The sequence below is a fragment of the Scatophagus argus genome, chromosome 10 (assembly GCF_020382885.2).
Source record: "Scatophagus argus isolate fScaArg1 chromosome 10, fScaArg1.pri, whole genome shotgun sequence".
In the NCBI taxonomy this organism is placed as follows: domain Eukaryota; kingdom Metazoa; phylum Chordata; class Actinopteri; family Scatophagidae; genus Scatophagus; species Scatophagus argus.
Genome location: NC_058502.1, coordinates 24,338,162 through 24,454,377, shown reverse-complemented (window position 1 = coordinate 24,454,377; position 116,216 = coordinate 24,338,162). Strand labels below are relative to the sequence as shown.

Here is a 116,216-nt window from a genome sequence, read left to right as displayed (position 1 = left end):
ATGTTCTTCTGTTAGGACATTTTTGTATGAAGTCATGGCTGTGATCAACAGCAGGCCTTTAACCACTGATTACCTCTGTGATGCTTCTTGCCCCGAGCCCCTGACACCTAATCACATTTTGACCATGAAGTCTACAGTAATCGCTCCACCTCCTGGACGATTTGTTAGAGAGGATCTTTATCTTCGTAAAAGATGGCGTCGTGTTTAGTTCCTGGCCAACAGTTTCTGGTTGCGATGGAAGAGAGAATATCTCTTGAATCTTCAGTATCGACAGAAGTGGACCAAGGAACAAAGAAACGCAAAGAAACGCATCCAGAAGACTGTTACACTACTGGAAGCAGATTGAAGGCCTGAGTTTACACTTTCATCATTTCATTTCGTCATTATAAGCTTATAAGCAGTAGTTGAATCTTAAAGTTAGTAAATAAAAGGTTATAAATAAGTTCATCACAAGTTCATATAGCTTCACATTAGGAATAAAGAAATTAAAATAAAATCACAGAAGATTTTGGTGGGAGTATAACTGTCATCAGTTACCTAAATGGCATGAATAATATTTCCAATATATAAATTAATATGGTTATTTCATTTGTTTATGGTGAGCATGGTTTTCATGGTGCGCAGTATATTTTTGTGTTGTATTGGGGTGGAATCTTCTATTCTACTTCCTGGGGGACATAATTCAGGGACGTACAGGAAAGGGATATCTTGAAAAACAGCGGTAATCCAGTTTTCGCCTACCAGGACCAAAGAAGACTTAAGCTTTATGTGTGAGATGTATTTGATGAATATTGCAAGAGAAGAATGTAACGCGGGTCATTTAACGTTTGAATGGACCCCGGTTGTGGAATATTGTTCTTGAAGAAATGTTATGAAGAGTGATGAACCTTTGTGTGCAACGAACCTAGCTCCTTTTGGTAACAAGCTGCCAGCGAGGTAAGCTTATGTCTCTCAATATTGTAGAGTTACGTAGTCATCTTCTAAATTGTTAATATTAACTTAGTTTTGTCTAATATGATTCATATAAATTTATTTGTTGTTTGTTATTGTCAGTTTTCACGGGACGAAGCTGAATAAAGAACGCCCTGTAGTTTAAAAGAAAACTCCGTTTCCTCGTGTTACTGTGGGAGCTACAGCCATGTTAGCACTAAGCGAAGCTCAACGACAAACAGGACGGGGATCGGAAAAGGAAAGAATCTAGATGATCGTGCGGTTAATAAACTTTTCCTAAAGTGCTTGTGTACTTATTTGTAAGAACCAACCACAGTAAAAGCTAACACAAAATATGTCGACTGAAGTACACCAATACCACCGAACACCTACGCTAGCAAGTGAATGAGTAGTGCAAGAACAGGAAGTGACGCAATACGCAATACGTTACCCAACGCTGTGGCAGAGGCAGGTACAGAGCTGCTTGGTTATACACACAAAATTGGGGCTCAGAGTGGGTGGAGCGCATTCACAACTTTCAAACATCCCTTTCTCCTGCATTTTCCTTGTCCAGTCTCAAAACCTTTCTAATTCCTCTTTCATTTCATCCTTTGGAACTTTCTTCTGCCATCTTTCTATTGTTCCTGCTAACACCGACCCAAGTGAGCCGGATTTACAATCCCTCCATTTATCCAAGCTTTTATGTGACATTTGAAACACTATTACACGTGTTATACAGAGAGGGTGAGTGGCACAGTGCCCAAGTGAGGACCCGATCAAGAAGCTTCTACACGGAGTGTATTACTCATTGCGCTTGACCGTTGAGGGTTATCCCAGTCTACTCACTCGTTTTAACTCACCAACATCTGCAACACCTTAACTGAAGTATCCCTATTGTGCTATTCCAAACCCTGCGTGTACACGACCACTTGAGATCTGTGTGATTGCAGGAATTCTACAACACTCTATGCTGTCCGATACACTGACACATGCACAGTGAAAATATCAATGGAGTAGGAAACCACCTCACATCTTCATGAAAAATAACAAACTTATCCCTGTGTTCTCATGAACAACTTTATCTCTACAGATCAACATAAAAATCAAAGAAAACTCTTACCTCATAAACATGTTGAAATTGCTCAGAGTGGGTGGAGCGCATTCACAACTTCCAAACATCCCTTTCTCCTGCATTTTCCTTGTCCAGTCTCCAAACCTTTCTAATCCCTCTTTCATTTCATCCTTTGGAAATTCTTCTACCATCTTTCTATTGTTCCTGCTAACACCGACCCAAGTGAGCCGGATTTACAATCCCTCCATTTATCCAAGCTTTTATGTGACATTTGAAACACTATTACACGTGTTGCAGATGTTGGCGAGTTAAAACGAGTGAGTAGACTGGGATAACCCTCAACGGTCAAGCGCAATGAGTAATAGACTCCGTGTAGAAGCTTCTTGATCGGGTCCTCACTTGGGCACTGTGCCACTCACCCTCTCTGTATAACACGTGTAATAGTGTTTCAAATGTCACATAAAAGGGATTTGCTGTTTGTCATTCATCACTTGTTCATCATCAGAAATATATTAACAATAAGTGAGAGACAAATTCTCATATAAAGAGAAATTGTCAACAGAGAAAAGGAGTGATATCATTAGGTTAGCTATGCTCACTGAATGGTAATGTAACACCGGCTAATCATAATCTACCAATGTCTGCGTGTTTGCTCACTTGGTTATGCTTAGTTACAGTTGCCAAGCTACTATTGGACAGTCAGTGTTCTGGGGGCGGGGTTTACTGAATTGTCAGTTTGACATGATTTGGCTTTGATGTGATGATATCTTCAGAGGATCAAAACATCAAAGGCATTCTGCCCATTATAAATGGGACGCAAATTCTGCTGAGTTCAGTTCAGAATTTTTCAGAACACATTCACCTCTGTGTTATCATCAGAGGGAAAAAACTCTCACAACAGTGGGAAAAACTGTGCCATCTTACAGGTTTTCACAATTGTTAAAACACATTTTTTGAATCCTCCTGTCCTTTTCTCAGAAATCTAAACACAAAACTTTTTTCTTAAACTGCATTCACAAAACCTTGTGACGGAGCTGGTTAGTCAGATTCTCAAAGATCAGCGGGTTCATGTGTCTGAAGATGTCATCAACCCATTACCAAATGTCACATAAAAGCTTGGATAACTGGAGGGATTTGCACAATAGGGATACTTCAGTTAAGGTGTTGCAGATGTTGGTGAGTTAAAACGAGTGAATAGACTGGGATAACCCTCAACGGTCAAGCGCACAGAGTAATAGACTCAGTGTAGAAGCTTCTTAAACATAAAAGCTTGGAGACATGGAGGGATTGTAAATCCGGCTCACTAGGGTCGGTGTTAGCAGGAACAATAGAAAGATGGCAGAAGAAAGTTCAAAAAGATGAAATGAAAGAGGGATTAGAAAGGTTTGGAGACTGGACAAGGAAAATGTAGGAGAAAGGGATGTTTGGTACAGTTTTCCCCCTTCAGTTATCCAGCAAGTTAAACACATCCATACAGTAACTCTCAGGACCATGAAGTGAGGTTGAGATGCTTTACTTGTATGAAAAGTGTGAAACTGAAAAATACATAAACAACAATATTGGTTCAGTATTGGTTTGTAACTTCACTTACACCATATCACATAACATAAGCATGACCAGCAGGTAAGTATTAAGCAAAATCAGTGTTACAGAATTAATGGAGCATTAATGAACTGATCTGTTAGTATACATAAACCAAAAAAGGCTACCCCAAGTGATTCACTAAATTCACCGACATCATAACAAAAAGTGGTCAAGAAAATGTGCTTATATCAAAGATACATCGTTTCACAATGCATGTACTTACAGGTGATGCCTTCTCAAGGGCTATGAATGAAGGATGGCAACAGATGAACACACATCAGCTTCACTAGAGCACACAGGCCATTTGTAGTTTGCTTGAACTAACTTCCTGTTACACAGGAAATACAAATCAGTGCTCAAACACTATACTACAATAAATGACCAACAGGAGTCACTAGAGAACCCAGTAACACTGCACTATGGTAAATAACCAGCAGGAGTCACTAAAGAACATTGAATAACAGGCATGGCCAGAACAGAAGTTGTGAATGCGCTCCACCCACTCTGAGCAATTTCAACATGTTTATGAGGTAAGAGTTTTATTTGATTTTTATGTTGATCTATAGAGATAAAGTTGTTCATGAGAACACAGGGATAAGTTTGTTATTTTTCATGAAGATGTGAGGTGGTTTCCTACTCCATTGATATTTTCACTGTGCATGTGTCAGTGTATCGGACAATATAGGGTGTTGGAGAATTAATGCACTCACACAGATCTCAAGTGGTTGTGTAGACGCAGGGTTTGGAACAGCATAAAAAGGATACTTCAGTCAAGGTGTTGCGGATGTTGGTGAGTTAAAACGAGTGAGTAGACTGGGATAACCCTCAACGGTCAAGCGCACAGAGTAATAGACTCCGTGTAGAAGCTTCTTGATCGGGTCCTCACTTGGGCACTGTGCCACTCACCCTCTCTGTATAACACGTGTAATAGTGTTTCAAATGTCACATAAAAGGGATTTGCTGTTTGTCATTCATCACTTGTTCATCATCAGAAATATATAAACAATTAGTGAGAGACAAATTCTCATATAAAGAGAAATTGTCAACAGAGAAAAGGAGTGATATCATTAGGTTAGCTATGCTCACTGAATGGTAATGTAACACCGGCTAATCATAATCTACCAATGTCTGCGTGTTTGCTCACTTGGTTATGCTTAGTTACAGTTGCCAAGCTACTATTGGACAGTCAGTGTTCTGGGGGCGGGGTTTACTGAATTGTCAGTTTGACATGATTTGGCTTTGATGTGATGATATCTTCAGAGGATCAAAACATCAAAGGCATTCTGCCCATTATAAATGGGATGCAAATTCTGCTGAGTTCAGTTCAGAATTTTTCAGTACACATTCACCTCTGTGTTATCATCAGAGGGAAAAACTCTCACAACAGTGGGAAAAACTGTGCCATCTTACAGGTTTTCACAATTGTTAAAACACATTTTTTGAATCCTCCTGTCCTTTTCTCAGAAATCTAAACACAAAACTTTTTTCTTAAGCTGCATTCACAAAACCTTGTGATGGAGATGGTTAGTCAGATTCTCAAAGATCAGCGGGTTCATGTGTCTGAAGATGTCATCAACCCATTACCAAATGTCACATAAAAGCTTGGATAAAAGGAGGGATTAGCACAATAGGGATACTTCAGTTAAGGTGTTGCAGATGTTGGTGAGTTAAAACGAGTGAATAGACTGGGATAACCCTCAACGGTCAAGCGCACATAGTAGTAGACTCCGTGTAGAAGCTTCTTGATCGGGTCCTCAATTGGGCACTGTGCCACTCACCCTCTCTGTATAACACGTGTAATAGTGTTTCAAATGTCACATAAAAGCTTGGATAAATGGAGGGATTGTAAATCAATTCAATTCAATTCAATTCAATTCAGTTTATTTATATAGCGCCAATTCACAACAAAAGTTATCTCATGACACTTTCCAATTAGAGCAGGTCTAGACCAAACTCTTTAATTAAATTGTAAAATAGAGAGAGCCCAACATTCCCCCTTGAGCAAGCACTTGGCGACAGTGGCGAGGAAAAACTGCCTTTTAGAAGGCAGAAATCTCGGAGCAGACCCCGGCTCAAGATGGGCGGCCATCTGCCTTGACCGGTTGGGTTGAGAGAGAGAGAGAGAGAGCAGGAGAGCGACAGAGAGAGCAAGGGAGAGAGGCAGAGGGGGTGGGGTGTGAGAGGAGCACACAAGCAGAGATGCATATCGAAATGTAGATAATGATAATGACAATGAAGTATACAGAAGGTATTATGGTGATTTTGATAACAATGGTAGTAACAATAATGGTAGTAGCTGTACTGAGTCGTAACAGATTTAAATCAGATTAGGACTAAACAGTAGTAATTGCAGTAGGTTTTGGGCAGGACGACAGCTGGACCGCAGCAGGAGGTCCAGTCATGATCGCTAGGAATCTGCGGGACAAGAAAGCACAGGGACTCCAGGGAAGGAGTTGAGAATCAGAATCAGAATTCTTTATTTGTTAGTAATATTAATGGGACATGAATGTGTGCAGAAGGAGAGGGAGAGGAAGATAGGGCTCAGTGCGTCATGGGAGGGCCCCCGGCAGTCTAAGCCTATAGCAGCATAACTAGGGGCCGGCCTAGGCCAGCCCTAACTATAAGCTTTATCAAAGAGGAAAGTTTTTAGTCTACTCTTAAATATAGAGAGGGTGTCCGCCTCCCGGACCGAAACCGGAAGATGGTTCCATAGTAGAGGAGCTTGATAACTAAAGGCTCTGGTTCCCAATCTACTTTTGAGGACTCTAGGAACCACAAGTAGCCCTGCATTTTGGGCAGGTTTGGGGTTAATCTGAAGACTGGAATGGTAGATTGCTGCCACTCCTCCTCCTCGCCCTGTGCCTCGAGGAACATGATAGTTAATATAACCAGATGGAGTTGATTCATTTAGACTAACATATTCTTCGTCCCGTAACCAAGTCTCAGTGAGGCAGAATATATCAGACTGATGATCAATAATTAGATCACTGACTAGGAGGGATTTAGAGTGGAGGGATCGTATATTTAATAATCCACATCTGACTGTCCTATTTTTTGGCTCTAAATATTTGCTAGTTTGTATTTTTATGAGGTTATTATGATTAACACTTCTTAAATTTTGTGCTGGTTGGACTATGGGAGGACGAGGCACTGACACTATTTCTATGGGATTGTTAAACTTAGTATTACTGTGTGCATTTATATTTTTATTTATTCTAATTTTAACGGAGGGCGGCAGTCCTACAGAAGCAGCAGAGAAGTGTGTAAGACAGCGACTCTACTTCCTGGCCTCGACCCTGGGTTGTCAGGGTGTTGGTTGTCTAATAAACTTGGCCATATTGGTAGAAATAAGAGCCGCACCACCCCAAGTGGGATGAATTCCGTCTCTGCTAATGAGGCCAGGTTTTCCCCAGAAAGTCTCCCAGTTATCTATAAAGGCCACGTTGTTTTCTGAACACCACCGTGACAGCCAGCGACGGAGCGATGACATGCGGCTAAACATATCATCACTGGTCAGATTCGGGAGGGGACCAGAGAATGCTACGGAGTCCGACATGGTTTTTGCCAAATTACACACCGACTCAATATTGACTTTGGTGACCTCCGACTGGCGTAGCCGAGTGTCATTAGCGCCGACGTGAATTATAATCTTACCATATTTACTCTTATCTCTCGCCAGCAGCTTTAAATTGCCCTCTATGTCGCCCGCTCTGGCCCCCGGGATGCATTTGACTATGGTCGCTGGTGTCGGCTTCACATATCGCAAAACAGAATCGCCAATAACCAGGGTCGGTTTCTCAGCGGGTGTGTCGCTGAGTGGGGAAAAGCGGTTAGACACATGAAGCGGTTGGTGGTGAACCACGGGCCTTTGTTTTGGACTACGCTTCTTTCGAACCGCCACCCAACCTCCCTGACTTCCCGGCTGCTCGGGGGCTGCCGGGGGGCGGCTGACATCAGCTAAAGTAGGTAAAGTAGGCCGGTCCGCACAGGCTAACTGCTGCTGGCTAGCTGTCGGGACTAATGGACTATGATCTACAGTACGAAGCCGGCCCGGCTTCGTACTGTAGTTAGCCTCGCCTCAGTTAGCCTCGCCTCCAAGGCTATGAATAAGCTACACTTTCTACACATCTCACTCTCACTAAAGGAGGCAGAGGAATAGCTAAACATTTCACACACCTTACAGAAGACGGGAGAGGGAGAGGCAGAGGGAGAGTGAGTGGAAGAAGCCATTATAACTGTCATCAGTTACCTAAATGGCATGAATAATATTTCCAATATATAAATTAATATGGTTATTTCATTTGTTTATGGTGAGCATGGTTTTCATGGTGCGCAGTATATTTTTGTGTTGTATTGGGGTGGAATCTTCTATTCTACTTCCTGGGGGACATAATTCAGGGACGTACAGGAAAGGGATATCTTGAAAAACAGCGGTAATCCAGTTTTCGCCTACCAGGACCAAAGAAGGCTTAAGCTTTATGCGTGAGATGTATTTGATGAATATTGCAAGAGAAGAATGTAACGCGGGTCATTTAACGTTTGAATGGACCCCGGTTGTGGAATATTTTTCTTGAAGAAATGTTATGAAGAGTGATGAACCTTTGTGTGCAACGAACCTAGCTCCTTTTGGTAACAAGCTGCCAGCGAGGTAAGCTTATGTCTCTCAATATTGTAGAGTTACATAGTCGTCTTCTAAATTGTTAATATTAACTTTGTTTTGTCTAATATGATTCATATAAATTTATTTGTTGTTTGTTATTGTCAGTTTTCACGGGACGAAGCTGAATAAAGAACGCCCTGTAGTTTAAAAGAAAACTCCGTTTCCTCGTGTTACTGTGGGAGCTACAGTGAAAACTCGATGTCAAGACCCAAGGCGTGTGGAGAAGCAAGCGGCAAGTCATTGCCATCGCATCGCATTCCTCAGCGCTTCTTCTGAGATGAGACGCACGAGAGCTACTTTGCAGTCCGCAGTACGGTGCAGGTGCCATTGTTTTGCTAGCGTAGGCTCAACATTTTGAACGGACATTTCAGAGACTTCGGTGACCGTGTTCATATCTAGGTCAATCTATGTTTTCTTTTTTGGCTAATAACTCTTGGTTTGATGATGGTCCATTTAGGCTTAGGCAAGTTCAATACCATAATGGCAGGTTGTAGCCATTATGCATGATCATATGCATGTGTGTGACTAACATAACAGTTATTTCAAATGCTCTTTTAAATAGAGAATGTTTATAGTTGAATAAGCTTAATGTAAAGTTTACTCTTATTTAGTTTAAACTATAATTACTAAAACCTGACTAAGTAAGCTGAATTTATGATAATTTTTTTTTTGTTTTAATTCCAATCTTTTGACAACCTAACTTTAAGTTAACAAGGTTACTTTTGATAAATATTGCAGTCCTGTTGCATTTAAGCAGAAAGTTAGACATAAAACGGGAATAACTTACTTCCTTTTCTCTAACTTAAAGGTAATTTGAATTCATTAAGAGAGAGACGGTCCATTAAAATGTCTGAGTCAGGTAGTCTAGTTGAGAATGACAGAGAAAGTGTAAAACAGATCGTACAGACACCCACCAAAGAAGATGCTGGCAAGGAACAAGATGTAATATTAGATGAGTCAGAGCATTCATGTGTGATTAAAATTGCGGCATCCAGTCTCAACTGCTCACAAGAAGGGCCGCAAGGCCGAAGAGTCCGTAAGTTGACAGAGAAGGGCCAAGAACTGCAGGAAGAGCAAAAAAAAGACTGGAACGCAGGTTCAATTCGAACTATGAAAAGTGGAAGGCACTCGTTAAAGATGCCAAACAATCTTCTAAGACCTGTAATTCGAAAGCTATGCTACAGGAACATGCAGCTAAGATAAGAAAAGCCTCAACTGAGTTAGAGCAGATTTATGAAGACATACGTCGTGTTCAAACACCACACCAAGACATGCGTCGTAGAATAGACACTTGTGAAGAAGTAACCAAGGAAATCGTTGAAGCTGCAAATGGCTGTCTAGCTAGCAATGAGCAAGAAGATTTCAAAAGTGCAAGGTCTCTAAAGCTAAGGCCTGATACACAGAGCATCATCTCTAGTCGCTCAAGATCTGTGCATCGCTCCCACGTTGGTTCAGTAATTAGTTCAAGATCCTCAAGCCTGTCATCACTGAAGAGACAAGATGCAGCAGCCGAAGCTGCTGCTAATGAAGCCACGCTAGAAGTCTTTCACGAGCAAGAGCAGCATTTTAAAGAATTGCAAAGGCTTGAAGCTGAAGATAAGAGACTTCAAGCAGAACGAGAAGTTGAAAATGAGAAGAGAAGGCAGATGTTAGAAGCCAAGCGCAGAGAGATAGAACGATTGGAGACAGTCAAGAAACTAAAGGCTGCCAAGGCACGGCAGGAAGTGTATGCACAGAGTATATGCTCAGATGAAGAGATAAGTGAGCTACTGCACGGCTGTGGTTCTGTGAGAGCAAAGAAAGAAGCTACAACCCAGAATGCTACAACCCAGCATCACTCAGACACTCCACAAGCTGTAACCCACTCCACAAACTGCAATGTCAAGCGAGAAGACGAGACCACTGCTCTAATAAGAGCGCTTGCAGAATCAGTAGCGGCAAATCGACCCCCTGTACCTGAGCCAGTAGTATTCCTTGGTGATCCTCTTCGGTATAATGACTGGAAAATCTCATTTCAAACTCTCATTGATAGGAAGAACATACCAGGCGAAGAGAAGATCTACTATTTGCGAAAGTACATTGGTGGGCCTGCTAAGAAAGCAGTTGAGAGCTTCTTTATGCTAGGTACAGAGGCAGCCTACCTTTCTGCATGGACCATCTTAGAAGAAAGATACGGAAATCCATTCCTTATTGCCAAGGCTTTCAGAGACCGGCTAGCTACATGGCCTAAACTAAATCCCAAGAATAGCCTGGAGCTACAAGAATTTGTGGACTTTCTGCGAAGCTGTGAAGCAGCCATGTCACAGATCAAAGGGTTTGATGTGCTCAATGACTGCAATGAAAATCAGAAGTTGCTCATCAAACTTCCAAGATGGAATAGAAAGGTAATGCAAGTGGAGGAGGAAAGCCAAACATTCCCAACTTTCAGCCAATTTGTAGCATTTCTAACACGTGAAGCCAAGATTGCATGCAACCCTGTGACTTCTTTACATGCTCTAAAACCAAGTGACGGTGAGAAGACCAGAGTCCAGAGAAACAGAAGCCCTGGGAGAAAGGCATTAGCCACCAATTCGGATGAGAAAGCTGTCCTAGCCAGCTGTATCCTCTGTGAAAAGGCCAACCACGGTTTAGACAATTGTCGTAAATTCATGGAAAGAGAGGTTTCTGAACGACATAAGTTTATACAAGAAAATAGATTGTGCTTTGGTTGCTTGAAACCAGGGCATCGCTCAAAGGAATGTGAAAAGAGAAAGACCTGTGAAAAATGTAACAAAAGGCACCCCACGTGTCTTCATGAAAATCGTAGCAGTGATGCACGGCCCTCATCAAGAGGTGGCACCGTAATGGTAGAGAGAGAAGACAGCAACCAGGATAAAGCAGACAGTGCATCAAGCAGAGCAACGTCAAACAGAATTATGCAAAGCGCAGGGGCACTTATACCTCTACAGTGATACCAGTGTGGGTGTCAACAGCTCATGAACCAGATCACGAGGTTCTTGTATATGCACTTCTCGACACACAAAGTGATACGACATTCATTCTTAAAGAAACTGCTGAAGCCCTTCATGCTAAGAGTGAGCCAGTCCATCTAAAGCTGTCAACAATGGCTTCAAAGGACACTAGAATATCATGTCAAAAACTAACGGGTCTACAAGTGAGGGGGTTCTACTCAAACAAAACAATTCCCCTACCAGCAACATACTCCAGAGACTTCATCCCAGGAAACCGAGATCATATCCCTACACCGAAAACTGCAAAAGCTTGACCTCACCTTGAACACCTATCGGATGAAATTGCTCCCCTGCAAAGTTGTGATATTGGCCTGCTTATTGGATATAATTGTCCACAGGCTCTTGTTCCAAGACAGGTAGTGTCAGGAAGAGAACACCAACCCTTTGCAATAAAGACCGATTTAGGTTGGAGTGCGATTGGCTATGGTGACCCTCATGTCGACCCTTGTCGGATCTCGCATGCGAAGTTCATTTTGTCCACAGAACGCAAATCAAAGAAGTTGTGTCACCTTCAGAGATCATGAACATTCTTGAATCTGACTTTATTGAAAGAACCACAGAGGATGGGCAAATATCTCAAGAAGATCTTAGATTTCTGGCCAAGATGACGGATGGCATCAGATTAAAGACTGATGGGCATTATGAAATGCCACTACCATTCAAGCTAGAAAGAGCTAACTTACCTGACAATAAGTCCTGTGCCATGCATCGTCTGAGGTGTCTGGAAAGAAAACTGAAAAGGAATCAGCAGTACTACAAGGATTACACAACTTTCATGAATGAAACAATTGAGAGTGGCGATGCAGAAAAGATCATGGAGCAAGACCTGTGCAAAACCCCAGTTTGGTACATCCCACACCATGGGGTGTACCATCCACAGAAGCCGGGTAAGATACGTGTTGTTTCTGATTGTGCTGCAAAGTTTCAACAGACTTCTCTGAACGACCATCTTTTGACTGGTCCTGACTTGACCAATACATTGGTGGGAGTACTGTGCCGTTTCCGCAAAGGACCGGTGGCACTTATGTGTGACATTGAACGCATGTTCCACCAGTTTCATGTAAAGAAAGAAGACCAAGACTATTTGAGATTTCTCTGGTGGGATGGTGGCAACCTGGAGGCACAGCCTTCCATCTACCGCATGAAAGTTCATCTGTTTGGCGCAGCATCCTCACCAGGCTGTGCCAACTTTGGACTTAAGCACGTCGCTGCCACAGGACGCGGTTCGGTCAGTGATGACACTGTCAGGTTCATTCAGAGGAACTTTTATGTCGACGACGGTTTAACGAGCACAGAAACAAAAGACCAGGCAATCCAATTAGTCAAGGAAGCAAGAGACCTCTGCAATATGGGAAAACTCCATCTTCACAAGTTTGTCTCAAACTGCAAGGACGTACTGGACACAATCCCTGAAAAGGAACGTGCAGAAGGCACCAAAGACCTGAATCTTGCATTTGGAGGGCCTCAAGTAGAGCGAGCCCTTGGGGTTCAGTGGTGCGTGGCTTCCGATCAATTCCAATTCAAAGTTGCTGTGAAAGACAATCCGCTTACCAGAAGAGGGGTCTTGTCCACAGTTGCCTCACTGTATGACCCACTTGGCTTTGTGGCCCCGTACATCTTGATAGGAAAACAGATCCTGCAGCAAATGTGTCGAGGCAAGCTTGATTGGGATGATGACTTACCCGAAGACCTCAAACCGTTGTGGGAATCCTGGCTAATGGACTTAAAACACTTGGCAGACATATCGATCTCAAGGTGTTATACTCCCAAAGGCTTCACTGTCAAGCATTATGAGCTCCACCATTTCTCGGACGCCAGTACATCAGGCTATGGAGTGTGCTCATATCTTAGAGCAGTGAGCACAACAGGAAAGGTCCACTGCTCTTTGGTCATGGCGAAGGCAAGAGTTGCACCTAGCAAGGTCACTACTATACCAAGACTGGAGCTTTCAGCAGCAGTCACAGCTGTTCGCATCAGTGACTTGCTGAAAAAGGAACTTGAAATTGACTCCCTACATGAATTTTTTTGGACTGATTCTAAGGTAGTCATAGGATATATCAACAATGACGCCAGAAGGTTTCATGTCTTTGTGGCTAACCGGGTGCAGCGCATCAAACAAAGCACAGAACCTGATCAATGGCGATATGTGGCTTCTGAAGACAGCCCTGCGGACTATGCATCTAGGGGTCTCGCAGCACAGCAACTTAAGGTTTCCAACTGGTTCACAGGCCCAGCATTTTTGTGGCAGAAAGAGCTGCCTGCTGAAGATGCCATGGTGGGAGAAATTTCAAGTGCTGATCCTGAAGTCAAAGAGGCTTATGTTCATGACATTCAAGTCCACGAAGATGTTCCACTTCTGGATCGTATGCACAACTTCTCAGACTGGTCAAGACTAGTCAGGGCTGTAGCTAGACTGACACGCAGAGTAAAGCAAGCCAAGGGACTACAGCGAAAGTCAAGTGAAGCCACAACTTTGGAGGAAAGAAGAGAAGCAGAATCAATGCTTATAAGGATGGTACAAAAGGATAGCTTTGCTCAAGAAATGCAGCACTTGAGACATGGCAACGGTGAGCGTAGTGAAGTAATGAACAAGCTGCAGAGTCCATTTCTGGACAAGGAAGGTGTCCTCAGAGTAGGTGGGCGCTTGACTCATGCAGCCCTCCATCCACATGTGAAGCATCCCGCGATCCTTCCTCGAGACAGCTACTTGTCATCACTCTTTATAAAACATTATCACGAGAAAGTGTACCATCAAGGACGTGCTTTGACTATGAACGAGCTCCGTGCTAATGGGATATGGATCCTTGGGTCTGTGTCATCATACATCTACAAGTGCACCAGATGCAGGAAATTAAGAAGGTCCCCAGAACAACAAAAGATGGCAGATCTTCCTGTTGAGCGCACAGAAGAGGCCCCTCCCTTCACCTATTGTGGGATGGATTGTTTCGGGCCATTTTATGTCAGGGAAGGAAGAAAAGAGCTCAAACGCTATGGACTTCTACTTACCTGTATGGCTTCTAGAGCAGTGCACATTGAAATGCTCGATGATCTGTCTACTGACTCCTTCATTAATGCACTTCGTGCTGCCATTTCCATTCGCGGGCCAATTCGTCAGTTAAGATGTGATCAGGGTACAAACTTTGTTGGTGCTAGGAGAGAGTTTGCTGAGGCATTAACTGAAATGAAAGAAGAGAAGTTCAAAGCAGAAGGATGCGAGTTTATCATGAATACACCAGCTTCAAGTCATATGGGCGGAGTTTGGGAAAGGCAAATCCGCACCATCAGAAGTGTCTTAACATCAATCCTGGAGCAGTCATCCAAACAACTTGACTGTTCTTCTCTTAGGACATTTTTGTATGAAGTCATGGCTGTGATCAACAGCAGGCCTTTAACCACTGATTACCTCTGTGATGCTTCTTGCCCCGAGCCCCTGACACCTAATCACATTTTGACCATGAAGTCTACAGTAATCGCTCCACCTCCTGGACGATTTGTTAGAGAGGATCTTTATCTTCGTAAAAGATGGCGTCGTGTTTAGTTCCTGGCCAACAGTTTCTGGTTGCGATGGAAGAGAGAATATCTCTTGAATCTTCAGCATCGACAGAAGTGGACCAAGGAACAAAGAAACGCAAAGAAACGCATCCAGAAGACTGTTACACTACTGGAAGCAGATTGAAGGCCTGAGTTTACACTTTCATCCTGTCATTATAAGCTTATAAGCAGTAGTTGAATCTTAAAGTTAGTAAATAAAAGGTTATAAATAAGTTCATCACAAGTTCATATAGCTTCACATTAGGAATAAAGAAATTAAAATAAAATCACAGAAGATTTTGGTGGGAGTATAACTGTCATCAGTTACCTAAATGGCATGAATAATATTTCCAATATATAAATTAATATGGTTATTTCATTTGTTTATGGTGAGCATGGTTTTCATGGTGCGCAGTATATTTTTGTGTTGTATTGGGGTGGAATCTTCTATTCTACTTCCTGGGGGACATAATTCAGGGACGTACAGGAAAGGGATATCTTGAAAAACAGCGGTAATCCAGTTTTCGCCTACCAGGACCAAAGAAGGCTTAAGCTTTATGTGTGAGATGTATTTGATGAATATTGCAAGAGAAGAATGTAACGCGGGTCATTTAACGTTTGAATGGACCCCGGTTGTGGAATATTGTTCTTGAAGAAATGTTATGAAGAGTGATGAACCTTTGTGTGCAACGAACCTAGCTCCTTTTGGTAACAAGCTGCCAGCGAGGTAAGCTTATGTCTCTCAATATTGTAGAGTTACGTAGTCGTCTTCTAAATTGTTAATATTAACTTAGTTTTGTCCAATATGATTCATATAAATTTATTTGTTGTTTGTTATTGTCAGTTTTCACGGGACGAAGCTGAATAAAGAACGCCCTGTAGTTTAAAAGAAAACTCCGTTTCCTCGTGTTACTGTGGGAGCTACAGCCATGTTAGCACTAAGCGAAGCTCAACGACAAACAGGACGGGGATCGGAAAAGGAAAGAATCTAGATGATCGTGCGGTTAATAAACTTTTCCTAAAGTGCTTGTGTACTTATTTGTAAGAACCAACCACAGTAAAAGCTAACACAAAATATGTCGACTGAAGTACACCAATACCACCGAACACCTACGCTAGCAAGTGAATGAGTAGTGCAAGAACAGGAAGTGACGCAATACGCAATACGTTACCCAACGCTGTGGCAGAGGCAGGTACAGAGCTGCTTGGTTATACACACAAAATTGGGGCTCAGAGTGGGTGGAGCGCATTCACAACTTTCAAACATCCCTTACTCCTGCATTTTCCTTGTCCAGTCTCAAAACCTTTCTAATTCCTCTTTCATTTCATCCTTTGGAACTTTCTTCTGCCATCTTTCTATTGTTCCTGCTAACACCGACCCAAGTGAGCCGGATTTACAATCCCTCCATTTATCCAAGTTTGTATGTGACATTTGAAACACTATTACACGTGTTATACAGAGAGGGTGAGTGGCACAGTGCCCAAGTGAGGACCCGATCAAGAAGCTTCTACACGGAGTGTATTACTCATTGCGCTTGACCGTTGAGGGTTATCCCAGTCTACTCACTCGTTTTAACTCACCAACATCTGCAACACCTTAACTGAAGTATCCCTATTGTGCTATTCCAAACCCTGCGTGTACACGACCACTTGAGATCTGTGTGATTGCAGGAATTCTACAACACTCTATGCTGTCCGATACACTGACACATGCACAGTGAAAATATCAATGGAGTAGGAAACCACCTCACATCTTCATGAAAAATAACAAACTTATCCCTGTGTTCTCATGAACAACTTTATCTCTACAGATCAACATAAAATCAAAGAAAACTCTTACCTCATAAACATGTTGAAATTGCTCAGAGTGGGTGGAGCGCATTCACAACTTCCAAACATCCCTTTCTCCTGCATTTTCCTTGTCCAGTCTCCAAACCTTTCTAATCCCTCTTTCATTTCATCCTTTGGAAATTCTTCTACCATCTTTCTATTGTTCCTGCTAACACCGACCCAAGTGAGCCGGATTTACAATCCCTCCATTTATCCAAGCTTTTATGTGACATTTGAAACACTATTACACGTGTTGCAGATGTTGGCGAGTTAAAACGAGTGAGTAGACTGGGATAACCCTCAACGGTCAAGCGCAATGAGTAATAGACTCCGTGTAGAAGCTTCTTGATCGGGTCCTCACTTGGGCACTGTGCCACTCACCCTCTCTGTATAACACGTGTAATAGTGTTTCAAATGTCACATAAAAGGGATTTGCTGTTTGTCATTCATCACTGTTCATCATCAGAAATATATTAACAATAAGTGAGAGACAAATTCTCATATAAAGAGAAATTGTCAACAGAGAAAAGGAGTGATATCATTAGGTTAGCTATGCTCACTGAATGGTAATGTAACACCGGCTAATCATAATCTACCAATGTCTGCGTGTTTGCTCACTTGGTTATGCTTAGTTACAGTTGCCAAGCTACTATTGGACAGTCAGTGTTCTGGGGGCGGGGTTTACTGAATTGTCAGTTTGACATGATTTGGCTTTGATGTGATGATATCTTCAGAGGATCAAAACATCAAAGGCATTCTGCCCATTATAAATGGGACGCAAATTCTGCTGAGTTCAGTTCAGAATTTTTCAGAACACATTCACCTCTGTGTTATCATCAGAGGGAAAAACTCTCACAACAGTGGGAAAAACTGTGCCATCTTACAGGTTTTCACAATTGTTAAAACACATTTTTTGAATCCTCCTGTCCTTTTCTCAGAAATCTAAACACAAAACTTTTTTCTTAAACTGCATTCACAAAACCTTGTGACGGAGCTGGTTAGTCAGATTCTCAAAGATCAGCGGGTTCATGTGTCTGAAGATGTCATCAACCCATTACCAAATGTCACATAAAAGCTTGGATAACTGGAGGGATTTGCACAATAGGGATACTTCAGTTAAGGTGTTGCAGATGTTGGTGAGTTAAAACGAGTGAATAGACTGGGATAACCCTCAACGGTCAAGCGCACAGAGTAATAGACTCAGTGTAGAAGCTTCTTAAACATAAAAGCTTGGATAAATGGAGGGATTGTAAATCCGGCTCACTAGGGTCGGTGTTAGCAGGAACAATAGAAAGATGGCAGAAGAAAGTTCAAAAAGATGAAATGAAAGAGGGATTAGAAAGGTTTGGAGACTGGACAAGGAAAATGTAGGAGAAAGGGATGTTTGGTACAGTTTTCCCCCTTCAGTTATCCAGCAAGTTAAACACATCCATACAGTAACTCTCAGGACCATGAAGTGATGTTGAGATGCTTTACTTGTATGAAAAGTGTGAAACTGAAAAATACATAAACAACAATATTGGTTCAGTATTGGTTTGTAACTTCACTTACACCATATCACATAACATAAGCATGACCAGCAGGTAAGTATTAAGCAAAATCAGTGTTACAGAATTAATGGAGCATTAATGAACTGATCTGTAAACCAAAAAAGGCTACCCCAAGTGATTCACTAAATTCACCGACATCATAACAAAAAGTGGTCAAGAAAATGTGCTTATATCAAAGATACATCGTTTCACAATGCATGTACTTACAGGTGATGCCTTCTCAAGGGCTATGAATGAAGGATGGCAACAGATGAACACACATCAGCTTCACTAGAGCACACAGGCCATTTTTAGTTGGCTTGAACTAACTTCCTGTTACACAGGAAATACAAATCAGTGCTCAAACACTATACTACAATAAATGACCAACAGGAGTCACTAGAGAACCCAGTAACACTGCACTATGGTAAATAACCAGCAGGAGTCACTAAAGAACATTGAATAACAGGCATGGCCAGAACACTGCCCGTCTGGTATCTTAAAGATACCACTACTACATTCAACTAAACAGCTTGATCTGATGATAAGAGGTAAACCAGTTCTGATATGGGCCTTAAAAAGACCTTCGTCGCTCCTTCATGGACGACTTTCACTTCAGCTTTCCTTATGAGTCCATCTCTGCTGGGAACAGCTTTCACCACAACTCCCTGGCCACTTGTTCCTTCTGGATTGCTTATCTTTGAGAAGAACAACATCACCATCTCTTATGTCCGGCCTCTTGTGCTGCCATTTCTGACGGGTTTGCAGTGTACTAAGGAACTCCTTCCGCCACCTACTCCAGAATTCATCAGCCAAACTTTGGACGCGTTTCCACTGACATTTGAGCATCTCTCCCTCGCTGATATCACCCTGAGGGGCCAACAATGTGGCTGCCTTTTGAGTTAAGAGCATGGATGGTGTCAGAATGTGAGGATGTTCTGGGTCTGATGAAACTGGAATGAGTGGTCGTGCATTAATGATGGCTGTAATTTCAGCCATAAGGGTGGTTAAGACTACGTGAGTGAGTCGTGCCTTACCAGACTGGAGAAGCATTGAATCGAGTATACGCCGCGTCACTCCGATCATGCGCTCCCATGTGCCACCCATATGTGAAGAATGTGGTGGATTGAAGATCCAGGTACACCTCTGGTCTTCTAAGTACCCCTGTACTTTGATCTGTTCCGAGGTATCCAGCTTCAGCTCCCTACATGCGCCAATAAAGTTGGTGCCACGGTCGGACCGTAATTGTTTGGCAGGACCACGGATTGCAAAGAACCTTCTAAGTGCATTTATGAAACTTGATGAGCTCATTTCCTCAATGACCTCAATGTGTACTGCCCTTGTACACATGCAGGTGAACAGCACTGCCCATCTCTTGCTGTTTGCCTGTCCACCTCTTGTGCGTCTTGTGGTCACTTCCCATGGGCCAAATACATCTAGGCCAACATAGGAGAAGGGAGGATCAATTTGCAGTCTCTCTGCTGGCAGATCTGCCATTTGCTGCTCCTCAACCTTACCTCTGAGCTTCCGGCACATAACACACTTTCGAATTATGCTGCTAATGCGTCGTTTACCACCAACTATCCACAACCCGCTTTCCCTTATAGCTCCTTCCGTAAAGTGCCTTCCCTGATGCTGCACTCTTTCATGGTGATGCCTTATGAGAAGAGTTGTGACATGGTGGCTTCCTGGGATTATGAGAGGGTTTGTTTCTCGCACCTCAAACCCTGTCTGATTGATGCGCCCACCAACTCGGAGTAGACCACTGCTGTCAATACTCGGTTTAAGCTTCAGAAGTGAACTGTGTGATGGGAGATCACGTTTTGCAGTAATGCACTTTAACTCCTCTGAATATGCATCGTGTTGCATATCTCTGAAAATGATGTTTTCAGCTCTCTCTAGGACATCCTTGGATGCACCTTTGCTACAGATGTGCCATCCGACACAGTTACCAACACCTGCTGGCTGGGTGAAGCAGTGAGCAATGTGATGCAGATGAGCCACTGCCTTAATGAGAACTTTCCAGTTGGAGAAGCGCTCCAGTCACTTTGTGCCTAAGTAGCTCTCAGAGACGATGGTGGAAAGGGCCTTCACCTCTGGGCGAATCTCCATGTCACTGTCAGGGTCAATCAATTCAAATGCCTCTGGCCCATCTAGGAGCTGTTTGGGAGGACGATGGAGGAAAGAAGGTCCAGTTAGCCATGTGGTGCTGTGGAGCTTGGAGGCTGGGACAGATCGTGAGCCATGGTCAGCAGGATTCTGTTCCGTTGGTACATAATGCCATTGCTGGGGTTGAGTGGACTTCCTAATGCGCTGTACTCTATTACTCACAAAGACATAGAAGCGTTTTGACTGATTGTGGATATAGCCCAACACAACCTTGCTGTCGGTGTAGAACCTAACTGAGTCGAGTTTCAGGTCTATCTCTTCAACAATGATCTCAGCGATCTCAACAGCTAAAACAGCAGCACATAGTTCCAACCTGGGAATTGTGAGTTCTGACTGTGGGGCCAGTCTTGCCTTGCCGAGTACGAAACCTACTTCAGTGTGCCCATTGTGATCAGTGACCTTGAGATAAGCAACAGCTGAAATGGCTTTAACAGAAGCGTCCGAGAACACACACAACTCAGTATGTAGAGCTTTGGAGGGGGCCATGGTTGAGTATGTGCGTGGAACATGCAACTCTTTTAGCTCTTGGAGTGAGTCTCGCCACTTCATCCACTCGCCACACATACCCTCAGGAAGGGGCAGGTCCCATTCACTGGCTTGTGTTGAGAGCTCTCTGAGGAGCAGTCGTCCCTGGGTAGTTACCGGTGCCAGGAAGCCCAAGGGGTCAAAGAGACGTGAAAAGCACACCTCTACGTGTGTACGGTTTCTCAGTTTCAGGAACGTGAAATGTGAATGAGTCTGACATGATGTACCATCTCACCCCAAGACTGCGTTGATCAGGCAATTCATCTACAGCCAGGTCAAGATTTTGAATGTCCTTGGCTCGGTCCTCAACTGGAAAGGCATCCATCACTTTAGCTCTGTTGGAGGCTACCTTGTGGAGCCTGAGGTTTGAGACTGTTAACATCTTTTGTGCTTGTTGGAGGACTGTGACTGCTTCCTCCTCTGTGGGGAATGATTTCAAGGCATCGTCCACATAAAAATCTCTTTCCACAAACTGTCGGACCTCATTATCATACTCCCTCTCCTCTTCACGTGCAGCGCCTCTGAGCCCATAAGTGGCCACAGCTGGCGATGGGCTGTTTCCAAAGACATGCACCCTCATTCTGAAATCAATGACCTCTTTGCTCAGGTCATTGTCACGATGCCAAAGGAAACGTAGAAAATCCCTGCAGTCTTCGCGTACCAGAAAGCAGTGAAACATTTGCTGGATGTCTGCTGTGATGGCTACAGGATCCTTTCTGAACCTCATAAGGACACCTAACAGGCTGTTGTTCAGATCGGGTCCAGAGAGCAGCACATCATTTAGGGAGACCCCATCGTACTGGGCACTGGAGTCAAAGACAACACGAATCTGCCCGGGCTTCTGGGGATGATATATGCCGAATGAGGGCAGATACCAGCACTCTTTGCCTTCCTGCAGAGGTGGTGCCAACTCTGCATGATGGTTATGGAATATCTTTTGCATGAACTCAGTGAAGTGAGACTTCATCTCTGGGCGCTTATCTAGGGTGCGGCGTAGTGACTTAAAGCGGCTCATGGCATACTCCCTGTTATTGGGCAGTCGTCTTCGTGGGTTGCGAAAGGGCAGTGGTGCAACCCAGCTGTTTGTGGAATCCTTGAAGAACTCCTTCTCCATCATGCTGAGGAAAGACAGGTCTTCCACTGATGGTGCAAGTTTATTGTCATCTTTAGTTTGACAAAAAACTGACTGGCCCAAAGTCTCATCTCTTGTGCCGTGTAAGTGACTTCTCCCTGAGAAGTGGGCAAAGAGTTGGTGCTGATTTGAGGAAAACTTCTCCTTGACTTTCAAGCGGTTCTCACATGGACTGAAATGGCTTGGCCTGCCATTCTCTAAGACGAATGTCTTCATACTGTTTACCTCTGTCGACCTGTGTGCTCTGCCAAGGCACACATCTCCGATTATTACCCAGCCCAGATCTAGCTTTTGGGCATAAGGGGCATCGTTGGGGCCATTGCATTGCTTGCGGACTTTATGCACGCTCAATATGTCTCTCCCCAATAGCAACAAGAGCTCAGCATTAGGGTCTAGTGGCGGTATTTCATGAGCTATTGCTTTGAGATGGTGGTGGTTGTGAGCAGCTGCAGGGGTAGGTATTTCATCTCTATTGTTTGGAACCATATTGCACTCTATTAAGGTGGGCAGCGGAAGGATTGTCTCACCATCCGCAGACTCTATAATAAAGCCAGTTGCTCTCCTTCCTGTGGTTTCAGCTTGTCCAGAGCATGTTCTCAATGTGTATGGGGATGATGTACCTTCTATGCCAAATGTGTCGAAAAACTCAGACTGTGCCAATGACCTGTTACTCTGGTCATCTAGTATGGCATACATTTTTCGGCTCTCGTGGCGTCTGCCAGTTGGATACACATTCACAAGGCATATTTTGGAACACGATTTCTCACTGAAACCCTTCCCGCACACTTCTGTGCATTTTGATGTGATATCTGGGTCGGTAGGGTCTTGCTCCTCCCCGCCATGCTGTGATGGAGGAGGAGATGGCTTGGTGAGCCATGGAGCTGGGCCTGGATGGAGAGCAGCTTGATGTCTCTCACTGTCACATTCAGTGCATTTAATAGTCGCCTCGCAGTTCCTCGCTACGTGCCTTGTGGATGCACAACACTTATAGCAGATAGAATGCTCTGTCAGAATCTTCTTCCTGTTTTCCAGGGGCATTTCTCTGAAACCCCTACATTTCTTTAGTGGGTGGGGTTTGCGATGTATTGGGCATTGTCTATCTGGATCTTCAGTATTTTGACTCTGGCGGTTGGCAAGAGGGGAACTGGAAGAGGATGAGACATTTGTTTTATGAACAGAGACTGGCCTACGTAGATTACCTTGACTCTCAAACCTGTTTTTTCTATTTGGAGTCGTGAAGGATGATGTGAGATTAAAACTGGGGTCATTACGTGCCTGGGCTTCTGTGCGCACAAACTCTACAAAAAAAGAGAAGGGAGGAAAAGCGACCTGACATTCCCTTTTATAGTGAGAGCCCTTCATCATCCACTTTTCCTGGAGTGCATACGGCAGCTTCTCCACAATGAGGTTTACACCCCTTGCAGTGTCGAGATAGGAAAGGCCCGGAAGGTAGCCATCTTGTTTTGCAGCTTCGAGTTCAGTCAGCAGGTCACCTAATTCACGGAGCCTTTGGTTGTCTTTGGCTGTTATTTTGGGAAAGTTTTCTATCCTTGTAAAAAGGGCATTTTCTATAGCCTCTGGTGACCCATAAGTCTCCTCTAACCTCTCCCATATCAGGTCCAGTCCAGCAGACAGATTTCTTACATTCACTGACTTTATACGGCGTGCATGTTCTGCTGATTCTCTTCCTAGCCATTTGATTAGCAGATCTAATTCTTCTCCAGGTGTGAGATCTAAGCCTTTGATGGTATTAAGAAATGACGATTTCCAAGCCAAATAATTCTCAGGCCGATCATCAAACCTTATGAGCCCTGATGACACCAGCTGGCTTCGCGCCAAATATTTGGCAAGATCAAATGAGGCATCATTGTCACTGAAGTAGTGTGATGTAGAGGGCTTGTTGTTATTATAATGATCAGAGTAATTTGGGTTGTTGGTCTTATTGGAGAGGCGATGTTGCAAGTGGGTCTTGGGAGTTGGAATCTGTTCTCTCTTTATTCGAGGGGTGATGTCTTCTGGGTAGCTGGACAGAACACGATACTCCGGCCCTGGAGATTTCTCTCCTAACTCATCCCGTGATGCTTGGGGTTGAGAGTGTGTTTGTAAAAAGTGGCCCTCTTCTTTTTCTTCATATAGCTGTTCATGGGTGCTTGTCTCAGCATGCTGACTTACATACTGTTCGGTACGTTCTTTGTGTTGGTAACAGCTGCTCTTTTGGTTCTATTTCTGCTGGCTCCAAATTCGCTACTGCTGCCTCCATTACAGCTGCTTCAGCCCTGGCAGCTTCTGCTTCACCTTCTTTCTCAAGAGCAACCAATGTGGCTTCTAGGCGGGCTTTTTCTATCCTTATTTCAATCTCTTTCTTTGCAAATGCAGCTCTGGCTTGAGCGGCTTCAGCTTTAGCCCGAGCTTTAGCTGCTGCCATGCTGGCCCTTGACACGGTGGATGACTTGGAGGAAACAGACTGAGCTTCAGCTGTGTCATTTTCCATCTTGGTGACGTAGCAACTCACCGCTGTAGTGGAGGTGTGTGCTCTACTTGCCGTGGATCTATGCAGCTGTCGTGGTGGCCTGGGTGCCGTATATGACAATGCAGTGTAGATCCAGCATCTGAAAGATAGCACTTGGTTGCGGACACCTTTTCACTTTACTGGCCTCACTGAATTTTCCCCCTTCAGTTATCCAGCAAGTTAAACACAGCCATACAGTAACTCTCAGGACCATGAAGTGATGTTGAGATGCTTTACTTGTATGAAAAGTGTGAAACTGAAAAATACATAAACAACAATATTGGTTCAGTATTGGTTTGTAACTTCACTTACACCATATCACATAACATAAGCATGACCAGCAGGTAAGTATTAAGCAAAATCAGTGTTACAGAATTAATGGAGCATTAATGAACTGATCTGTTAGTATACATAAACCAAAAAAGGCTACCCCACGTGATTCACTAAATTCACCGACATCATAACAAAAAGTGGTCAAGAAAATGTGCTTGTATCAAAGATACATCGTTTCACAATGCATGTACTTACAGGTGATGCCTTCTCAAGGGCTATGAATGAAGGATGGCAACAGATGAACACACATCAGCTTCACTAGAGCACACAGGCCATTTGTAGTTTGCTTGAACTAATTTCCTGTTACACAGGAAATACAAATCAGTGCTCAAACACTATACTACAATAAATGACCAACAGGAGTCACTAGAGAACCCAGTAACACTGCACTATGGTAAATAACCAGCAGGAGTCACTAAAGAACATTGAATAACAGGCATGGCCAGAACAGAAGTTGTGAATGCGCTCCACCCACTCTGAGCAATTTCAACATGTTTATGAGGTAAGAGTTTTATTTGATTTTTATGTTGATCTATAGAGATAAAATTGTTCATGAGAACACAGGGATAAGTTTGTTATTTTTCATGAAGATGTGAGGTGGTTTCCTACTCCATTGATATTTTCACTGTGCATGTGTCAGTGTATCGGACAATATAGGGTGTTGGAGAATTAATGCACTCACACAGATCTCAAGTGGTTGTGTAGACGCAGGGTTTGGAACAGCATAAAAAGGATACTTCAGTCAAGGTGTTGCGGATGTTGGTGAGTTAAAACGAGTGAGTAGACTGGGATAACCCTCAACGGTCAAGCGCACAGAGTAATAGACTCCGTGTAGAAGCTTCTTGATCGGGTCCTCACTTGGGCACTGTGCCACTCACCCTCTCTGTATAACACGTGTAATAGTGTTTCAAATGTCACATAAAAGGGATTTGCTGTTTGTCATTCATCACTTGTTCATCATCAGAAATATATAAACAATTAGTGAGAGACAAATTCTCATATAAAGAGAAATTGTCAACAGAGAAAAGGAGTGATATCATTAGGTTAGCTATGCTCACTGAATGGTAATGTAACACCGGCTAATCATAATCTACCAATGTCTGCGTGTTTGCTCACTTGGTTATGCTTAGTTACAGTTGCCAAGCTACTATTGGACAGTCAGTGTTCTGGGGGCGGGGTTTACTGAATTGTCAGTTTGACATGATTTGGCTTTGATGTGATGATATCTTCAGAGGATCAAAACATCAAAGGCATTCTGCCCATTATAAATGGGATGCAAATTCTGCTGAGTTCAGTTCAGAATTTTTCAGTACACATTCACCTCTGTGTTATCATCAGAGGGAAAAACTCTCACAACAGTGGGAAAAACTGTGCCATCTTACAGGTTTTCACAATTGTTAAAACACATTTTTTGAATCCTCCTGTCCTTTTCTCAGAAATCTAAACACAAAACTTTTTTCTTAAGCTGCATTCACAAAACCTTGTGATGGAGATGGTTAGTCAGATTCTCAAAGATCAGCGGGTTCATGTGTCTGAAGATGTCATCAACCCATTACCAAATGTCACATAAAAGCTTGGATAAAAGGAGGGATTAGCACAATAGGGATACTTCAGTTAAGGTGTTGCAGATGTTGGTGAGTTAAAACGAGTGAATAGACTGGGATAACCCTCAACGGTCAAGCGCACATAGTAGTAGACTCCGTGTAGAAGCTTCTTGATCGGGTCCTCAATTGGGCACTGTGCCACTCACCCTCTCTGTATAACACGTGTAATAGTGTTTCAAATGTCACATAAAAGCTTGGATAAATGGAGGGATTGTAAATCAATTCAATTCAATTCAGTTTATTTATATAGCGCCAATTCACAACAAAAGTTATCTCATGACACTTTCCAATTAGAGCAGGTCTAGACCAAACTCTTTAATTAAATTGTAAAATAGAGAGAGCCCAACATTCCCCCTTGAGCAAGCACTTGGCGACAGTGGCGAGGAAAAACTGCCTTTTAGAAGGCAGAAACCTCGGAGCAGACCCCGGCTCAAGATGGGCGGCCATCTGCCTTGACCGGTTGGGTTGAGAGAGAGAGAGAGAGAGAGCAGGAGAGCGACAGAGAGAGCAAGGGAGAGAGGCAGAGGGGGTGGGGTGTGAGAGAAGGAGCACACAAGCAGAGATGCATATCGAAATGTAGATAATGATAATGACAATGAAGTATACAGAAGGTATTATGGTGATTTTGATAACAATGGTAGTAACAATAATGGTAGTAGCTTTTAATCAGCTTTAAATCAGATTAGGACTAAACAGTAGTAATTGCAGTAGGTTTTGGGCAGGACGACAGCTGGACCGCAGCAGGAGGTCCAGTCATGATCGCTAGGAATCTGCGGGACAAGAAAGCACAGGGACTCCAGGGAAGGAGTTGAGAATCAGAATCAGAATTCTTTATTTGTTAGTAATATTAATGGGACATGAATGTGTGCAGAAGGAGAGGGAGAGGAAGATAGGGCTCAGTGCGTCATGGGAGGGCCCCCGGCAGTCTAAGCCTATAGCAGCATAACTAGGGGCCGGCCTAGGCCAGCCCTAACTATAAGCTTTATCAAAGAGGAAAGTTTTTAGTCTACTCTTAAATATAGAGAGGGTGTCCGCCTCCCGGACCGAAACCGGAAGATGGTTCCATAGTAGAGGAGCTTGATAACTAAAGGCTCTGGTTCCCAATCTACTTTTGAGGACTCTAGGAACCACAAGTAGCCCTGCATTTTGGGCAGGTTTGGGGTTAATCTGAAGACTGGAATGGTAGATTGCTGCCACTCCTCCTCCTCGCCCTGTGCCTCGAGGAACATGATAGTTAATATAACCAGATGGAGTTGATTCATTTAGACTAACATATTCTTCGTCCCGTAACCAAGTCTCAGTGAGGCAGAATATATCAGACTGATGATCAATAATTAGATCACTGACTAGGAGGGATTTAGAGTGGAGGGATCGTATATTTAATAATCCACATCTGACTGTCCTATTTTTTGGCTCTAAATATTTGCTAGTTTGTATTTTTATGAGGTTATTATGATTAACACTTCTTAAATTTTGTGCTGGTTGGACTATGGGAGGACGAGGCACTGACACTATTTCTATGGGATTGTTAAACTTAGTATTACTGTGTGCATTTATATTTTTATTTATTCTAATTTTAACGGAGGGCGGCAGTCCTACAGAAGCAGCAGAGAAGTGTGTAAGACAGCGACTCTGCTTCCTGGCCTCGACCCTGGGTTGTCAGGGTGTTGGTTGTCTAATAAACTTGGCCATATTGGTAGAAATAAGAGCCGCACCACCCCAAGTGGGATGAATGCCGTCTCTGCTAATGAGGCCAGGTTTTCCCCAGAAAGTCTCCCAGTTATCTATAAAGGCCACGTTGTTTTCTGTACACCACCGTGACAGCCAGCGACGGAGCGATGACATGCGGCTAAACATATCATCACTGGTCAGATTCGGGAGGGGACCAGAGAATGCTACGGAGTCCGACATGGTTTTGCCAAATTACACACCGACTCAATATTGACTTTGGTGACCTCCGACTGGCGTAGCCGAGTGTCATTAGCGCCGACGTGAATTATAATCTTACCATATTTACTCTTATCTCTCGCCAGCAGCTTTAAATTGCCCTCTATGTCGCCCGCTCTGGCCCCCGGGATGCATTTGACTATGGTCGCTGGTGTCGGCTTCACATATCGCAAAACAGAATCGCCAATAACCAGGGTCGGTTTCTCAGCGGGTGTGTCGCTGAGTGGGGAAAAGCGGTTAGACACATGAAGCGGTTGGTGGTGAACCAGGCCTTTGTTTTGGACTACGCTTCTTTCGAACCGCCACCCAACCTCCCTGACTTCCCGGCTGCTCGGGGGCTGCCGGGGGGCGGCTGACATCAGCTAAAGTAGGTAAAGTAGGCCGGTCCGCACAGGCTAACTGCTGCTGGCTAGCTGTCGGGACTAATGGACTATGATCTACAGTACGAAGCCGGGCCTCTAACTCAGTTAGCCTCGCCTCCAAGGCTATGAATAAGCTACACTTTCTACACATCTCACTCTCACTAAAGGAGGCAGAGGAATAGCTAAACATTTCACACACCTTACAGAAGACGGGAGAGGGAGAGGCAGAGGGAGAGTGAGTGGAAGAAGCCATTATAACTGTCATCAGTTACCTAAATGGCATGAATAATATTTCCAATATATAAATTAATATGGTTATTTCATTTGTTTATGGTGAGCATGGTTTTCATGGTGCGCAGTATATTTTTGTGTTGTATTGGGGTGGAATCTTCTATTCTACTTCCTGGGGGACATAATTCAGGGACGTACAGGAAAGGGATATCTTGAAAAACAGCGGTAATCCAGTTTTCGCCTACCAGGACCAAAGAAGGCTTAAGCTTTATGCGTGAGATGTATTTGATGAATATTGCAAGAGAAGAATGTAACGCGGGTCATTTAACGTTTGAATGGACCCCGGTTGTGGAATATTGTTCTTGAAGAAATGTTATGAAGAGTGATGAACCTTTGTGTGCAACGAACCTAGCTCCTTTTGGTAACAAGCTGCCAGCGAGGTAAGCTTATGTCTCTCAATATTGTAGAGTTACATAGTCGTCTTCTAAATTGTTAATATTAACTTTGTTTTGTCTAATATGATTCATATAAATTTATTTGTTGTTTGTTATTGTCAGTTTTCACGGGACGAAGCTGAATAAAGAACGCCCTGTAGTTTAAAAGAAAACTCCGTTTCCTCGTGTTACTGTGGGAGCTACAGTGAAAACTCGATGTCAAGACCCAAGGCGTGTGGAGAAGCAAGCGGCAAGTCATCGCCATCGCATCGCATTCCTCAGCGCTTCTTCTGAGATGAGACGCACGAGAGCTACTTTGCAGTCCGCAGTACGGTGCAGGTGCCATTGTTTTGCTAGCGTAGGCTCAACATTTTGAACGGACATTTCAGAGACTTCGGTGACCGTGTTCATATCTAGGTCAATCTATGTTTTCTTTGTTGGCTAATAACTCTTGGTTTGATGATGGTCCATTTAGGCTTAGGCAAGTTCAATACCATAATGGCAGGTTGTAGCCATTATGCATGATCATATGCATGTGTGTGACTAACATAACAGTTATTTCAAATGCTCTTTTAAATAGAGAATGTTTATAGTTGAATAAGCTTAATGTAAAGTTTACTCTTATTTAGTTTAAACTATAATTACTAAAACCTGACTAAGTAAGCTGAATTTATGATAATTTTTTTTTTTGTTTTAATTCCAATCTTTTGACAACCTAACTTTAAGTTAACAAGGTTACTTTTGATAAATATTGCAGTCCTGTTGCATTTAAGCAGAAAGTTAGACATAAAACGGGAATAACTTACTTCCTTTTCTCTAACTTAAAGGTAATTTGAATTCATTAAGAAAGAGACGGTCCATTAAAATGTCTGAGTCAGGTAGTCTAGTTGAGAATGACAGAGAAAGTGTAAAACAGATCGTACAGACACCCACCAAAGAAGATGCTGGCAAGGAACAAGATGTAATATTAGATGAGTCAGAGCATTCATGTGTGATCAAAATTGCGGCATCCAGTCTCAACTGCTCACAAGAAGGGCCGCAAGGCCGAAGAGTCCGTAAGTTGACAGAGAAGGGCCAAGAACTGCAGGAAGAGCAAATAAAAAGACTGGAACGCAGGTTCAATTCGAACTATGAAAAGTGGAAGGTACTCGTTAAAGATGCCAAACAATCTTCTAAGACCTGTAATTCGAAAGCTATGCTACAGGAACATGCAGCTAAGATAAGAAAAGCCTCAACTGAGTTAGAGCAGATTTATGAAGACATACGTCGTGTTCAAACACCACACCAAGACATGCGTCGTAGAATAGACACTTGTGAAGAAGTAACCAAGGAAATCGTTGAAGCTGCAAATGGCTGTCTAGCTAGCAATGAGCAAGAAGATTTCAAAAGTGCAAGGTCTCTAAAGCTAAGGCCTGATACACAGAGCATCATCTCTAGTCGCTCAAGATCTGTGCATCGCTCCCACGTTGGTTCAGTAATTAGTTCAAGATCCTCAAGCCTGTCATCACTGAAGAGACAAGATGCAGCAGCCGAAGCTGCTGCTAATGAAGCCACGCTAGAAGTCTTTCACGAGCAAGAGCAGCATTTTAAAGAATTGCAAAGGCTTGAAGCTGAAGATAAGAGACTTCAAGCAGAACGAGAAGTTGAAAATGAGAAGAGAAGGCAGATGTTAGAAGCCAAGCGCAGAGAGATAGAACGATTGGAGACAGTCAAGAAACTAAAGGCTGCCAAGGCACGGCAGGAAGTGTATGCACAGAGTATATGCTCAGATGAAGAGATAAGTGAGCTACTGCACGGCTGTGGTTCTGTGAGAGCAAAGAAAGAAGCTACAACCCAGAATGCTACAACCCAGCATCACTCAGACACTCCACAAGCTGTAACCCACTCCACAAACTGCAATGTCAAGTGAGAAGACGAGACCACTGCTCTAATAAGAGCGCTTGCAGAATCAGTAGCGGCAAATCGACCCCCTGTACCTGAGCCAGTAGTATTCCTTGGTGATCCTCTTCGGTATAATGACTGGAAAATCTCATTTCAAACTCTCATTGATAGGAAGAACATACCAGGCGAAGAGAAGATCTACTATTTGCGAAAGTACATTGGTGGGCCTGCTAAGAAAGCAGTTCTTTATGCTAGGTACAGAGGCAGCCTACCTTTCTGCATGGACCATCTTAGAAGAAAGATACGGAAATCCATTCCTTATTGCCAAGGCTTTCAGAGACCGGCTAGCTACATGGCCTAAACTAAATCCCAAGAATAGCCTGGAGCTACAAGAATTTGTGGACTTTCTGCGAAGCTGTGAAGCAGCCATGTCACAGATCAAAGGGTTTGATGTGCTCAATGACTGCAATGAAAATCAGAAGTTGCTCATCAAACTTCCAAGATGGAATAGAAAGGTAATGCAAGTGGAGGAGGAAAGCCAAACATTCCCAACTTTCAGCCAATTTGTAGCATTTCTAACACGTGAAGCCAAGATTGCATGCAACCCTGTGACTTCTTTACATGCTCTAAAACCAAGTGACGGTGAGAAGACCAGAGTCCAGAGAAACAGAAGCCCTGGGAGAAAGGCATTAGCCACCAATTCGGATGAGAAAGCTGTCCTAGCCAGCTGTATCCTCTGTGAAAAGGCCAACCACGGTTTAGACAATTGTCGTAAATTCATGGAAAGAGAGGTTTCTGAACGACATAAGTTTATACAAGAAAATAGATTGTGCTTTGGTTGCTTGAAACCAGGGCATCGCTCAAAGGAATGTGAAAAGAGAAAGACCTGTGAAAAATGTAACAAAAGGCACCCCACGTGTCTTCATGAAAATCGTAGCAGTGATGCACGGCCCTCATCAAGAGGTGGCACCGTAATGGTAGAGAGAGAAGACAGCAACCAGGATAAAGCAGACAGTGCATCAAGCAGAGCAACGTCAAACAGAATTATGCAAAGCGCAGGGGCACTTATACCTCTACAGTGATACCAGTGTGGGTGTCAACAGCTCATGAACCAGATCACGAGGTTCTTGTATATGCACTTCTCGACACACAAAGTGATACGACATTCATTCTTAAAGAAACTGCTGAAGCCCTTCATGCTAAGAGTGAGCCAGTCCATCTAAAGCTGTCAACAATGGCTTCAAAGGACACTAGAATATCATGTCAAAAACTAACGGGTCTACAAGTGAGGGGGTTCTACTCAAACAAAACAATTCCCCTACCAGCAACATACTCCAGAGACTTCATCCCAGGAAACCGAGATCATATCCCTACACCGAAAACTGCAAAAGCTTGACCTCACCTTGAACACCTATCGGATGAAATTGCTCCCCTGCAAAGTTGTGATATTGGCCTGCTTATTGGATATAATTGTCCACAGGCTCTTGTTCCAAGACAGGTAGTGTCAGGAAGAGAACACCAACCCTTTGCAATAAAGACCGATTTAGGTTGGAGTGCGATTGGCTATGGTGACCCTCATGTCGACCCTTGTCGGATCTCGCATGCGAAGTTCATTTTGTCCACAGAACGCAAATCAAAGAAGTTGTGTCACCTTCAGAGATCATGAACATTCTTGAATCTGACTTTATTGAAAGAACCACAGAGGATGGGCAAATATCTCAAGAAGATCTTAGATTTCTGGCCAAGATGACGGATGGCATCAGATTAAAGACTGATGGGCATTATGAAATGCCACTACCATTCAAGCTAGAAAGAGCTAACTTACCTGACAATAAGTCCTGTGCCATGCATCGTCTGAGGTATCTGGAAAGAAAACTGAAAAGGAATCAGCAGTACTACAAGGATTACACAACTTTCATGAATGAAACAATTGAGAGTGGCGATGCAGAAAAGATCATGGAGCAAGACCTGTGCAAAACCCCAGTTTGGTACATCCCACACCATGGGGTGTACCATCCACAGAAGCCGGGTAAGATACGTGTTGTTTTTGATTGTGCTGCAAAGTTTCAACAGACTTCTCTGAACGACCATCTTTTGACTGGTCCTGACTTGACCAATACATTGGTGGGAGTACTGTGCCGTTTCCGCAAAGGACCGGTGGCACTTATGTGTGACATTGAACGCATGTTCCACCAGTTTCATGTAAAGAAAGAAGACCAAGACTATTTGAGATTTCTCTGGTGGGACGGTGGCAACCTGGAGGCACAGCCTTCCATCTACCGCATGAAAGTTCATCTGTTTGGCGCAGCATCCTCACCAGGCTGTGCCAACTTTGGACTTAAGCACGTCGCTGCCACAGGACGCGGTTCGGTCAGTGATGACACTGTCAGGTTCATTCAGAGGAACTTTTATGTCGACGACGGTTTAACGAGCACAGAAACAAAAGACCAGGCAATCCAATTAGTCAAGGAAGCAAGAGACCTCTGCAATATGGGAAAACTCCATCTTCACAAGTTTGTCTCAAACTGCAAGGACGTACTGGACACAATCCCTGAAAAGGAACGTGCAGAAGGCACCAAAGACCTGAATCTTGCATTTGGAGGGCCTCAAGTAGAGCGAGCCCTTGGGGTTCAGTGGTGCGTGGCTTCCGATCAATTCCAATTCAAAGTTGCTGTGAAAGACAATCCGCTTACCAGAAGAGGGGTCTTGTCCACAGTTGCCTCACTGTATGACCCACTTGGCTTTGTGGCCCCGTACATCTTGATAGGAAAACAGATCCTGCAGCAAATGTGTCGAGGCAAGCTTGATTGGGATGATGACTCAGACCTCAAACCGTTGTGGGAATCCTGGCTAATGGACTTAAAACACTTGGCAGACATATCGATCTCAAGGTGTTATACTCCCAAAGGCTTCACTGTCAAGCATTATGAGCTCCACCATTTCTCGGACGCCAGTACATCAGGCTATGGAGTGTGCTCATATCTTAGAGCAGTGAGCACAACAGGAAAGGTCCACTGCTCAACAAGGTGAAACTCATGTTTCCTCACTGAAAACTGGTTTATGGTGCTTCTTGTGAAATCAGCTGGAATTTGAGAGAAACAGAGGTCCAGCCATGTTGTCTGTCTAATTCAGTCACACTCGACTACATCTAAGCCAAAACTTTGACTGTGCACACTTCTGTGAGGAAAGTGCACTCTAAATGCTGAAACTCAAGTTAACTCACTGAACACAGGCCAAAAAGTACTTTCTCTTTCATCAGCTGGACTTTCAGAGAAACAGAGAAACTGAGGTCAAACCATACTTTCTGTCGAATCCAGTCACATTTGCCTGAAACAAAGCCAAACACTTCATTGTGCACAGGTCTGTTAGAAAACTGCACTCAAAGTGAGGAAACTCGTGTTTCCTCGCTGAAAACAACTTTTAAAATGCGTCTTGTGAAATAAGCTGGAAATTGAGAGAAACAGACATAAAACTGTGTTTTCTGTCTAATTCAGTCACATCTGACTATTGCTGAGCCAAAACCTTGATAGTGCAGTCTTGTGAGGAAACTGCACTCAATATGCTTAAACTACTGAAATCAGGCCATAAAATACTTGTTATGTGATCAATTGGAAATTCAGAGAACAAAAGGCCAAACCATGTTTTCTGTCTAATTCAGTCACATTTGACTAATACTAAGTCAAAAACTTGATTTTTCACAGCAATCAAATAAAGCGTAGTCAAAATGGTGAAACTCATGTTTCCTCACTGAAAATAGGTTTTAAAGTCCTTCTTGTGAAATAAGCTGGAATTTGAGAGAAACAGAGTTCAAACCATGTTTTCTGTCTAATTCAGTCACATTTGATAATACATAGGAAAAAAGGTCACTCCAAAAATAAGCAAAAAAAAATTAATACTAGATTTTTTTGCTTGTAATAAGCAAAAAAATCTGCCAATGGAACAAGTGAAAATTCTCTTGGTAAGATTTCTTGAAATAAGACATTATATATAAGCCTCATGAGATAAGAGTGATCTTGAAATTAGCTGGGAAAACTCATTTTTAGCTATATTTTACTAGTATTGTGATGATTTTGTGTCTCATAATAAGCTTGTGATGTTAAAAAATAGTATTTTCCCCTCAAAGCTAGCATCTATCATCCTGTTTGTTTCAAGTGTATTTAACTAAATTTTAATTCTATAATTGTGACACTGTACTAGATTTAAGTCCACCACCTACTTGAAATAAGATTAGAAACTGGCATTTTGAGACAAAATGTCTTAAAGTTAGCATTCCTGACTCATATTAGGCAGTGCCCTTTTGCCATAATAAGCTGTAATTTACCATCCCGTCATCATCTCAAGTGTATTTACCTTATTGTAAACTCTACAAAAGATCAAGACATTCACCTACTAGATTCAAGACATTAACTACTTCTTATAAGACAGAACAAATGAAAACTAGTCTTGCACTTAACCACCTTTTTTCATTTAAACAGCAAAAAGTCCCAGAGGACTGCATAAAAGGGAAACAGCTTCATTTCAACGTATTTATGGAACTGCAATATGTAAACATAGCAGAATATACCAAATATGTGAGTGAGTTAAGGGCAGGTCCAGTCATCTGACCAATCTGCCCCTCAATACACGTACAAAACTCAAACACTCAAAGCATATAGACACACTAGGGACACTAAAACTGTCTCAACTGTGACATTCATTCTTTATACAAATGCTTAATATTGTAACATTCAAATGAAAGGTTCTGGGTTTACATGAACAACTAGTCCCTCAATACACCATTAACCATTGTAACATTATCATTACGGATGCACCATACTGGACTTTTTGCCGATATCAGCATGTTGGCCAATATTGTTGTGCACCCCAAATTAACACTGGGCTAACTTAGCCAAATACTGACCAAGAATCAATAGCAATGAGTATGGATTGTAGTACCCTTGGAAGGAAAGAAGAAGCGCTATCCTACACCATATGTGACCATTGGTTTTATTGGCCAATAAAAGCTTTCCAATCAGCCATGCTTTTCTTGTAAGATGATGTGAGATCCCTCTCATGGATTCTGTCTAAGAGGACCTCCGTCTGTATGACTGAAAGCAGAGTGGCTACACACTTTGGATAAGTCAGGTGTAGGGTATAATAGTAGGCCATAAGATATAAAGCACTCTCGGTAAGCTTGTCTTTTGGAAAGGTGGTTATTGCCACATCTCCTACCACTAGGAGGCAGTTGGACGAACTGACAATCAGGACCGGGCAGGAGAGAGGGCGTTTCTTCAAGTAGAAATTGGGGTCTTCTTTTTCCTGTAACACGTAATACAGACATCCTTCTGTCAGGATAATGCATTTTGGTCATTTGGAACCTAGAGTAGAGGGTTGTTTACAAACATAACTTTACATAGCAAAATTTTGTTAGTTTTTTAGTTAATTCTGAAGTTACAGTACTGAGAAAGCTCCATCTGAAAGTGCTGCTTTGAACTATCCCCAATTCATTTACTGTTTATATACATCTAGCCTTCTAAAAGAACTAAAAACAAAGGCTAGGCTAGTTTTGCTTGGTTATCATTAGGGTGATAAAACCTGCTACCATGTAATACACCCATTTTTGTAGATACTGTGACATCGCCAAGACATCTACCCAGTGAAAATCCTCTTTCTAAAACAAATGTTTTAGGTGTTTTTGAAGGCTTAGAACATACAGTGTGTGAACAGGAAATACATTGGGAGTGGTCAGAGGCAGCACCTTCAGTTGTAATTTTTTTTCCAATACTGCTGTGAAAATGATCCAACAACACAGCTCACCTCAAGGACATGGACCAGAGCCTCACTTGCATCTCGTAGCCTCTTTGGAGGAGCAGACGTGGAGGGGAACAGTGATGGCAGGACACGTAAGATCTCAAGAGCCTGTTCAGCTGCAGGAAAAGATTCATTACTTAAACCCTTGGACAGAGTGCACAAGGTTAAATCTGATCAAAATGTATACAACAGACACAATGCTTAAAAAAAACAAAGATTCATCAAATATGGGATAGCCATCATAGATGAAAAAGAAGAATGACAAAACACTAGCTCATGTACTTGACAATTAACATGCCTGAAGTCCCCCCTAATCACTAATAACACCAAAACAGCATTCCCTACCTTTGTCCATTCCTAGTGGGGGTTTCAGCACCTTCTTCCAAAGACCAAAAAACTGCACCTTCTGGCAGAAGTCTTGCCATCTTTCCTTCAGTTCATCGATGAAGTTGGTATTATCCTTATCCAAAATGCGTTGAAGCTCCTCCATCGCCTATGAAATATCAAATATACCAATACAGACATTTGAATATATCATGTAGGAGGAAATTGGCATTTTAAAGACTGTGTGTGATACCATGGTTTTAATCATCCACAGTCAATAATGACTTACATGTCCAACATCCTTGAAACAAGGATATGCTTCAAGAACCTTCTTGTGTCTGTCCTCCTTGCGAATGGTATTTGAATCAATGAATGCTCTTCTGGCCACAAATTCTAAATCCAAGAGATGAGAGACATCCTGGTGGTTTGGATTTTTTCTTTTATACAAAGTTTGTAGTGTCTCGTAGTGCTTTGCCATGGTTGCTGGACTGTAGGTGTCTGGACTGTCAACATCTGCAGACATGTTAGCTGTAAGACACAAAAATACATAATTAATATGCCTTAGTTAAAAAAAAGTTCATCTCATGACAAAAAATGTCTGCCATAAAAATCATACATTAATATTGGATTAAACTTTCATGGAATTAAATCTTTTAACAAATATCAGCCTGTCCCTAACTACCAAATACCTATTCATTTTTGGAATTTTAACCATAGAAATGCCATTTTAAAAAATCAAATCATCTTTTGTATATCAAATGCATGAAAACTATTTGCTATTTGCAAAACTCATATGATCATGAAATCACATACAACTGCATGTAGGCATACGAGTACACCCCTACAAAGGTTTGCGCACACCCCCACTATACACAGTCATGAAGCAGTTGGACAAACTCACCATCAAGACTAGACAGGGCAGAGGGTGCTTCTTTAGGTAGGCTCTGGGATCTTCTTTGTCCTTCAACACATAACACAGACATATTTCTGATAGGATAATGTACTTTAACCCATTAACGCCGGAGGGCGCCTAAAAACACACCCTCTGAAACCTCAGCATTGTTTGTGGACAGCTCCCCAAATCCTGAGGGTTTTCTGAAAAACTGGTCCGAATTTCATCATTCAGAAAAAACTTTATTTCTCAGCTTCTGTAGTACATACAAACATGAAACAAAAAGCATTTAATAGTTTACAATGTTGGCTAAAGAATAAAAGTGAAACTATCTAAAATAAAAATACCTCATAAGGGCAAATGTGTGAATGCAAAGTTGAAACTCACCTTCTAACTCACTTTCGTTACTGTCTGAGCCTGGGCTGACACTTCCCTCTGTGGATCGATCTAGAATGATTGTTGAGTCACTTAAATCGATTTCATCTGTGTCTGTTGGCTGCTCAAGACAGCGCCTCTTCGTAGAGCTGCGAAGATTAGTCAGTTAATCAATTAGTTGTCATCTACTAAATCAATCAATCCATCTGACTATATTTGTATAGCACTTTTCATACAAACAAAATGTAATAAAAAGCTATATCTCCCACACACATCCAAAGCAATTACTTCACAGTCAAACACTAAAATAAGAGCACTCATTACAAACAGAAAGTGAGGAAATACGAGACACAGATCACCCAAGACATTGACATGACTGATCATTTTGAGTAATTTTTCTTTCTTTTTATGAATATCCAAATATGATTTCAGCTTCTGAAATGTGAATATTTTCTAGCTTTTTTAGTTCTCTATGACAGTGAAATTAATATCTTTCAGTTGTGGACCAAACAACCTTAGACTTTATACTGACCAGACAACTGATCAATTTATCTTGAAAATTATTAACAGATGAATCTTTGATGAAAATAATCATTAGTTACAACTCACCTCTTTGAATGTCTCCCATCTGGAGTTCTTTTTTGGGGAGATCTCACATTTTGCAATCTTTTGTATAGCTGTGCATACACAGTGACCTGCACAAGACATTTAATCAATTTTTCAAATCACGACTAAAAATGTCCAACATGAAACACAGCCATCAACTGGAAGCATTTCACTTACCCATGTATGGAGGCCTTGGTCCTGCAGCAAGGGGTAGTACAGTACTATTCTCTTTGCCATGGCTGTAATTTCTGGCTTTGATGGGTATCTGTGCGATTCTCCATCCCCCTTTGCTCTCAGGATTGCAATCATACTGCTCATGGTGTTTCGAATGAGGCGACATCTGAGCTCCTTTGACATCTGGCAGTTGCGCTGTTCGCCTTTCTTCGACAGCTCAAAGTATTGTTGTCGGACTTGCTCAAGTTCTGTGTCGGTGTGCAATACATATTCTGGAAAGGATAACTTCACAACCTTTTCAGGGGTTGTGTACCTTGCAGGACTTGCGTTCACTGGAGTGGAAGTCTGTCGCATGGGTGACGCATTAAAGGAGGAACTGCCCGATAATTGTGAGTGTTCTTGGCCAGACTCCTGTAAAATAAAAGGTAATGAACTACTGCAAAAAGTAACTTTTTTTTTTGTTTTGTGTGACAACACAAAATGCAATGTAGCATTGACAGCTCTGCACATGTATAAATAAGCAATGTTCCATTTTGTGGGTGAAATTGCTTACATCAACTAACTGAACACCTGTCAATTAATCTAAACTGAATTGAACACACATGTAGACTACAATGCCTGTTCCAAAAACTGACCTCCTCCGACGCACCATGACAGACACGCCAGACCGCTTTTCTGCGTAAAAAGTTCTCAGGGCCTGGGAAAAGATCCCGCAAGTCTTCACGAGACAGGGTGCCCATGATTGTCTCTGTGATGTTTGCAGCTATGAGCACATTGGAAGACAAAAATAGCAAGATGAAACAGTGCCCTAGAAATAAATAAAGTGACATATTTTGTCATTGGAGGGAACTCACTCCAACGAAATTTGTTCTCTGCATTTAACCCACCCAAGTGACGTGCACACACACACAGCAAACCCGGGGCAGTGGGCGACCGCGTGCAGCGCCCGGGGAGCAGTGGGGGTTAGGTACCTTGCTCAAGGGTACCTCAGCCATGGACACCGGGACGGGGAATCGAACCAGCGATCCACCGGTTACGGGTCCGACACCCTAACCGCTGATCCACGACTGCCCCATGAACCTGCATGAGACTATTAGAAGTTAACACTTCATTCAAATAAGATAGCTAGTGTTAACCAACTTAGTATAGAAATGTAGATACCTCATTGGTTGCTGTTGTATGTAATATAGTTACTAGTATAACTATAGAATGGCGCGAGTAACGGGAGGCGAATATTCACTTTTGGTCTCCCCAAGCGCAATACAGTCACCAACCACACATAACACTTCACACAACAGGTGACAGAAGGAGTGTGATGTGACAAATGGAAGAAAGATTTTGAGGCCCACAGTGCAGGGCCAGGAAGCAATTAGCTTCCTTTTTTTAGCTTCAATTTCATTTACACACCTCTGCATTCGTACGTTCATATATGATGAAGAATAATATTGGCATACTTTACCCCTTAAAATCGACACTGCGACATCATCCAATTCTTCCATGCTGACTTAGCTGGCTAGTTAGCTCCGCTAAAGTTAGCTCCGCTAGCTCACCTCGATGTCTCCCTTTGGCTGCAAAATACACAATAAACACTGAAAGTAAATTGAAACGTCGATAACACTGAAAGGGTGTGCGACATGAACTACAAAAAATGAGCACTGGATTCAGCGCTTTCATTTACCTGCAATGAAACACATCAATCCGTCAAATCCAAGCTGTCTGAGTCGCTCCAATATAACGGTCGTTTATGGCATTCTCATTTGCAGCAGCGAGCTGGCGGGTGTAACTATAGCAATGAGCTTCAGCGTCGCGCTGGCGCGTGTAACCATAGTAACGAGCGTTTACGGCAGTCTTCCTCTACCGAGTCCGACCTGTGCTGTGACCAGTTTACCGTGCTTGCCTGTGATATCTTTGCTTCCAACATGATTTGGCGTTGCTTTATATGCTACATATTTTTGGCATTGACTCTGAAACAACTTTTGAGTCACATTAATACTATGCACAGTCGCAACCCTGACTTTCGCGTGGTGTGCGGGATTGATGGCTGTCCAAGTGAGTACAGGGTGTATAACTCCTTCTACTATCACGTGAAGCGTACACACGCACAGCATCTTCTCCAAGTTGAAGCGGCGGAGGAAGAAAGACCGACTTGCCACGGTTTACCGGGAGCAGGTGAAAGGACAGCCACAAACGACCAAACCAATGCAAGCCCTGTGGCTGAAGCGGAGAGCTCAAGCATCTTAACTCCAGTGGTAAGTCGTTACACAAGCTAAGATTTAGTAATGTTAATTTATTGGCAAGAAGAGAGCAAGTGAACGGGTAAAATGAAGTACAGATTATTTTTCTAATGCTGTCAAAGTGACTGTCTTTTGTAGTATTGTGGTTTTTATTAGTTGTTTTTTATATACTCGAAATAAAGACACCAATCAGTAATAAATATGCCCATTTTGTACCTTTTTATTGGAAGAAATCTAGCTAACTAGCTTACCCAGGTTAGATTATCTAGTGGTGCTACCTACAAATGTCAATATTTCCCCTGTTTTAATAGATATGTTTGTTGTTAATCTCTTTCAGAGTGGATTTGAAGAAGATGGAGATGGTCACATGAATGTTGACCTTTCTAAACATGCAACTGCATTTCTTCTTCAAGCCAGAGAAACCCATCGACTGACACAGGTAATTTATGCCATTGATTTTCCAATTAATTGTATTTCATTCTTAGTTGCAAGCTTAAAAGAAATAAGCTTAAACTGTAGAATGACAGTCACTGTTCAGACTATGAGGGTTACTTGAAAAAGTGTCTGTGAGTTTGCATGTTGACTGCATTTTTATATGAATTTTATACTGTAGTATTTTTTTGTTTATTGTATTGTTGTTTGTTTGTTTTCTACTCTCCAGAGAGCTGTTAACCAAATGGTGAGTGGAGTCCAGCAATATCAGGCCGCATTACTGGAGCACCTCAAACAGCAAATGAGTGACATGATTGAGAGACATTCTGGGAACCTGGATCAACTAAAGAGTGATGCAATGGGGATATTTGATCAGTTTGTTGACCCTTTCAGTCAAATTGCTTCCACCCATTTGCAGGATAAGACCATCAAAGAACTGTTAGAACCAGTTGAACCAGAGATTGTTTTCACAAAACAAACAGTATGTTATGTGAAACATGGAGACTCCAGAGTTCTTACCATTAAGGACCACTGTTTTCATTATATACCGTTGGTGAAAAGCTTGGAGCAGCTGCTATCACATCCAAGAATTATTGCAATGATTGATGAGAGGCCACAGACATGCAAGGATGGATTTTTTCATGATTTCATTGATGGAGACATTTTTAAATCGCACCCACTGTTTTTGAAATTTCCCACAGCATTGCAGTTGATTTTATATACAGATGAAATTGAGCTATGCAATCCTCTTGGATCTCGGGCAAACAAAAACAAATTGTTATTAATTTATTACACCTTAGGTAACATCAACCCTAAATACAGATCAAGACTTGCTGCCATTCATCTGCTTGCCATGGTAAAATCAAAAGATCTTTCCCATTGTGGTATTGATGAGATGTTTGAGAGGATTAACTGTGACTTAACTGAGCTGTGTGATGGTGTCCAGGTTGTCACTGCAAAAGGTGAGAGGACAATTTATGGTGCACTTATGTCTGTGTGCGGAGACACTCTAGCTCAGCATGAAGTGGCTGGATTTAAGATAGGAGTGGGGTTTGCCTACAGTAAATGCAGGCACTGCGAATGCAACTTTGAAGACATGCAGGAGCAATTTAATGAAGATTTGTTTGTTAAAAGGACAATGGCAAGTCATAACAGGCAATGTAATGACATTGAAAAAGCAAATACTGACTTTCTGAAAGACAATCTAAAAATGACATATGGCATAAACAGGAGAAGCAAATTAACAGAATCTCCTCACTTTGACATAATCAGTCAATGAAATCAAATGTGTTTTAAAGCATCTTGTGCTGTCAGGTCATATGGACTTGGACGCATTCAACAGTGCAATTATTTGTTTCCCTTATTCTCCTGTGGATGCAAGGGATAAGCCTTGCCCCATATCTGTCAATACACTGTCATCAAATGACAATAAATTGAAACAGTCAGCTGGGCAAATGCTGGTTTGGTAAAGATCCTGCCATTTCTCATTGACAGAATTGGAGAAAATGATTACACACAAATGCTACTCAAGTTGTTAAAGATTGTCAAAATTCTGTTTTCACCTATTATTGCTCTCTCAACTCTTTCAAGGCTGAAGCTTTTAATAGAGCAACATTTGAAACATTTCAAACAACTGTTTCCAGATGCAAATATTATACCTAAACAGCATTACTTGCTGCATCTTCCCTCTCAGATTAAGGCACTTGGGCCTACAGTGAGGCATATGTGTATGCGTTTTGAGTCAAAGCATTGCTTTTTTAAGCAGTGGGCTTTGAAAAGTAGTTTTAAAAATATCTGTAAGTCTCTTGTTAAGCACAACCAACTTTATGAATGTAGTCAGAATGTGTATGAGAAACATCCAATTTGTTCAAGTGAAGTTGACATGGGCCCAGCATCTGAGGTGAAAAATGTTCACTATGTCGAAGGAAAGATCAAAGACTTCTTAGGAATAGAGCACGTTGAACACATAGTTTCGGTACAGTGGATTATGCAACATGGAAATAAGTATACATGTGGAAAATCTTTGGTTATTTCTAATGTCATCAATGATAATCCAGAGTTTGCACTTGTGAAAAACATTTATATTTTAAATTCGTCAGTGTATTGTTTTGAATGCCAACCACTCTCTACAGTTGGGTGGAATGATCATTATTTAGCTTACGAGGTAGAAGTTCCCGACCTAGCTCAAGCAAATATTTTCATGGATGCTGAAAAGCTTGTTGATTATACACCATACTACTATGTAAACTTCAATAATAGCAAGTACATTCCACTGAAGTATGATCTCACAGACATCATCAAACATCATTCTTGAGTCTGTATTGAGTGTACAGTTGGGCTGATTTTTTTTAAGCACTGACAAACACTGTAATTGATGACAGCATTTATTTGTACTTATTACTTGTTTAATAATGTGGTACAGTATGTCTGTCTTTTTTTACATATCTAATGGACATGGTTTGCTGGAAATGTAATAGCCACACTGTACTGTGAGTTGCAAGCCCTGCATGTTTTCAATAAAGCAAATTTGTAGTCTCAATTCAAGTCAAGTCTATTTCTTGAAACAAGACGATTCATCTTTTGCAAATAACACAGCAGCTTAAAAACCTTATGACATATTAAAAAAACTTGTTTCATCTGAGATATAACTCAAAACAAGATGTTTTCAAGACTGTTTCACTTAGCAAGATATTCAAGATGCACTGTCTAAAAACAAGCGCCTTTATCTCACTTAAATCTTACTCTTTAGGTGATTTTGTCTTGTATTAAGTGTGATGAGATGTTTTGACTAGAAATTAGAAAAATATACTTGGCAAGATTTTGAGTTTTTGCAGTGCATCAGAAGTGTCTTAACATCAATCCTGGAGCAGTCATCCAAACAACTTGACTGTTCTTCTGTTAGGACATTTTTGTATGAAGTCATGGCTGTGATCAACAGCAGGCCTTTAACCACTGATTACCTCTGTGATGCTTCTTGCCCCGAGCCCCTGACACCTAATCACATTTTGACCATGAAGTCTACAGTAATCGCTCCACCTCCTGGACGATTTGTTAGAGAGGATCTTTATCTTCGTAAAAGATGGCGTCGTGTTTAGTTCCTGGCCAACAGTTTCTGGTTGCGATGGAAGAGAGAATATCTCTTGAATCTTCAGCATCGACAGAAGTGGACCAAGGAACAAAGAAACGCAAAGAAACGCATCCAGAAGACTGTTACACTACTGGAAGCAGATTGAAGGCCTGAGTTTACACTTTCATCCTGTCATTATAAGCTTATAAGCAGTAGTTGAATCTTAAAGTTAGTAAATAAAAGGTTATAAATAAGTTCATCACAAGTTCATATAGCTTCACATTAGGAATAAAGAAATTAAAATAAAATCACAGAAGATTTTGGTGGGAGTATAACTGTCATCAGTTACCTAAATGGCATGAATAATATTTCCAATATATAAATTAATATGGTTATTTCATTTGTTTATGGTGAGCATAGTTTTCATGGTGCGCAGTATATTTTTGTGTTGTATTGGGGTGGAATCTTCTATTCTACTTCCTGGGGGACATAATTCAGGGACGTACAGGAAAGGGATATCTTGAAAAACAGCGGTAATCCAGTTTTCGCCTACCAGGACCAAAGAAGGCTTAAGCTTTATGTGTGAGATGTATTTGATGAATATTGCAAGAGAAGAATGTAACGCGGGTCATTTAACGTTTGAATGGACCCCGGTTGTGGAATATTGTTCTTGAAGAAATGTTATGAAGAGTGATGAACCTTTGTGTGCAACGAACCTAGCTCCTTTTGGTAACAAGCTGCCAGCGAGGTAAGCTTATGTCTCTCAATATTGTAGAGTTACGTAGTCGTCTTCTAAATTGTTAATATTAACTTAGTTTTGTCTAATATGATTCATATAAATTTATTTGTTGTTTGTTATTGTCAGTTTTCACGGGACGAAGCTGAATAAAGAACGCCCTGTAGTTTAAAAGAAAACTCCGTTTCCTCGTGTTACTGTGGGAGCTACAGTGAAAACTCGATGTCAAGACCCAAGGCGTGTGGAGAAGCAAGCGGCAAGTCATCGCCATCGCATCGCATTCCTCAGCGCTTCTTCTGAGATGAGACGCACGAGAGCTACTTTGCAGTCCGCAGTACGGTGCAGGTGCCATTGTTTTGCTAGCGTAGGCTCAACATTTTGAACGGACATTTCAGAGACTTCGGTTTGAGCTCTATAGGAACTCATTTGAATGGTGTTTGTCTACAACAAGAGACTCTTGGTTTGGATTTCAATTTAAATGTGACCGTGTTCATATCTAGGTCAATCTATGTTTTCTTTGTTGGCTAATAACTCTTGGTTTGATGATGGTCCATTTAGGCTTAGGCAAGTTCAATACCATAATGGCAGGTTGTAGCCATTATGCATGATCATATGCATGTGTGTGACTAACATAACAGTTATTTCAAATGCTCTTTTAAATAGAGAATGTTTATAGTTGAATAAGCTTAATGTAAAGTTTACTCTTATTTAGTTTAAACTATAATTACTAAAACCTGACTAAGTAAGCTGAATTTATGATAATTTTTTTTTTTGTTTTAATTCCAATCTTTTGACAACCTAACTTTAAGTTAACAAGGTTACTTTTGATAAATATTGCAGTCCTGTTGCATTTAAGCAGAAAGTTAGACATAAAACGGGAATAACTTACTTCCTTTTCTCTAACTTAAAGGTAATTTGAATTCATTAAGAGAGAGACGGTCCATTAAAATGTCTGAGTCAGGTAGTCTAGTTGAGAATGACAGAGAAAGTGTAAAACAGATCGTACAGACACCCACCAAAGAAGATGCTGGCAAGGAACAAGATGTAATATTAGATGAGTCAGAGCATTCATGTGTGATTAAAATTGCGGCATCCAGTCTCAACTGCTCACAAGAAGGGCCGCAAGGCCGAAGAGTCCGTAAGTTGACAGAGAAGGGCCAAGAACTGCAGGAAGAGCAAAAAAAAGACTGGAACGCAGGTTCAATTCGAACTATGAAAAGTGGAAGGCACTCGTTAAAGATGCCAAACAATCTTCTAAGACCTGTAATTCGAAAGCTATGCTACAGGAACATGCAGCTAAGATAAGAAAAGCCTCAACTGAGTTAGAGCAGATTTATGAAGACATACGTCGTGTTCAAACACCACACCAAGACATGCGTCGTAGAATAGACACTTGTGAAGAAGTAACCAAGGAAATCGTTGAAGCTGCAAATGGCTGTCTAGCTAGCAATGAGCAAGAAGATTTCAAAAGTGCAAGGTCTCTAAAGCTAAGGCCTGATACACAGAGCATCATCTCTAGTCGCTCAAGATCTGTGCATCGCTCCCACGTTGGTTCAGTAATTAGTTCAAGATGCTCAAGCCTGTCATCACTGAAGAGACAAGATGCAGCAGCCGAAGCTGCTGAAGTCTTTCACGAGCAAGAGCAGCATTTTAAAGAATTGCAAAGGCTTGAAGCTGAAGATAAGAGACTTCAAGCAGAACGAGAAGTTGAAAATGAGAAGAGAAGGCAGATGTTAGAAGCCAAGCGCAGAGAGATAGAACGATTGGAGACAGTCAAGAAACTAAAGGCTGCCAAGGCACGGCAGGAAGTGTATGCACAGAGTATATGCTCAGATGAAGAGATAAGTGAGCTACTGCACGGCTGTGGTTCTGTGAGAGCAAAGAAAGAAGCTACAACCCAGAATGCTACAACCCAGCATCACTCAGACACTCCACAAGCTGTAACCCACTCCACAAACTGCAATGTCAAGCGAGAAGACGAGACCACTGCTCTAATAAGAGCGCTTGCAGAATCAGTAGCGGCAAATCGACCCCCTGTACCTGAGCCAGTAGTATTCCTTGGTGATCCTCTTCGGTATAATGACTGGAAAATCTCATTTCAAACTCTCATTGATAGGAAGAACATACCAGGCGAAGAGAAGATGCACTATTTGCGAAAGTACATTGGTGGGCCTGCTAAGAAAGCAGTTGAGAGCTTCTTTATGCTAGGTACAGAGGCAGCCTACCTTTCTGCATGGACCATCTTAGAAGAAAGATACGGAAATCCATTCCTTATTACCAAGGCTTTCAGAGACCGGCTAGCTACACGGCCTAAACTAAATCCCAAGAATAGCCTGGAGCTACAAGAATTTGTGGACTTTCTGCGAAGCTGTGAAGCAGCCATGTCACAGATCAAAGGGTTTGATGTGCTCAATGACTGCAATGAAAATCAGAAGTTGCTCATCAAACTTCCAAGATGGAATAGAAAGGTAATGCAAGTGGAGGAAGAAAGCCAAACATTCCCAACTTTCAGCCAATTTGTAGCATTTCTAACACGTGAAGCCAAGATTGCATGCAACCCTGTGACTTCTTTACATGCTCTAAAACCAAGTGACGGTGAGAAGACCAGAGTCCAGAGAAACAGAAGCCCTGGGAGAAAGGCATTAGCCACCAATTCGGATGAGAAAGCTGTCCTAGCCAGCTGTATCCTCTGTGAAAAGGCCAACCACGGTTTAGACAATTGTAAATTCATGGAAAGAGAGGTTTCTGAACGACATAAGTTTATACAAGAAAATAGATTGTGCTTTGGTTGCTTGAAACCAGGGCATCGCTCAAAGGAATGTGAAAAGAGAAAGACCTGTGAAAAATGTAACAAAAGGCACCCCACGTGTCTTCATGAAAATCGTAGCAGTGATGCACGGCCCTCATCAAGAGGTGGCACCGTAATGGTAGAGAGAGAAGACAGCAACCAGGATAAAGCAGACAGTGCATCAAGCAGAGCAACGTCAAACAGAATTATGCAAAGCGCAGGGGCACTTATACCTCTACAGTGATACCAGTGTGGGTGTCAACAGCTCATGAACCAGATCACGAGGTTCTTGTATATGCACTTCTCGACACACAAAGTGATACGACATTCATTCTTAAAGAAACTGCTGAAGCCTTTCATGCTAAGAGTGAGCCAGTCCATCTAAAGCTGTCAACAATGGCTTCAAAGGACACTAGAATATCATGTCAAAAACTAACGGGTCTACAAGTGAGGGGGTTCTACTCAAACAAAACAATTCCCCTACCAGCAACATACTCCAGAGACTTCATCCCAGGAAACCGAGATCATATCCCTACACCGAAAACTGCAAAAGCTTGACCTCACCTTGAACACCTATCGGATGAAATTGCTCCCCTGCAAAGTTGTGATATTGGCCTGCTTATTGGATATAATTGTCCACAGGCTCTTGTTCCAAGACAGGTAGTGTCAGGAAGAGAACACCAACCCTTTGCAATAAAGACCGATTTAGGTTGGAGTGCGATTGGCTATGGTGACCCTCATGTCGACCCTTGTCGGATCTCGCATGCGAAGTTCATTTTGTCCACAGAAAGCAAATCAAAGAAGTTGTGTCACCTTCAGAGATCATGAACATTCTTGAATCTGACTTTATTGAAAGAACCACAGAGGATGGGCAAATATCTCAAGAAGATCTTAGATTTCTGGCCAAGATGACGGATGGCATCAGATTAAAGACTGATGGGCATTATGAAATGCCACTACCATTCAAGCTAGAAAGAGCTAACTTACCTGACAATAAGTCCTGTGCCATGCATCGTCTGAGGTGTCTGGAAAGAAAACTGAAAAGGAATCAGCAGTACTACAAGGATTACACAACTTTCATGAATGAAACAATTGAGAGTGGCGATGCAGAAAAGATCATGGAGCAAGACCTGTGCAAAACCCCAGTTTGGTACATCCCACACCATGGGGTGTACCATCCACAGAAGCCGGGTAAGATACGTGTTGTTTTTGATTGTGCTGCAAAGTTTCAACAGACTTCTCTGAACGACCATCTTTTGACTGGTCCTGACTTGACCAATACATTGGTGGGAGTACTGTGCCGTTTCCGCAAAGGACCGGTGGCACTTATGTGTGACATTGAACGCATGTTCCACCAGTTTCATGTAAAGAAAGAAGACCAAGACTATTTGAGATTTCTCTGGTGGGATGGTGGCAACCTGGAGGCACAGCCTTCCATCTACCGCATGAAAGTTCATCTGTTTGGCGCAGCATCCTCACCAGGCTGTGCCAACTTTGGACTTAAGCACGTCGCTGCCACAGGACGCGGTTCGGTCAGTGATGACACTGTCAGGTTCATTCAGAGGAACTTTTATGTCGACGACGGTTTAACGAGCACAGAAACAAAAGACCAGGCAATCCAATTAGTCAAGGAAGCAAGAGACCTCTGCAATATGGGAAAACTCCATCTTCACAAGTTTGTCTCAAACTGCAAGGACGTACTGGACACAATCCCTGAAAAGGAACGTGCAGAAGGCACCAAAGACCTGAATCTTGCATTTGGAGGGCCTCAAGTAGAGCGAGCCCTTGGGGTTCAGTGGTGCGTGGCTTCCGATCAATTCCAATTCAAAGTTGCTGTGAAAGACAATCCGCTTACCAGAAGAGGGGTCTTGTCCACAGTTGCCTCACTGTATGACCCACTTGGCTTTGTGGCCCCGTACATCTTGATAGGAAAACAGATCCTGCAGCAAATGTGTCGAGGCAAGCTTGATTGGGATGATGACTTACCCGAAGACCTCAAACCGTTGTGGGAATCCTGGCTAATGGACTTAAAACACTTGGCAGACATATCGATCTCAAGGTGTTATACTCCCAAAGGCTTCACTGTCAAGCATTATGAGCTCCACCATTTCTCGGACGCCAGTACATCAGGCTATGGAGTGTGCTCATATCTTAGAGCAGTGAGCACAACAGGAAAGGTCCACTGCTCTTTGGTCATGGCGAAGGCAAGAGTTGCACCTAGCAAGGTCACTACTATACCAAGACTGGAGCTTTCAGCAGCAGTCACAGCTGTTCGCATCAGTGACTTGCTGAAAAAGGAACTTGAAATTGACTCCCTACATGAATTTTTTTGGACTGATTCTAAGGTAGTCATAGGATATATCAACAATGACGCCAGAAGGTTTCATGTCTTTGTGGCTAACCGGGTGCAGCGCATCAAACAAAGCACAGAACCTGATCAATGGCGATATGTGGCTTCTGAAGACAGCCCTGCGGACTATGCATCTAGGGGTCTCGCAGCACAGCAACTTAAGGTTTCCAACTGGTTCACAGGCCCAGCATTTTTGTGGCAGAAAGAGCTGCCTGCTGAAGATGCCATGGTGGGAGAAATTTCAAGTGCTGATCCTGAAGTCAAAGAGGCTTATGTTCATGACATTCAAGTCCACGAAGATGTTCCACTTCTGGATCGTATGCACAACTTCTCAGACTGGTCAAGACTAGTCAGGGCTGTAGCTAGACTGACACGCAGAGTAAAGCAAGCCAAGGGACTACAGCGAAAGTCAAGTGAAGCCACAACTTTGGAGGAAAGAAGAGAAGCAGAATCAATGCTTATAAGGATGGTACAAAAGGATAGCTTTGCTCAAGAAATGCAGCACTTGAGACATGGCAACGGTGAGCGTAGTGAAGTAATGAACAAGCTGCAGAGTCCATTTCTGGACAAGGAAGGTGTCCTCAGAGTAGGTGGGCGCTTGACTCATGCAGCCCTCCATCCACATGTGAAGCATCCCGCGATCCTTCCTCGAGACAGCTACTTGTCATCACTCTTTATAAAACATTATCACGAGAAAGTGTACCATCAAGGACGTGCTTTGACTATGAACGAGCTCCGTGCTAATGGGATATGGATCCTTGGGTCTGTGTCATCATACATCTACAAGTGCACCAGATGCAGGAAATTAAGAAGGTCCCCAGAACAACAAAAGATGGCAGATCTTCCTGTTGAGCGCACAGAAGAGGCCCCTCCCTTCACCTATTGTGGGATGGATTGTTTCGGGCCATTTTATGTCAGGGAAGGAAGAAAAGAGCTCAAACGCTATGGACTTCTACTTACCTGTATGGCTTCTAGAGCAGTGCACATTGAAATGCTCGATGATCTGTCTACTGACTCCTTCATTAATGCACTTCGTGCTGCCATTTCCATTCGCGGGCCAATTCGTCAGTTAAGATGTGATCAGGGTACAAACTTTGTTGGTGCTAGGAGAGAGTTTGCTGAGGCATTAACTGAAATGAAAGAAGAGAAGTTCAAAGCAGAAGGATGCGAGTTTATCATGAATACACCAGCTTCAAGTCATATGGGCGGAGTTTGGGAAAGGCAAATCCGCACCATCAGAAGTGTCTTAACATCAATCCTGGAGCAGTCATCCAAACAACTTGACTGTTCTTCTCTTAGGACATTTTTGTATGAAGTCATGGCTGTGATCAACAGCAGGCCTTTAACCACTGATTACCTCTGTGATGCTTCTTGCCCCGAGCCCCTGACACCTAATCACATTTTGACCATGAAGTCTACAGTAATCGCTCCACCTCCTGGACGATTTGTTAGAGAGGATCTTTATCTTCGTAAAAGATGGCGTCGTGTTTAGTTCCTGGCCAACAGTTTCTGGTTGCGATGGAAGAGAGAATATCTCTTGAATCTTCAGCATCGACAGAAGTGGACCAAGGAACAAAGAAACGCAAAGAAACGCATCCAGAAGACTGTTACACTACTGGAAGCAGATTGAAGGCCTGAGTTTACACTTTCATCCTGTCATTATAAGCTTATAAGCAGTAGTTGAATCTTAAAGTTAGTAAATAAAAGGTTATAAATAAGTTCATCACAAGTTCATATAGCTTCACATTAGGAATAAAGAAATGAAAATAAAATCACAGAAGATTTTGGTGGGAGTATAACTGTCATCAGTTACCTAAATGGCATGAATAATATTTCCAATATATAAATTAATATGGTTATTTCATTTGTTTATGGTGAGCATGGTTTTCATGGTGCGCAGTATATTTTTGTGTTGTATTGGGGTGGAATCTTCTATTCTACTTCCTGGGGGACATAATTCAGGGACGTACAGGAAAGGGATATCTTGAAAAACAGCGGTAATCCAGTTTTCGCCTACCAGGACCAAAGAAGGCTTAAGCTTTATGTGTGAGATGTATTTGATGAATATTGCAAGAGAAGAATGTAACGCGGGTCATTTAACGTTTGAATGGACCCCGGTTGTGGAATATTGTTCTTGAAGAAATGTTATGAAGAGTGATGAACCTTTGTGTGCAACGAACCTAGCTCCTTTTGGTAACAAGCTGCCAGCGAGGTAAGCTTATGTCTCTCAATATTGTAGAGTTACGTAGTCGTCTTCTAAATTGTTAATATTAACTTAGTTTTGTCCAATATGATTCATATAAATTTATTTGTTGTTTGTTATTGTCAGTTTTCACGGGACGAAGCTGAATAAAGAACGCCCTGTAGTTTAAAAGAAAACTCCGTTTCCTCGTGTTACTGTGGGAGCTACAGCCATGTTAGCACTAAGCGAAGCTCAACGACAAACAGGACGGGGATCGGAAAAGGAAAGAATCTAGATGATCGTGCGGTTAATAAACTTTTCCTAAAGTGCTTGTGTACTTATTTGTAAGAACCAACCACAGTAAAAGCTAACACAAAATATGTCGACTGAAGTACACCAATACCACCGAACACCTACGCTAGCAAGTGAATGAGTAGTGCAAGAACAGGAAGTGACGCAATACGCAATACGTTACCCAACGCTGTGGCAGAGGCAGGTACAGAGCTGCTTGGTTATACACACAAAATTGGGGCTCAGAGTGGGTGGAGCGCATTCACAACTTCCAAACATCCCTTACTCCTGCATTTTCCTTGTCCAGTCTCAAAACCTTTCTAATTCCTCTTTCATTTCATCCTTTGGAACTTTCTTCTGCCATCTTTCTATTGTTCCTGCTAACACCGACCCAAGTGAGCCGGATTTACAATCCCTCCATTTATCCAAGTTTGTATGTGACATTTGAAACACTATTACACGTGTTATACAGAGAGGGTGAGTGGCACAGTGCCCAAGTGAGGACCCGATCAAGAAGCTTCTACACGGAGTGTATTACTCATTGCGCTTGACCGTTGAGGGTTATCCCAGTCTACTCACTCGTTTTAACTCACCAACATCTGCAACACCTTAACTGAAGTATCCCTATTGTGCTATTCCAAACCCTGCGTGTACACGACCACTTGAGATCTGTGTGATTGCAGGAATTCTACAACACTCTATGCTGTCCGATACACTGACACATGCACAGTGAAAATATCAATGGAGTAGGAAACCACCTCACATCTTCATGAAAAATAACAAACTTATCCCTGTGTTCTCATGAACAACTTTATCTCTACAGATCAACATAAAAATCAAAGAAAACTCTTACCTCATAAACATGTTGAAATTGCTCAGAGTGGGTGGAGCGCATTCACAACTTCCAAACATCCCTTTCTCCTGCATTTTCCTTGTCCAGTCTCCAAACCTTTCTAATACCTCTTTCGTTTCATCCTTTGGAAATTCTTCTACCATCTTTCTATTGTTCCTGCTAACACCGACCCAAGTGAGCCGGATTTACAATTCCTCCATTTATCCAAGCTTTTATGTGACATTTGAAACACTATTACACGTGTTGCAGATGTTGGTGAGTTAAAACGAGTGAGTAGACTGGGATAACCCTCAACGGTCAAGCGCAATGAGTAATAGACTCCGTGTAGAAGCTTCTTGATCGGGTCCTCACTTGGGCACTGTGCCACTCACCCTCTCTGTATAACACGTGTAATAGTGTTTCAAATGTCACATAAAAGGGATTTGCTGTTTGTCATTCATCACTTGTTCATCATCAGAAATATATTAACAATAAGTGAGAGACAAATTCTCATATAAAGAGAAATTGTCAACAGAGAAAAGGAGTGATATCATTAGGTTAGCTATGCTCACTGAATGGTAATGTAACACCGGCTAATCATAATCTACCAATGTCTGCGTGTTTGCTCACTTGGTTATGCTTAGTTACAGTTGCCAAGCTACTATTGGACAGTCAGTGTTCTGGGGGCGGGGTTTACTGAATTGTCAGTTTGACATGATTTGGCTTTGATGTGATGATATCTTCAGAGGATCAAAACATCAAAGGCATTCTGCCCATTATAAATGGGACGCAAATTCTGCTGAGTTCAGTTCAGAATTTTTCAGAACACATTCACCTCTGTGTTATCATCAGAGGGAAAAACTCTCACAACAGTGGGAAAAACTGTGCCATCTTACAGGTTTTCACAATTGTTAAAACACATTTTTTGAAACCTCCTGTCCTTTTCTCAGAAATCTAAACACAAAACTTTTTTCTTAAACTGCATTCACAAAACCTTGTGACGGAGCTGGTTAGTCAGATTCTCAAAGATCAGCGGGTTCATGTGTCTGAAGATGTCATCAACCCATTACCAAATGTCACATAAAAGCTTGGATAACTGGAGGGATTAGCACAATAGGGATACTTCAGTTAAGGTGTTGCAGATGTTGGTGAGTTAAAACGAGTGAATAGACTGGGATAACCCTCAACGGTCAAGCGCACAGAGTAATAGACTCCGTGTAGAAGCTTCTTGATCGGGTCCTCAATTGGGCACTGTGCCACTCACCCTCTCTGTATAACACGTGTAATAGTGTTTCAAATGTCACATAAAAGCTTGGATAAATGGAGGGACTGTAAATCCGGCTCCCTTGGGTCCGTGTTGGCAGGAACAATAGAAAGATGGCAGAAGAAAGTTCCAAAGGATGAAATGAAAGAGGGATTAGAAAGGTTTGGAGACTGGACAAGGAAAATGTAGGAGAAAGGGATGTTTGGAAGTTGTGAATGCGCTCCACCCACTCTGAGCAATTTCAACATGTTTATGAGATAAGAGTTTTCTTTGATTTCCTATTCCATTGATATTTTCACTGTGCATGTGTCAGTGTATCGAACAGCATAGGGTGTTGTAGAATTCCTACAATCACATAGATCTCAAGTGGTCGTGTACACACAGGGTTTGGAATAGCACAAAAAGGATACTTCAGTTAAGGTGTTGCGGAAGTTGGTGAGTTAAAACGAGTGAATAGACTGGGATAACCCTCAACGGTCAAGCGCACAGAGTAATAGACTCCGTGTAGAAGCTTCTTGATCGGGTCCTCACTTGGGCACTGTGCCACTCACCCTCTCTGTATAACACGTGTCACATAAAAGCTTGGATAAATGGAGGGATTGTAAATCCGGCTCACTAGGGTCGGTGTTAGCAGGAACAAGAGAAAGATGGCAGAAGAAAGTTTAAAAAGATGAAATGAAAGAGGGATTAGAAAGGTTTGGAGACTGGACAAGGAAAATGTAGGAGAAAGGGATGTTTGGTACAGTTTTCCCCCTTCAGTTATCCAGCAAGTTAAACACATCCATACAGTAACTCTCAGGACCATGAAGTGATGTTGAGATGCTTTACTTGTATGAAAAGTGTGAAACTGAAAAATACATAAACAACAATATTGGTTCAGTATTGGTTTGCAACTTCACTTACACCATATCACATAACATAAGCATGACCAGCAGGTAAGTATTAAGCAAAATCAGTGTTACAGAATTAATGGAGCATTAATGAACTGATCTGTTAGTATACATAAACCAAAAAAGGCTACCCCAAGTGATTCACTAAATTCACCGACATCATAACAAAAAGTGGTCAAGAAAATGTGCTTATATCAAAGATACATCGTTTCACAATGCATGTACTTACAGGTGATGCCTTCTCAGGGGCTATGAATGAAGGATGGCAACAGATGAACACACATCAGCTTCACTAGAGCACACAGGCCATTTTTAGTTGGCTTGAACTAACTTCCTGTTACACAGGAAATACAAATCAGTGCTCAAACACTATACTACAATAAATGACCAACAGGAGTCACTAGAGAACCCAGTAACACTGCACTATGGTAAATAACCAGCAGGAGTCACTAAAGAACATTGAATAACAGGCATGGCCAGAACACTCCCCGTCTGGTATCTTAAAGATACCACTACTACATTCAACTAAACAGCTTGATCTGATGATAAGAGGTAAACCAGTTCTGATATGGGCCTTAAAAAGACCTTCGTCGCTCCTTCATGGACGACTTTCACTTCAGCTTTCCTTATGAGTCCATCTCTGCTGGGAACAGCTTTCACCACAACTCCCTGGCCACTTGTTCCTTCTGGATTGCTTATCTTTGAGAAGAACAACATCACCATCTCTTATGTCCGGCCTCTTGTGCTGCCATTTCTGACGGGTTTGCAGTGTACTAAGGAACTCCTTCCGCCACCTACTCAAGAATACATCAGCCAAACTTTGGACGCGTTTCCACTGACATTTGAGCATCTCTCCCTCGCTGATATCACCCTGAGGGGCCAACAATGTGGCTGCCTTTTGAGTTAAGAGCATGGATGGTGTCAGAATGTGAGGATGTTCTGGGTCTGATGAAACTGGAATGAGTGGCCGTGCATTAATGATGGCTGTAATTTCAGCCATAAGGGTGGTTAAGACTACGTGAGTGAGTCGTGCCTTACCAGACTGGAGAAGCATTGAATCGAGTATACGCCGCGTCACTCCGATCATGCGCTCCCATGTGCCACCCATATTTGAAGAATGTGGTGGATTGAAGATCCAGGTACACCTCTGGTCTTCTAAGTACCCCTGTACTTTGATCTGTTCCGAGGTATCCAGCTTCAGCTCCCTACATGCGCCAATAAAGTTGGTGCCACGGTCGGACCGTAATTGTTTGGCAGGACCACGGATTGCAAAGAACCTTCTAAGTGCATTTATGAAACTTGATGAGCTCATTTCCTCAATGACCTCAATGTGTACTGCCCTTGTACACATGCAGGTGAACAGCACTGCCCATCTCTTGCTGTTTGCCTGTCCACCTCTTGTGGTCACTTCCCATGGGCCAAATACATCTAGGCCAACATAGGAGAAGGGAGGATCAATTTGCAGTCTCTCTGCTGGCAGATCTGCCATTTGCTGCTCCTCAACCTTACCTCTGAGCTTCCGGCACATAACACACTTTCGAATTATGCTGCTAATGCGTCGTTTACCACCAACTATCCACAACCCGCTTTCCCTTATAGCTCCTTCCGTAAAGTGCCTTCCCTGATGCTGCACTCTTTCATGGTGATGCCTTATGAGAAGAGTTGTGACATGGTGGCTTCCTGGGATTATGAGAGGGTTTGTTTCTCGCACCTCAAACCCTGTCTGATTGATGCGCCCACCAACTCGGAGTAGACCACTGCTGTCAATACTCGGTTTAAGCTTCAGAAGTGAACTGTGTGATGGGAGATCACGTTTTGCAGTAATGCACTTTAACTCCTCTGAATATGCATCGTGTTGCATATCTCTGAAAATGATGTTTTCAGCTCTCTCTAGGACATCCTTGGATGCACCTTTGCTACAGATGTGCCATCCGACACAGTTACCAACACCTGCTGGCTGGGTGAAGCAGTGAGCAATGTGATGCAGATGAGCCACTGCCTTAATGAGAACTTTCCAGTTGGAGAAGCGCTCCAGTCGCTTTGTGCCTAAGTAGCTCTCAGAGACGATGGTGGAAAGGGCCTTCACCTCTGGGCGAATCTCCATGTCACTGTCAGGGTCAATCAATTCAAATGCCTCTGGCCCATCTAGGAGCTGTTTGGGAGGACGATGGAGGAAAGAAGGTCCAGTTAGCCATGTGGTGCTGTGGAGCTTGGAGGCTGGGACAGATCGTGAGCCATGGTCAGCAGGATTCTGTTCCGTTGGTACATAATGCCATTGCTGGGGTTGAGTGGACTTCCTAATGCGCTGTACTCTATTACTCACAAAGACATAGAAGCGTTTTGACTGATTGTGGATATAGCCCAACACAACCTTGCTGTCGGTGTAGAACCTAACTGAGTCGAGTTTCAGGTCTATCTCTTCAACAATGATCTCAGCGATCTCAACAGCTAAAACAGCAGCACATAGTTCCAACCTGGGAATTGTGAGTTCTGACTGTGGGGCCAGTCTTGCCTTGCCGAGTACGAAACCTACTTCAGTGTGCCCATTGTGATCAGTGACCTTGAGATAAGCAACAGCTGAAATGGCTTTAACAGAAGCGTCCGAGAACACACACAACTCAGTATGTAGAGCTTTGGAGGGGGCCATGGTTGAGTATGTGCGTGGAACATGCAACTCTTTTAGCTCTTGGAGTGAGTCTCGCCACTTCATCCACTCGCCACACATACCCTCAGGAAGGGGCAGGTCCCATTCACTGGCTTGTGTTGAGAGCTCTCTGAGGAGCAGTCGTCCCTGGGTAGTTACCGGTGCCAGGAAGCCCAAGGGGCCAAAGAGACGTGAAAAGCACACCTCTACGTGTGTACGGTTTCTCAGTTTCAGGAACGTGAAATGTGAATGAGTCTGACATGATGTACCATCTCACCCCAAGACTGCGTTGATCAGGCAATTCATCTACAGCCAGGTCAAGATTTTGAATGTCCTTGGCTCGGTCCTCAACTGGAAAGGCATCCATCACTTTAGCTCTGTTGGAGGCTACCTTGTGGAGCCTGAGGTTTGAGACTGTTAACATCTTTTGTGCTTGTTGGAGGACTGTGACTGCTTCCTCCTCTGTGGGGAATGATTTCAAGGCATCGTCCACATAAAAATCTCTTTCCACAAACTGTCGGACCTCATTATCATACTCCCTCTCCTCTTCACGTGCAGCGCCTCTGAGCCCATAAGTGGCCACAGCTGGCGATGGGCTGTTTCCAAAGACATGCACCCTCATTCTGAAATCAATGACCTCTTTGCTCAGGTCATTGTCACGATGCCAAAGGAAACGTAGAAAATCCCTGCAGTCTTCGCGTACCAGAAAGCAGTGAAACATTTGCTGGATGTCTGCTGTGATGGCTACAGGATCCTTTCTGAACCTCATAAGGACACCTAACAGGCTGTTGTTCAGATCGGGTCCAGAGAGCAGCACATCATTTAGGGAGACCCCATCGTACTGGGCACTGGAGTCAAAGACAACACGAATCTGCCCGGGCTTCTGGGGATGATATATGCCGAATGAGGGCAGATACCAGCACTCTTTGCCTTCCTGCAGAGGTGGTGCCAACTCTGCATGATGGTTATGGAATATCTTTTGCATGAACTCAGTGAAGTGAGACTTCATCTCTGGGCGCTTATCTAGGGTGCGGCGTAGTGACTTAAAGCGGCTCATGGCATACTCCCTGATATTGGGCAGTCGTCTTCGTGGGTTGCGAAAGGGCAGTGGTGCAACCCAGCTGTTTGTGGAATCCTTGAAGAACTCCTTCTCCATCATGCTGAGGAAAGACAGGTCTTCCACTGATGGTGCAAGTTTATTGTCATCTTTAGTTTGACAAAAAACTGACTGGCCCAAAGTCTCATCTCTTGTGCCGTGTAAGTGACTTCTCCCTGAGAAGTGGGCAAAGAGTTGGTGCTGATTTGAGGAAAACTTCTCCTTGACTTTCAAGCGGTTCTCACATGGACTGAAATGGCTTGGCCTGCCATTCTCTAAGACGAATGTCTTCATACTGTTTACCTCTGTCGACCTGTGTGCTCTGCCAAGGCACACATCTCCGATTATTACCCAGCCCAGATCTAGCTTTTGGGCATAAGGGGCATCGTTGGGGCCATTGCATTGCTTGCGGACTTTATGCACGCTCAATATGTCTCTCCCCAATAGCAACAAGATCTCAGCATTAGGGTCTAGTGGCGGTATTTCATGAGCTATTGCTTTGAGATGGTGGTGGTTGTGAGCAGCTGCAGGGGTAGGTATTTCATCTCTATTGTTTGGAACCATATTGCACTCTATTAAGGTGGGCAGCGGAAGGATTGTCTCACCATCCGCAGACTCTATAATAAAGCCAGTTGCTCTCCTTCCTGTGGTTTCAGCTTGTCCAGAGCATGTTCTCAATGTGTATGGGGATGATGTACCTTCTATGCCAAATGTGTCGAAAAACTCAGACTGTGCCAATGACCTGTTACTCTGGTCATCTAGTATGGCATACATTTTTCGGCTCTCGTGGCGTCTGCCAGTTGGATACACATTCACAAGGCATATTTTGGAACACGATTTCTCACTGAAACCCTTCCCGCACACTTCTGTGCATTTTGATGTGATATCTGGGTCGGTAGGGTCTTGCTCCTCCCCGCCATGCTGTGATGGAGGAGGAGATGGCTTGGTGAGCCATGGAGCTGGGCCTGGATGGAGAGCAGCTTGATGTCTCTCACTGTCACATTCAGTGCATTTAATAGTCGCCCCGCAGTTCCTCGCTACGTGCCTTGTGGATGCACAACACTTATAGCAGATAGAATGCTCTTTCAGAATCTTCTTCCTGTTTTCCAGGGGCATTTCTCTGAAACCCCTACATTTCTTTAGTGGGTGGGGTTTGCGATGTATTGGGCATTGTCTATCTGGATCTTCAGTATTTTGACTCTGGCGGTTGGAACTGGAAGAGGATGAGACATTTGTTTTATGAACAGAGACTGGCCTACGTAGATTACCTTGACTCTCAAACCTGTTTTTTCTATTTGGAGTCGTGAAGGATGATGTGAGATTAAAACTGGGGTCATTACGTGCCTGGGCTTCTGTGCGCACAAACTCTACAAAAAAAGAGAAGGGAGGAAAAGCGACCTGACATTCCCTTTTATAGTGAGAGCCCTTCATCATCCACTTTTCCTGGAGTGCATACGGCAGCTTCTCCACAATGGGGTTTACACCCCTTGCAGTGTCGAGATAGGAAAGGCCCGGAAGGTAGCCATCTTGTTTTGCAGCTTCGAGTTCAGTCAGCAGGTCACCTAATTCACGGAGCCTTTGGTTGTCTTTGGCTGTTATTTTGGGAAAGTTTTCTATCCTTGTAAAAAGGGCATTTTCTATAGCCTCTGGTGACCCATAAGTCTCCTCTAACCTCTCCCATATCAGGTCCAGTCCAGCAGACAGATTTCTTACATTCACTGACTTTATACGGCGTGCATGTTCTGCTGATTCTCTTCCTAGCCATTTGATTAGCAGATCTAATTCTTCTCCAGGTGTGAGATCTAAGCCTTTGATGGCATTAAGAAATGACGATTTCCAAGCCAAATAATTCTCAGGCCGATCATCAAACCTTATGAGCCCTGATGACACCAGCTGGCTTCGCGCCAAATATTTGGCAAGATCAAATGAGGCATCATTGTCACTGAAGTAGTGTGATGTAGAGGGCTTGTTGTTATTATAATGATCAGAGTAATTTGGGTTGTTGGTCTTATTGGAGAGGCGATGTTGCAAGTGGGTCTTGGGAGTTGGAATCTGTTCTCTCTTTATTCGAGGGGTGATGTCTTCTGGGTAGCTGGACAGAACACGATACTCCGGCCCTGGAGATTTCTCTCCTAACTCATCCCGTGATGCTTGGGGTTGAGAGTGTGTTTGTAAAAAGTGGCCCTCTTCTTTTTCTTCATATAGCTGTTCATGGGTGCTTGTCTCAGCATGCTGACTTACATACTGTTCGGTACGTTCTTTGTGTTGGTAACAGCTGCTCTTTTGGTTCTATTTCTGCTGGCTCCAAATTCGCTACTGCTGCCTCCATTACAGCTGCTTCAGCCCTGGCAGCTTCTGCTTCACCTTCTTTCTCAAGAGCAACCAATGTGGCTTCTAGGCGGGCTTTTTCTATCCTTATTTCAATCTCTTTCTTTGCAAATGCAGCTCTGGCTTGAGCGGCTTCAGCTTTAGCCCGAGCTTTAGCTGCTGCCATGCTGGCCCTTGACACGGTGGATGACTTGGAAGAAACAGACTGAGCTTCAGCTGTGTCATTTTCCATCTTGGTGACGTAGCAACTCACCGCTGTAGTGGAGGTGTGTGCTCTACTTGCCGTGGATCTATGCAGCTGTCGTGGTGGCCTGGGTGCCGTATATGACAATGCAGTGTAGATCCAGCATCTGAGAGATAGCACTTGGTTGCGGACACCTTTTCACTTTACTGGCCTCACTGAATTTTCCCCCTTCAGTTATCCAGCAAGTTAAACACAGCCATACAGTAACTCTCAGGACCATGAATTGATGTTGAGATGCTTTACTTGTATGAAAAGTGTGAAACTGAAAAATACATAAACAACAATATTGGTTCAGTATTGGTTTGTAACTTCACTTACACCATATCACATAACATAAGCATGACCAGCAGGTAAGTATTAAGCAAAATCAGTGTTACAGAATTAATGGAGCATTAATGAACTGATCTGTTAGTATACATAAACCAAAAAAGGCTACCCCAAGTGATTCACTAAATTCACCGACATCATAACAAAAAGTGGTCAAGAAAATGTGCTTATATCAAAGATACATCGTTTCACAATGCATGTACTTACAGGTGATGCCTTCTCAGGGGCTATGAATGAAGGATGGCAACAGATGAACACACATCAGCTTCACTAGAGCACACAGGCCATTTTTAGTTGGCTTGAACTAACTTCCTGTTACACAGGAAATACAAATCAGTGCTCAAACACTATACTACAATAAATGACCAACAGGAGTCACTAGAGAACCCAGTAACACTGCACTATGGTAAATAACCAGCAGGAGTCACTAAAGAACATTGAATAACAGGCATGGCCAGAACAGAAGTTGTGAATGCGCTCCACCCACTCTGAGCAATTTCAACATGTTTATGAGGTAAGAGTTTTATTTGATTTTTATGTTGATCTATAGAGATAAAGTTGTTCATGAGAACACAGGGATAAGTTTGTTATTTTTCATGAAGATGTGAGGTGGTTTCCTACTCCATTGATATTTTCACTGTGCATGTGTCAGTGTATCGGACAATATAGGGTGTTGGAGAATTAATGCACTCACACAGATCTCAAGTGGTTGTGTAGACGCAGGGTTTGGAACAGCATAAAAAGGATACTTCAGTCAAGGTGTTGCGGATGTTGGTGAGTTAAAACGAGTGAGTAGACTGGGATAACCCTCAACGGTCAAGCGCACAGAGTAATAGACTCCGTGTAGAAGCTTCTTGATCGGGTCCTCACTTGGGCACTGTGCCACTCACCCTCTCTGTATAACACGTGTAATAGTGTTTCAAATGTCACATAAAAGCTTGGATAAATGGAGGGATTGTAAATCAATTCAATTCAATTCAATTCAATTCAATTCAGTTTATTTATATAGCGCCAATTCACAATAAAAGTTATCTCATGACACTTTCCAATTAGAGCAGGTCTAGACCAAACTCTTTAATTAAATTGTAAAATAGAGAGAGCCCAACATTCCCCCTTGAGCAAGCACTTGGCGACAGTGGCGAGGAAAAACTGCCTTTTAGAAGGCAGAAACCTCGGAGCAGACCCCGGCTCAAGATGGGCGGCCATCTGCCTTGACCGGTTGGGTTGAAAGAGAGAGAGAGAGAGAGAGAGAGCAGGAGAGCGACAGAGAGAGCAAGGGAGAGAGGCAGAGGGGGTGGGGTGTGAGAGAAGGAGCACACAAGCAGAGATGCATATCGAAATGTAGATAATGATAATGACAATGAAGTATACAGAAGGTATTATGGTGATTTTGATAACAATGGTAGTAACAATAATGGTAGTAGCTGTACTGAGTCGTAACAGATTTAAATCAGATTATGACTAAACAGTAGTAATTGCAGTAGGTTTTGGGCAGGACGACAGCTGGACCGCAGCAGGAGGTCCAGTCATGATCGCTAGGAATCTGCGGGACAAGAAAGCACAGGGACTCCAGGGAAGGAGTTGAGAATCAGAATCAGAATTCTTTATTTGTTAGTAATATTAATGGGACATGAATGTGTGCAGAAGGAGAGGGAGAGGAAGATAGGGCTCAGTGCGTCATGGGAGGGCCCCCGGCGGAAAGTTTTTAGTCTACTCTTAAATATAGAGAGGGTGTCCGCCTCCCGGACCGAAACCAGAAGATGGTTCCATAGTAGAGGAGCTTGATAACTAAAGGCTCTGGTTCCCAATCTACTTTTGAGGACTCTAGGAACCACAAGTAGCCCTGCATTTTGGGCAGGTTTGGGGTTAATCTGAAGACTGGAATGGTAGATTGCTGCCACTCCTCCTCCTCGCCCTGTGCCTCGAGGAACATGATAGTTAATATAACCAGATGGAGTTGATTCATTTAGACTAACATATTCTTCGTCCCGTAACCAAGTCTCAGTGAGGCAGAATATATCAGACTGATGATCAATAATTAGATCACTGACTAGGAGGGATTTAGAGTGGAGGGATCGTATATTTAATAATCCACATCTGACTGTCCTATTTTTTGGCTCTAAATATTTGCTAGTTTGTATTTTTATGAGGTTATTATGATTAACACTTCTTAAATTTTGTGCTGGTTGGACTATGGGAGGACGAGGCACTGACACTATTTCTATGGGATTGTTAAACTTAGTATTACTGTGTGCATTTATATTTTTATTTATTCTAATTTTAACGGAGGGCGGCAGTCCTACAGAAGCAGCAGAGAAGTGTGTAAGACAGCGACTCTACTTCCTGGCCTCGACCCTGGGTTGTCAGGGTGTTGGTTGTCTAATAAACTTGGCCATATTGGTAGAAATAAGAGCCGCACCACCCCAAGTGGGATGAATTCCGTCTCTGCTAATGAGGCCAGGTTTTCCCCAGAAAGTCTCCCAGTTATCTATAAAGGCCACGTTGTTTTCTGGACACCACCGTGACAGCCAGCGACGGAGCGATGACATGCGGCTAAACATATCATCACTGGTCAGATTCGGGAGGGGACCAGAGAATGCTACGGAGTCCGACATGGTTTTTGCCAAATTACACACCGACTCAATATTGACTTTGGTGACCTCCGACTGGCGTAGCCGAGTGTCATTAGCGCCGACGTGAATTATAATCTTACCATATTTACTCTTATCTCTCGCCAGCAGCTTTAAATTGCCCTCTATGTCGCCCGCTCTGGCCCCCGGGATGCATTTGACTATGGTCGCTGGTGTCGGCTTCACATATCGCAAAACAGAATCGCCAATAACCAGGGTCGGTTTCTCAGCGGGTGTGTCGCTGAGTGGGGAAAAGCGGTTAGACACATGAAGCGGTTGGTGGTGAACCACGGGCCTTTGTTTTGGACTACGCTTCTTTCGAACCGCCACCCAACCTCCCTGACTTCCCGGCTGCTCGGGGGCTGCCGGGGGGCGGCTGACATCAGCTAAAGTAGGTAAAGTAGGCCGGTCCGCACAGGCTAACTGCTGCTGGCTAGCTGTCGGGACTAATGGACTATGATCTACAGTACGAAGCCGGGCCTCTAACTCAGTTAGCCTCGCCTCCAAGGCTATGAATAAGCTACACTTTCTACACATCTCACTCTCACTAAAGGAGGCAGAGGAATAGCTAAACATTTCACACACCTTACAGAAGACGGGAGAGGGAGAGGCAGAGGGAGAGTGAGTGGAAGAAGCCATTATAACTGTCATCAGTTACCTAAATGGCATGAATAATATTTCCAATATATAAATTAATATGGTTATTTCATTTGTTTATGGTGAGCATGGTTTTCATGGTGCGCAGTATATTTTTGTGTTGTATTGGGGTGGAATCTTCTATTCTACTTCCTGGGGGACATAATTCAGGGACGTACAGGAAAGGGATATCTTGAAAAACAGCGGTAATCCAGTTTTCGCCTACCAGGACCAAAGAAGGCTTAAGCTTTATGCGTGAGATGTATTTGATGAATATTGCAAGAGAAGAATGTAACGCGGGTCATTTAACGTTTGAATGGACCCCGGTTGTGGAATATTGTTCTTGAAGAAATGTTATGAAGAGTGATGAACCTTTGTGTGCAACGAACCTAGCTCCTTTTGGTAACAAGCTGCCAGCGAGGTAAGCTTATGTCTCTCAATATTGTAGAGTTACATAGTCGTCTTCTAAATTGTTAATATTAACTTTGTTTTGTCTAATATGATTCATATAAATTTATTTGTTGTTTGTTATTGTCAGTTTTCACGGGACGAAGCTGAATAAAGAACGCCCTGTAGTTTAAAAGAAAACTCCGTTTCCTCGTGTTACTGTGGGAGCTACAGTGAAAACTCGATGTCAAGACCCAAGGCGTGTGGAGAAGCAAGCGGCAAGTCATCGCCATCGCATCGCATTCCTCAGCGCTTCTTCTGAGATGAGACGCACGAGAGCTACTTTGCAGTCCGCAGTACGGTGCAGGTGCCATTGTTTTGCTAGCGTAGGCTCAACATTTTGAACGGACATTTCAGAGACTTCGGTGACCGTGTTCATATCTAGGTCAATCTATGTTTTCTTTGTTGGCTAATAACTCTTGGTTTGATGATGGTCCATTTAGGCTTAGGCAAGTTCAATACCATAATGGCAGGTTGTAGCCATTATGCATGATCATATGCATGTGTGTGACTAACATAACAGTTATTTCAAATGCTCTTTTAAATAGAGAATGTTTATAGTTGAATAAGCTTAATGTAAAGTTTACTCTTATTTAGTTTAAACTATAATTACTAAAACCTGACTAAGTAAGCTGAATTTATGATAATTTTTTTTTTTGTTTTAATTCCAATCTTTTGACAACCTAACTTTAAGTTAACAAGGTTACTTTTGATAAATATTGCAGTCCTGTTGCATTTAAGCAGAAAGTTAGACATAAAACGGGAATAACTTACTTCCTTTTCTCTAACTTAAAGGTAATTTGAATTCATTAAGAAAGAGACGGTCCATTAAAATGTCTGAGTCAGGTAGTCTAGTTGAGAATGACAGAGAAAGTGTAAAACAGATCGTACAGACACCCACCAAAGAAGATGCTGGCAAGGAACAAGATGTAATATTAGATGAGTCAGAGCATTCATGTGTGATCAAAATTGCGGCATCCAGTCTCAACTGCTCACAAGAAGGGCCGCAAGGCCGAAGATTCCGTAAGTTGACAGAGAAGGGCCAAGAACTGCAGGAAGAGCAAATAAAAAGACTGGAACGCAGGTTCAATTCGAACTATGAAAAGTGGAAGGTACTCGTTAAAGATGCCAAACAATCTTCTAAGACCTGTAATTCGAAAGCTATGCTACAGGAACATGCAGCTAAGATAAGAAAAGCCTCAACTGAGTTAGAGCAGATTTATGAAGACATACGTCGTGTTCAAACACCACACCAAGACATGCGTCGTAGAATAGACACTTGTGAAGAAGTAACCAAGGAAATCGTTGAAGCTGCAAATGGCTGTCTAGCTAGCAATGAGCAAGAAGATTTCAAAAGTGCAAGGTCTCTAAAGCTAAGGCCTGATACACAGAGCATCATCTCTAGTCACTCAAGATCTGTGCATCGCTCCCACGTTGGTTCAGTAATTAGTTCAAGATCCTCAAGCCTGTCATCACTGAAGAGACAAGATGCAGCAGCCGAAGCTGCTGCTAATGAAGCCACGCTAGAAGTCTTTCACGAGCAAGAGCAGCATTTTAAAGAATTGCAAAGGCTTGAAGCTGAAGATAAGAGACTTCAAGCAGAACGAGAAGTTGAAAATGAGAAGAGAAGGCAGATGTTAGAAGCCAAGCGCAGAGAGATAGAACGATTGGAGACAGTCAAGAAACTAAAGGCTGCCAAGGCACGGCAGGAAGTGTATGCACCATTTCTCGGACGCCAGTACATCAGGCTATGGAGTGTGCTCATATCTTAGAGCAGTGAGCACAACAGGAAAGGTCCACTGCTCAACAAGGTGAAACTCATGTTTCCTCACTGAAAACTGGTTTATGGTGCTTCTTGTGAAATCAGCTGGAATTTGAGAGAAACAGAGGTCCAGCCATGTTGTCTGTCTAATTCAGTCACACTCGACTACATCTAAGCCAAAACTTTGACTGTGCACACTTCTGTGAGGAAAGTGCACTCAAAATGCTGAAACTCAAGTTAACTCACTGAACACAGGCCAAAAAGTACTTTCTCTTTCATCAGCTGGACTTTCAGAGAAACAGAGAAACTGAGGTCAAACCATACTTTCTGTCGAATCCAGTCACATTTGCCTGAAACAAAGCCAAACACTTCATTGTGCACAGGTCTGTTAGAAAACTGCACTCAAAGTGAGGAAACTCGTGTTTCCTCGCTGAAAACAACTTTTAAAATGCGTCTTGTGAAATAAGCTGGAAATTGAGAGAAACAGACATAAAACTGTGTTTTCTGTCTAATTCAGTCACATCTGACTATTGCTGAGCCAAAACCTTGATTGTGCAGTCTTGTGAGGAAACTGCACTCAATATGCTTAAACTACTGAAATCAGGCCATAAAATACTTGTTATGTGATCACCTGGAAATTGAGAGAACAAAAGGCCAAACCATGTTTTCTGTCTAATTCAGTCACATTTGACTAATACTAAGTCAAAAACTTGATTTTTCACAGCAATCAAATAAAGCGTAGTCAAAATGGTGAAACTCATGTTTCCTCACTGAAAATAGGTTTTAAAGTGCTTCTTGTGAAATAAGCTGGAATTTGAGAGAAACAGAGTTCAAACCATGTTTTCTGTCTAATTCAGTCACATTTGACAATATCTTTGCCAAAAACTTGATTGTACACACTTCTGTGAGAAAACTGCACTCAACAAGGTGAAACTCATGTTTCCTCACTGAAAACTGGTTTATGGTGCTTCTTGTGAAATCAGCTGGAATTTGAGAGAAACAGAGGTCCAGCCATGTTGTCTGTCTAATTCAGTCACACTCGACTACATCTAAGCCAAAACTTTGACTGTGCACACTTCTGTGAGGAAAGTGCACTCAAAATGCTGAAACTCAAGTTAACTCACTGAACACAGGCCAAAAAGTACTTTCTCCTTCATCAGCTGGACTTTCAGAGAAACAGAGAAACTGAGGTCAAACCATACTTTCTGTCAAATCCAGTCACATTTGCCTGAAACAAAGCCAAACACTTCATTGTGCACAGGTCTGTTAGAAAACTGCACTCAAAGTGAGGAAACTCGTGTTTCCTCGCTGAAAACAACTTTTAAAATGCGTCTTGTGAAATAAGCTGGAAATTGAGAGAAACAGACATAAAACTGTGTTTTCTGTCTAATTCAGTCACATCTGACTATTGCTGAGCCAAAACCTTGATAGTGCAGTCTTGTGAGGAAACTGCACTCAATATGCTTAAACTACTGAAATCAGGCCATAAAATACTTGTTATGTGATCACCTGGAAATTGAGAGAACAAAAGGCCAAACCATGTTTTCTGTCTAATTCAGTCACATTTGACTAATACTAAGTCAAAAACTTGAATTTTTCACAGCAATCAAATAAAGCGTAGTCAAAATGGTGAAACTCATGTTTCCTCACTGAAAATAGGTTTTAAAGTGCTTCTTGTGAAATAAGCTGGAATTCGAGAGAAACAGAGTTCAAACCATGTTTTCTGTCTAATTCAGTCACATTTGACAATATCTTTGCCAAAAACTTGATTGTACACACTTCTGTGAGAAAACTGCACTCAACAAGGTGAAACTCATGTTTCCTCACTGAAAACTGGTTTATGGTGCTTCTTGTGAAATCAGCTGGAATTTGAGAGAAACAGAGGTCCAGCCATGTTGTCCGTCTAATTCAGTCACACTCGACTACATCTAAGCCAAAACTTTGACTGTGCACACTTCTGTGAGGAAAGTGCACTCAAAATGCTGAAAGTCAAGTTAACTCACTGAACACAGGCCAAAAAGTACTTTCTCCTTCATCAGCTGGACTTTCAGAGAAACAGAGAAACTGAGGTCAAACCATACTTTCTGTCAAATCCAGTCACATTTGCCTGAAACAAAGCCAAACACTTCATTGTGCACAGGTCTGTTAGAAAACTGCACTCAAAGTGAGGAAACTCGTGTTTCCTCGCTGAAAACAACTTTTAAAATGCGTCTTGTGAAATAAGCTGGAAATTGAGAGAAACAGACATAAAACTGTGTTTTCTGTCTAATTCAGTCACGTTTGACTAATACTAAGTCAAAACCTTGATTTTTCACAGCAATCAAATAAAGAGTAGTCAAAATGGTGAAACTCATGTTTCCTCACTGAAAACTGGTTTATGGTGCTTCTTGTGAAATCAGCTGGAATTTGAGAGACACAGAGGTCCAGCCATGTTGTCCGTCTAATTCAGTCACACTCGACTACATCTAAGACAAAACTGCACTCAAAGTGAGGAAACTCGTGTTTCCTCGCTGAAAACAACTTTTAAAATGCGTCTTGTGAAATAAGCTGGAAATTGAGAGAAACAGGCATAAAACTGTGTTTTCTGTCTAATTCAGTCACATCTGACTATTGCTGAGCCAAAACCTTGATAGTGCAGTCTTGTGAGGAAACTGCACTCAATATGCTTAAACTACTGAAATCAGGCCATAAAATACTTGTTATGTGATCACCTGGAAATTCATAGAACAAAAGGCCAAACCATGTTTTCTGTCTAATTCAGTCACATTTGACTAATACTAAGTCAAAAACTTGATTTTTCACAGCAATCAAATAAAGCGTAGTCAAAATGGTGAAACTCATGTTTCCTCACTGAAAAAAGGTTTTAAAGTGCCTCTTGTGAAATAAGCTGGAATTTGAGAGAAACAGAGTTCAAACCATGTTTTCTGTCTAATTCAGTCACATTTGACAATATCTTTGCCAAAAACTTGATTGTACACACTTCTGTGAGAAAACTGCACTCAACAAGGTGAAACTCATGTTTCCTCACTGAAAACTGGTTTATGGTGCTTCTTGTGAAATCAGCTGGAATTTGAGAGAAACAGATGTCCAGCCATGTTGTCTGTCTAATTCAGTCACACTCGACTACATCTAAGCCAAAACTTTGACTGTGCACACTTTTGTGAGGAAAGTGCACTCAAAATGCTGAAAGTCAAGTTAACTCACTGAACACAGGCCAAAAAGTACTTTCTCTTTCATCAGCTGGACTTTCAGAGAAACAGAGAAACTGAGGTCATACCATACTTTCTGTCGAATCCAGTCACATTTGCCTGAAACAAAGCCAAACACTTCATTGTGCACAGGTCTGTTAGAAAACTGCACTCAAAGTGAGGAAACTCGTGTTTCCTCGCTGAAAACAACTTTTAAAATGTGTCTTGTGAAATAAGCTGGAAATTGAGAGAAACAGACATAAAACTGTGTTTTCTGTCTAATTCAGTCACATCTGACTATTGCTGAGCCAAAACCTTGATAGTGCAGTCTTGTGAGGAAACTGCACTCAATATGCTTAAACTACTGAAATCAGGCCATAAAATACTTGTTATGTGATCACCTGGAAATTGAGAGAACAAAAGGCCAAACCATGTTTTCTGTCTAATTCAGTCACATTTGACTAATACTAAGTCAAAAACTTGATTTTTCACAGCAATCAAATAAAGCATAGTCAAAATGGTGAAACTCATGTTTCCTCTCTGAAAATAGGTTTTAAAGTCCTTCTTGTGAAATAAGCTGGAATTTGAGAGAAACAGAGTTCAAACCATGTTTTCTGTCTAATTCAGTCACATTTGGCATCAGAAGTGTCTTAACATCAATCCTGGAGCAGTCATCCAAACAACTTGACTGTTCTTCTGTTAGGACATTTTTGTATGAAGTCATGGCTGTGATCAACAGCAGGCCTTTAACCACTGATTACCTCTGTGATGCTTCTTGCCCCGAGCCCCTGACACCTAATCACATTTTGACCATGAAGTCTACAGTAATCGCTCCACCTCCTGGACGATTTGTTAGAGAGGATCTTTATCTTCGTAAAAGATGGCGTCGTGTTTAGTTCCTGGCCAACAGTTTCTGGTTGCGATGGAAGAGAGAATATCTCTTGAATCTTCAGTATCGACAGAAGTGGACCAAGGAACAAAGAAACGCAAAGAAACGCATCCAGAAGACTGTTACACTACTGGAAGCAGATTGAAGGCCTGAGTTTACACTTTCATCCTGTCATTATAAGCTTATAAGCAGTAGTTGAATCTTAAAGTTAGTAAATAAAAGGTTATAAATAAGTTCATCACAAGTTCATATAGCTTCACATTAGGAATAAAGAAATGAAAATAAAATCACAGAAGATTTTGGTGGGAGTATAACTGTCATCAGTTACCTAAATGGCATGAATAATATTTCCAATATATAAATTAATATGGTTATTTCATTTGTTTATGGTGAGCATGGTTTTCATGGTGCGCAGTATATTTTTGTGTTGTATTGGGGTGGAATCTTCTATTCTACTTCCTGGGGGACATAATTCAGGGACGTACAGGAAAGGGATATCTTGAAAAACAGCGGTAATCCAGTTTTCGCCTACCAGGACCAAAGAAGGCTTAAGCTTTATGTGTGAGATGTATTTGATGAATATTGCAAGAGAAGAATGTAACGCGGGTCATTTAACGTTTGAATGGACCCCGGTTGTGGAATATTGTTCTTGAAGAAATGTTATGAAGAGTGATGAACCTTTGTGTGCAACGAACCTAGCTCCTTTTGGTAACAAGCTGCCAGCGAGGTAAGCTTATGTCTCTCAATATTGTAGAGTTACGTAGTCATCTTCTAAATTGTTAATATTAACTTAGTTTTGTCTAATATGATTCATATAAATTTATTTGTTGTTTGTTATTGTCAGTTTTCACGGGACGAAGCTGAATAAAGAACGCCCTGTAGTTTAAAAGAAAACTCCGTTTCCTCGTGTTACTGTGGGAGCTACAGCCATGTTAGCACTAAGCGAAGCTCAACGACAAACAGGACGGGGATCGGAAAAGGAAAGAATCTAGATGATCGTGCGGTTAATAAACTTTTCCTAAAGTGCTTGTGTACTTATTTGTAAGAACCAACCACAGTAAAAGCTAACACAAAATATGTCGACTGAAGTACACCAATACCACCGAACACCTACGCTAGCAAGTGAATGAGTAGTGCAAGAACAGGAAGTGACGCAATACGCAATACGTTACCCAACGCTGTGGCAGAGGCAGGTACAGAGCTGCTTGGTTATACACACAAAATTGGGGCTCAGAGTGGGTGGAGCGCATTCACAACTTTCAAACATCCCTTTCTCCTGCATTTTCCTTGTCCAGTCTCCAAACCTTTCTAATTCCTCTTTCATTTCATCCTTTGGAACTTTCTTCTGCCATCTTTCTATTGTTCCTGCTAACACCGACCCAAGTGAGCCGGATTTACAATCCCTCCATTTATCCAAGCTTTTATGTGACATTTGAAACACTATTACACGTGTTATACAGAGAGGGTGAGTGGCACAGTGCCCAAGTGAGGACCCGATCAAGAAGCTTCTACACGGAGTGTATTACTCATTGCGCTTGACCGTTGAGGGTTATCCCAGTCTACTCACTCGTTTTAACTCACCAACATCTGCAACACCTTAACTGAAGTATCCCTATTGTGCTATTCCAAACCCTGCGTGTACACGACCACTTGAGATCTGTGTGATTGCAGGAATTCTACAACACTCTATGCTGTCCGATACACTGACACATGCACAGTGAAAATATCAATGGAGTAGGAAACCACCTCACATCTTCATGAAAAATAACAAACTTATCCCTGTGTTCTCATGAACAACTTTATCTCTACAGATCAACATAAAAATCAAAGAAAACTCTTACCTCATAAACATGTTGAAATTGCTCAGAGTGGGTGGAGCGCATTCACAACTTCCAAACATCCCTTTCTCCTGCATTTTCCTTGTCCAGTCTCCAAACCTTTCTAATCCCTCTTTCATTTCATCCTTTGGAAATTCTTCTACCATCTTTCTATTGTTCCTGCTAACACCGACCCAAGTGAGCCGGATTTACAATCCCTCCATTTATCCAAGCTTTTATGTGACATTTGAAACACTATTACACGTGTTGCAGATGTTGGTGAGTTAAAACGAGTGAGTAGACTGGGATAACCCTCAACGGTCAAGCGCAATGAGTAATAGACTCCGTGTAGAAGCTTCTTGATCGGGTCCTCACTTGGGCACTGTGCCACTCACCCTCTCTGTATAACACGTGTAATAGTGTTTCAAATGTCACATAAAAGGGATTTGCTGTTTGTCATTCATCACTTGTTCATCATCAGAAATATATTAACAATAAGTGAGAGACAAATTCTCATATAAAGAGAAATTGTCAACAGAGAAAAGGAGTGATATCATTAGGTTAGCTATGCTCACTGAATGGTAATGTAACACCGGCTAATCATAATCTACCAATGTCTGCGTGTTTGCTCACTTGGTTATGCTTAGTTACAGTTGCCAAGCTACTATTGGACAGTCAGTGTTCTGGGGGCGGGGTTTACTGAATTGTCAGTTTGACATGATTTGGCTTTGATGTGATGATATCTTCAGAGGATCAAAACATCAAAGGCATTCTGCCCATTATAAATGGGACGCAAATTCTGCTGAGTTCAGTTCAGAATTTTTCAGAACACATTCACCTCTGTGTTATCATCAGAGGGAAAAACTCTCACAACAGTGGGAAAAACTGTGCCATCTTACAGGTTTTCACAATTGTTAAAACACATTTTTTGAATCCTCCTGTCCTTTTCTCAGAAATCTAAACACAAAACTTTTTTCTTAAACTGCATTCACAAAACCTTGTGACGGAGCTGGTTAGTCAGATTCTCAAAGATCAGCGGGTTCATGTGTCTGAAGATGTCATCAACCCATTACCAAATGTCACATAAAAGCTTGGATAACTGGAGGGATTTGCACAATAGGGATACTTCAGTTAAGGTGTTGCAGATGTTGGTGAGTTAAAACGAGTGAATAGACTGGGATAACCCTCAACGGTCAAGCGCACAGAGTAATAGACTCCGTGTAGAAGCTTCTTGATCGGGTCCTCAATTGGGCACTGTGCCACTCACCCTCTCTGTATAACACGTGTAATAGTGTTTCAAATGTCACATAAAAGCTTGGATAAATGGAGGGACTGTAAATCCGGCTCCCTTGGGTCCGTGTTGGCAGGAACAATAGAAAGATGGCAGAAGAAAGTTCCAAAGGATGAAATGAAAGAGGGATTAGAAAGGTTTGGAGACTGGACAAGGAAAATGTAGGAGAAAGGGATGTTTGGAAGTTGTGAATGCGCTCCACCCACTCTGAGCAATTTCAACATGTTTATGAGATAAGAGTTTTCTTTGATTTCCTATTCCATTGATATTTTCACTGTGCATGTGTCAGTGTATCGAACAGCATAGGGTGTTGTAGAATTCCTACAATCACATAGATCTCAAGTGGTCGTGTACACACAGGGTTTGGAATAGCACAAAAAGGATACTTCAGTTAAGGTGTTGCGGAAGTTGGTGAGTTAAAACGAGTGAATAGACTGGGATAACCCTCAACGGTCAAGCGCACAGAGTAATAGACTCCGTGTAGAAGCTTCTTGATCGGGTCCTCACTTGGGCACTGTGCCACTCACCCTCTCTGTATAACACGTGTCACATAAAAGCTTGGATAAATGGAGGGATTGTAAATCCGGCTCACTAGGGTCGGTGTTAGCAGGAACAAGAGAAAGATGGCAGAAGAAAGTTTAAAAAGATGAAATGAAAGAGGGATTAGAAAGGTTTGGAGACTGGACAAGGAAAATGTAGGAGAAAGGGATGTTTGGTACAGTTTTCCCCCTTCAGTTATCCAGCAAGTTAAACACATCCATACAGTAACTCTCAGGACCATGAAGTGATGTTGAGATGCTTTACTTGTATGAAAAGTGTGAAACTGAAAAATACATAAACAACAATATTGGTTCAGTATTGGTTTGCAACTTCACTTACACCATATCACATAACATAAGCATGACCAGCAGGTAAGTATTAAGCAAAATCAGTGTTACAGAATTAATGGAGCATTAATGAACTGATCTGTTAGTATACATAAACCAAAAAAGGCTACCCCAAGTGATTCACTAAATTCACCGACATCATAACAAAAAGTGGTCAAGAAAATGTGCTTATATCAAAGATACATCGTTTCACAATGCATGTACTTACAGGTGATGCCTTCTCAGGGGCTATGAATGAAGGATGGCAACAGATGAACACACATCAGCTTCACTAGAGCACACAGGCCATTTTTAGTTGGCTTGAACTAACTTCCTGTTACACAGGAAATACAAATCAGTGCTCAAACACTATACTACAATAAATGACCAACAGGAGTCACTAGAGAACCCAGTAACACTGCACTATGGTAAATAACCAGCAGGAGTCACTAAAGAACATTGAATAACAGGCATGGCCAGAACACTCCCCGTCTGGTATCTTAAAGATACCACTACTACATTCAACTAAACAGCTTGATCTGATGATAAGAGGTAAACCAGTTCTGATATGGGCCTTAAAAAGACCTTCGTCGCTCCTTCATGGACGACTTTCACTTCAGCTTTCCTTATGAGTCCATCTCTGCTGGGAACAGCTTTCACCACAACTCCCTGGCCACTTGTTCCTTCTGGATTGCTTATCTTTGAGAAGAACAACATCACCATCTCTTATGTCCGGCCTCTTGTGCTGCCATTTCTGACGGGTTTGCAGTGTACTAAGGAACTCCTTCCGCCACCTACTCCAGAATACATCAGCCAAACTTTGGACGCGTTTCCACTGACATTTGAGCATCTCTCCCTCGCTGATATCACCCTGAGGGGCCAACAATGTGGCTGCCTTTTGAGTTAAGAGCATGGATGGTGTCAGAATGTGAGGATGTTCTGGGTCTGATGAAACTGGAATGAGTGGCCGTGCATTATTGATGGCTGTAATTTCAGCCATAAGGGTGGTTAAGACTACGTGAGTGAGTCGTGCCTTACCAGACTGGAGAAGCATTGAATCGAGTATACGCCGCGTCACTCCGATCATGCGCTCCCATGTGCCACCCATATGTGAAGAATGTGGTGGATTGAAGATCCAGGTACACCTCTGGTCTTCTAAGTACCCCTGTACTTTGATCTGTTCCGAGGTATCCAGCTTCAGCTCCCTACATGCGCCAATAAAGTTGGTGCCACGGTCGGACCGTAATTGTTTGGCAGGACCACGGATTGCAAAGAACCTTCTAAGTGCATTTATGAAACTTGATGAGCTCATTTCCTCAATGACCTCAATGTGTACTGCCCTTGTACACATGCAGGTGGACAGCACTGCCCATCTCTTGCTGTTTGCCTGTCCACCTCTTGTGCGTCTTGTGGTCACTTCCCATGGGCCAAATACATCTAGGCCAACATAGGAGAAGGGAGGATCAATTTGCAGTCTCTCTGCTGGCAGATCTGCCATTTGCTGCTCCTCAACCTTACCTCTGAGCTTCCGGCACATAACACACTTTCGAATTATGCTGCTAATGCGTCGTTTACCACCAACTATCCACAACCCGCTTTCCCTTATAGCTCCTTCCGTAAAGTGCCTTCCCTGATGCTGCACTCTTTCATGGTGATGCCTTATGAGAAGAGTTGTGACATGGTGGCTTCCTGGGATTATGAGAGGGTTTGTTTCTCGCACCTCAAACCCTGTCTGATTGATGCGCCCACCAACTCGGAGTAGACCACTGCTGTCAATACTCGGTTTAAGCTTCAGAAGTGAACTGTGTGATGGGAGATCACGTTTTGCAGTAATGCACTTTAACTCCTCTGAATATGCATCGTGTTGCATATCTCTGAAAATGATGTTTTCAGCTCTCTCTAGGACATCCTTGGATGCACCTTTGCTACAGATGTGCCATCCGACACAGTTACCAACACCTGCTGGCTGGGTGAAGCAGTGAGCAATGTGATGCAGATGAGCCACTGCCTTAATGAGAACTTTCCAGTTGGAGAAGCGCTCCAGTCGCTTTGTGCCTAAGTAGCTCTCAGAGACGATGGTGGAAAGGGCCTTCACCTCTGGGCGAATCTCCATGTCACTGTCAGGGTCAATCAATTCAAATGCCTCTGGCCCATCTAGGAGCTGTTTGGGAGGACGATGGAGGAAAGAAGGTCCAGTTAGCCATGTGGTGCTGTGGAGCTTGGAGGCTGGGACAGATCGTGAGCCATGGTCAGCAGGATTCTGTTCCGTTGGTACATAATGCCATTGCTGGGGTTGAGTGGACTTCCTAATGCGCTGTACTCTATTACTCACAAAGACATAGAAGCGTTTTGACTGATTGTGGATATAGCCCAACACAACCTTGCTGTCGGTGTAGAACCTAACTGAGTCGAGTTTCAGGTCTATCTCTTCAACAATGATCTCAGCGATCTCAACAGCTAAAACAGCAGCACATAGTTCCAACCTGGGAATTGTGAGTTCTGACTGTGGGGCCAGTCTTGCCTTGCCGAGTACGAAACCTACTTCAGTGTGCCCATTGTGATCAGTGACCTTGAGATAAGCAACAGCTGAAATGGCTTTAACAGAAGCGTCCGAGAACACACACAACTCAGTATGTAGAGCTTTGGAGGGGGCCATGGTTGAGTATGTGCGTGGAACATGCAACTCTTTTAGCTCTTGGAGTGAGTCTCGCCACTTCATCCACTCGCCACACATACTCTCAGGAAGGGGCAGGTCCCATTCACTGGCTTGTGTTGAGAGCTCTCTGAGGAGCAGTCGTCCCTGGGTAGTTACCGGTGCCAGGAAGCCCAAGGGGTCAAAGAGACGTGAAAAGCACACCTCTACGTGTGTACGGTTTCTCAGTTTCAGGAACGTGAAATGTGAATGAGTCTGACATGATGTACCATCTCACCCCAAGACTGCGTTGATCAGGCAATTCATCTACAGCCAGGTCAAGATTTTGAATGTCCTTGGCTCGGTCCTCAACTGGAAAGGCATCCATCACTTTAGCTCTGTTGGAGGCTACCTTGTGGAGCCTGAGGTTTGAGACTGTTAACATCTTTTGTGCTTGTTGGAGGACTGTGACTGCTTCCTCCTCTGTGGGGAATGATTTCAAGGCATCGTCCACATAAAAATCTCTTTCCACAAACTGTCGGACCTCATTATCATACTCCCTCTCCTCTTCACGTGCAGCGCCTCTGAGCCCATAAGTGGCCACAGCTGGCGATGGGCTGTTTCCAAAGACATGCACCCTCATTCTGAAATCAATGACCTCTTTGCTCAGGTCATTGTCACGATGCCAAAGGAAACGTAGAAAATCCCTGCAGTCTTCGCGTACCAGAAAGCAGTGAAACATTTGCTGGATGTCTGCTGTGATGGCTACAGGATCCTTTCTGAACCTCATAAGGACACCTAACAGGCTGTTGTTCAGATCGGGTCCAGAGAGCAGCACATCATTTAGGGAGACCCCATCGTACTGGGCACTGGAGTCAAAGACAACACGAATCTGCCCGGGCTTCTGGGGATGATATATGCCGAATGAGGGCAGATACCAGCACTCTTTGCCTTCCTGCAGAGGTGGTGCCAACTCTGCATGATGGTTATGGAATATCTTTTGCATGAACTCAGTGAAGTGAGACTTCATCTCTGGGCGCTTATCTAGGGTGCGGCGTAGTGACTTAAAGCGGCTCATGGCATACTCCCTGTTATTGGGCAGTCGTCTTCGTGGGTTGCGAAAGGGCAGTGGTGCAACCCAGCTGTTTGTGGAATCCTTGAAGAACTCCTTCTCCATCATGCTGAGGAAAGACAGGTCTTCCACTGATGGTGCAAGTTTATTGTCATCTTTAGTTTGACAAAAAACTGACTGGCCCAAAGTCTCATCTCTTGTGCCGTGTAAGTGACTTCTCCCTGAGAAGTGGGCAAAGAGTTGGTGCTGATTTGAGGAAAACTTCTCCTTGACTTTCAAGCGGTTCTCACATGGACTGAAATGGCTTGGCCTGCCATTCTCTAAGACGAATGTCTTCATACTGTTTACCTCTGTCGACCTGTGTGCTCTGCCAAGGCACACATCTCCGATTATTACCCAGCCCAGATCTAGCTTTTGGGCATAAGGGGCATCGTTGGGGCCATTGCATTGCTTGCGGACTTTATGCACGCTCAATATGTCTCTCCCCAATAGCAACAAGATCTCAGCATTAGGGTCTAGTGGCGGTATTTCATGAGCTATTGCTTTGAGATGGTGGTGGTTGTGAGCAGCTGCAGGGGTAGGTATTTCATCTCTATTGTTTGGAACCATATTGCACTCTATTAAGGTGGGCAGCGGAAGGATTGTCTCACCATCCGCAGACTCTATAATAAAGCCAGTTGCTCTCCTTCCTGTGGTTTCAGCTTGTCCAGAGCATGTTCTCAATGTGTATGGGGATGATGTACCTTCTATGCCAAATGTGTCGAAAAACTCAGACTGTGCCAATGACCTGTTACTCTGGTCATCTAGTATGGCATACATTTTTCGGCTCTCGTGGCGTCTGCCAGTTGGATACACATTCACAAGGCATATTTTGGAACACGATTTCTCACTGAAACCCTTCCCGCACACTTCTGTGCATTTTGATGTGATATCTAGGTCGGTAGGGTCTTGCTCCTCCCCGCCATGCTGTGATGGAGGAGGAGATGGCTTGGTGAGCCATGGAGCTGGGCCTGGATGGAGAGCAGCTTGATGTCTCTCACTGTCACATTCAGTGCATTTAATAGTCGCCTCGCAGTTCCTCGCTACGTGCCTTGTGGATGCACAACACTTATAGCAGATAGAATGCTCTGTCAGAATCTTCTTCCTGTTTTCCAGGGGCATTTCTCTGAAACCCCTACATTTCTTTAGTGGGTGGGGTTTGCGATGTATTGGGCATTGTCTATCTGGATCTTCAGTATTTTGACTCTGGCGGTTGGCAAGAGGGGAACTGGAAGAGGATGAGACATTTGTTTTATGAACAGAGACTGGCCTACGTAGATTACCTTGACTCTCAAACCTGTTTTTTCTATTTGGAGTCGTGAAGGATGATGTGAGATTAAAACTGGGGTCATTACGTGCCTGGGCTTCTGTGCGCACAAACTCTACAAAAAAAGAGAAGGGAGGAAAAGCGACCTGACATTCCCTTTTATAGTGAGAGCCCTTCATCATCCACTTTTCCTGGAGTGCATACGGCAGCTTCTCCACAATGAGGTTTACACCCCTTGCAGTGTCGAGATAGGAAAGGCCCGGAAGGTAGCCATCTTGTTTTGCAGCTTCGAGTTCAGTCAGCAGGTCACCTAATTCACGGAGCCTTTGGTTGTCTTTGGCTGTTATTTTGGGAAAGTTTTCTATCCTTGTAAAAAGGGCATTTTCTATAGCCTCTGGTGACCCATAAGTCTCCTCTAACCTCTCCCATATCAGGTCCAGTCCAGCAGACAGATTTCTTACATTCACTGACTTTATACGGCGTGCATGTTCTGCTGATTCTCTTCCTAGCCATTTGATTAGCAGATCTAATTCTTCTCCAGGTGTGAGATCTAAGCCTTTGATGGTATTAAGAAATGACGATTTCCAAGCCAAATAATTCTCAGGCCGATCATCAAACCTTATGAGCCCTGATGACACCAGCTGGCTTCGCGCCAAATATTTGGCAAGATCAAATGAGGCATCATTGTCACTGAAGTAGTGTGATGTAGAGGGCTTGTTGTTATTATAATGATCAGAGTAATTTGGGTTGTTGGTCTTATTGGAGAGGCGATGTTGCAAGTGGGTCTTGGGAGTTGGAATCTGTTCTCTCTTTATTCGAGGGGTGATGTCTTCTGGGTAGCTGGACAGAACACGATACTCCGGCCCTGGAGATTTCTCTCCTAACTCATCCCGTGATGCTTGGGGTTGAGAGTGTGTTTGTAAAAAGTGGCCCTCTTCTTTTTCTTCATATAGCTGTTCATGGGTGCTTGTCTCAGCATGCTGACTTACATACTGTTCGGTACGTTCTTTGTGTTGGTAACAGCTGCTCTTTTGGTTCTATTTCTGCTGGCTCCAAATTCGCTACTGCTGCCTCCATTACAGCTGCTTCAGCCCTGGCAGCTTCTGCTTCACCTTCTTTCTCAAGAGCAACCAATGTGGCTTCTAGGCGGGCTTTTTCTATCCTTATTTCAATCTCTTTCTTTGCAAATGCAGCTCTGGCTTGAGCGGCTTCAGCTTTAGCCCGAGCTTTAGCTGCTGCCATGCTGGCCCTTGACACGGTGGATGACTTGGAGGAAACAGACTGAGCTTCAGCTGTGTCATTTTCCATCTTGGTGACGTAGCAACTCACCGCTGTAGTGGAGGTGTGTGCTCTACTTGCCGTGGATCTATGCAGCTGTCGTGGTGGCCTGGGTGCCGTATATGACAATGCAGTGTAGATCCAGCATCTGAGAGATAGCACTTGGTTGCGGACACCTTTTCACTTTACTGGCCTCACTGAATTTTCCCCCTTCAGTTATCCAGCAAGTTAAACACATCCATACAGTAACTCTCAGGACCATGAAGTGATGTTGAGATGCTTTACTTGTATGAAAAGTGTGAAACTGAAAAATACATAAACAACAATATTGGTTCAGTATTGGTTTGTAACTTCACTTACACCATATCACATAACATAAGCATGACCAGCAGGTAAGTATTAAGCAAAATCAGTGTTACAGAATTAATGGAGCATTAATGAACTGATCTGTTAGTATACATAAACCAAAAAAGGCTACCCCAAGTGATTCACTAAATTCACCGACATCATAACAAAAAGTGGTCAAGAAAATGTGCTTATATCAAAGATACATCGTTTCACAATGCATGTACTTACAGGTGATGCCTTCTCAAGGGCTATGAATGAAGGATGGCAACAGATGAACACACATCAGCTTCACTAGAGCACACAGGCCATTTGTAGTTTGCTTGAACTAACTTCCTGTTACACAGGAAATACAAATCAGTGCTCAAACACTATACTACAATAAATGACCAACAGGAGTCACTAGAGAACCCAGTAACACTGCACTATGGTAAATAACCAGCAGGAGTCACTAAAGAACATTGAATAACAGGCATGGCCAGAACAGAAGTTGTGAATGCGCTCCACCCACTCTGAGCAATTTCAACATGTTTATGAGGTAAGAGTTTTATTTGATTTTTATGTTGATCTATAGAGATAAAGTTGTTCATGAGAACACAGGGATAAGTTTGTTATTTTTCATGAAGATGTGAGGTGGTTTCCTACTCCATTGATATTTTCACTGTGCATGTGTCAGTGTATCGGACAATATAGGGTGTTGGAGAATTAATGCACTCACACAGATCTCAAGTGGTTGTGTAGACGCAGGGTTTGGAACAGCATAAAAAGGATACTTCAGTCAAGGTGTTGCGGATGTTGGTGAGTTAAAACGAGTGAGTAGACTGGGATAACCCTCAACGGTCAAGCGCACAGAGTAATAGACTCCGTGTAGAAGCTTCTTGATCGGGTCCTCACTTGGGCACTGTGCCACTCACCCTCTCTGTATAACACGTGTAATAGTGTTTCAAATGTCACATAAAAGGGATTTGCTGTTTGTCATTCATCACTTGTTCATCATCAGAAATATATAAACAATTAGTGAGAGACAAATTCTCATATAAAGAGAAATTGTCAACAGAGAAAAGGAGTGATATCATTAGGTTAGCTATGCTCACTGAATGGTAATGTAACACCGGCTAATCATAATCTACCAATGTCTGCGTGTTTGCTCACTTGGTTATGCTTAGTTACAGTTGCCAAGCTACTATTGGACAGTCAGTGTTCTGGGGGCGGGGTTTACTGAATTGTCAGTTTGACATGATTTGGCTTTGATGTGATGATATCTTCAGAGGATCAAAACATCAAAGGCATTCTGCCCATTATAAATGGGATGCAAATTCTGCTGAGTTCAGTTCAGAATTTTTCAGTACACATTCACCTCTGTGTTATCATCAGAGGGAAAAACTCTCACAACAGTGGGAAAAACTGTGCCATCTTACAGGTTTTCACAATTGTTAAAACACATTTTTTGAATCCTCCTGTCCTTTTCTCAGAAATCTAAACACAAAACTTTTTTCTTAAGCTGCATTCACAAAACCTTGTGATGGAGATGGTTAGTCAGATTCTCAAAGATCAGCGGGTTCATGTGTCTGAAGATGTCATCAACCCATTACCAAATGTCACATAAAAGCTTGGATAAAAGGAGGGATTAGCACAATAGGGATACTTCAGTTAAGGTGTTGCAGATGTTGGTGAGTTAAAACGAGTGAATAGACTGGGATAACCCTCAACGGTCAAGCGCACATAGTAGTAGACTCCGTGTAGAAGCTTCTTGATCGGGTCCTCAATTGGGCACTGTGCCACTCACCCTCTCTGTATAACACGTGTAATAGTGTTTCAAATGTCACATAAAAGCTTGGATAAATGGAGGGATTGTAAATCAATTCAATTCAATTCAATTCAATTCAGTTTATTTATATAGCGCCAATTCACAACAAAAGTTATCTCATGACACTTTCCAATTAGAGCAGGTCTAGACCAAACTCTTTAATTAAATTGTAAAATAGAGAGAGCCCAACATTCCCCCTTGAGCAAGCACTTGGCGACAGTGGCGAGGAAAAACTGCCTTTTAGAAGGCAGAAACCTCGGAGCAGACCCCGGCTCAAGATGGGCGGCCATCTGCCTTGACCGGTTGGGTTGAGAGAGAGAGAGAGAGAGAGCAGGAGAGCGACAGAGAGAGCAAGGGAGAGAGGCAGAGGGGGTGGGGTGTGAGAGAAGGAGCACACAAGCAGAGATGCATATCGAAATGTAGATAATGATAATGACAATGAAGTATACAGAAGGTATTATGGTGATTTTGATAACAATGGTAGTAACAATAATGGTAGTAGCTGTACTGAGTCGTAACAGATTTAAATCAGATTATGACTAAACAGTAGTAATTGCAGTAGGTTTTGGGCAGGACGACAGCTGGACCGCAGCAGGAGGTCCAGTCATGATCGCTAGGAATCTGCGGGACAAGAAAGCACAGGGACTCCAGCGAAGGAGTTGAGTTAGTAATATTAATGGGACATGAATGTGTGCAGAAGGAGAGGGAGAGGAAGATAGGGCTCAGTGCGTCATGGGAGGGCCCCCGGCAGTCTAAGCCTATAGCAGCATAACTAGGGGCCGGCCTAGGCCAGCCCTAACTATAAGCTTTATCAAAGAGGAAAGTTTTTAGTCTACTCTTAAATATAGAGAGGGTGTCCGCCTCCCGGACCGAAACCGGAAGATGGTTCCATAGTAGAGGAGCTTGATAACTAAAGGCTCTGGTTCCCAATCTACTTTTGAGGACTCTAGGAACCACAAGTAGCCCTGCATTTTGGGCAGGTTTGGGGTTAATCTGAAGACTGGAATGGTAGATTGCTGCCACTCCTCCTCCTCGCCCTGTGCCTCGAGGAACATGATAGTTAATATAACCAGATGGAGTTGATTCATTTAGACTAACATATTCTTCGTCCCGTAACCGAGTCTCAGTGAGGCAGAATATATCAGACTGATGATCAATAATTAGATCACTGACTAGGAGGGATTTAGAGTGGAGGGATCGTATATTTAATAATCCACATCTGACTGTCCTATTTTTTGGCTCTAAATATTTGCTAGTTTGTATTTTTATGAGGTTATTATGATTAACACTTCTTAAATTTTGTGCTGGTTGGACTATGGGAGGACGAGGCACTGACACTATTTCTATGGGATTGTTAAACTTAGTATTACTGTGTGCATTTATATTTTTATTTATTCTAATTTTAACGGAGGGCGGCAGTCCTACAGAAGCAGCAGAGAAGTGTGTAAGACAGCGACTCTACTTCCTGGCCTCGACCCTGGGTTGTCAGGGTGTTGGTTGTCTAATAAACTTGGCCATATTGGTAGAAATAAGAGCCGCACCACCCCAAGTGGGATGAATTCCGTCTCTGCTAATGAGGCCAGGTTTTCCCCAGAAAGTCTCCCAGTTATCTATAAAGGCCACGTTGTTTTCTGGACACCACCGTGACAGCCAGCGACGGAGCGATGACATGCGGCTAAACATATCATCACTGGTCAGATTCGGGAGGGGACCAGAGAATGCTACGGAGTCCGACATGGTTTTTGCCAAATTACACACCGACTCAATATTGACTTTGGTGACCTCCGACTGGCGTAGCCGAGTGTCATTAGCGCCGACGTGAATTATAATCTTACCATATTTACTCTTATCTCTCGCCAGCAGCTTTAAATTGCCCTCTATGTCGCCCGCTCTGGCCCCCGGGATGCATTTGACTATGGTCGCTGGTGTCGGCTTCACATATCGCAAAACAGAATCGCCAATAACCAGGGTCGGTTTCTCAGCGGGTGTGTCGCTGAGTGGGGAAAAGCGGTTAGACACATGAAGCGGTTGGTGGTGAACCACGGGCCTTTGTTTTGGACTACGCTTCTTTCGAACCGCCACCCAACCTCCCTGACTTCCCGGCTGCTCGGGGGCTGCCGGGGGGCGGCTGACATCAGCTAAAGTAGGTAAAGTAGGCCGGTCCGCACAGGCTAACTGCTGCTGGCTAGCTGTCGGGACTAATGGACTATGATCTACAGTACGAAGCCGGCCGGCCTCTAACTCAGTTAGCCTCGCCTCCAAGGCTATGAATAAGCTACACTTTCTACACATCTCACTCTCACTAAAGGAGGCAGAGGAATAGCTAAACATTTCACACACCTTACAGAAGACGGGAGAGGGAGAGGCAGAGGGAGAGTGAGTGGAAGAAGCCATTATAACTGTCATCAGTTACCTAAATGGCATGAATAATATTTCCAATATATAAATTAATATGGTTATTTCATTTGTTTATGGTGAGCATGGTTTTCATGGTGCGCAGTATATTTTTGTGTTGTATTGGGGTGGAATCTTCTATTCTACTTCCTGGGGGACATAATTCAGGGACGTACAGGAAAGGGATATCTTGAAAAACAGCGGTAATCCAGTTTTCGCCTACCAGGACCAAAGAAGGCTTAAGCTTTATGCGTGAGATGTATTTGATGAATATTGCAAGAGAAGAATGTAACGCGGGTCATTTAACGTTTGAATGGACCCCGGTTGTGGAATATTGTTCTTGAAGAAATGTTATGAAGAGTGATGAACCTTTGTGTGCAACGAACCTAGCTCCTTTTGGTAACAAGCTGCCAGCGAGGTAAGCTTATGTCTCTCAATATTGTAGAGTTACATAGTCGTCTTCTAAATTGTTAATATTAACTTTGTTTTGTCTAATATGATTCATATAAATTTATTTGTTGTTTGTTATTGTCAGTTTTCACGGGACGAAGCTGAATAAAGAACGCCCTGTAGTTTAAAAGAAAACTCCGTTTCCTCGTGTTACTGTGGGAGCTACAGTGAAAACTCGATGTCAAGACCCAAGGCGTGTGGAGAAGCAAGCGGCAAGTCATCGCCATCGCATCGCCTTCCTCAGCGCTTCTTCTGAGATGAGACGCACGAGAGCTACTTTGCAGTCCGCAGTACGGTGCAGGTGCCATTGTTTTGCTAGCGTAGGCTCAACATTTTGAACGGACATTTCAGAGACTTCGGTGACCGTGTTCATATCTAGGTCAATCTATGTTTTCTTTGTTGGCTAATAACTCTTGGTTTGATGATGGTCCATTTAGGCTTAGGCAAGTTCAATACCATAATGGCAGGTTGTAGCCATTATGCATGATCATATGCATGTGTGTGACTAACATAACAGTTATTTCAAATGCTCTTTTAAATAGAGAATGTTTATAGTTGAATAAGCTTAATGTAAAGTTTACTCTTATTTAGTTTAAACTATAATTACTAAAACCTGACTAAGTAAGCTGAATTTATGATAATTTTTTTTTTTTTGTTTTAATTCCAATCTTTTGACAACCTAACTTTAAGTTAACAAGGTTACTTTTGATAAATATTGCAGTCCTGTTGCATTTAAGCAGAAAGTTAGACATAAAACGGGAATAACTTACTTCCTTTTCTCTAACTTAAAGGTAATTTGAATTCATTAAGAAAGAGACGGTCCATTAAAATGTCTGAGTCAGGTAGTCTAGTTGAGAATGACAGAGAAAGTGTAAAACAGATCGTACAGACACCCACCAAAGAAGATGCTGGCAAGGAACAAGATGTAATATTAGATGAGTCAGAGCATTCATGTGTGATCAAAATTGCGGCATCCAGTCTCAACTGCTCACAAGAAGGGCCGCAAGGCCGAAGAGTCCGTAAGTTGACAGAGAAGGGCCAAGAACTGCAGGAAGAGCAAATAAAAAGACTGGAACGCAGGTTCAATTCGAACTATGAAAAGTGGAAGGTACTCGTTAAAGATGCCAAACAATCTTCTAAGACCTGTAATTCGAAAGCTATGCTACAGGAACATGCAGCTAAGATAAGAAAAGCCTCAACTGAGTTAGAGCAGATTTATGAAGACATACGTCGTGTTCAAACACCACACCAAGACATGCGTCGTAGAATAGACACTTGTGAAGAAGTAACCAAGGAAATCGTTGAAGCTGCAAATGGCTGTCTAGCTAGCAATGAGCAAGAAGATTTCAAAAGTGCAAGGTCTCTAAAGCTAAGGCCTGATACACAGAGCATCATCTCTAGTCGCTCAAGATCTGTGCATCGCTCCCACGTTGGTTCAGTAATTAGTTCAAGATCCTCAAGCCTGTCATCACTGAAGAGACAAGATGCAGCAGCCGAAGCTGCTGCTAATGAAGCCACGCTAGAAGTCTTTCACGAGCAAGAGCAGCATTTTAAAGAATTGCAAAGGCTTGAAGCTGAAGATAAGAGACTTCAAGCAGAACGAGAAGTTGAAAATGAGAAGAGAAGGCAGATGTTAGAAGCCAAGCGCAGAGAGATAGAACGATTGGAGACAGTCAAGAAACTAAAGGCTGCCAAGGCACGGCAGGAAGTGTATGCACAGAGTATATGCTCAGATGAAGAGATAAGTGAGCTACTGCACGGCTGTGGTTCTGTGAGAGCAAAGAAAGAAGCTACAACCCAGAATGCTACAACCCAGCATCACTCAGACACTCCACAAGCTGTAACCCACTCCACAAACTGCAATGTCAAGCGAGAAGACGAGACCACTGCTCTAATAAGAGCGCTTGCAGAATCAGTAGCGGCAAATCGACCCCCTGTACCTGAGCCAGTAGTATTCCTTGGTGATCCTCTTCGGTATAATGACTGGAAAATCTCATTTCAAACTCTCATTGATAGGAAGAACATACCAGGCGAAGAGAAGATCTACTATTTGCGAAAGTACATTGGTGGGCCTGCTAAGAAAGCAGTTGAGAGCTTCTTTATGCTAGGTACAGAGGCAGCCTACCTTTCTGCATGGACCATCTTAGAAGAAAGATACGGAAATCCATTCCTTATTGCCAAGGCTTTCAGAGACCGGCTAGCTACATGGCCTAAACTAAATCCCAAGAATAGCCTGGAGCTACAAGAATTTGTGGACTTTCTGCGAAGCTGTGAAGCAGCCATGTCACAGATCAAAGGGTTTGATGTGCTCAATGACTGCAATGAAAATCAGAAGTTGCTCATCAAACTTCCAAGATGGAATAGAAAGGTAATGCAAGTGGAGGAGGAAAGCCAAACATTCCCAACTTTCAGCCAATTTGTAGCATTTCTAACACGTGAAGCCAAGATTGCATGCAACCCTGTGACTTCTTTACATGCTCTAAAACCAAGTGACGGTGAGAAGACCAGAGTCCAGAGAAACAGAAGCCCTGGGAGAAAGGCATTAGCCACCAATTCGGATGAGAAAGCTGTCCTAGCCAGCTGTATCCTCTGTGAAAAGGCCAACCACGGTTTAGACAATTGTCGTAAATTCATGGAAAGAGAGGTTTCTGAACGACATAAGTTTATACAAGAAAATAGATTGTGCTTTGGTTGCTTGAAACCAGGGCATCGCTCAAAGGAATGTGAAAAGAGAAAGACCTGTGAAAAATGTAACAAAAGGCACCCCACGTGTCTTCATGAAAATCGTAGCAGTGATGCACGGCCCTCATCAAGAGGTGGCACCGTAATGGTAGAGAGAGAAGACAGCAACCAGGATAAAGCAGACAGTGCATCAAGCAGAGCAACGTCAAACAGAATTATGCAAAGCGCAGGGGCACTTATACCTCTACAGTGATACCAGTGTGGGTGTCAACAGCTCATGAACCAGATCACGAGGTTCTTGTATATGCACTTCTCGACACACAAAGTGATACGACATTCATTCTTAAAGAAACTGCTGAAGCCCTTCATGCTAAGAGTGAGCCAGTCCATCTAAAGCTGTCAACAATGGCTTCAAAGGACACTAGAATATCATGTCAAAAACTAACGGGTCTACAAGTGAGGGGGTTCTACTCAAACAAAACAATTCCCCTACCAGCAACATACTCCAGAGACTTCATCCCAGGAAACCGAGATCATATCCCTACACCGAAAACTGCAAAAGCTTGACCTCACCTTGAACACCTATCGGATGAAATTGCTCCCCTGCAAAGTTGTGATATTGGCCTGCTTATTGGATATAATTGTCCACAGGCTCTTGTTCCAAGACAGGTAGTGTCAGGAAGAGAACACCAACCCTTTGCAATAAAGACCGATTTAGGTTGGAGTGCGATTGGCTATGGTGACCCTCATGTCGACCCTTGTCGGATCTCGCATGCGAAGTTCATTTTGTCCACAGAACGCAAATCAAAGAAGTTGTGTCACCTTCAGAGATCATGAACATTCTTGAATCTGACTTTATTGAAAGAACCACAGAGGATGGGCAAATATCTCAAGAAGATCTTAGATTTCTGGCCAAGATGACGGATGGCATCAGATTAAAGACTGATGGGCATTATGAAATGCCACTACCATTCAAGCTAGAAAGAGCTAACTTACCTGACAATAAGTCCTGTGCCATGCATCGTCTGAGGTATCTGGAAAGAAAACTGAAAAGGAATCAGCAGTACTACAAGGATTACACAACTTTCATGAATGAAACAATTGAGAGTGGCGATGCAGAAAAGATCATGGAGCAAGACCTGTGCAAAACCCCAGTTTGGTACATCCCACACCATGGGGTGTACCATCCACAGAAGCCGGGTAAGATACGTGTTGTTTTTGATTGTGCTGCAAAGTTTCAACAGACTTCTCTGAACGACCATCTTTTGACTGGTCCTGACTTGACCAATACATTGGTGGGAGTACTGTGCCGTTTCCGCAAAGGACCGGTGGCACTTATGTGTGACATTGAACGCATGTTCCACCAGTTTCATGTAAAGAAAGAAGACCAAGACTATTTGAGATTTCTCTGGTGGGACGGTGGCAACCTGGAGGCACAGCCTTCCATCTACCGCATGAAAGTTCATCTGTTTGGCGCAGCATCCTCACCAGGCTGTGCCAACTTTGGACTTAAGCACGTCGCTGCCACAGGACGCGGTTCGGTCAGTGATGACACTGTCAGGTTCATTCAGAGGAACTTTTATGTCGACGACGGTTTTAACGAGCACAGAAACAAAAGACCAGGCAATCCAATTAGTCAAGGAAGCAAGAGACCTCTGCAATATGGGAAAACTCCATCTTCACAAGTTTGTCTCAAACTGCAAGGACGTACTGGACACAATCCCTGAAAAGGAACGTGCAGAAGGCACCAAAGACCTGAATCTTGCATTTGGAGGGCCTCAAGTAGAGCGAGCCCTTGGGGTTCAGTGGTGCGTGGCTTCCGATCAATTCCAATTCAAAGTTGCTGTGAAAGACAATCCGCTTACCAGAAGAGGGGTCTTGTCCACAGTTGCCTCACTGTATGACCCACTTGGCTTTGTGGCCCCGTACATCTTGATAGGAAAACAGATCCTGCAGCAAATGTGTCGAGGCAAGCTTGATTGGGATGATGACTCAGACCTCAAACCGTTGTGGGAATCCTGGCTAATGGACTTAAAACACTTGGCAGACATATCGATCTCAAGGTGTTATACTCCCAAAGGCTTCACTGTCAAGCATTATGAGCTCCACCATTTCTCGGACGCCAGTACATCAGGCTATGGAGTGTGCTCATATCTTAGAGCAGTGAGCACAACAGGAAAGGTCCACTGCTCAACAAGGTGAAACTCATGTTTCCTCACTGAAAACTGGTTTATGGTGCTTCTTGTGAAATCAGCTGGAATTTGAGAGAAACAGAGGTCCAGCCATGTTGTCTGTCTAATTCAGTCACACTCGACTACATCTAAGCCAAAACTTTGACTGTGCACACTTCTGTGAGGAAAGTGCACTCAAAATGCTGAAAGTCAAGTTAACTCACTGAACACAGGCCAAAAAGTACTTTCTCTTTCATCAGCTGGACTTTCAGAGAAACAGAGAAACTGAGGTCAAACCATACTTTCTGTCGAATCCAGTCACATTTGCCTGAAACAAAGCCAAACACTTCATTGTGCACAGGTCTGTTAGAAAACTGCACTCAAAGTGAGGAAACTCGTGTTTCCTCGCTGAAAACAACTTTTAAAATGCGTCTTGTGAAATAAGCTGGAAATTGAGAGAAACAGACATAAAACTGTGTTTTCTGTCTAATTCAGTCACATCTGACTATTGCTGAGCCAAAACCTTGATTGTGCAGTCTTGTGAGGAAAGTGCACTCAATATGCTTAAACTACTGAAATCAGGCCATAAAATACTTGTTATGTGATCAATTGGAAATTCAGAGAACAAAAGGCCAAACCATGTTTTCTGTCTAATTCAGTCACATTTGACTAATACTAAGTCAAAAACTTGATTTTTCACAGCAATCAAATAAAGCGTAGTCAAAATGGTGAAACTCATGTTTCCTCACTGAAAATAGGTTTTAAAGTCCTTCTTGTGAAATAAGCTGGAATTTGAGAGAAACAGAGTTCAAACCATGTTTTCTGTCTAATTCAGTCACATTTGATAATACATAGGAAAAAAGGCCACTCCAAAAATAAGCAAAAAAAAATTAATACAAGATTTTTTTGCTTGTAATAAGCAAAAAAATCTGCCAATGGAACAAGTGAAAATTCTCTTGGTAAGATTTCTTGAAATAAGACATTATATATAAGCCTCATGAGATAAGAGTGATCTTGAAATTAGCTGGGAAAACTCATTTTTAGCTATATTTTACTAGTATTGTGATGATTTTGTGTCTCATAATAAGCTTGTGATGCTCAAAAATAGTATTTTCCCCTCAAAGCTAGCATCTATCATCCTGTTTGTTTCAAGTGTATTTAACTAAATTTTAATTCTATAATTGTGACACTGTACTAGATTTAAGTCCACCACCTACTTGAAATAAGATTAGAAACTGGCATTTTGAGACAAAATGTCTTAAAGTTAGCATTCCTGACTCATATTAGGCAGTGCCCTTTTGCCATAATAAGCTGTAATTTACCATCCCGTCATCATCTCAAGTGTATTTACCTTATTGTAAACTCTACAAAAGATCAAGACATTCACCTACTAGATTCAAGACATTAACTACTTCTTATAAGACAGAACAAATGAAAACTAGTCTTGTACTTAACCACCTTTTTTCATTTAAACAGCAAAAAGTCCCAGAGGACTGCATAAAAGGGAAACAGCTTCATTTCAACGTATTTATGGAACTGCAATATGTAAACATAGCAGAATATACCAAATATGTGAGTGAGTTAAGGGCAGGTCCAGACATCTGACCAATCTTCCCCTCAATACACGTACAAAACTCAAACACTCAAAGCATATAGACACACTAGGGACACTAAAACTGTCTCAACTGTGACATTCATTCTTTATACAAATGCTTAATATTGTAACATTCAAATGAAAGGTTCTGGGTCCCTCAATACACCATTAACCATTGTAACATTATCATTACGGATGCACCATACTGGACTTTTTGCCGATATCAGCATGTTGGCCAATATTGTTGTGCACCCCAAATTAACACTGGGCTAACTTAGCCAAATACTGACCAAGAATCAATAGCAATGAGTATGGATTGTAGTACCCTTGGAGGGAAAGAAGAAGCGCTATCCTACACCATATGTGACCACTGGTTTTATTGGCCAATAAAAGCTTTCCAATCAGCCATGCTTTTCTTGTAAGATGATGTGAGATCCCTCTCATGGATTCTGTCTAAGAGGACCTCCGTCTGTATGACTGAAAGCAGAGTGGCTACACACTTTGGATAAGTCAGGTGTAGGGTATAATAGTAGGCCATAAGATATAAAGCACTCTCGGTAAGCTTGTCTTTTGGAAAGGTGGTTATTGCCACATCTCCTACCACTAGGAGGCAGTTGGACGGACTGACAATCAGGACCGGGCAGGAGAGAGGGCGTTTCTTCAAGTAGAAATTGGGGTCTTCTTTTTCCTGTAACACGTAATACAGACATCCTTCTGTCAGGATAATGCATTTTGGTCATTTGGAACCTAGAGTAGAGGGTTGTTTACAAACATAACTTTACATAGCAAAATTTTGATTAGTTTTTTAGTTAATTCTGAAGTTACAGTACTGAGAAAGCTCCATCTGAAAGTGCTGCTTTGAACTATCCCCAATTCATTTACTGTTTATATACATCTAGCCTTCTAAAAGAACTAAAAACAAAGGCTAGGCTAGTTTTGCTTGGTTATCATTAGGGTGATAAAACCTGCTACCATGTAATACACCCATTTTTGTAGATACTGTGACATCGCCAAGACATCTACCCAGTGAAAATCCTCTTTCTAAAACAAATGTTTTAGGTGTTTTTGAAGGCTTAGAACATACAGTGTGTGAATAGGAAATACATTGGGAGTGGTCAGAGGCAGCACCTTCAGTTGTAATTTTTTTTCCAATACTGCTGTGAAAATGATCCAACAACACAGCTCACCTCAAGGACATGGACCAGAGCCTCACTTGCATCTCGTAGCCTCTTTGGAGGAGCAGACGTGGAGGGGAACAGTGATGGCAGCACACGTAAGATCTCAAGAGCCTGTTCAGCTGCAGGAAAAGATTCATTACTTAAACCCTTGGACAGAGTGCACAAGGTTAAATCTGATCAAAATGTATACAACAGACACAATGCTTAAAAAAAACAAAGATTCATCAAATATGGGATAGCCATCATAGATGAAAAAGAAGAATGACAAAACACTAGCTCATGTACTTGACAATTAACATGCCTGAAGTCCCCCCTAATCACTAATAACACCAAAACAGCATTCCCTACCTTTGTCCATTCCTAGTGGGGGTTTCAGCACCTTCTTCCAAAGACCAAAAAACTGCACCTTCTGGCAGAAGTCTTGCCATCTTTCCTTCAGTTCATCGATGAAGTTGGTATTATCCTTATCCAAAATGCGTTGAAGCTCCTCCATCGCCTATGAAATATCAAATATACCAATACAGACATTTTAATATATCATGTAGGAGGAAATTGGCATTTTAAAGACTGTGTGTGATACCATGGTTTTAATCATCCACAGTCAATAATGACTTACATGTCCAACATCCTTGAAACAAGGATATGCTTCAAGAACCTTCTTGTGTCTGTCCTCCTCGCGAATGGTATTTGAATCAATGAATGCTCTTCTGGCCACAAATTCTAAATCCAAGAGATGAGAGACATCCTGGTGGTTTGGATTTTTTCTTTTATACAAAGTTTGTAGTGTCTCGTAGTGCTTTGCCATGGTTGCTGGACTGTAGGTGTCTGGTCTGTCAACATCTGCAGACATGTTAGCTGTAAGACACAAAAATACATAAAAAAAGTTCATCTCATGTTGTTGCATGACAAAAAATGTCTGCCATAAAAATCATACATTAATATTGGATTAAACTTTCATGGAATTAAATCTTTTAACAAATATCAGCCTGTCCCTAACTACCAAATACCTATTCATTTTTGGAATTTTAACCATAGAAATGCCATTTTAAAAAATCAAATCATCTTTTGTATATTAAATGCATGAAAACTATTTGCTATTTGCAAAACTCATATGATCATGAAATCACATACAACTGCATGTAGGCATACGAGTACACCCCTACAAAGGTTTGCGCACACCCCCACTATACACAGTCATGAAGCAGTTGGACAAACTCACCATCAAGACTAGACAGGGCAGAGGGTGCTTCTTTAGGTAGGCTCTGGGATCTTCTTTGTCCTTCAACACATAACACAGACATATTTCTGATAGGATAATGTACTTTAACCCATTAACGCCTGAGGGCGCCTAAAAACACACCCTCTGAAACCTCAGCATTGTTTGTGGACAGCTCCCCAAATCCTGAGGGTTTTCTGAAAAACTGGTCTGAATTTCATCATTCAGAAAAAACTTTATTTCTCAGCTTCTGTAGTACATACAAACATGAAACAAAAAGCATTTAATAGTTTACAATGTTGGCTAAAGAATAAAAGTGAAACTATCTAAAATAAAAATACCTCATAAGGGCAAATGTGTGAATGCAAAGTTGAAACTCACCTTCTAACTCACTTTCGTTACTGTCTGAGCCTGGGCTGACACTTCCCTCTGTGGATCGATCTAGAATGATTGTTGAGTCACTTAAATCGATTTCATCTGTGTCTGTTGGCTGCTCAAGACAGCGCCTCTTCGTAGAGCTGCGAAGATTAGTCAGTTAATCAATTAGTTGTCATCTACTAAATCAATCAATCCATCTGACTATATTTGTATAGCACTTTTCATACAAACAAAATGTAATAAAAAGCTATATCTCCCACACACATCCAAAGCAATTACTTCACAGTCAAACACTAAAATAAGAGCACTCATTACAAACAGAAAGTGAGGAAATACGAGACACAGATCACCCAAGACATTGACATGACTGATCATTTTGAGTAATTTTTCTTTCTTTTTATGAATATCCAAATATGATTTCAGCTTCTGAAATGTGAATATTTTCTAGCTTTTTTAGTTCTCTATGACAGTGAAATTAATATCTTTCAGTTGTGGACCAAACAACCTTAGACTTTATACTGACCAGACAACTGATCAATTTATCTTGAAAATTATTAACAGATGAATCTTTGATGAAAATAATCATTAGTTACAACTCACCTCTTTGAATGTCTCCCATCTGGAGTTCTTTTTTGGGGAGATCTCACATTTTGCAATCTTTTGTATAGCTGTGCATACACAGTGACCTGCACAAGACATTTAGTCAATTTTTCAAATCACGACTAAAAATGTCCAACATGAAACACAGCCATCAACTGGAAGCATTTAACTTACCCATGTATGGAGGCCTTGGTCCTGCAGCATGGGGTAGTACAGTACTATTCTCTTTGCCATAGCTGTAATTTCTGGCTTTGATGGGTATCTGTGCGATTCTCCATCCCCCTTTGCTCTCAGGATTGCAATCATACTGCTCATGGTGTTTCGAATGAGGCGACATCTGAGCTCCTTTGACATCTGGCCTTTCTTCGACAGCTCAAAGTATTGTTGTCGGACTTGCTCAAGTTCTGTGTCGGTGTGCAATACATATTCTGGAAAGGATAACTTCACAACCTTTTCAGGGGTTGTGTACCTTGCAGGACTTGCGTTCACTGGAGTGGAAGTCTGTCGCATGGGTGACGCATTAAAGGAGGAACTGCCCGATAATTGTGAGTGTTCTTGGCCAGACTCCTGTAAAATAAAAGGTAATGAACTACTGCAAAAAGTAACTTTTTTTTTTGTTTTGTGTGACAACACAAAATGCAATGTAGCATTGACAGCTCTGCACATGTATAAATAAGCAATGTTCCATTTTGTGGGTGAAATTGCTTACATCAACTAACTGAACACCTGTCAATTAATCTAAACTGAATTGAACACACATGTAGACTACAATGCCTATTCCAAAAACTGACCTCCTCAGACGCACCATGACAGACACGCCAGACCGCTTTTCTGCGTAAAAAGTTCTCTGGGCCTGGGAAAAGATCCCGCAAGTCTTCACGAGACAGGGTGCCCATGATTGTCTCTGTGATGTTTGCAGCTATGAGCACATTGGAAGACAAAAATAGCAAGATGAAACAGTGCCCTAGAAATGAAACTGCATGAGACTATTAGAAGTTAACACTTCATTCAAATAAGATAGCTAGTGTTAACCAACTTAGTATAGAAATGTAGATACCTCATTGGTTGCTGTTGTATGTAATATAGTTACTAGTATAACTATAGAATGGCGCGAGTAACGGGAGGCGAATATTCACTTTTGGTCTCCCCAAGCGCAATACAGTCACCAACCACACATAACACTTCACACAACAGGTGACAGTGTGATGTGACAAATGGAAGAAAGATTTTGAGGCCCACAGTGCAGGGCCAGGAAGCAATTAGCTTCCTTTTTTTAGCTTCAATTTCATTTACACACCTCTGCATTCGTACGTTCATATATGATGAAGAATAATATTGGCATACTTTACCCCTTAAAATCGACACTGCGACATCATACAATTCTTCCATGCTGACTTAGCTGGCTAGTTAGCTCCGCTAAAGTTAGCTCCGCTAGCTCACCTCAATGTCTCCCTTTGGCTGCAAAATACACAATAAACACTGAAAGTAAATTGAAACGTCGATAACACTGAAAGGGTGTGCGACATGAACTACAAAAAATGAGCACTGGATTCAGCGCTTTCATTTACCTGCAATGAAACACATCAATCCGTCAAATCCAAGTTGTGTGAGTCGCTCCAATATAACGGTCGTTTATGGCATTCTCATTTGCAGCAGCGAGCTGGCGGGTGTAACTATAGTAATGAGCTTCAGCGTCGCGCTGGCGCGTGTAACCATAGTAACGAGCGTTTACGGCAGTCTTCCTCTACCGAGTCCGACCTGTGCTGTGACCAGTTTACCGTGCTTGCCTGTGATATCTTTGCTTCCAACATGATTTAGCGTTGCTTTATATGCTACATATTTTTGGCATTGACTCTGAAACAACTTTTGAGTCACATTAATACTATGCACAGTCGCAACCCTGACTTTCGCGTGGTGTGCGGGATTGATGGCTGTCCAAGTGAGTACAGGGTGTATAACTCCTTCTACTATCACGTGAAGCGTACACACGCACAGCATCTTCTCCAAGTTGAAGCGGCGGAGGTAGAAAGACCGACTTGCCACGGTTTACCGGGAGCAGGTGAAAGGACAGTCACAAACGACCAAACCAATGCAAGCCCTGTGGCTGAAGCGGAGAGCTCAAGCATCTTAACTCCAGTGGTAAGTCGTTACACAAGCTAAGATTTAGTAATGTTAATTTATTGGCAAGAAGAGAGCAAGTGAACGGGTAAAATGAAGTACAGATTATTTTTCTAATGCTGTCAAAGTCACTGTCTTTTGTAGTATTGTTGTTTTTATTAGTTGTTTTTTATATACTCGAAATAAAGACACCAATCAGTAATAAATATGCCCATTTTGTACCTTTTTATTGGAAGAAATCTAGCTAACTAGCTTACCCAGGTTAGATTGTCTAGTGGTGCTACCTACAAATGTCAATATTTCCCCTGTTTTAATAGATATGTTTGTTGTTAATCTCTTTCAGAGTGGATTTGAAGAAGATGGAGATGGTCACATGAATGTTGACCTTTCTAAACATGCAACTGCATTTCTTCTTCAAGCCAGAGAAACCCATCGACTGACACAGGTAATTTATGCCATTGATTTTCCAATTAATTGTATTTCGTTCTTAGTTGCAAGCTTAAAAGAAATAAGCTTAAACTGTAGAATGACAGTCACTGTTCAGACTATGAGGGTTACTTGAAAAAGTGTCTGTGAGTTTGCATGTTGACTGCATTTTTATATGAATTTTATACTGTAGTATTTTTTTGTTTATTGTATTGTTGTTTGTTTGTTTTCTACTCTCCAGAGAGCTGTTAACCAAATGGTGAGTGGAGTCCAGCAATATCAGGCCGCATTACTGGAGCACCTCAAACAGCAAATGAGTGACATGATTGAGAGACATTCTGGGAACCTGGATCAACTAAAGAGTGATGCAATGGGGATATTTGACCAGTTTGTTGACCCTTTCAGTCAAATTGCTTCCACCCATTTGCAGGATAAGACCATCAAAGAACTGTTAGAACCAGTTGAACCAGAGATTGTTGTCACAAAACAAACAGTATGTTATGTGAAACATGGAGACTCCAGAGTTCTTACCATTAAGGACCACTGTTTTCATTATATACCGTTGGTGAAAAGCTTGGAGCAGCTGCTATCACATCCAAGAATTATTGCAATGATTGATGAGAGGCCACAGACATGCAAGGATGGATTTTTTCATGATTTCATTGATGGAGACATTTTTAAATCGCACCCACTGTTTTTGAAATTTCCCACAGCATTGCAGTTGATTTTATATACAGATGAAATTGAGCTATGCAATCCTCTTGGATCTCGGGCAAACAAAAACAAATTGTTATTAATTTATTACACCTTAGGTAACATCAACCCTAAATACAGATCAAGACTTGCTGCTTGCCATGGTAAAATCAAAAGATCTTTCCCATTGTGGTATTGATGAGATGTTTGAGAGGATTAACTGTGACTTAACTGAGCTGTGTGATGGTGTCCAGGTTGTCACTGCAAAAGGTGAGAGGACAATTTATGGTGCACTTATGTCTGTGTGCGGAGACACTCTAGCTCAGCATGAAGTGGCTGGATTTAAGATAGGAGTGGGGTTTGGGGTTATGACAACTTTGAAGACATGCAGGAGCAATTTAATGAAGATTTGTTTGTTAAAAGGACAATGGCAAGTCATAAAAGGCAATGTAATGACATTGAAAAGGCAAATACTGACTTTCTGAAAGACAATCTAAAAATGACATATGGCATAAACAGGAGAAGCAAATTAACAGAATCTCCTCACTTTGACATAATCAGTCAAACCCCACAAGACATGTCATTCTTGAAGGTGTTGCCCCGTATGAAATCAAATGTGTTTTAAAGCATCTTGTGCTGTCAGGTCATATGGACTTGGACGCATTCAACAGTGCAATTATTTGTTTCCCTTATTCTCCTGTGGATGCAAGGGATAAGCCTTGCCCCATATCTGTCAATACACTGTCATCAAATGACAATAAATTGAAACAGTCAGCTGGGCAAATGCTGGTTTTGGTAAAGATCCTGCCATTTCTCATTGACAGAATTGGAGAAAATGATTACACACAAATGCTACTCAAGTTGTTAAAGATTGTCAAAATTCTGTTTTCACCTATTATTGCTCTCTCAACTCTTTCAAGGCTGAAGCTTTTAATAGAGCAACATTTGAAACATTTCAAACAACTGTTTCCAGATGCAAATATTATACCTAAACAGCATTACTTGCTGCATCTTCCCTCTCAGATTAAGGCACTTGGGCCTACAGTGAGGCATATGTGTATGCGTTTTGAGTCAAAGCATTGCTTTTTTAAGCAGTGGGCTTTGAAAAGTAGTTTTAAAAATATCTGTAAGTCTCTTGTTAAACACAACCAACTTTATGAATGTAGTCAGAATGTGCATGAGAAACATCCAATTTGTTCAAGTGAAGTTGACATGGGCCCAGCATCTGAGGTGAAAAATGTTCACTATGTCGAAGGAAAGATCAAAGACTTCTTAGGAATAGAGCACGTTGAACACATAGTTTCGGTACAGTGGATTATGCAACATGGAAATAAGTATACATGTGGAAAATCTTTGGTTATTTCTAATGTCATCAATGATAATCCAGAGTTTGCCCTTGTGAAAAACATTTATATTTTAAATGCGTCAGTGTATTGTTTTGAATGCCAACCACTCTCTACAGTTGGGTGGAATGATCATTATTTAGCTTACGAGGTAGAAGTTCCCGACCTAGCTCAAGCAAATATTTTCATGGATGCTGAAAAGCTTGTTGATTATACACCATACTACTATGTAAACTTCAATAATAGCAAGTACATTCCATTGAAGTATGATCTCACAGACATCATCAAACATCATTCTTGAGTCTGTATTGAGTGTACAGTTGGGCTGATTTTTTTTAAGGACTGACAAACACTGTAATTGATGACAGCATTTATTTGTACTTATTACTTGTTTAATAATGTGGTACAGTATGTCTGTCTTTTTTTACATATCTAATGGACATGGTTTGCTGGAAATGTAATAGCCACACTGTACTGTGAGTTGCAAGCCCTGCATGTTTTCAATAAAGCAAATTTGTAGTCTCAATTCAAGTCAAGTCTATTTCTTGAAACAAGACGATTCATCTTTTGCAAATAACAGCAGCTTAAAAACCTTATGACATATTAAAAAAACTTGTTTCATCTGAGATATAACTCAAAACAAGATGTTTTCAAGACTGTTTCACTTAGCAAGATATTCAAGATGCACTGTCTAAAAACAAGCGCCTTTATCTCACTTAAATCTTACTCTTTAGGTGATTTTGTCTTGTATTAAGTGTGATGAGATGTTTTGACTAGAAATTAGAAAAATATACTTGGCAAGATTTTGAGTTTTTGCAGTGCATCAGAAGTGTCTTAACATCAATCCTGGAGCAGTCATCCAAACAACTTGACTGTTCTTCTGTTAGGACATTTTTGTATGAAGTCATGGCTGTGATCAACAGCAGGCCTTTAACCACTGATTACCTCTGTGATGCTTCTTGCCCCAAGCCCCTGACACCTAATCACATTTTGACCATGAAGTCTACAGTAATCGCTCCACCTCCTGGACGATTTGTTAGAGAGGATCTTTATCTTCGTAAAAGATGGCGTCGTGTTTAGTTCCTGGCCAACAGTTTCTGGTTGCGATGGAAGAGAGAATATCTCTTGAATCTTCAGCATCGACAGAAGTAGACCAAGGAACAAAGAAACGCAAAGAAACGCATCCAGAAGACTGTTACACTACTGGAAGCAGATTGAAGGCCTGAGTTTACACTTTCATCCTGTCATTATAAGCTTATAAGCAGTAGTTGAATCTTAAAGTTAGTAAATAAAAGGTTATAAATAAGTTCATCACAAGTTCATTTAGCTTCACATTAGGAATAAAGAAATTAAAATAAAATCACAGAAGATTTTGGTGGGAGTATAACTGTCATCAGTTACCTAAATGGCATGAATAATATTTCCAATATATAAATTAATATGGTTATTTCATTTGTTTATGGTGAGCATGGTTTTCATGGTGCGCAGTATATTTTTGTGTTGTATTGGGGTGGAATCTTCTATTCTACTTCCTGTGGGACATAATTCAGGAACGTACAGGAAAGGGATATCTTGAAAAACAGCGGTAATCCAGTTTTCGCCTACCAGGACCAAAGAAGGCTTAAGCTTTATGTGTGAGATGTATTTGATGAATATTGCAAGAGAAGAATGTAGCCCGGGTCATTTAACGTTTGAATGGACCCCGGTTGTGGAATATTGTTCTTGAAGAAATGTTATGAAGAGTGATGAACCTTTGTGTGCAACGAACCTAGCTCCTTTTGGTAACAAGCTGCCAGCGAGGTAAGCTTATGTCTCTCAATATTGTAGAGTTACGTAGTCGTCTTCTAAATTGTTAATATTAACTTAGTTTTGTCTAATATGATTCATATAAATTTATTTGTTGTTTGTTATTGTCAGTTTTCATGGGACGAAGCTGAATAAAGAACGCGCTGTAGTTTAAAAGAAAACTCCGTTTCCTCGTGTTACTGTGGGAGCTACAGCCATGTTAGCACTAAGCGAAGCTCAACGACAAACAGGACGGGGATCGGAAAAGGAAAGAATCTAGATGATCGTGCGGTTAATAAACTTTTCCTAAAGTGCTTGTGTACTTATTTGTAAGAACCAACCACAGTAAAAGCTAACACAAAATATGTCGACTGAAGTACACCAATACCACCGAACACCTACGCTAGCAAGTGAATGAGTAGTGCAAGAACAGGAAGTGACGCAATACGCAATACGTTACCCAACGCTGTGGCAGAGGCAGGTACAGAGCTGCTTGGTTATACACACAAAATTGGGGCTCAGAGTGGGTGGAGCGCATTCACAACTTTCAAACATCCCTTTCTCCTGCATTTTCCTTGTCCAGTCTCCAAACCTTTCTAATTCCTCTTTCATTTCATCCTTTGGAACTTTCTTCTGCCATCTTTCTATTGTTCCTGCTAACACCGACCCAAGTGAGCCGGATTTACAATCCCTCCATTTATCCAAGCTTTTATGTGACATTTGAAACACTACACGTGTTGCAGATGTTGGTGAGTTAAAACGAGTGAGTAGACTGGGATAACCCTCAACGGTCAAGCGCACAGAGTAATAGACTCCGTGTAGAAGCTTCTTGATCGGGTCCTCACTTGGGCACTGTGCCACTCACCCTCTCTGTATAACACGTGTAATAGTGTTTCAAATGTCACATAAAAGGGATTTGCTGTTTGTCATTCATCACTTGTTCATCATCAGAAATATATTAACAATAAGTGAGAGACAAATTCTCATATAAAGAGAAATTGTCAACAGAGAAAAGGAGTGATATCATTAGGTTAGCTATGCTCACTGAATGGTAATGTAACACCAGCTAATCATAATCTACCAATGTCTGCGTGTTTGCTCACTTGGTTATGCTTAGTTACAGTTGCCAAGCTACTATTGGACAGTCAGTGTTCTGGGGGCGGGGTTTACTGAATTGTCAGTTTGACATGATTTGGCTTTGATGTGATGATATCTTCAGAGGATCAAAACATCAAAGGCATTCTGCCCATTATAAATGGGACGCAAATTCTGCTGAGTTCAGTTCAGAATTTTTCAGAACACATTCACCTCTGTGTTATCATCAGAGGGAAAAACTCTCACAACAGTGGGAAAAACTGTGCCATCTTACAGGTTTTCACAATTGTTAAAACACATTTTTTGAATCCTCCTGTCCTTTTCTCAGAAATCTAAACACAAAACTTTTTTCTTAAACTGCATTCACAAAACCTTGTGACGGAGCTGGTTAGTCAGATTCTCAAAGATCAGCGGGTTCATGTGTCTGAAGATGTCATCAAACAATTACCAAATGTCACATAAAAGCTTGGATAACTGGAGGGATTAGCACAATAGGGATACTTCAGTTAAGGTGTTGCAGATGTTGGTGAGTTAAAACGAGTGAATAGACTGGGATAACCCTCAACGGTCAAGCGCACAGAGTAATAGACTCCGTGTAGAAGCTTCTTGATCGGGTCCTCAATTGGGCACTGTGCCACTCACCCTCTCTGTATAACACGTGTAATAGTGTTTCAAATGTCACATAAAAGCTTGGATAAATGGAGGGACTGTAAATCCGGCTCCCTTGGGTCCGTGTTGGCAGGAACAATAGAAAGATGGCAGAAGAAAGTTCCAAAGGATGAAATGAAAGAGGGATTAGAAAGGTTTGGAGACTGGACATGGAAAATGCAGGAGAAAGGGATGTTTGGAAGTTGTGAATGCGCTCCACCCACTCTGAGCAATTTCAACATGTTTATGAGGTAAAAGTTTTCTTTGATTTTTATGTTGATCTGTAGAGATAAAGTTGTTCATGAGAACACAGGGATAACTTTGTTATTTTTCATGAAGATGTGGGGTGGTTTCCTACTCCATTGATATTTTCACTGTGCATGTGTCAGTGTATCGGACAGTATAGTGCGTTAGAGAATTAATGCACTCACATAGATCTCAAGTGGTCGTGTACACACAGGGTTTGGAATAGCACAAAAAGGATACTTCAGTTAAGGTGTTGCGGAAGTTGGTGAGTGAATAGACTGGGATAACCCTCAACGGTCAAGCGCACAGAGTAATAGACTCCGTGTAGAAGCTTCTTGATCGGGTCCTCAATTGGGCACTGTGCCACTCACCCTCTCTGTATAACACGTGTAATAGTGTTTCAAATGTCACATAAAAGCTTGGATAAATGGAGGGACTGTAAATCCGGCTCCCTTGGGTCCGTGTTGGCAGGAACAATAGAAAGATGGCAGAAGAAAGTTCCAAAGGATGAAATGAAAGAGGGATTAGAAAGGTTTGGAGACTGGACATGGAAAATGCAGGAGAAAGGGATGTTTGGAAGTTGTGAATGCGCTCCACCCACTCTGAGCAATTTCAACATGTTTATGAGGTAAAAGTTTTCTTTGATTTTTATGTTGATCTGTAGAGATAAAGTTGTTCATGAGAACACAGGGATAACTTTGTTATTTTTCATGAAGATGTGGGGTGGTTTCCTACTCCATTGATATTTTCACTGTGCATGTGTCAGTGTATCGGACAGTATAGTGCGTTAGAGAATTAATGCACTCACATAGATCTCAAGTGGTCGTGTACACACAGGGTTTGGAATAGCACAAAAAGGATACTTCAGTTAAGGTGTTGCGGAAGTTGGTGAGTGAATAGACTGGGATAACCCTCAACGGTCAAGCGCACAGAGTAATAGACTCCGTGTAGAAGCTTCTTGATCGGGTCCTCACTTGGGCACTGTGCCACTCACCCTCTCTGTATAACACGTGTAATAGTGTTTCACATGTCACATAAAAGCTTGGATAAATGGAGGGATTGTAAATCCGGCTCACTAGGGTCGGTGTTAGCAGGAACAATAGAAAGATGGCAGAAGAAAGTTCAAAAAGATGAAATGAAAGAGGGATTAGAAAGGTTTGGAGACTGGACAAGGAAAATGTAGGAGAAAGGGATGTTTGGTACAGTTTTCCCCCTTCAGTTATCCAGCAAGTTAAACACATCCATACAGTAACTCTCAGGACCATGAAGTGATGTTGAGATGCTTTACTTGTATGAAAAGTGTGAAACTGAAAAATACATAAACAACAATATTGGTTCAGTATTGGTTTGTAACTTCACTTACACCATATCACATAACATAAGCATGACCAGCAGGTAAGTATTAAGCAAAATCAGTGTTACAGAATTAATGGAGCATTAATGAACTGATCTGTTAGTATACATAAACCAAAAAAGGCTACTCCTAGTGATTCACTAAATTCACCGACATCATAACAAAAAGTGGTCAAGAAAATGTGCTTATATCAAAGATACATCGTTTCACAATGCATGTACTTACAGGTGATGCCTTCTCAGGGGCTATGAATGAAGGATGGCAACAGATGAACACACATCAGCTTCACTCGAGCACACAGGCCATTTGTAGTTTGCTTGAACTAACTTCCTGTTACACAGGAAATACAAATCAGTGCTCAAACACTATACTACAATAAATGACCAACAGGAGTCACTAGAGAACCCAGTAACACTGCACTATGGTAAATAACCAGCAGGAGTCACTAAAGAACATTGAATAACAGGCATGGCCAGAACACTCCCCGTCTGGTATCTTAAAGATACCACTACTACATTCAACTAAACAGCTTGATCTGATGATAAGAGGTAAACCGGTTCTGATATGGGCCTTAAAAAGACCTTCGTCGCTCCTTCATGGACGACTTTCACTTCAGCTTTCCTTATGAGTCCATCTCTGCTGGGAACAGCTTTCACCACAACTCCCTGGCCACTTGTTCCTTCTGGATTGCTTATCTTTGAGAAGAACAACATCACCATCTCTTATGTCCGGCCTCTTGTGCTGCCATTTCTGACGGGTTTGCAGTGTACTAAGGAACTCCTTCCGCCACCTACTCCAGAATTCATCAGCCAAACTTTGGACGCGTTTCCACTGATATTTGAGCATCTCTCCCTCGCTGATATCACCCTGAGGGGCCAACAATGTGGCTGCCTTTTGAGTTAAGAGCATGGATGGTGTCAGAATGTGAGGATGTTCTGGGTCTGATGAAACTGGAAAGAGTGGTCGTGCATTAATGATGGCTGTAATTTCAGCCATAAGGGTGGTTAAGACTTCGTGAGTGAGTCGTGCCTTCCCAGACTGGAGAAGCATTGAATCGAGTATACGCCGCGTCACTCCGATCATGCGCTCCCATGTGCCACCCATATGTGAAGAATGTGGTGGATTGAAGATCCAGGTACACCTCTGGTCTTCTAAGTACCCCTGTACTTTGATCTGTTCCGAGGTATCCAGCTTCAGCTCCCTACATGCGCCAATAAAGTTGGTGCCACGGTCGGACCGTAATTGTTTGGCAGGACCACGGATTGCAAAGAACCTTCAATTTGCAGTCTCTCTGCTGGCAGATCTGCCATTTGCTGCTCCTCAACCTTACCTCTGAGCTTCCGGCACATAACACACTTTCGAACACGAATCTGCCCGGGCTTCTGGGGATGATATATGCCGAATGAGGGCAGATACCAGCACTCTTTGCCTTCCTGCAGAGGTGGTGCCAACTCTGCATGATGGTTATGGAATATCTTTTGCATGAACTCAGTGAAGTGAGACTTCATCTCTGGGCGCTTATCTAGGGTGCGGCGTAGTGACTTAAAGCGGCTCATGGCATACTTCCTGTTATTGGGCAGTCGTCTTCGTGGGTTGCGAAAGGGCAGTGGTGCAACCCAGCTGTTTGTGGAATCCTTGAAGAACTCCTTCTCCATCATGCTGAGGAAAGACAGGTCTTCCACTGATGGTGCAAGTTTATTGTCATCTTTAGTTTGACAAAAAACTGACTGGCCCAAAGTCTCATCTCTTGTGCCGTGTAAGTGACTTCTCCCTGAGAAGTGGGCAAAGAGTTGGTGCTGATTTGAGGAAAACTTCTCCTTGACTTTCAAGCGGTTCTCACATGGACTGAAATGGCTTGGCCTGCCATTCTCTAAGACGAATGTCTTCATACTGTTTACCTCTGTCGACCTGTGTGCTCTGCCAAGGCACACATCTCCGATTATTACCCAGCCCAGATCTAGCTTTTGGGCATAAGGGGCATCGTTGGGGCCATTGCATTGCTTGCAGACTTTATGCACGCTCAATATGTCTCTCCCCAATAGCAACAAGATCTCAGCATTAGGGTCTAGTGGCGGTATTTCATGAGCTATTGCTTTGAGATGGTGGTGGTTGTGAGCAGCTGCAGGGGTAGGTATTTCATCTCTATTGTTTGGAACCATATTGCACTCTATTAAGGTGGGCAGCGGAAGGATTGTCTCACCATCCGCAGACTCTATAATAAAGCCAGTTGCTCTCCTTCCTGTGGTTTCAGCTTGTCCAGAGCATGTTCTCAATGTGTATGGGGATGATGTACCTTCTATGCCAAATGTGTCGAAAAACTCAGACTGTGCCAATGACCTGTTACTCTGGTCATCTAGTATGGCATACATTTTTCGGCTCTCGTGGCGTCTGCCAGTTGGATACACATTCACAAGGCATATTTTGGAACACGATTTCTCACTGAAACCCTTCCCGCACACTTCTGTGCATTTTGATGTGATATCTGGGTCGGTAGGGTCTTGCTCCTCCCCGCCATGCTGTGATGGAGGAGGAGATGGCTTGGTGAGCCATGGAGCTGGGCCTGGATGGAGAGCAGCTTGATGTCTCTCACTGTCACATTCAGTGCATTTAATAGTCGCCTCGCAGTTCCTCGCTACGTGCCTTGTGGATGCACAACACTTATAGCAGATAGAATGCTCTGTCAGAATCTTCTTCCTGTTTTCCAGGGGCATTTCTCTGAAACCCCTACATTTCTTTAGTGGGTGGGGTTTGCGATGTATTGGGCATTGTCTATCTGGATCTTCAGTATTTTGACTCTGGCGGTTGGCAAGAGGGGAACTGGAAGAGGATGAGACATTTGTTTTATGAACAGAGACTGGCCTACGTAGATTACCTTGACTCTCAAACCTGTTTTTTCTATTTGGAGTCGTGAAGGATGATGTGAGATTAAAACTGGGGTCATTACGTGCCTGGGCTTCTGTGCGCACAAACTCTACAAAAAAAGAGAAGGGAGGAAAAGCGACCTGACATTCCCTTTTATAGTGAGAGCCCTTCATCATCCACTTTTCCTGGAGTGCATACGGCAGCTTCTCCACAATGAGGTTTACACCCCTTGCAGTGTCGAGATAGGAAAGGCCCGGAAGGTAGCCATCTTGTTTTGCAGCTTCGAGTTCAGTCAGCAGGTCACCTAATTCACGGAGCCTTTGGTTGTCTTTGGCTGTTATTTTGGGAAAGTTTTCTATCCTTGTAAAAAGGGCATTTTCTATAGCCTCTGGTGACCCATAAGTCTCCTCTAACCTCTCCCATATCAGGTCCAGTCCAGCAGACAGATTTCTTACATTCACTGACTTTATACGGCGTGCATGTTCTGCTGATTCTCTTCCTAGCCATTTGATTAGCAGATCTAATTCTTCTCCAGGTGTGAGATCTAAGCCTTTGATGGTATTAAGAAATGACGATTTCCAAGCCAAATAATTCTCAGGCCGATCATCAAACCTTATGAGCCCTGATGACACCAGCTGGCTTCGCGCCAAATATTTGGCAAGATCAAATGAGGCATCATTGTCACTGAAGTAGTGTGATGTAGAGGGCTTGTTGTTATTATAATGATCAGAGTAATTTGGGTTGTTGGTCTTATTGGAGAGGCGATGTTGCAAGTGGGTCTTGGGAGTTGGAATCTGTTCTCTCTTTATTCGAGGGGTGATGTCTTCTGGGTAGCTGGACAGAACACGATACTCCGGCCCTGGAGATTTCTCTCCTAACTCATCCCGTGATGCTTGGGGTTGAGAGTGTGTTTGTAAAAAGTGGCCCTCTTCTTTTTCTTCATATAGCTGTTCATGGGTGCTTGTCTCAGCATGCTGACTTACATACTGTTCGGTACGTTCTTTGTGTTGGTAACAGCTGCTCTTTTGGTTCTATTTCTGCTGGCTCCAAATTCGCTACTGCTGCCTCCATTACAGCTGCTTCAGCCCTGGCAGCTTCTGCTTCACCTTCTTTCTCAAGAGCAACCAATGTGGCTTCTAGGCGGGCTTTTTCTATCCTTATTTCAATCTCTTTCTTTGCAAATGCAGCTCTGGCTTGAGCGGCTTCAGCTTTAGCCCGAGCTTTAGCTGCTGCCATGCTGGCCCTTGACACGGTGGATGACTTGGAGGAAACAGACTGAGCTTCAGCTGTGTCATTTTCCATCTTGGTGACGTAGCAACTCACCGCTGTAGTGGAGGTGTGTGCTCTACTTGCCGTGGATCTATGCAGCTGTCGTGGTGGCCTGGGTGCCGTATATGACAATGCAGTGTAGATCCAGCATCTGAAAGATAGCACTTGGTTGCGGACACCTTTTCACTTTACTGGCCTCACTGAATTTTCCCCCTTCAGTTATCCAGCAAGTTAAACACAGCCATACAGTAACTCTCAGGACCATGAAGTGATGTTGAGATGCTTTACTTGTATGAAAAGTGTGAAACTGAAAAATACATAAAGTCAAGTCAAGTCAAGTCAACTTTATTTGTATAGCCCATTTTTACAAGCAGTTTGTCTCAAAGGGCTTAACATAACATCAGCAACATCCTCTGCCCTTCGACCCTCACATCGACTAAGGAAAAACTCCCAGAAAAACCTTTAACAGGAAAAAATGGAAGAAACCTCAGGGTGAGCAACAGAGGAGGGATCCCTCACCCAGGACGGGCAGACGTGCAATGGATGTTGTACAGGCAGGAAAGCAATTTGCAACATGAGAAATGACATTACTAAAAAGATAAGCAAAACAAAATCTCAACTGTTTAGTTTCACTTTTTGCTACCACCTCAATATGATTTTAACATTTCACAAGTTATAGGAAATTTATAGTATTGAAAATTATAATGAACTGCTGTAACATTCATGTATTCTTTTTTTATGTGATGTTGAGAATCACTATCCTATCAGTTCGATTTCGGCCCGTAGGGAGAACCACCCCGCCCATAGTCGGTACATAGAGGAATGACAGGCAGATGTCAACAATACACATTGGGTTGGTCATAGAGCCGACTACAGTTCAACTTGAAGATCTGGATGGAGAGATACCTGCAGAAAGATACAGAGAGAGAGAGAGAGAGAGGGAGGGAGAGACACAAGACTACGAGGAGCACTGGACACACAGTTAGTGACATACAATAATGAACTGCATGTTAATCTGACGAGGGGAGAGGATAGAAGAGGAAAAGGAGGAGGGGAAACTGCTTGGTGGATCATGTTTGTGTCCCCCGGCAGCATAGGCCTATAGCAGCTTAGCTAAGATAGAGATTTAAAGATTAACAGTTAGTCAGACTTATTCTTATTCTACCTGTGGCTATTTATCATGAGGTGGGTGAAACTATGCCTACCAGCCCTACACACTTTATTTGGTGCTAACTATATGCTTTACTAAACAGAAAGGTTTTAAGTTTAGTCTTAAAAGTGGAGGTGGTGTCTGCCTGTCGAACCCAGATTGGCAACTGGTTCCACAGCAGGGGTGCCTGATAGCTAAAGGCTCGTCCTCCCGTTCTACTTTTATAAATTCTGGGAACTGTAAGTAAACCTGCACTCTGTGATCTGAGTGTTCTATTGGGAATATATGGGACTATTAGATCCTGCAGGTATGATGGGGCGAGTCCATTTAGGGCCTTATATGTAAGTAGGAGAATTTTAAAGTCTATTCTGAATTTTACCGGAAGCCAGTGAAGAGAAGCTAAGATGGGGGAGATATGATCCCTTTTACTGATTCCTGTTAAAACTCTAGCTGCTGCATTTTGGATCAGCTGCAGGTTATTAATAGAATAATTTGGACATCCTGACAATAGTGAGTTGCAGTAGTCCAGCCTAGAAGTAACAAAAGCATGAACAAGTTTTTCAGCATCACTCTGAGAGAGGACACTCCTAATCTTAGCGATATTACGGAGGTGAAAGAAGGCGGTCTTAGAGGTCTGTTTAATGTGATGAATAAATGACACGTCTTGATCAAAGATAACGCCGAGGTTCCTTGCAGTCGTACTGGAGGCCAAAGTAATGCCGTCCAGAGAGAGAATATTATCAGCTATTCTATTTCTAAGGTGTTTGGGGCCTAGAACAATGATCTCAGTTTTGTCTGAGTTTAATAATAAAAAATTGGAGGTCATCCAGTCCTTTATGTCCTTAAGACATGCCTGGAGTCTGGCTAACGGCTCTGTTTCTTCAGGCTTTAAGGATAAGTACAGCTGAGTGTCATCAGCATAACAATGAAAGTTTATGCCATGTTTCTGAATAATATTTCCTAGAGGGAGCATGTATAAGGTGAACAGGATCGGCCCAAGCACTGAACCTTGTGGAACACCGAGGCTAACCCTTATATATGAAGAGGAAACATTATTAACTTGAGCAAAGTGAAATCTATCTGTTAAATATGATTTGAACCAGCGTAGCGCAGTCCCTGTGATCCTAGTCTCATGTTCTAATCTGTGTAATAAAATGCTGTGATCTACAGTGTCGAAAGCAGCACTGAGATCTAGCACAACAAGTATGGAGACAAGCCTGCGGTCTGATGCCATGAGGAGGTCATTTGTGACTTTAACCAGTGCTGTTTCTGTGCTGTGATGGGCTCTAAAACCAGACTGAAACATCTCAAAGAGACTGTACCTGTGTAGGTGATCAATCAACTGATTTGCAACCACTCTTTTGAGTATTTTAGATAAGAACGGGAGGTTGGATATCGGCCTATAGTTTGCTAAGATGTCTGGGTCAAGTGAAGGTTTTTTAAGTAAAGGTCTAATAACAGCGGTTTTAAACGCCTGTGGTACATAACCTGTTGTTAAGGATAAGTTTATCTGATCTAAGAGGGAAACGCCAATCAAGGGAAAGACGTCCTTGAGGAGCTTAGTTGGGATGGGGTCTAAGAGACATGTAGTTGGGTTAGATTTGTTAATGCTGGAGGTCAGCTCGGGGAGGTCTATGGGGAGGAACCTGTCCAGAGATGGAGTAGGATGAAAAGAGATTACTAGAGATGGCACTATATTGGCTATTCTGGGAAGATCTTTATTGATTATTTCTCTAATGTTATTGATTTTATTGGTGAAGAAACTCATGAAGTCTTCACTGCTAAGAGCTGCAGGAATACAAGGTTCAACAGAGCTGTGACTCTTGGTCAGCCTGGCTACAGTGTTAAAGATAAAACGTGGGTTGTTCTTGTTTTTCTCTATTAATGTTGAATAATAGGCAGATCTGGCTTCACGAAGGGCCTTTTTGTATGTCAATAGACTGTCTTTCCAGGCCCTCTGGGATTCAGCTGATTTGGAGGAGTACCACTTCCTCTCCATCCGTCTTGATGTTTGTTTAAGTGTTCTTAAATTTGAATTATACCAAGGAGCTAGCCTCCTATGATTTCTAACCTTCTTTCTCAGTGGGGCAACCATATCTAAAACTGTGTGCAACGTGGCTGCAGTGTTGTTGACAAAGGAATCAATTACTGCAGGAGTAACATTTAAATCAGTACGGTCTGTTGTACTGGTACATGGAGCTGAGGGGAGCTGTGATGGGATTGCATCCCTAAATCTGTCTACACTATCTTCAGAGAGGCATCTGCTGTAATAGACCTTTTTGTTGTGTGCTGTAAAGTCTTCTAAAGTTAGTTCAAAAATTACAAGCGAATGGTCTGAAAGGAGGGGGTTTTGAGGGGCAACTGACAGGTTCTTAGTTTCTAGGCCATAGGTGAGAACCAGATCGAGTGTGTGATTGTGGCAGTGTGTTGGTTCATTCACTATCTGAAGGAAACCTATTGAATCTAAGAGTGAACTAAAGGCTGTTTTAAGACTGTCAGAGTCAACATCCATATGAATGTTGAAGTCACCTACTATAATGACTTTATCTGTACTGAGCACTAAACTAGATAAGAAGTCAGAAAACTCAGACAGGAACTCTGAGTAAGCAGCAGCAGGTGGGCGATACACAACAACTAATAAAACTGGCTTTTCTGACTTCCAGTTTTGGTGAGACAGACTGAGAGTGAGACTCTCAAATGAGCTATAGATGGATTTAGGTTTGGGGTTAATCTGAAGACTGGGGTGGTAGATTGCTGCCACTCCTCCTCCTCGGCCTGTGGCTCGAGGAACATGATAGTTAATATAACCGGATAACAACAATATTGGTTCAGTATTGGTTTGTAACTTCACTTACACCATATCACATAACATAAGCATGACCAGCAGGTAAGTATTAAGCAAAATCAGTGTTACAGAATTAATGGAGCATTAATGAACTGATCTGTTAGTATACATAAACCAAAAAAGGCTACCCCAAGTGATTCACTAAATTCACTGACATCATAACAAAAAGTGGTCAAGAAAATGTGCTTATATCAAAGATACATCGTTTCACAATGCATGTACTTACAGGTGATGCCTTCTCAAGGGCTATGAATGAAGGATGGCAACAGATGAACACACATCAGCTTCACTAGAGCACACAGGCCATTTGTAGTTTGCTTGAACTAATTTCCTGTTACACAGGAAATACAAATCAGTGCTCAAACACTATACTACAATAAATGACCAACAGGAGTCACTAGAGAACCCAGTAACACTGCACTATGGTAAATAACCAGCAGGAGTCACTAAAGAACATTGAATAACAGGCATGGCCAGAACAGAAGTTGTGAATGCGCTCCACCCACTCTGAGCAATTTCAACATGTTTATGAGGTAAGAGTTTTATTTGATTTTTATGTTGATCTATAGAGATAAAGTTGTTCATGAGAACACAGGGATAAGTTTGTTATTTT

At 42.4% G+C, this 116,216-nt stretch overlaps 6 protein-coding genes and 8 long non-coding RNA genes across 17 annotated transcripts; 11 read left to right on the top strand and 3 right to left on the bottom strand.

Annotated features, from left to right (window-relative positions):
* Nucleotides 1-530: 530 nt before the first annotated feature.
* LOC124066402 lies at nt 531-1,098 on the top strand. The gene is made up of 2 exons (XR_006844595.1): nt 531-936; nt 1,054-1,098. It is a non-coding gene; the product is annotated as an uncharacterized LOC124066402 (long non-coding RNA).
* Nucleotides 1,099-3,500: 2,402 nt separating this feature from the next.
* Nucleotides 3,501-8,396, top strand: LOC124066393. The gene is made up of 2 exons (XR_006844586.1): nt 3,501-4,116; nt 8,352-8,396. It is a non-coding gene; the product is annotated as an uncharacterized LOC124066393 (long non-coding RNA).
* A 5,465-nt stretch (nt 8,397-13,861) lies between these two features.
* Nucleotides 13,862-15,677, top strand: LOC124066400. Its single transcript, XR_006844593.1, has 2 exons — nt 13,862-15,515; nt 15,633-15,677. It is a non-coding gene; the product is annotated as an uncharacterized LOC124066400 (long non-coding RNA).
* A 9,014-nt stretch (nt 15,678-24,691) lies between these two features.
* LOC124066303 lies at nt 24,692-31,302 on the top strand. The gene is made up of 2 exons (XM_046402569.1): nt 24,692-25,317; nt 29,517-31,302. The coding sequence occupies exon 2, from the start codon at nt 30,259-30,261 to the stop codon at nt 31,300-31,302; it is 1,044 nt and encodes a 347-aa protein (XP_046258525.1). The 5' UTR covers nt 24,692-25,317; nt 29,517-30,258.
* A 4,941-nt stretch (nt 31,303-36,243) lies between these two features.
* LOC124066302 lies at nt 36,244-41,786 on the bottom strand. Its single transcript, XM_046402568.1, has 10 exons — nt 40,895-41,786; nt 40,071-40,198; nt 39,439-39,846; nt 39,265-39,350; nt 38,668-38,804; nt 38,290-38,349; nt 37,678-37,916; nt 37,410-37,557; nt 37,071-37,180; nt 36,244-36,572 (listed from the first exon to the last, which is right to left on the bottom strand). The coding sequence occupies exons 1-10, from the start codon at nt 40,932-40,934 to the stop codon at nt 36,261-36,263; spliced, it is 1,668 nt and encodes a 555-aa protein (XP_046258524.1). The 5' UTR covers nt 40,935-41,786; the 3' UTR covers nt 36,244-36,260.
* Nucleotides 41,355-43,380, top strand: LOC124066388. Its single transcript, XM_046402742.1, has 3 exons — nt 41,355-41,684; nt 42,007-42,108; nt 42,331-43,380. The coding sequence occupies exons 1-3, from the start codon at nt 41,355-41,357 to the stop codon at nt 43,378-43,380; spliced, it is 1,482 nt and encodes a 493-aa protein (XP_046258698.1).
* LOC124066398 lies at nt 43,380-46,585 on the top strand. The gene is made up of 2 exons (XR_006844591.1): nt 43,380-45,916; nt 46,034-46,585. It is a non-coding gene; the product is annotated as an uncharacterized LOC124066398 (long non-coding RNA).
* Nucleotides 46,586-51,600: 5,015 nt separating this feature from the next.
* LOC124066401 lies at nt 51,601-53,416 on the top strand. The gene is made up of 2 exons (XR_006844594.1): nt 51,601-53,254; nt 53,372-53,416. It is a non-coding gene; the product is annotated as an uncharacterized LOC124066401 (long non-coding RNA).
* A 13,004-nt stretch (nt 53,417-66,420) lies between these two features.
* LOC124066394 lies at nt 66,421-67,419 on the top strand. Its single transcript, XR_006844587.1, has 2 exons — nt 66,421-66,827; nt 66,945-67,419. It is a non-coding gene; the product is annotated as an uncharacterized LOC124066394 (long non-coding RNA).
* A 5,859-nt stretch (nt 67,420-73,278) lies between these two features.
* Nucleotides 73,279-73,581, top strand: LOC124066397. Its single transcript, XR_006844590.1, has 2 exons — nt 73,279-73,419; nt 73,537-73,581. It is a non-coding gene; the product is annotated as an uncharacterized LOC124066397 (long non-coding RNA).
* A 3,951-nt stretch (nt 73,582-77,532) lies between these two features.
* LOC124066300 lies at nt 77,533-80,478 on the bottom strand. The gene is made up of 4 exons (XM_046402565.1): nt 79,597-80,478; nt 78,185-79,466; nt 77,705-78,103; nt 77,533-77,561 (listed from the first exon to the last, which is right to left on the bottom strand). The coding sequence occupies exons 1-4, from the start codon at nt 80,476-80,478 to the stop codon at nt 77,533-77,535; spliced, it is 2,592 nt and encodes an 863-aa protein (XP_046258521.1).
* Nucleotides 80,479-87,511: 7,033 nt separating this feature from the next.
* LOC124066399 lies at nt 87,512-88,510 on the top strand. The gene is made up of 2 exons (XR_006844592.1): nt 87,512-87,918; nt 88,036-88,510. It is a non-coding gene; the product is annotated as an uncharacterized LOC124066399 (long non-coding RNA).
* A 6,045-nt stretch (nt 88,511-94,555) lies between these two features.
* Nucleotides 94,556-98,540, bottom strand: LOC124066387. Of its 4 annotated transcripts, none has more exons than XM_046402737.1 (8): nt 97,944-98,540; nt 97,770-97,855; nt 97,173-97,309; nt 96,795-96,854; nt 96,192-96,430; nt 95,924-96,071; nt 95,585-95,694; nt 94,556-95,085 (listed from the first exon to the last, which is right to left on the bottom strand). In XM_046402737.1, exons 1-8 carry the CDS (start codon nt 98,433-98,435, stop codon nt 94,774-94,776), a joined length of 1,584 nt encoding a protein of 527 aa, XP_046258693.1. In that variant the 5' UTR covers nt 98,436-98,540; the 3' UTR covers nt 94,556-94,773. The 4 variants fall into 4 exon arrangements, with proteins under 4 accessions (XP_046258693.1, XP_046258695.1, XP_046258694.1 ...); XM_046402739.1 differs by having other exon boundaries at nt 94,912-95,085; nt 95,982-96,071; XM_046402738.1 differs by having other exon boundaries at nt 94,949-95,438.
* A 674-nt stretch (nt 98,541-99,214) lies between these two features.
* Nucleotides 99,215-102,875, top strand: LOC124066390. Its single transcript, XM_046402744.1, has 3 exons — nt 99,215-99,908; nt 100,231-100,332; nt 100,555-102,875. The coding sequence occupies exons 1-3, from the start codon at nt 99,654-99,656 to the stop codon at nt 101,203-101,205; spliced, it is 1,008 nt and encodes a 335-aa protein (XP_046258700.1). The 5' UTR covers nt 99,215-99,653; the 3' UTR covers nt 101,206-102,875.
* Nucleotides 102,876-116,216: the final 13,341 nt, after the last annotated feature.

Excerpts from the sequence above, each read along its gene's own strand:
- LOC124066303 (XM_046402569.1), top strand. The coding sequence starts at position 30,259 with ATGTCTGAGTCAGGTAGTCTAGTTGAGAATGACAGAGAAAGTGTAAAA.
- LOC124066302 (XM_046402568.1), bottom strand. The coding sequence starts at position 40,934 with ATGGAAGAATTGGATGATGTCGCAGTGTCGATTTTAAGGG. Across the intron at positions 38,350-38,667 it reads TAACGAAAGTGAGTTAGAAG|GACAAAGAAGATCCCAGAGC; the intron begins GTGAGTTTCAAC and ends TATGTGTTGAAG. Across the intron at positions 37,558-37,677 it reads GTTTCAAGGATGTTGGACAT|GCGATGGAGGAGCTTCAACG; the intron begins GTAAGTCATTAT and ends GATATTTCATAG.
- LOC124066388 (XM_046402742.1), top strand. The coding sequence starts at position 41,355 with ATGATTTGGCGTTGCTTTATATGCTACATATTTTTGGCATTGACTCTG. Across the intron at positions 41,685-42,006 it reads CAAGCATCTTAACTCCAGTG|AGTGGATTTGAAGAAGATGG; the intron begins GTAAGTCGTTAC and ends AATCTCTTTCAG. Across the intron at positions 42,109-42,330 it reads AAACCCATCGACTGACACAG|AGAGCTGTTAACCAAATGGT; the intron begins GTAATTTATGCC and ends TCTACTCTCCAG.
- LOC124066300 (XM_046402565.1), bottom strand. The coding sequence starts at position 80,478 with ATGATGGAGAAGGAGTTCTTCAAGGATTCCACAAACAGCTGGGTTGCA. Across the intron at positions 78,104-78,184 it reads TATGTGCCGGAAGCTCAGAG|ATGTATTTGGCCCATGGGAA; the intron begins GTAAGGTTGAGG and ends ATGTTGGCCTAG. Across the intron at positions 77,562-77,704 it reads TTCAATGCTTCTCCAGTCTG|GCAGCCACATTGTTGGCCCC; the intron begins GTAAGGCACGAC and ends TTAACTCAAAAG.
- LOC124066387 (XM_046402737.1), bottom strand. The coding sequence starts at position 98,435 with ATGTGCAGAGCTGTCAATGCTACATTGCATTTTGTGTTGTCACACAAA. Across the intron at positions 97,310-97,769 it reads GATGGGAGACATTCAAAGAG|CTCTACGAAGAGGCGCTGTC; the intron begins GTGAGTTGTAAC and ends TAATCTTCGCAG. Across the intron at positions 95,086-95,584 it reads CTCTGGTCCATGTCCTTGAG|GAAAAAGAAGACCCCAATTT; the intron begins GTGAGCTGTGTT and ends TACGTGTTACAG.
- LOC124066390 (XM_046402744.1), top strand. The coding sequence starts at position 99,654 with ATGCACAGTCGCAACCCTGACTTTCGCGTGGTGTGCGGGATTGATGGC. Across the intron at positions 99,909-100,230 it reads CAAGCATCTTAACTCCAGTG|AGTGGATTTGAAGAAGATGG; the intron begins GTAAGTCGTTAC and ends AATCTCTTTCAG. Across the intron at positions 100,333-100,554 it reads AAACCCATCGACTGACACAG|AGAGCTGTTAACCAAATGGT; the intron begins GTAATTTATGCC and ends TCTACTCTCCAG.